Source organism: Malus domestica, chromosome 06 (genome assembly GCF_042453785.1).
Source record: "Malus domestica chromosome 06, GDT2T_hap1".
Taxonomy (NCBI): Eukaryota; Viridiplantae; Streptophyta; class Magnoliopsida; order Rosales; family Rosaceae; genus Malus; species Malus domestica.
The window spans coordinates 32043912-32166008 of record NC_091666.1 but is presented as its reverse complement, the minus strand read 5'-3'; the positions used below and the strand labels follow the sequence as shown (position 1 = coordinate 32166008).

Genomic DNA, 122097 nt, shown 5'->3' with positions numbered 1-122097 from the left:
ACGCCCTTGCCACAAACCCCTTCGTCACCGCCCCTGCCGGCCTTGCGCTCGGCTTTTGGTCCCCGGTAGCCACGCAAGACAACCGCGGCGGGCACAATTTTATCTTCGGTTTCTTGGCACGCACTTTGACAATGCGACTTAACCCTTGTCTGTACATAGGAGAGTTGAAGCAGTACATATAACGACGCGACGAAGAAGCTTTTGAAGCTTGCATGGCCTTGTTGAGTTGGTGAGTCACAGCTTGAAACTCGTATGAGTCGTATAGCGTGCTGCCGTTGTGACTCGGGCTCAGCCGCCATACGGGGCTTATCATGCGGGGGTGAGCATGTGTCGCGGTGGCTATTTGTGGCTTTTTGTCGGCCGGGATTTCCAGGAAAGTTGCTAGGTCTATAGGCGTTGAAGCCTCTCCCATGTTTTTTGAGAGAGTCGAGAGAGTTTGAGGAAGTGGGTTAAGGTTTGAATATTAGGTTTTGGGAGTGTTCATGGTTGGGTGGGTAGTTTTCCTTGTAAGTAACGTTGGTTAAGTGAATGTTACTAGGGGACTTGCATTGTTTTATACGTCCTGATGGACATTCTTTTTCAACATTGAGATCATAAGTTTATAAACATCAATTATACCGTCGAAGGTCAACTAAGATTATACCATTTGTAAATTAATAATGTCACATGACTGTTTGACTGTCAAATGCGTAAAATTAATCAAAGGTGTTAGACATGAAGCATCAAGTTATTTATTTTTATTTATAGTTTTATGTCGTATGTGTGTGTGTGTAAACTAGGAAGTGATTTTCACATCTTTTTTATCTTCTTATACACTCGTTTTTAGTATGAGTCGTTGACTGTGTTTAATTTATTTGATCTTATGGCCAAAAATAAAGAAAGATGTATGAGAAGCTAAAACGCTTTCCTCCAAATTATGTATTTTTTTGTTGTCTTTTTAAAGGTTTTTGACAGTGTGGAGGTTGGGAAAGTGGTATCTCTCTTTCTCATCATATGTTTGCACATGCTTTACTTGCTTCCAAATCTTAAATTAAGTGATTAATTAGCAAAATATTCTTAACTGAAGGAATCTAATTTAAACTGTATTAGTGGAGTAAATTCCACACTCAACTCTAATCTTCTAATATCCAAGTATTGACTTTTGACAATTGTAATATAAAGTATTTGAGGTACATGCATGCATATAATCTCATAAATTAAGTAAAACTTACAACTTAGATCTACCTTTTATTTATTTATATAAAGATACTTTTGTTTCTTTAAGATACTCTTTCTTTACATTTATCTATTAATTCAAATTAAAAAGAAAAATATCACAAAATAAGTAGCTAGTTGTGTTCGTAAAACAAAAACATGTAAATTAAAATCAGTCATAAAGAGGTTCACCTTTCATTTACAAAACTCAATGATACTTATAGCATTTATATTTCAAATTATCCACTACAAATTTATTCAATGCATGTTAATTTATTTGAATTTCTTAATTATCTTTATGAACTTTCAAGCAATGGATCCATAAGACAAATCATATTCATATCCCATGATTGTTTAAAACTGAAAAAAAAAAAAGACATACATTCCCTAATAAAAAACTCTCCATAAGGTAAATTGGTTTGGCCTAGAAATAAGAGTATACCACATCTATGGCATTCTGGTATGCTAAACTTAATGTGTGAGCCTCATCTCATACAAAATATGTGAAGCTATTTAGAAGAGAATAGTGTTATTTAGACACAAAACTAATACATTTGTTGTCACACTCCGCGCCATCTCACTCAATGTGCTAAGAGTGCATTTGTTCGTCATCACTAGCCTTCATTGGACTCGGTGACAGAGCTAGAATTTTAACTCAGGAGGGTCCCAAAAGTCTCACCCTAAAACGCTTATCTAATCTAAAAAAAATAGGCATATGTCATGTCCTAAGCTACAAATCACCATCATTTGGATTTGGTATGACGTCGTTCTTGTCATCCTCTTCCTCAACTCAACTGCCATGCCTAGTATCACGACTCAAATTCAAAATAAAAGTCCTTTTAAGCGGAAGAATGAAGAAAGCACTCTCCCCTACTTTCTCTCTCTCCCTCTTGATCACCTGAGTCCCCCAAAACTCACAATGACGTTGGTTAACTGCATAATAGCCATCATCCTTAAATCAAACCTAGTGAAAGAGATAAGGAAAATATTCTGGTTGGGACCCTAATACTTTGAAAAATCTTTCGAAATCAAGGCATAATCTTTTTTTTTTCTTGTGTGAAGAAAGTGTTAGAGTAGGCCTGAGACCATTCTGGTCCCTACATGGCTCCACCCATGATTGGATTAAACTAGACTGAACTAAGAATTAATGTAGTCGTATATTTGTTACTCACAAGAACTAACTATGTGATTAGAAGGAACTCGCCACGACTAAAGACCTCGCTAAATGGTCTTAGCCAGATACCTCGAAAAGAATAGGACTGCTAAGACCTTTGCTTCGTCTACTTCGTCTTCTTATCTCTCCCTCTCTCCCTTGCTGTTGTTAAGCAACATATTAAGTTGTAGTAGTGTAATATCACAGAGAAGACAAAGAGGTTTTAGAGATAGAAAGAGAGAGAGAGAGAGAGAGAGAGAGAGAGAGAGAGAAATGAATTGTAGTTATATTGCAAAAGTTACTGAATTACACTTGTTACAATTGTTATATAGTCTTCCATATACTTGTTCACTAAGACACCTTATCCTTCTTATAACAACCATACTGATCTCTTGACACATGTCACTGTATCTAACCATCTATTATATATACTGTTAACATCCTCCCTCAAGCTCAGGATAAGGACCACGAAGCCTGAGATTGCAGCAATGAGCACGAAAAAGTGGTGCAGATAGGCCCTTTGTCAGAATATTAGCAAATTGCTCATTAGAAGATACAAACTGCATGTGAAGCAACTGTTTGGCAACCCTGTCTCGAACAAAATGGACATCAATCTCAATATGTTTGGTTCGTTGATGCATCACTGGATTACAGGTAAGAGCAATAGCCGAGAGGTTATCACAAAACATAATGGATGGAGTCGAAACTTCAATCTGCAGAAAAGTAAGAATCTGTCTTAGACAATTAATCTCAACGGCTGTTGTAGCAATTGAGCGATACTCAGCTTCAGTAGAGGAGCGAGAGACAGTGTTCTGCTTCTTTGATGACCACGATATGGGATTAGAGCCCAAGAAAACAACCAATCCTGTTGTAGATCGTCTATCATTAGGATCCCTTGCCCAATCCGCATCACTAAATGCATTTAACTCCAAGTTGCCCTTAATATATTGAATACCATAGTGTTGAGTACCGTTAAGATACCGTAATATCCTTTTCACAGCCAAGTAATGTGACTCCATGGGACACTGCATGAACTGAGCAACCTGATGCACAGAAAAAGCAATATCAGGTCTTGTGAAGGTTAGATACTGTAATGCGCCCACTATACTTCTGTACAATTGAGGATTGTCAAATGCTATGCCATCGTCCTTAAGAAGTCGATGAGAAGGCAGACAAGGAATAGCACAAGATTTAGACTGATGCATTTCTGTCTTTGTCAATAAGTCGGTGATATATCTATGCTGAGACAGAAACAACCCTTCTGTATTTGTTGTGATTTGAACACCAAGGAAATAATTGAGGGGTCCCAGATCCTTGATATCAAATTATGTGGCCAATGCAGAAATTATCTCTGGAATTACAGAGATGGCACTCCCAGTGATGATTATATCATTCACATAGAGAAGAAGAAGTACTATCCCAGAAGTAGTGTGTTTGACAAACAACTAAGTGTCTGCATAAGTTGTGTGAAATCCCAAGGAAGGCAAGAACTTAGTAAACCTCTCATTCCATGCCCGTGAAGCTTGTTTGAGACCATATAAAGACTTGTGAAGTTTACACACTGAGGATGAATAGATAGAGTCTACAAAACCAAGAGGCTGTGCCATGTACACTTATTCTTGCAAAATACCATGCAGAAAGGCATTTTTGACATCGAGCTGCCTTAAACCCCAACCATAATGTGCAGCTAAAGCAAGAACAAGTCGTACTGTAGTAGGCTTAACTACAGGGCTGAAGGTTTCACCATAATCGATTCTTGCCTCTTGATTGAACCCCTTGGCCACAAGCCTAGCCTTGTATCTCGAAATGGTACCGTATGCATGTATTTTAATCTTAAAAACCCACTTGCACCCCACAAGATTTCTGTTTGATGGTAACAGAAATAAGGACCAAGTTTTCTAAGAATGCAAGGCTTGTAGTTCCTCTTCCATGGCTTTATACCAAACAGGAGATTTAAGAGAAGATTTATAAGAAAGTGGTTCAATCTGAGATAAATCAACTTCTGTATTCTTAGAAGTCAAAGCACTGAATGCTTTCTTCTTGACAATTCCACTCTTCGATCATGTTTGCATAGGATGAAAGTTGAATGGAGGTATAGGAAGAATGACTTGTAAACTTTCTGGAAGAAACTCATGAGCCACAGGAATGGAAGGAGAAGTACACTGAGGGACAATGCAAGTAATGGGGGAGCTGTTGTCTTCGGTTGCTGTGGGCTGAGACAGATCGGGTGCAGGAGAAGAAGTGTGAGATCTATCAGTGGCATTAGCAGAGCTAGGTATAACACTAAGGCTAGGCACGGATGGATTGGATGACACTCCAACAATCAGGTTTTCCCTTGTAATAGACACTATATTCACTGGTATTTCAGGAACAGACTGTGGAGGAGAAACATAGGACTTTTGTACAAGAGAGGGATATGGGAAATCACACTCATCAAATATAACATGTCTTGAAATATAAAATCTCTTTGAGCTAACTTCAAAACAGATGTACCCCTTGTATTTACATGCATAGCCCAGAAAGATACATATCTTGGTTTTAGGTTGCAGCTTGTTACTAGTATAAGGCTTTAAGAATGGGAAACATGCACAACCAAAGATTCTAAGGTGTTGAACATCTGGAACTGATTTAAATAGAACCTCAAATGGTGACTGATTATTTGTAGTTGAGGAAGGCATCCTATTTATAAGGTATATCGCAGTTTGACAAGCAAAAGACCAGAAATATGCTGGAAGATGTGCATTCTGTAACAATGTGATGGACGTTTCAACTAAATGCCTATGTTTTCGTTCTGCCAGCCCATTTTGCTCTGGAGTATGGGGACATGATATTTGATGAGTGATCCCTTTATCTATCAAGAAAGATTGAAGAATGTGACTTGTATATTCCCCACCCCCATCACTTTGTAAAGTTTTAACAGAAATTGCAAAGTGATTAAAAATAAACTGATATAAACCAATGAACACAGAGCAGACTTCACTTTTATTATGTAGAGGAAATAGCCAACAATATCTAGTACATTCATCAATAAATGTCACGTAGTATTTAAAACCATCAATAGAGGTACAAGGAGCAGGGCCCCAGACATCACTATGAACTATTTGGAAGAGATTTACAGCTTTAGACACAGAGGATGAAAATGGGAGTTTGCTGAATTTTCCTTGTAAACAAGAATGACACACAGAAGATGAGACATCATATGGGATTGAGATATTAGACGTTCTAAGTATAGTAGACATAATGGAATTGGATGGGTGACCTAGTCTGCTATGCCATAAATTGGAGTGTACTTGCTGTCCAAGAAATGCAGCTTTATAGTCTCGATTCTGAATTGCAGCTGGTCTTGACATTGGTATTGGATATAACCCATTACTGCACTGGCCCTTGTACAGAGTCTTCCCTGTGGCTTTGTCCTGAATCCATAAATTAAAAGCATCAAAGATTAGCCAACAATGGTTATCTAGACAGATTCTGTGCACAGACAACAAATTCTAAGTAATGCTGGGAACATAGAAAACGGAATTAAGCTTCAAGTTTTGAGTAGGTGTATGAATGATAGAAGAACCAATGTGTGAAATTGGTAAACCTGCACCATTCGCAGTTTGAATTGTCTCTGTGGATGGGAATGGAGTAGCCAATGATAGATTCTGTAAGTCTGCAGTTAGGTGATTTGTTGCTCCTGAATCTGTAAGCCAGAACTGCTGAGATGAGGCATTTGATGTTGGAGTAGATGATGAAGAGTTTACATGCATTGCAGTCATTTGAGAAGTAGAACCAGAAATATTGGCATTTCGAAAATGACAGAACTGAGCAGTGTGATTCTTCTTGCCACAGATTTGATAGCCATCAACTACAACAACATCAGTATTTCGAAACCGACAGGTATCAGCAAGGTGACCAAATTTTCCACATATTTGGCAGGCTGATTGTGTTAGAGGTGCACCAAGAATACCAGGAGCAGTAGTTGTGTAGGTATTTCTTGAATTCCCAAATCGAGAATTAGTATTATAGTTGAATTTACCTCGGCCCTTGTTCTTGATGTAATTATTCTTGAAATATGTATGCTGCTGAGGTGGGACACCAGAGACACCAGAAGATTGATTTGTTGAATACCCGGGACTTGGATTGGCAGAAACCCCTTGACTATGATCACCAGAATACATATAGGGTGAAAAAGATGAATTCTTGGAACCAGATTCAGAGTTCTTGGCAATCATTGCAGACAGAAATGGTGTAACAGCTGTATTCTTAATCATTGCTTCTTCAGCAAGCAACTGAGACCTCAAATCTTTGAGAGAAATAACATTCTCCCTACCTCGAATGATAGATCGGATGGTATTATATTCTCCCGATAAGCCATTAAGAGTGAGAATGACAATATCATCATCCTCGAAATGGACTTCGGCAACTGCCAAATAATCACGAGCTGCCTTGATCCTCTGCAAGAATTGAGATATAGAATCAGGGCCTTTCTTGATATTCTGTAACTCAGACTTCATCTGGAATATGGTTGCACGAGTAACAATAGAGAATTGCTCCTTGAGACGAATCCATAGATCCCGAGCACTTGTACTTCCAATGACACATGAAATAGTGGATGGAGAAAGGGTGACAGTAATAAGTTGCATCAAAGCTCGATCATGCATCTTCCAGATCTTGTATGCGTCTATTTCAATTCGTGACGATGAATCTCCAGAATCTATATCAGAATCTCTAGACCCAGAAGAGCCAAACTGTGCAGGACAAGGACTAGAACCATCCAAGAACCCCATAATTCCATGACCTTCAAGTAGTAATTGCATCTGAAAGTGCCATGTGAGGTAGTTGGAATCATCAAGCTTTACAGTCACCGACGTAGGAACGGTGAAGATAAGAGAAGTGATAGGCGATTGCACAATTTGTAGTTGATTAGCAGTCACCATTGCAAATTGTCGAAGAAGATTTCACACAGGAAATGTATCGAACACGTAGAGAGCACGATTGCACAGACAAAGAATCACAACCCGAGGAACTATGAACAATTCCCAGATCAGAAGAACAAAGCAGAAAAGAAAGAATCTTGAGCGGCGGAAGCAAGAATTCCAAGATCAGAAGAACCTTTCAAGCAAGTAGAGCTCGATCGGCGAATGATACCATGTTAAGCAACATATTAAGTTGCAGTAGTGTAATATCACAGAGAAGACGAAGAGGTTTTAGAGATAGAAAGATAGAGAGAGAGAGAGAGAGAGAGAGAAATGAATTGTAGTTATATTGCAAAAGTTACTGAATTACACTTGTTACAATTGTTATATAGTCTTCCATATACTTGTTCACTAAGACACCTTATCCTTCTTATAACAACCATACTGATCTCTTGACACATGTCACTGTATCTAACCATCTATTATATATACTGTTAACAACTGTATCTCTTTGCACCGACAACCCACCCACCGCCTAAATCTCAAAATCTGATTACATGGCTCGATCCGAGGCTTAGATCGATGCCAACGCCACCACACTCATCTTCTCCGATAGTTTTAGCCTTAACTTGGGATGTGGCTCAAAGGAATTGGTAACACATTCTACATCGGAGAATTGCCTCAAGATTGGCAGAAAATCTTCTAGAGTTCTTGTCACTGGCGGAGAATATCACAAGGTCAATCTCTGGGCCACTGGGAAATTAGGCATGTGGTACAATTAAGCTCTCCTTGTGAGGTTAATATTGATGATGCTGCAAATTTTCCAGAGATTAGGCATGTCGGACAATTAAGCTCTAGTGGTTGATGATCTTGTAACGAGGCAAAAGGTGTGAGAAAGAAGCAAAAGGTTCAAACGAGAAGGAGATTTTGTCGGCGGCGAGAAGAGGGGTTGCCGCTGACTGCGGCGTTGACGAGAGCATTTGTGGACGGTGCGAAGAAGAGAAGGGAAAGAAAAAGATGAGGAAGAAAATGAAAGGTAGAGGGTGGGGGGGAGAGAGTGACTCAGGAAAAAAAAAAAACAAGTGTGGATTAATAATAACTAAATATTATTTAGATGAATTAAAAAATGATGAAAAATATATTTGGATTTCAAAAATAATTTATTCTGTGACTTAATCCGATATTACATCAAACATTTCATTATTTTTATACTACTTAGTCCATGTCAAACCAATCCAACTTAATTCCTGAAGTTACTATGGTCTAAGACAAACTGGTACAATAAACGCGTCCTAAAATTATTATAAAGTCAAAACTTATAACTACCACATTTGTGACATTCTGGTAAATTATAATTATTTTGTGTGCGTCATTTCATAAAAATAGAGTATTTATTGAGTATTTATCTATGGCATTCATGTAGCTACCAAATAGGAAAAAAATTCAACGTGTCAGAAATACGGCACTGTACATCAAATGTCATGATACATTTAGTTAGAAACTTGAAAGAAAAAAAAAATTAATTAATTATATTATGACACTTAATGTACTGAACCGTTTTTAACACATTGAAAAATCTCTTATCAAATAGGCTGTCCAGGTTAATATGCAAATCCTGTTAATTAAGTAACTAAATAAATATGCAAATCCTGCCGCCTATATAACACCTTTTATTGCGATAACTGATATGTTGCATAAACTTTACAGACTCTAAAGCAAAAGCTCCCTCCCCTTTTCAAAATTATATATATATATATATATTCATATATATAATCCTTGTGTAGTTTACTTCACGCTTTGCCATCAACCTTTTGTTTTCTTGTTTGTGCTGATTTGTGGGCATCTTCTGAGGTACGAACACGTTAATCTCATTTGTTAATTGTCTTCTGAATCAAATATCGTTTATCTGTCACTTTTCGGCAATTTTATATGAGCTAATATAAATTGCCATCGCCATGGCTTTCATCTTACTCAAACATTCTCTGAGCCCCACCACACCAGTCACCAGCACATCCTTTCCTTTCTGCACTTTGAAGCTTCCTCTATTAACTAGCTATGGTGATTAGTAACATTCTGGTGTTTAATTTTTGGTTAATGCGCAGAAATAGAACCGATTACAAAATTTTAAATAAAAAAAAAATTAAGGGTTATTAAACTAACAATAAATCGTGTATAAACTATGATTTTGCGCCCTTTTATTGTTTGATTCGTGTCCATATCATGTAGACATCTTTTCTCCTTCTCTGCATGATTCTGTTTATTTATGATCCTATGATTTACTCAATTCAAACGTCATAAATAAAACAAAAAAAAGGTCAAAGAGAAAAAATATGTGCGGAAATCACATTCTTTCGATACAAATCACGTCCCTTCGTTTAAAAGTTTGTAACCGAATCTATTTGTGCATATTTCTCGATAAAAATCACATCTGTAAAACTTTGTAACCGATCCTGTTTGTGCACATTTCTCGCCCATGAGGTGTTTAATGATCGCATAGTGGCACATGAACCAAAAACGCGTACTGTCCAGCTTTTACTCTGATCACCCATTTGTAATGCAATTGCTGTTATATTATATGGGTTCTGTTTGGTCAGACTCTTTGATTCGAACCCTTGTTTTTATGCCAAAAAACGGTTTTTCTTTCAATTGACTTCAATTTTATCTGTGTTTTAGTGACATGGGTATCCTCGGAAATCTGCTTTTCTCGTAAGCAGTTTTCATTCTTTGAGTTGAAAGTAAATAAAAAACAAAGTGGGTGGCTGAATTTCCCTTGTTTGTTACTGGACGCGAAAGGTGGTGTTTGGAAACGTGTTGAATGCTCCATTCCAGCTTTTCCATTAATCCGACTTTGCTTTGATTCATGAAAGTAACATAATTGATGTAGATCTCACAAGTGCTTTTGGGTATTTAAGCACCTCGCTCCTCTTTCTTTCCTGTAGTAGTTTGTGCTCTCTCTCTCTCTCTCTCTCTCTCTCTCTCTCTAGCCTACTTTACCTTCTATTTCTTTCTTCCATTTTTGAAGCCTACAGAAATTTTATCAAGGTACTGCCATGGTTTCTTGTGTAAAATTAGGTTAAAGTATTTCACCATTTTCTTGCATGTTTAGATGCTCAACTTATGACAATTTTCTTGCATGGTAGAAAGTTTTGAGCAAGTTAGTCATGTTAAAATTGTGGACACTTGGTTCATCGTCTAGATTTAGTCAAGTTTTGTCAAATTAAAGGTCGGATCTTCTAGATATGTGTTAGGCCAGTTAGTTTCCGCCTGTGCACCCAAATTCGAATCTCCTTCCATAAATTAGAATAGTCCATCTTTAAGTTTTGAGCAAGTTAGACGTCTTTTAATTGTGGACACCATTTTTTTCATTCCCTAGATTTGGTCAAATTTTGCCATATCAAAGATTAAATCTTGCTGACGTAGGTTAGGCCAATTGACCAGTGCGTCCCGTCCCACCGAACCCAAGTTCGAATCTTCTCCCCGTATATTAGAGAAGCTTATAATTTCGTGTTTTTATACAGGAAGCTGCATTTTATTTTCTCTTGACAGATTGCTTTGTTTCGTGTTTTTAACAGAAGAAAAAATGGTGAAGATCTGCTGCATTGGAGCTGGCTATGTCGGGGGTCCAACCATGGCAGTGATTGCCCTGAAGTGCCCTGGCATCGAAGTAGCAGTGGTAGACATCTCCGTGCCCCGAATCGCTGCCTGGAACAGCGACCAGCTCCCCATTTACGAGCCAGGTCTTGACGAGATTGTGAAGCAATGCAGAGGAAAGAACCTCTTCTTCAGCACTGCTGTCGAAAAGCATGTCGCGGAGGCGGACATTATCTTTGTTTCGGTTAACACCCCAACGAAAACCCGGGGACTTGGAGCCGGCAAGGCTGCAGACTTGACATACTGGGAAAGCGCAGCCCGAATGATCGCTGATGTTTCAAAATCCGACAAGATTGTTGTTGAGAAATCAACTGTCCCGGTGAAAACCGCCGAGGCGATTGAAAAGATATTGACGCATAACAGCAAGGGAATCAAGTACCAGATTCTCTCGAACCCGGAGTTTCTTGCCGAGGGGACAGCAATTGAGGATCTTTTCAAGCCCGACCGCGTGTTGATCGGAGGGAGGGAAACCCCGGATGGCCAGAAGGCAGTCCAGGCATTGAAGGCAGTGTATGCCAATTGGGTTCCGGAAGACAAGATCATAACAACCAATCTGTGGTCAGCCGAGCTGTCAAAGCTCGCCGCGAATGCCTTCCTGGCGCAGAGGATCTCGTCTGTGAATGCAATGTCAGCTCTCTGCGAGGCCACCGGAGCGAATATCTCAGAAGTTTCCCATGCTGTTGGCAAGGACACCAGAATTGGATCGAAGTTTCTCAATGCCAGCGTTGGATTCGGGGGGTCTTGTTTTCAGAAGGACATTCTGAACCTGGTCTATATCTGCGAGTGCAATGGCCTCCCTGAAGTTGCAGACTATTGGAAACAAGTGATCAAGGTGAATGACTACCAAAAGAGCCGCTTCGTGAACAGGGTTGTCTCTTCGATGTTCAACACTGTTTCGGGCAAAAAGATTGCGATACTTGGATTCGCGTTCAAGAAAAACACCGGGGACACGAGGGAGACCCCTGCCATTGATGTTTGCAACGGGCTGTTGGGGGACAAGGCGCACTTGAGCATATATGATCTGCAGGTTACTGAGGAGCAGATTCGGAGGGATCTTTCGATGAAAAAGTTTGATTGGGACCATCCGATTCATCTGCAGCCAATGAGCCCTGCCGCGGTCAAGGAAGTGAGTGTAGTGTGGGATGCTTATGAGGCAACAAAGGGTGCTCATGGCATCTGCATTCTGACCGAGTGGGACGAGTTCAAGACGCTCGATTACAAAAAGATTTACGACAACATGCAGAAGCCTGCGTTCTTGTTCGATGGGAGGAACGTCGTCGATGTTGAGAAGCTGAGAGAGATCGGATTCATCGTGTACTCGATCGGGAAGCCGTTGGATTCTTGGCTCAAGGACATGCCTGCTGTGGCATAAGATGTGTCGTTTTTTTCTTTCAGCTGAAAGAGCAGAAGTGATTCTTTGAACTTTTACTTTTCACCTCATGCTTTTACTTTCATCTTATCTCAGACAGTGTGACATTTTTACCTTTTCTTTTTTTTCTTTTTTTGTATCCATGGGTCCTTATGAGATAATAAATAGCGAATTTTATTAATGCTTGCTTACTGCTGACAGAGTGACAAATGACTCGTTTAGAAGTGCTTTTAAAATGAAAGCACTTTAAATGCTTTTTAAGATTCATTTGTACTTTTACTAAGAATTGGGTGTAATTTTTTTTTACCAAAAGCGCTTTCCTCCATTTGAAAAGTATTTACAAACGAGTTCAAATTAGGCATTCTAATTTTGAAATTTAGCAATTTACACTGTTTTGATGGTTGATTAGAACAATTAAATCAATCATTAAGTGAACAATAATCCGTACTTCTGCAAAGGACGGTTGACATACTACGTATTTGACAAATGCTAACGTCAGTCGTGTATACGAGTAATTTGCAAATGCATATGCAAAATTGACATGTGCAATATTTCCGGCGGATAACCACTATTTATTTGAAAAACTGGTCCAGTCCCAAGAGCCTACTTGTAGCCTTCAGCCCGCGTATTTATGATCTTTTGTTCAACTAAAGTCAAAGGTCAACCACAATTAGGCAGAAGTAAAAACCAGAGGTCCCCTTAAAAGGAAGAACTTACATGCACTCAGGACTCAGGACGTAAAATGACAATACATCAACCAATCACATAATATCATGCCGAAAATTAAATCATGACGGCGTATTGCAGGTAAGTTTCTCTCCTACCGACGAACTCCTAACCGAAAAAAACGATACCTACCATCTTGAGGAGTGAAATAAAAATCAATCAATGGATAATAATCCTTACACAAACGTTTGATACAGAATACAACTCAGCTGCCTAACTCCTCATTAAGACATCATCACTACCTCATAAACCTGCTATTACACAAGATTAACCTGTATTTAGTGTTCCTGAGAGTTTATACATGTGATCAAAACATCCTCGTCTACCTCGAACAAAATCGGAACCTGACAGTAAGAGTATCCTCGGATTCTCTTGTAGAAACAGTACCGTGACTACGAAAGGATCCATCTCTAGAAAGCCTGCATCGTTAGTTTGTCAACTACATGATAAAGTACACAGATTAATAACAAAATTGTGCTTGCAGGCTTCAACAAGCTACCAGTGATGTATATACAATTATCTTCAAATTCTCAGCCTTCTTGCGCACGCCCTTCTCCACGAGGCATTTTCTTTGATAACGCTGCCATTGATAAAAATAGTTCAGCGATTTGAATAATCAAATGATACAAGAAATCTTTTACTAGAGAAATCAACAGTTATATGATTGACGATAGAGGTAATCGTACATTAAAGTAGCAGAATAACAATACATAAGAGATCATACCATCTTCAACATCCTTCAGCTGGTAATAATGCGGAGCTATTTCCACTAACCACTCTGGCTTTAATTCTGTCACCTGCAATTTAATTTGTAGGCTTTAGCTGTAAAGCAAATAACATATACGAAATATTGATCATGGAAAATGAAAGGTACAAGGGAGCAGATACCTGTCTCATATATTCCTTGGTCGTAAGTACCAATTCATGGTATATAACCCATCTCGGAAGCACCTGAAGAGAAATAAAAAGAAATACACAATTGAGCAATCCATCAGATGAAATCTGTCATCAAATTACTACAAAATGCACAAATGTATTGAGATGCATTAAATCTCCCTTAATGGTTATCCAAATTGTACAAAAGCCTGAATTTTTTATAATTGGTATCATGTACAAGTGTTCATATGCGATATAATGAGTTAGAAATAAAGCACAGCAAGAGCGAGATCAGTTTAGATTGCGAACCAAAAGACTGAACTTAAATGGAAAGTAGCAACGAGGATAATGCAATTCTTCTTTACCTGTGACAGCCCTGAGCTCGGATGTATATGGACAGTCTGCGGATGTTTGACTGTTCTATAAGATCCATTCTTTTGAAGCTTTGCAGAATGAGGGAAGAAGCCTGATAGAAATAGCAACCATTATAGTTTAATTCAACAATGAACAAGAGTAAAAGGAAGAAGGATTTCACTTCTAAATCATTATGGTTATAACGGTAATGGTATATTTACCAGATGTAATGGCCTTTTTTATAGTCTCGTTATCACTCATATTTGAAACCAGCTCAATCTCCACCCTCTCCAAGAGTCCCTCGAGCTGGTCTCTGATATCTCTAGCACGCTTCATGCTTCTCACCTGTAAGAGGAGTGTTGATAAATATTCAAGAGCCAACATAGTGTAAATTGATATAGTAAAAGCAAGATGTTAATCAGTACCTATAAGAAAACGGAAACGCCTAAACTAGTATCAATGTTTCAAATAAAAAATACATCAAGATTTTAACAAGCATTGGTCTCAAATATCTAAATGTACCTGTATATAATTCTCGTAACACCACTGGGTTGAATAATTGGTCTCTTTCCATGAATTATAAACCTATGATTATAAGAAGAAAAAAACAGAAACAAATGGGGTCAATAACAACTGAAATATTACTTGACACAGTTAGCAGTTTATCTTAATTAACTTGTTTCTGATTCAACGGTTCTTATATCTTTTATAATAGACTCAGTACCAACCTCATTCAATTCATTATAAGTTCATAACTACTTAACGTCAAAATATGAACTTTACCATGTTCCCATCCCCCAAGTCCCAAAGTCATGGTTTAAAGCCCTAAACATCAGACATGTTCAGTAAAGGGAATAATGATACAAAACCATACAGTAAAGGAAGGCGAAAGTATACCTTGAGCAATGCAATGTGATCTCCGACGTTCCCCATGTGAAAATTCAATCGTGCATTGTCCGCATGGACTTGCTTGTCCTTTGGACGGTAAAAGATTGAATTACCAATGGAAAGCATGGCAGCGATGGAAATAATCTCATCTGAACACTTGTACTTATCAGAAGCAACTATCATCTTAGATAGCATGGGGTCAAGTGGAAACTCTGCCATCCTTCGACCAACTTTAGTCAACTCACCCACCTTATTTAATGCACTTAGTGCAAATAAAAGTTCCAGGGCTTTTAGTAATGCTTCAGATGGTGGAGGGTCCATAAAATCAAAATGTAACAAGTCATGAATACCAAGGCTCTTCAATGAAAGCACAACATTTGCGAGATTAGTCCTCTGCACTTCTGGTACTGTGTTGTCGTCCAAATCATTGTAATAATTGTAGGCAGTATATAAGCGGTAGCACTTTCCAGGACCCGTTCGACCAGATCGACCTGCCCTCTGCATTGCTGATGCCTTTGAGATGGGAGTGATTAACAACGACTCCATACCAGTCCTTGGATTATAGGATTTCATCTTGCAAAAACCAGGGTCAATAACATATTTGATCCCATCAATGGTAAGCGAAGTTTCTGCAATATTTGTGGCTAGGACAACCTTCCTTGCCCCTTCAGGTGTGGGTTCAAAAATTTTTGATTGCAGCTCAGTTGGTAGGTTTGCATATATGGGACAAATAATCAGCTCAGCAATTTTTGTCCCTAGACCCCGTGTTCTGTGCTTCATTATTTCTTCTGCTGTCTCGATTTCTTCTTGACCAGTGAGGAACACCAATATATCTCCCGGAGGTTGCGTCACATGGATTTGGAGTGAAGTTACAATTGCTGCATCTAAGTAATCAGCTTCTGGTGCTTTCGTGTAATGTATTTCAACAGGATACCTCCTCCCAGGAATTTTAAAAATTGGAGCAGAATCAAAATAATCACTGAACTTTTCAGCATCAAGCGTTGCACTTGAGATAAGCAGTTTAAGATCGGGTCTAAACCGAGCAATATCCTATTACAAAAACCACTACCCATCAGATATCCGAAGAAACCAAAGGTATCTATGAGTCTTTATTTAAGTGCTTCCAGCAGGGTGGTCATTATAAAATAATTTTCAAAGAAAAACAAAACCATCAGCTCAAATTTCGGCACACATGCAGAGTTATTCCATAAAGCATGCACAATACTTCCAATAAAAAAGAAGAAATTATGCAAAGCCAAGAAAACTAAATCTGCAATCGTGGTCAACTAATCAGTTATCCCCCACAAAGGTGCACAAAAGTCACTTAAAGATTGGAAGCACTGATGGTTTGGTCCAGTCATTAACGAATAATGCTCTTCACAAAAATAACTCTAAATAAATGACTAGAAAACATGAAAGAGGTATTGCTTACCTTTACTAATCCAAATAGAATATCAGTTGACAGTGTTCGCTCATGGGCCTCGTCCACCATCACCACACTGAAACAATTGCAGACAAACAGTGAGACAAAAGTCAAAAAACCAATATTCAACCATTATGCCACAAAGTTACCTTACCTGTAGCTAGCCAGATCTGGTTCACCAAGGAATTCTCGCAACAGCATTCCATCAGTCATATATTTCAAAACAGTCTTTTCCGATGTACAATCCTCAAAACGAATGGAATAACCAACCTGCATATGGCATAAAAAGCACCCACTACTGTTAAAAGAGGTCAGATTGCCACTACCTCTATTGTTTTTTCTAGTTTTGGGTACATTTTCAGAACAGATAAAGAAACTAGAAAAACATTTCAAATTTGTAAACAAAGAATAATGCATATCATCAAAATAAGTACCATCCATCAGAACATCAGAGTGAGTATCACCTCTATGTAGGTCATTGATGCTTCTTTTAATCCATTCGGGTTATTAACTTATTAGTTACTAGGATAATGAACAATGATCAATTCAACAAAATGGGGATACCTCATGCCCAAGTTTGACCCCCATTTCTTGAGAAACCCTTGCAGCAACACTCATAGCAGCAACTCTCCGTGGTTGTGTGCATCCAATCTGAAAGAAAAATAAATAAGATTCCATAAGTTCGACTACCATCAGATAGTTATAGTATAATAATGAGTCCACCTTTTTAATGGTCTAATATTTTTTAAACCTTTCAGGTAGTTTGAGAAAGTTAATAGAATGTTAGAGTCTCCATAAGGTAAAGACATTAAAAATACAACGTTGCAAAAACCAAAAAAGAAAAATCTGTTATTGTTTTATTACCCACATAAGTCAAAAAAAGGGCAAAAGGTTTATGACAATGAGCTATCCCGTATTACCATCCATTTCAATAAAAATATCATACTAGAGTCGAATGTTTGCATGATAAACATAGACAGATTTCTATCACATAACCATAAAATTGCAAGAAACAAAGCTTACACCTTTCCACGCTTTGTGTATCCGGCCTCGTGAAGATATTGGGGTATCTGTGTAGTTTTTCCAGAACCTGTTTCACCAACAATAACAAGGACCTACAAAACCAGAAGACAAAGGCATGTAATACAAGAAAATGCTTAGAGATTGGTTAATATGATATTTATTAGAATTCTTTCTGGCTTCTATTGTGAAAGTAAAACACATAACCATTTGGCGGAAGATAATGATCTGCTACAGTTGCATCTGAATGAATGCATTTCTAGTAAAAAATAATAAATTTGTAACAGAAGAGATTAAACAAAAACCTGATGTTTTTCAATAGCATCGAGCAATGATTCACGGTATGTGTAGATGGGTAATGTTTTTCTATCTTCCTGAATGAGCAAAAACATATATGATTAGTAAAATACAGCAATATAATCTCCTATATATTAATACCATTAAAGGTTAATTATATAGTTAACTCATAATTCATAAAAGACAGGCACAAATTAAATTGACACTGAAAGAACCTCTATTGCTTCAATAATGTATGCATCTTTTAGTGATATTCATTCATTCTCTTCAGTTTTTTCTTTAAATGTTCTGAACAATTTATTGGTAAAGAGAATTTTATTAAGAGAAAGAAAATAGGCAAACAAAGAGGGTGGTCCAGATGACCAGCCCAAACAGTGAATCCAAAATAAAGAACAGAAAACCAACCCACAGCCTAAAACAAAAACAAAGCCAGACTAGCAAAGAGCTGCCTTCCAATCTAATACGTCATACCAAACACAGTTAAATGTCTTAGCAAAAAGCCAAGGAAAATATAAACAAGCAAAAAAAAAAAAAAGAAAAAAAAATTATCAGCAACCTGAAGCTTCTCTAAGGCTGATTTCGCCCTCGACTCAACTAACTCGGAGGGTTCCCCATCATCATCAAACTGCACCCACAAAATAAGCAAATGAGAAGTGTACTGTGATACCAGAGAAATGTGTCAAGTCAAAACTGGTGCTGTAATAGAAATACCTTATCACCATCCATAACCGATGCCTTGATAAACTCAATCTGGTCCTCAAATACAAATCTAAACATCAAAAGGCATAGGTTAAAAAACTTAGCATGCTTATGCACAAACAAAAGAAGCTATCAATGCATGCCTCTGCTATAAATTTAGTTCACTTATTACACATTGCAACTTCAGATGGTGATAACAAGCAGGTAAAACAGAAGCAAAAGAATAAAACTTGGTAAACTTACTGATAGTCATCTGACATTTGCTTTTTATTTTTTGAACCAAATTTCAGCGTTGCCTTTCCTGCAAGATGATGACCTCAAGATGAATATTTCTGACAATTGTCTAAATTATATAAGAAGGTTCACCTAACAGACGCTAAAACTTCACCATGAACTCACCAATTTGGTGATCCTCCCAAGCTTCCTGTTCTGCAAATGGGTTCATTTTATCCCCAGCACTCTGGTCCCTATACAACAAAATAGGTATTAGAAAATTTTCAAGAAGACAGAACAAGACCAGTATTAAGACTGAATTCATTCATGCCAGTTAGGAATATGTTTGGGTATAGTAATTGTAGTTATTCTTAACATTTCCTAAATAATTACCTGTAGCGTTGCACAGCCACAGAAAATCTCTTCTCCTGATTAACACCATTCTCGTCATCATAGGCATCCGGCATCCTGTACTGCATTACAAAAAAAATATGAAAGTATAGCACATAATCAGATAATAACATTGATGTGTAAGGAGATCAAGGAATCATTAAAATCACTCGATCACTCCAAAGTGAACAGGAAGAAAATTCTCAGTAGAAACTCTTCTCAAAACAGCTAGGCAACATAGCTAACCATGGTTAATTATAAAAAAACCCCCCATTTACCTCATTGGCATCCTCAGGCTCATCTGACCTCTTCCTCACAATTTCGTATATTTGTTTCTTGTAACTGTACAGAAAAAAATCCATGAATATGATAAACATTAGATTCTTACATGGCCGGTCCCAAGCCCGGATAAAGGAGGAGGGGGAGGGCGTCAGGTAGTCGACAGCCGGCACTCCATGATCACGTCGAATCCTTATGAAAATGAATCCAGAACAAACAACAACATAAGTGGTATAGTGGTTAAGGCGTTAAGGAGTTAAGTGGGAGGGGTTCGAACCCCTCTATGCTCAAAATTGAGACTGATATTTTCAACCCCACTTAGTGGGAAAAGGCTTTGTTGTTGTTGTTGTTGTATGGTTGGTTCATTGAAGTTATTAAATGCTAGGCAGTAACCCGAGACTGTGCAGAACAAAAAAATTCAGCAACTGCTTTTTCATTACCTTAATTCGCGATATTCTGCTTCAGTGAGTTTCACGCCATCAAATAAGTATTGCTCATCCTCTAAATCGTCTCTGAGATACATATCAAAACAATAATTAACATGGATTGTGGGAGGAGAGGAAGGAGGTGGTGTGAGCTAATTTTAGGAAAGGCAAAAAGTGGTTCTTTTCAAACCTGATTTCCTCCAACTTCTTTTGCTCCCTTTTCTTTAGATATTCTTGTCTTGAAACTTTTCTGAAGCATAGAATAAAAATATCAGACCACTTGCTTATCAATACATAAACCAAGAACCCTGTTTGGTGTCATATAGAAAACACACACATATGTACATATTTTATTTGAGTGCTTTGCTTTCTAGGGTGAATATAATAGCTCCAGCATACAAGCCGTCTAAACAGAATATCGGTCTACCAAACAATCCAGAAACAGGAACAGATTTTCTGTGCGTAATTCACAAGGTTTCAACAGGAGTCACTTACACAACAATACCAAAAGTGTCAACTCAAAATTTGTGTAGGCCAAAATCTAGAAAGCAAATGAAAGTGCACACAACCAGGCACACAAAAAAGAGCGAAGACCCTCTTTCCTAGGGTTAAAATGAAACACCAAGTTCATTTGCAATGAGAAAACACAGTTCGGAATCCTAACATAACTTGAACAGACAGTACAACACATACGTGATAGTGGATATTATAGTGCAAAAACTTAAAGGCTTTAACGAAATAAGAAAGAAAGGCAAATATGTTCGCTTGCCCAAAAGTTTTAATCATATTGAGCTTAGCAAAGTGCTAACTGCTAAAGGGGTAGAATAAAAATAAATAAGCATATTTTAACTATTTAAAAAACAGGTATTTTAAGTTTACTTTTGCCTACCAAAAGAATAGAACTTTACCTGTAAGAACAAACCCAAATAAATAAGCAGGACTTCAGAGTTAGTCAATTCATGATATATAGATAATGACATACCTTAAATCTTCAATGTCATCTTTCTCAAAAGCATTTGTTCTCCGAATAGCCTCCTCTGTTCAATAGTACAATGCATCATAATGAGAACTTAAATCCTGAATATGCATCAAGATGTATAATCGCAAGCACACAATATGCAATTCTTGACAAATATGTGTCGATGTAATTATATCCTCAAGTTGTCGTACCTTCTTCCTTTTTTGACAACTTTCTCTCTGTTAACTGTTGGAAGGGAGAAAAAAAGATGTTAGTGACGAGAAAGGAAACAAGCAGTGTCAGAAGTAGCTCGAAGCAAGATGACAATCCAAGCTGATTTGATACCAAAGAAAAAGTAGAAAATGAAAATCAGCTCATAACTAAATTTGTACCTTTCGTGTTGCTGTTGTGTCCCGCTCCCTTATATTCCGCTCCAATTGCTCCCTCTCTCTTTGATCACGCAATCTTTCTTCTTCTGACTGCATGCCGTTATAAATAGAGGACATGTTAAAAACTGTATAGAAGAACAAGGAAAAATCGATAACTGAAAAATGAATGTAAACTTGCTACTCAATGTACTGAGATTTATTATAATAAAAGAGAGAGAGAGAGCGAGAGCGCAAAAAAAATTTGTAACTATAGTGCCCATTGTGAACCATGCAGATAATATCACTGGGTAAAAAGATGTCAAAATAATCATTCAGACTACAAAGTGAGTCTGGACAAGCATTGAAGAACTATATCAATTCAATCAAATTTATCTCTGCTCCCACCATGCATTATTACTTAACTTTGTTTTTCAATTAAAACAGCGACAAATTACGAGAAACTGAACCTATGCAGAAATTTAAAAAAAAAAAAATATATATATATATATATATTTATATAAGAAGAAAACCTCTGAACCATCATCTTCATCTGGCGAAGTTCGTCTTTTTACCCTTCTCTTTTCTTCCTCTTGTGCAATCCCCTGCAGCATTGCACTAAGTTAAAACAACGATTACCTTGAGAAACAAAAACAGAATATTATATTACATAAGTTTAAGGGCTTAACCTCATCCTCTTCATCTTCTTGACTCAAACCCTTCTTCCTAAACCGCTTCTTATGGGAATCTGGTTTCCTTGACTCTGAAACAACAGGGACAGATGCTCTACCTCCATCATCGTCGTCATCATCATCTGCATCCAAAAGAGCGTATGTCTGCTGCTTCCTGACCAACATTGCAGCTTCCCTCTCTTGTTTCTGATATTGCTGATATACATAACAAACAATAGTAACAATCAGGAAAGGCATGATTTCATAGACGGATAAAACTGGGGTAAAAAATCCTGAGTCTATACATTCATTTGATTTAGAATAAGAACTCACGTTCAAACCAGATTCTTTACGAGGCACTCTAGAAAAAATGTCTTCAGCAAATGCACTTGTTTCAGCTGATGAAGAAAACCCATATTCTACAAGCTTGCCTACAACACCAGCCGGTGATTTTGCTTGTTTAGCTGCAAGAAATGTCAATTTTCCATTAGTCAAATCAAATTGCATACAATGCTGCTATCATCCAAGTTCACAAAATCGAAAGCAAATAACCGGTAAGGTGGCAAGGACTAAGAACAACTAACTTATTCCGATAATGTATTGAACAACAGTGGCATTAGAGTATCCGAGCAATGTCATTAACTTATCGGATACCCACGTCTTCAGATTGCTCTCGCTCCCCATTTTTACTGCATTGAACAACACAATCGTTCTCAAAACAACAGCGAAACATTAAATTCGGAAGAAAAAAAATCAAAAAATAGAGCATGGAAATTTGGTGCCAGTTCAATTTAACACTGATTCAAGCTGCCTAAGCTAAAAACCAATTAAATTTCAATGAAATTATCGAAAATTGAAAAAAAAAGGACCTAAGTAGTGTTTTTTGTTAGGGATTTTGAATCAATCGAGAGAGAACTCACCTTAGGGCAACAAATAATTTCTGAAGCCGGAATCAGTTTTTTCTACCCAATATACCCTTATCTCCTTCCCCTTCCAGCCTTTTCAATGGGGTCGTCTCCGGTAGCACAGCACCCAGCACCTTCAGGTTTCAAATCAAAACCCAGTGAAGAAGCAGGCATGAGAGAGAGACAGAGACAGAGGACCAATATAATAAATATATAAATATTTGGAATTAATTGGTTATTTGGAAGAAGAAATAGTAATCAGAAGAGAAGAAGAAGAAGAAAGAGTAATCAGAAGAGAAGAAGAAGAATCAGAAGGGAAGAAGATGAGGAATTTTAGAGCGCGATTAGAGGAGGGCGAGGGCCTGTGTCTCGTTGTTTTTAAATGAAGGCGTCCGTAGAATTCGTATACGGTGGGGGTATTTTTACAGACATCTCGTACGGTAACGAAAACTATATTTTTATACTAAAATGTCAATCCTGATATTATTTATATTACCCTTTATTTTGTCCTTATCATTAAAACTCAAAATTTTCAAACATTTTTTATTAATTTTCCTATTTTTATATGGTAATAAGGGCCTTTTAGGATAAATAATTGTATTATTAAAGGCTTTTTTAGGATAAAATCAAAATTTTATATGGAATCTCTAATAATTAATTAAACTTCATAAAAATTCATGGATTTATAAATCCATTAAAATCTCTCAAATTCTCAATTAAATACACCCTCCCCAATAAACAACTTCAACAAAAATTTGATTCTAATTCCAACTCATTCCAATTCCTTTTTAATTCAATTCCTCTCAAGACAATAGAGAATGAAGAGTCGTTCTTTTTTTTTTAGGGGAAACAAGGAACTTCATTCCAGGGCAGAAAAGCCAACAAGAAACAAAATGCCTATCAAAAGGCAAACACCAAGAAAGACACAATGACCACCAAAGCAGTGAAAGGGGATACAACCACAAGACGCATCAACCAAGTTGAGCGTCACCCCAAACACCACCAAACATATCAATGCGGACATGGAATACCATCCCCATTCAAAACATGAACCAACAAAGATAGAGGCCTGTTGACCCAAACACAATCACACATCTCTGAAAAATCACACGACGCAAGAAAATCCGTTGTCATATTGGCTAATCTATACACCCAAGACCAACGACGGTGCTGGAAAGTCCCACTCATCTGTTTTACGCGTGCCAAGATAGGAAAAACCTCCCAACTGTCAGAATCAAGAGAATCAGAGAGATAAGAAATAGACTCGCTAAAGTCCGATTCGATAACTACAGAACTAATACCCAAAGAAGTACCCAACTCACAACCACGCAGCAACGCCAAAGCTTCCGCAGAGGCAACCCTCCGCCCTCACTACCACCCCGTACAAAACCCAAATGTGACACCTTGGACGAGCTAGCATCAACGTTAATCTTGAAAAAGGAAGGGGTAGGAGGAATCCACAGATAGGTTTAGTAAGGAGAATGTTAGAAAAGAGTAAACATCATGGATAACCTTTCAATGGAATTGGAATCGGGCTTTGGCTCCTTTTCCCGTCTGGAAGTGGAAGGGTTCCAAGACTATCACTTTCTTTTTTTTAATTGATTTTTTTTTAGTTTTTAATTATTCAAAAATAAATTTAATTTTTATTATTTAAATATTTTTAATCCATGTGGCAATATTTAATTAGACTTATGGAACGTAATTATGTGTCACATCAGCATATAACATAATTTTTAACGTAATTGTGACGGAAATACCATATTGATTTCCAACGCCTATTTTCAATGACTACATTGATGAATTTTCAATTTCAAAGGTCATCTTGATGGGGTGAGTTAATTTCAGAGACTATTTCTGATAAAAATTCTAAATTTTTTTAAAACTCCAAGCCCAATCCGATATCCAAAGCCCAGAACTCCAAATTCGTTTGATCTAAAAAGTCCGATCCAACGTCCGTTCAAAAAACTCGCGCGAAGTCCGCCCCAAAAGCGCCAAACATTCCAAAGAGCAAAAGTCCCGATCCCCTGCAGTAGAAACCACACAAACCAATCGAACCCCCAATCAGCGTAAGCCATGTTGGAAAAAGACGCGGTTTTCCGGACCCAGAAAAAGGACGAAGTAGTCGTTGAAAACGACGACTGGACTGCTTCGTCTTCTTGGCCTCCATAGCTTCGAGCTTGGCCCCCACCTAAACCTCTCTGCACAAATCTCATTTCTCTCACTACCCTCTGAAATTTCAGGGACGAGATTCTCCGCGCAGAGGAAAATTCAGAGAATTTATATACATACGTATATATAAAGAAATAAATAAATAGTTTTTTTTTTCGAATTTTATTGCTTTTTGTTTGGAAATTTTGTGAGATCAATTTGGTGGCGACGAGATGGGTTGCGTTACCAGCAAAAACGCGGATTCGAAAGCGAGCAGGGCCGCCCGGTGGCGATCCACCGGCATTGTTGGCCTCCGCGACTCCAAACTGAAGGCAATTTCTCTCTCAATCTCTGTCTCCCAACGCCTATATATATGTGTGTATTGATTGTATTTATTAGGGTGGTTGATTGAAAATTTGGTTATTTTTTGGATGATTGGTGTGGAGTTGAATAATTGGGTGTGAAATATTGGGGAGGTGGGTGGAATAAATTGATTAGTTTTGATGAAGTTGTTTCATTTGGTAGCTGCTGATAATTTACATTTTCCCTGTGTGGTTTGTGATTACAAATTAACTACGAGAATCGCATCGCGATAAAGTTCAAATCTTTTTTTAAGGGTGCTGTTGATTGAGATGTTTTGGATGTGTTCTGGTTCGAATTTTAATTGAAGTCGAAAGAGAGCTTTGAGTTTGTATGGAGATGCTTTCAATTATTGTTGTTGGTGTATTCGGTTCAAGCTCTCTTTAGTCTTTTGGTTTAGCGAGTGATACCAGTTGTTTGACATTGTGATATATTCTGTGTCGTGCATAAACACCTAGTTTCGGGTTCCATCTACGCATTTTAGATAAACACAAAGCACTACGAAGCTGGTGCTTTGCCTCATTTCATGTGTGCTTGTGTTCGATGCTATGTATTGATTGGTTACTTTCTCTGGAACAGACATTTCCAGCTGAAGTTCTCGACATGGACAGGTCCATACGTACTATCGATCTAACAAACAATAAAATAGGTAATGTTCTATTCTCTGTGAGGCATATTATTCACCAATTTAACAATGCAGTTTAATTGTTGGAAGGCATCTGATTTCCACTTAACCTTCTTTAACAAAAAGCTTCAATGAGTTAACATTAAAGATAAAGGTTTTTTCATGGCTTGGTGTTCAAGGTTTCGATATTTTTAGAACTTAAGCATAAACATCTAGTAGTTTACTTCTGTTTTTCTGCATGCAGTTGAAATTCCTATGGATATCAGCAAATTAGTAAACCTGCAGAAACTGGTAAGATTATGTATTTGTCTTTTGTACATGTACTATTGTTCTCATTTCTAAATTCATGATCCACAAGCAATTTGTCATACATAACATTTTTAAGACTTTGACATTCGCCAGATCTGTTGAACAAAAAAGGATAAATAAATAGTGGCACAATTTTTGTAATGAAAATGGTGGTCCTCGTATTGAAGGTTGTAATCATGAGTGGACTGTTGGATGGGATTCAGTTCTTTCTAAATCTGACAATGAATTGCATAAGAGTATTCGGTTCAAGATATATGAACAAGAAATAGTATTCGATTAAAAAGTTTTTATTTTATTTTTATAAACAACGAGAAGAAAGCCTTATCCCACTAAGTGGGGTTGGCTATATGAATCCTAGAACGCTACTGCGCTCGATTTTGTGCCATGTCTTCCATTAGATCCAAGTCTTTTCTTCGAGTCTCTTTCCAAGTCTTCCTATTTTATTTTCATAAACAAACAGCTAAAATAGTTCGCATGAATTAAGTAATCTCTACATAAGGCAATTTGTTGATACAAGAGTGTACAATTATTCTTTCATACGTTTGGATGATCAATTGACAGTTGAATTTGATTGCTCTATTTTTTCAGATATTAGCTCATAACCTCATTGACCGACTACCGATAAATTTGGCAAAACTAGAGTCCCTAAAAGTTATGGCATTTGATGGAAATCGAGTTACTACCTTGCCTGATGAATGTAATTCTCTTCTCTAAGAAAGATAATGTATGGGACCATTGTTTCTTCAACTGCATGGGACCATTGTTTCTTTCAAAGACTTAACCATGGGATGTCTAACTAACAAGATCTATGTTTCCTATTTCTAGTGGGACAGTTGGTCAGACTTGAGCAGTTATCCATCTCCGGAAATTCATTAGAGTCTTTGCCTGCGACTATTGGAAGCTTGCGGAATGTAAGTGCATTGGCATTTTCCACCTGCTTTTCTGTTTTGCTGTTCCTGCTTTAGGAATTTTATGTCCGAGTTAATTATCAATATCCGTTTTATACGTTTGGAATTTGCCAAAACATTGGAAAATGCATTAATGAGAATCTGAATTTCACTTTTACATTTTTTGAATATCAAATATTTAGCATTCCTTGTGAAAATCCAGGATCTAATAATGGATTATTTGATGCAGTTAAAGCTTTTAAATGTATCGAAGAACAAGTTAAAGTCTCTTCCGGAATCCATTGGAAGTTGCTTCTCTCTGGAAGAATTACAAGCTGATGGTATGTTTAAATTGTTGCGTTAGTCAGCTAATTGATGTCTGTTGTATGTTTTTTTTTTTTTTTTTTTTTTTTTTTGGTTCAATCTAAATAGGTTGATTGTTTCCTACTCTATGTGGTTCTATGGTCGTAATTCTTTGATTTACCACTGACAGCTTCATGATTCTGGGTTGCGTTTCAGATAATTCAATAGACGAACTTCCTGAGTCAGTCTGCAACCTTATCCACGTAAAGTCGTTTTGCTTGGACAATAATAATGTGAAAAAGGTATAGTTTTTACTACTCACAAGTTTCGTTTTACTTACTTAACTACATAAAGAATGACAAATTGGAGTACTCCTTGTTTGACAGATACCCACTAATCTGTTGAAAGACTGTAAAGCGCTGCAGAATATTTCCCTCCATGGAAACCCTATTTCCATGGATCAGTTTCAGCAGGTATGCCACATTTTCCTACGTAGTGTTTTACTTCTATCCCTTTTTTCCCGCAATATATTTGAACGTTTACCCCGTGATAAAAATCTAGATGGAAGGATTTCAAGAGTTTGAAGCGAGAAGGAAGAAGAAGTTCGACAAACAAATTGACTCAAATGTGATGATCAGTTCCAAAGGCCTTGATGAGGGTATCGATCTTTGAGAGTATGGCATTGACATTCCTGAAACGGTAAGTTCTGCACTAAAATCTCATTTGAGTTCTAGTATCTGTACTAGCACAAAGATAGGAGTTGTTGGACGAATTCCGATTCTTGGTTGTGGCCCTCTCATTACTGCTCCTCTGGTTTTGCCTACTATGCTGATATTTTAAATAAATTTTGATATTTTTCAAACAAAATAAGCTTATTCAAGCTAAATTGTTCACCGTTCCCCCATACACATTAAGCTTTTACTGTCCTCGTCGTGTTGTTCATGTGATAGCTATCAGTATGACTAGTCGACTGGAAAAGCTAAGTATCTGGTGCTATCTTAAAACAAATTGATAGTTACGTGCTGAGAAATGAGATTTGCACGTCTGTTAGTCTTCGACTTCCCTAACTTCAAGACCTCTTTTCGTGTAGTTTTTCGCTTATAATAGCATGTCCATTCGACATATTTCTTCTTGCTTATAACGTCTTGCATTTAACTTGTTTTTGTAACGGATCAGATGACACATTCTAACGAGAGCCAAAGCCATTCAAATGCAAATGAGGGGTGGTTTCTTCGCTGCTGTAAATTCGTATGAGCGTTCTTGTAGCTTCGGATGGCCATCGTTGGGACGCCCTTGTTTTTTGTGATCAGTCTTGTCAGATACAAAATAAAACGTATCCAAACTCGATTCTGTTGGATTGTACACTTTGATGCTGTTTTCTTTAGTACTTGCCAGACTTTGGCAAACTTGTATATGAAGGGGTTTGATTACATCTACACATTTGAACTGTAAAATGTTTCATCTGTTGATACAACATGGGGAAAGTGAATATAATGAGAACATTGAATCCAATCTATTTTTCTTTTTTTAATATAACGATATTCTACATTACGGATTTATCATTTATTTGACGTAATAGTTTGAGTCCTAGAGATTCCGATCATACCATCAAATAAATGAGTTCCAATTTATTCAGATGGATTCTCAAAATAATGGTACTTAAGATTCATATTATAACTCCAATTAGCAAGGTCGTCAATCACAAAGTTCTTCTCCCGGTTGACATCAACCAACTCTCAATCCGCTATGCGTACCATAATTTTCTGCACTGATCAATGATGTTAGCAAGAGAATGAAAGTTGGTATAGTTACACTGTTAATTAAATTAACCACTATAGCCGAGTCCATCTCAACACAAAGGCTTAAAATACTTTTGTTTGCTGCAAGCTGTAGACCAAACTAAAGCTCCCAAATTTCAGCATCACCTGTTATTTGTCCAAGTTGACCGAATATCAAATCCACTATGATCATCTTAATGTCCATGTGAGTCAAACTTTAGACATTCTCAAACAAAATAAAGACCGTGTGCTGCTAGACCAACTTGACATGTGTATCTAAAATAAATTGTTAATAACTACAATTTCACCTCATCTTTGTTGAAATTTTTTTCTCTCATGTAAATTTAACGAGTGACGTTTGCACATTCGTCAACTTAATATTTAAACGTATTTTCATTTCTAAACCCAATCCAATATGAAAACATTTGAGAGAATGGTAACAAGAAATCCACAATTAATCAAATCAAAATCCCAAACCTATGGGATTCGAGTTGGGATTGATGGCTTGTGTGGAGTTGGGACTCGAGTTGGTTCAGTTAGAGACGGACTCGAAGGTTTTGGTGGAAATGCATACTGGGGTTTTGGCCCGGAAGGCAGCTCTGGAAGGTATCCTATGGGATATGAACTATATTCGACAACAATTGAGTTCAATAGAGTTTCTATCTACTCTTCGTGCCTGTAATGGGGTTGCGCATCAAGTGGCTTTGTATGCCACGCGTGTGGGGGGTTCTCATATGTGGGTTTGTTTTGAACCAAAATAGCTGTTTAACACTCTGGCATTTGATGTAAACATTTCAGTTCATCTTTAATATTATTTGAATTTCGACAAAAGGCAATGAAAGCTGGTTATAAATTTTACTTACTGGCCAAGACCATCTTATGAACTAAAAAACTATCTCGTTGATTATCGCTGCGAATACACTCACTATTTAAAAATATTATGACTTGTGAGAAATGCTAAGGAAATTCTCCATAGATTTTCCGTCATCTCATATTTTTGACACAATATTTTATAATATTGGCACAATTCTCGTGCCAAAAATATGAGGTACACAGAGTTCTAATTTTGAGAATCTCCTTAACATTTCTTATGTGTTAATATATGAGCTAATCTTTGATTCCATAACCCACATGGCCTTGGATAAGGAGGGAATATGCAGCGCAGCAATTAAATACTCTGCGGTAAACTAAACCAGTAGACCCCTTGCTTAGTGAGCTGAAAAGCAACAAATAAAAAGGAATTGGATCCTTTCCTGAGTAGGAGATCAGGATCCCCCTGACCTATTAATATGGACCGTTAGATTTTGATCTAACGGTTACAAACAAAAGGCTCATTTAAAAGTTATAATAATTGTAGCCGTTAAATCAAAATTCAACGATCTATATTAATGGGTCAGGAGGATCCTGATCTCCTCAGGAGAGGATCCAATTCCAAATAAAAATGGTTAAGAACTTAACACTGAATAGGTGCTAAACCCAAAGCAGAAAGAAACCTCTTCCAATCAGAAGATTTAGCAAGGTACGAGGAGGGTCCCACAAGACAATTTTAATTTTTTGTTGACATATAAAAATAATATGACTGTTAATGCGAATTAAACTTGAAATCGACATTTCTGTTATAAATAACGAAATATATCAGTAAATTGTAATATTAATGTAAATATAGAATTCTTACGTAGGTTAGATATAAGTCTTTAAGGGCACGTTTGTTTGACAGTATTAAGAAGGATTGGACTGGACTAGACTACAGTCCTTTGTTTGGTGTGCATCCGGATTAGCTTTAATGAGCTTAACCCGGACTCGCTTGGATTAACTACCTCCTTAGCCGTTCTTAACGAGCAACCCCAATTTCGGCCGGATTCGTAAGCCCTCTTCTGATAAAGAGAAAATCGCGAGAGTCAATCGTCCAAGACCCAAAGTCGCTCGTCCTGCTCGTCGCACATCGTTCCCTCCTTGCCCTGCTCCATCTTCTTCCTCGCTTCCACAACCATTTTCAAACCCACATCCCGCAAAATTCAAAACAAAAATAAAATATGCAGTCGTTCCATTTTTCAAATTCAGATCCAACCTACAAGCTTAAATCGAACCCAAAAAAAATAAAAAATTCGAACCCAGAAACCATAAAACACAAAATTAAAACGAACCCACAAGCTTAAATCGAACCCAGAAACCATAAAACACAAAAAAAAAAACAAAAAAAAAATCTGCAGTGGGTATAAGCTTAAATCGACGATGGGATTGACTGAAGGCAAACCGAACCCAGAAAACATGAAACTCCTTGATTGCAGACCTTCTCCATCTCCCACTTTTGAGCCAATCGCACATGCAACCCACTCCCAACTCCTAAATTTTCTATCTCTTTCTTGCTTCGTCCCTCTCTTTCTTGCTTTGTCGTTTGAACGGAGAACAAAAGAAGAAGATGGAGATGAAGAGGAAGAGGGACGAAGAAAAAAAGGGAGAGGGACGAAGTAAAATTAGGAAGAAAATAGAGGGAGAGGGGCGGAGAAAAGGCAGAAAGAGAGGATGAACCGAATTGGGAAAGGAAGGACTTCTAGAATGAGAAATAAGACAGAGTTAATAATAAAATATTACAAAATATTTATTAAATAATGTAAAATATTAATAAATATGAATTAAATAATATAATATTAGAATTTGTTATTAGTCTATTCCTTAGTCCTGACACTGCACCAAACACTTCATTAAACTAGTCCAGCTTACTCTAGTCTAAGCCAGTCCAGTTTAGTCCCTGCAGCTAGTCCAGTCCGAGACAGTCCGGTGCAACAAACGCACCCTAAGAGTTTTGTATAGGGTATAGTTCTCAAGCTTTCACCTTGCTACAACTTTCTTTGTTTTATGATTGCCATAGCCGTAAGATTATAGTTGTTGTCTATGTCACTTTTGCCTATACGAGTCATATTGTAACTATGAAGAGACATAGAAATACTTACTTTGCTCTCCTTACAAACAACAAACAAGATCAAAAACAGAAATTAATAGCACGAGTTTCCATTGCCTCTCTTCTTCAACATTCATAGTCTGATACAATTAAGAAAAAGGGTGTGATATCTACACACCCTATTTTACTTCTCACATACCTTTTTAATTTTCGGCCGTCGGATCGGATGAATTGAAGAAAATCAACGGATAGAAATTATCAAACAGTGTGTGAGAAGTAAAATGAGGTGTGGATATAGCACACCCCTTAAGGAAAAAAATAGTATAACACATTGCTCCTGTTTCACCATGATTCCTTAAAAGGTTGTTATATATTCTCTCTCGTTTTAAAGTCAAATATTTGACTGATTTGAGTATTCCTTAAGCATTGCTGGTGAGTGTTTGCTCACTAACACATGCAGCATTATTACTCTTGAAGAAACATATGCATCTTTATGCATTGGTCCATAAATATATATATATAAACAAGCTAGTGGATTTTGTAGTTGCTTCATAATATACACTCACACACTCATATATCACTATGTAAAATATATATAAGAAGAAAAAAAGATAAAACAAATCTGGTTGAGATTGCAGACTTTTTTTTTGCAGATGCACTCAGTTTTAGTTTAATCTGTCACTGTGAAGCTAATTAATCTGTTAATAATTGTGATTAATTAATAGCATTCGAGTAAACAAGCCCCAACCGCTAAGACTACTAGCTTAATTATGACTTAGTTAAAGCTTAATATGCTATAACTAATGCAACTTTTGGACCATTTTATATCCATGGCTATGATGACTTCTAATCTTTTTCATTTTAGAGATTCGAACTGTGAACCTATTGCAATTCAAACCCCGTCTTTCTTACTGTAAATAAGTTTGTGATCGTCAAGTTCTGGTTGACGTGAAACGTTGTGATGAATGATTCAGCACCTTTTGGTTCAATTTAGCACAAAAGAGTTAATTGTAGTAATGGAAACTGAACCATATCCCAAGTTGAATTTTCGTCCTTAGGGCTGGTATCCAGCTACAAATATTTGTCATTTAACTATGTGGAGTTCATGTGAATAAAGTGGGCAGTTCAACAACTAGTGGCAACTGGACTTAAATTACAAGCCTCCTAAGAACAAAAATCAAGATGTGGCTGCCAGAAGAGATACAATTCCATGCACTTTTTCTATCATAATTCATCAAAAGTCCCTAGTGAAATCCTCCAAGCACATAACCACAATAGCAACATGTCATGTTTAGTTTATTAGGTGAGGTAGACTGGAATTCTAAAGCATTGCAACATCCCACCTAGCTAGATGTTGGGTTGAGATCACCAAACTTGTGTATGGACATCCCGACCACGCACTATTCGTAAATAAGCTCATACGAAAGCATGAGATTCTCTATATTTTGGGTTAATTCGACCCCACGATGTTCCACCTGGTGAACTGCCCTAGCCAAACACAGTATCGCACGTTAAAGTTTTTCTTTGAATAGTGAGGAGTGGATAAGATTTTTAGAATAGAATACAAGTCGGTAATGTGTCCAAAAATGAAAGTAACTCAAGGTGCGGTCTCTCCCATGATGGTTTAAAAGATTTGGTGTTGGATGGTGAGGTAATAGGGGATGGAAAGAAGGAAGGAAGCTTGAGAAAAGCATAAAGAGCCAAAGTGGGGGTATCTTCTTATCTTATTAGCCTCTTATAACACATTACAAGGCATGGCAGAAAACAAGGAGTGGCCTGTGGCCATCCTTTCATTTGAAGAAGTCATTCTAGTCAATTTGAGCATCACTTTTGGAGGGCCATCTCTCTTCACTCTCAAGTGAAGTTTTTTGTGGGCTACCATACTTATCTCACATACATTTTTACATATACATGTCGTACCTAAACGCATGCATGTATACGTACACTTGCACGTAAAAGATACATTATGGTCTCCATACTTGCTTGGATGTGTCTATAATACGACATCTCGTGGATCCTTTAAAAAACAATCGGAGAGAAAAGAAATGTAGGGTTTACAGCTAAACATTGTACTAAATACTAATTAAAGAGCCGGCAAAAGGGCACGAAGGAAGGTGAGTTATGCAGTTAACTGTGGTTAAGGGTTTGCTAATAAGACATTCTAACTACGATTAGAGCAATGAAAGCCGGCTGGCTCCTCCACCACCAATAGAGGCCGGCCAGCACCGGTAGTTTGGCCATGCTAGCTGCCCCATATCTGACTTTGATGTAGGGCTGCACCCACAACCCTAGACATGCCGCATGTATCATGGGGTTAGGTTTTTTTAACTGATTAATCAAGAAGATCGACGTCTGTTAACTATCAAAACTATGGTCCCTAAGCTAGCTACTTTTGTTTCATTAAAATTTAAACTCTATATAGTTTAGGGATGATCGTATCTTTCTAATCAACGGGGCAGGGAGATTGAAACTTGGGACGTTTTTTGACACTGAAAACAGAGATACCATTAAATTATACTAAAAATTAGTTGGTTAGGTTAGTAAGCTAAAAACTAAGTGGTTAGGTTAGCGTGTACATTGTACATTATATATCTGATATTATATATGTTGAATTGTTCTTCTAACACTGTACATATTCACAGACCTTTATAGCCTATTTGACCTCTAAATATAAGTAATATATATTTTGATCAAGTGGCTTGTGAGTAGGACATCCAAATACATCCACTTAATTAACTTTCACAAAAAAGGATAAACTATATTTGGTACTGGAACAGTATAAGATTCTAGTTGCTCCCATTCTTTATACTTAGTGTTGAAAATTCAGTGCATGCATGTATCAAAGGAGAAATTTTTTAGTATACCGAGAACACAATTTGGTATACTAAGACCTAGTTTGGGAGTGAGGTGCTTAAAAAAAAAGCACCTATGAAAAAAAGCTGTGAGGGTTTTAGGTGTTTGGTAAACTGAAAAAAAAGGGCTTATTTTGGAAGCTGCTGTGAGAATAAGCTGAAATCAAAGGAAAAAGCTGAAGCTGCTATTTGCAGCTTTGGAAAACTGGCTTTTTTTCAAAGCACATGGAGCTACAGTGCTCCTTTAATGAAAAGACCCACTATCAGACTGTTTTTTTTTCCAAAAGCACTTTTACAAAAAAGTTTACCAAACGCTCTGCTACTTTATTTCACAGCCGCTTATTCTCACAGCACAGCCGCTTATTCTCACAGCAGCTTTTTTTCAAAGCACAGCAATACCAAACCAGACATAATATAAGTGATTGGATTTTTTTTTCACGTATCCAACCACTTGTATTGTCACATCCTGGCCCGGGGCGGATCACTTCCCAGGCCCGCTCTACTACCGTAGCACGATATTGTCTGCTTTGGGACCTGACCACGCCCTCACGGTTTTGTATTTGGGAACTCACGAGCTACTTCCCAGTGGGTCACCCATCATAGGAGTGCTCTGGCCACCTTCTCGCTTAACTTCGGAGTTCCGACGGAACCCGAAGCCAGTGAGCTCCCAAAAGACCTCGTGCTAGGGAGGGATGGAAATATACATATAAGAATCACTCCCTTGGGCGATACGGGATCTTACATGTATCGTAACACTTGGTGTGCCCGTTTATTGAAAATGTTGATGGAATAATTTAAATTAAAACCCTTCCTCTGCATAAAAGGGACTGAATCTTAGAGGCTCTTGCATTTCATACTCTAGAAAATTAAGTGATTTCTTATGTAGTTTTTCATTTGTTTAAAGGATATATAGCTTCCAATAGAAAGAAATCTGATATGGTTTTATGCATATACGAAAAGTGTTGGTGCCAGATATGCTTGTGGTGCAAGTTATATGGTAAAATATGATCAGAATTACCTCACTTACCAGAAATATTTCATAGGTCACCTAAAAAATTTTTTTTTGCATCCGTGGTAAGATTAACTAAGGTTAATCACTTGATCATTTCTGGCCGTTGAGATAAAGTTGGTTTTTTAATAATAAGGATTGTACTGAACAATATTATTAATATTGTCGATACTTTAATTTTACAATTGTCGATATGTGGTCGATCTAGCTATCAATACTTCCCCGATAAATTCGACGAAACTCTTAAACAACTGCAATTAACCATTGCAAAGATGAACTGAATTATAGTATATAACCATCTTATCAAACTCACGTAAAGAGTAGGGAGTGTGGAATGCTATGCTTTGGTTGAAACTGAAGGAAACTGGATAGAGGATTTATCTATGGGACGGTTGGGACCGACCATGAAAATTAAATCTTGAAGTTATTTGAAGTTTATGAAAGATGAGGAAAACTAGAAAAAGAAGAGAGTTCAAAAGAATAACGACCCGAGAGCGGGGCCCATTGCTTAGTAGGTAGACAAAGGAAAGAATAGTTAAGGAAGAAGGCAGTTAATTTTAACTAGGGCAACCGTTTGTAAAATGCCAATTTATTTGATGCATATGAATGTTTAAACAATTTTTGATGCGATTGGTTTTCTATTAAAAACGGTTTTTAAAGATAATTAAAAACATCAATTGTTTCAAGTTATGCAATTTGAATGTTAAGATTATACTAGTTACAATTAATAGAAGAATCGGATAAACGTATGAAATATGTATTTTCCTTTTTAATTAGAGGTTTTTGAACCATGGGGATGCTCACATGGACGAATCTCGGCCGTCGGATTTCGAGTTGGCGGAGGATCCTCAGTTGAGTACACGTGCTACTATCTTTCCTCTCCATTACCTCACTTTAATCTTTGCTTCCATGCATGGATTTCTCCTCCAAAAATAGTCAAGTTCACAGGTAGAGAGAGAGAAAGCGAAAGAGAAACAAACGCTCGCTCGCTCACTCTCTCACTTTTCATTTTTCCTCTCTTCTTTGTGCTTGTTCGTCGCCATCGTCACCACCAACAAAGAAAACACTCGGAGCAGAAGAACAAAGCTACTGATATATGTTTTTTCTTTTTTCTTTTTTTAATTTTTAACCTTTTTCTAGTTCATAATTCACGAAATCTGAGATTTTTTTCTTTCTGGGTTAGTTCAAAAAGCAGCAACAAAGCTTGATCTGATGCAATTCTCACTCCGAGTTCGAGTTTTCGCGTCGATTTTCTGATCCGGGTTGTCTTCTGTTTCATTACATTTATCCTGTTTTAGTGTAATGAGATCAAGAATCTCGGAGCTTTACCAAGTTTCGTGATCAGATTCGAAGCTTTTCTGATCTGAATTTCCGTATTTGGTTGAGTTTTGATTCAAACCGATGGAAGAAGATCAAGAGTTGAAGTATGTATGCAAGTTTTGCAGCAAAAGCTTCCCCTGTGGCAGATCATTGGGAGGTCACATGAGGTGTCACTTGATCAACAATTCGCTGGAAACAGAGGAAAAGCTCAATAACGGAGGAGTTAAGCTCTCGTCCTCCAAGAATGGCGGTTCTGATTTCGAAGGAGGAACTCATCAGCAACCCGGTTATGGTCTGAGGGAGAATCCCAAGAAAACTTGGAGGCTCGCGGACTCGAGTGAGGACACTTCGCTTCATCCGGACAAGTTTTGTAGAGAATGTGGCAAATGGTTTCAGTCTTGGAAATCTCTGTTCGGTCACATGAAGTTCCACTCGGAAAAAGAAAGAGTTTCGATTGAGAGCCTCGAGGAAGAACACGAAGATTCTTGGACTAGCCAATCGGAGAACAAAACTACTGCTGCTGCTCCTCCCAATCGGGGAAGAAGATCCGGAAGAAAAACAAGGTACATGAGAGCAACAACTTCATCTTCTAACTTTTCAATTGTTGCTGCTGCTACTGCTACTTCCGAGATTGAGCAAGAACAAGAAGAGGTTGCTATGTGTTTGATGATGCTTTCGAGGGATTCGGGTCACTGGGGCGGCTTAAAATTAGTAGCTCGTGACTCTTTCGATGGAAATTCAGGGTTCTCGGATCCTCCATCATCAGTTGGAACAACTCGGGTTGCGGATATTAAGAGTAAGATTGCTACAACTTTGAAACTGAAGAACAAACTCAATAAAAAGGTGTTGGAACCTCGAAACTTCGAGTCCCTAGCAGTACTCGAAGGTAGAAAATCCAAGTTTTGTTCTTCTGCTGGTGGGTTTTCGAATAATGATAAATTGGGTTCCAACAAGTCCAATTCAAGCAAGAGGAAGATCAAAGAGACTTGTGATTTTGAATTGAGGTCAGATCAGTCCCCGAAAAATTTGAGTACTAGTAGAACTGATATTTTGGATTCTGAAGTAGGAGTTTGCAAGAGTTCACAAAAGAGAAGCAAATTCGAATGTACTACTTGCAACAAGGTTTTTCGATCGTACCAAGCTCTGGGAGGCCATAGGGCGAGTCACAAGAAGACCAAAGGGTGCTTCGCTTCGAAGTTCGAAAGCAGTGAAAACACCATGGAAACTGACATCTCCCCCAAGTCTTGCTGCAACAATGACAACCCCATTGAGCAAGAAATAGCAGAGAGCAGTGCAAAAAGTACAAAAGGGCATTCCTGTCCAATTTGCTACAGAGTTTTCTCCTCAGGGCAAGCATTGGGAGGGCACAAGAGATCCCATTTGATTGGTGAGGCTAAAATTACCAACCAAACCCTAGTGATTCAAAAGCCTGCAGCTCCTGAAGTGAGAGACTTTCTTGATCTCAATCTTCCTGCTCCTGTGGAGGAAGAAAGCAGTAGCAACCATGATGCTGCTGCAGCAGCATTTAAGCCATGGTGGGTTGGAAGCAGCAGTCATAAGCATGAGGCTGCCCTTGTAGGGCTCATCTCCAACTGAGTTTCAAGTCCTTTGGCCATGGATTTCCAATAGGGAAGTGATCTCCGCACTCTTGGTTTCTCCTCCTGCACTCTTTCCTTTTTCTTCCAACCGTTTGATTGAATAAATCAAATGAGAGTCAAGCGAAGAAGAAGAAGAAGAGTGCGGAAGGAGAAAAATGAAATGCGGAAATTACTATCCTTCCAATAAAGGTTGAAGAGGTACAAATACATATTTTCTGGACATCATAATTCATTGATTCTTTACAGATTTTAGGGCTTGCTGAGGCATTATTGCTGCTAATTTGCCTTCGAAGTTAGGCCTTACCAAATCCTCTTTTTTTTTTTTTTTTTTTGTTATACCAACAATTTCATTTCCTTTAAGATTCAGGCTCATTGATTTTGTTTGACCTCAAAACTTCAATGCTGTAATTACATTTCATATATAAGTCTTTGGAGTAATTATATTGGCTAGTGCTATTAACTCTTGGTTAAGAAGTTTGAGATCTTGAGAAGGATTGCTTTTTGGAAAGCACAGTACGATGAAAGTTGTAAGTTGTGTTAAAGAAAGTTATTGTCTTGTTCGTCTCTATAGTAGGAGTTGGGGCTGAAGAGGCGATAGTTTACCATGTAGCGGATATCAGCGTTTGAGTCTGCTTATCTCCAACTTGTAGATTTTGTTAATGCAAAACTGTGTGATAGCACTCATCTATAAGTATATAAAAGTTTTAAAATATTCGGTTTAGAGTGCAGATGGCTAAAAAAGAGTGCCAGAATCACTATATGAGTGAATAAGGTATTGAAAAAAGAAAAATTAGAACGGTATGTGAAGTGATGAAGAAATGAAGAGATAAAAAAGCAAATTTAAAATGTACACAAAGAGGTCATGTGTGAGCTAGTTGAAGGTGGTTGTTTAGTCACCTACCATTAAACATGACACCCCATCTCAGCTCACTTCTTTCTCTACTCTTAACTGCTACTAAGCTCACTATTCACTCATAAAATAAAATAGTAATAATTCTTTATATTATTACGAGCGATATTACTATTTTAATAGATTAAGGGAATGAGAAATTTTGAACCCGGGATGCAATCAATTTAAGAAGAATATCCTATCCACCAAGACATTTCACCCTTGCAGTAATAATTTATACATACATATACGTGTGTGTGTATAATTTTATAAAATATTTGGACCACTACAACTAGAAGTGTGTATGTAAGCAAGTATAAGGTCAATTCAGCACACTTTTACTTTTCTGCCATCAAATGAACTGCAAATGGGTTTTGATTTGGGTGGGTAAGGCTGCTAAAGCACATAATATTTGTTCCCTAATTTATCAAATTCTATATACTAGTTTTTGCTTTTAGCCATGGGGTTTTGGTTACCCTTTAGTTAGAGCTAAACATCTAAATTCTGCTCAACTTTTAATGCAGTTAACTTCTGAAAACTACATCTTAAAGCACCATTTGATTTTCGACTCAACTGTTATCGCACCTAACTATTTTTGTAGCCAATATTATCAGCAAAGTGATGATTTTTTTTTTTTTTTTTTTTTTTTGTAATTTGATTTTAACTATATTTTTAATACGATTAACAGTTGTGAGAGGAGTGTATTTTTCTTTTAAAAAAAGAGATAGGATGGTAGGTTTGCCATGACAGTCAACCATTCCTGGGCCAAAAAGACTCAGATAAGCATTCAACTTCCTAACCACCATCGTGTGATTCACTAATCATGTATTTAACTTTTAACTTCTTTCTTTTTTTAAATTTTGTGTGGCAATATATGTAGAACTCAGAAGTGGTTGTTTCATTTTCACTTGCTCTGATAGCTGGCGGTTGGTAGTGCGTTGTCAAGAAAGCAGAACACATAATGATAATATTACGAGAAGTGATTTACGCTCTTAAGACAAAAAAGGGGGTATTAAGGTTTTTTATTTTTATTGAAAAGGATAATGCATAACTAGAGTGATTACGATCACAACCAGTTCTAATTCAATCAAAGAGATAAGCTTTTTTCGCCGTGGAGGGCAAAGACCTATTCCAAACAAGAAAATGAGTGTGTCGAATGAGAGATTTTTCAGCATACAAGAACACTTCCAACCACTTATATTATAACTCTTGATGTACCAAACTGTGTTATCGGCACATTAAAAAATTTCTTGTGTCAAATAAGAAAAATGTGTAAGAAAATAATATAATAGAGATGTTGTATTGGCCTATCAACCACCTTAATTGGGAATCTGCCCACGTGTCAACACCTAGTTGTCCTAACAGTCCTAATTATAGATGTAAGAGCTAAGTCATCACTCACACTCATCATATTCGTGGGCTTTCTCAAATCCAAGCAAGAATATTACCTTTTGTCTTGGTCAGCACGTTTGAGTCAACTTTTATACAAAGTCAAATGGGTATTTTTTTTGTCAGATGATAAATTTTGTTAGATTAGTCATCGACGAGGTTTGAATTCACATCGTCATGTATGAGCTCAACACCTAAACTGGGTTTTAGAAGGTTGTTTTAAATGTGGACCAGGCCTAATGAGATTATTACATAATTTAATACGATAATCTATGGTTCAAAGTATCGAGTGACGAGAGATATATTAATAGAGTGATATATCTCAGTTATATTGAATAATTCCCTCTTATTATGGCTAATGGGAAAATAAATTTGAATTTGTTTTTTTGGGCACAAAGGTAAAATTTCATTACTAATAAAGCAAACGTTTACAAATAGGATCCAACTACCAATAGGTTACCCCATAATCAACCAATGCATGAACAACCTGCACCAAGTTTCCAACTCCAAACCCAACCCTTATTTCCAGCCCTAGTGAACCTCTACCAAACCAAGATGAGCAAGAAATAGTAGTTGATGTCCCTGTGAACCAGAACCAATCACGACAATGTGTCCCCAATCCTGTGTTGGTTCATGATCCCCCTCAAAGCCATCCAATGACCACTCGATCTAAAGTTGGGATACAAAAGCCAAACCCAAAATATGCACTGCATGTTAATACTAACAATCAAGTGGTTGAACCAACATGTTTTAGTCAGGCAATAAAGCATAAAGAATGGAGGACTACGATGGCTCAGGAATTCAATGCCTTGCAGCGTTGTGGTACGTGGACTCTTGTACCTTACCATCATGCCATGAACTTGTTGCCAAACAAATGGGTTTTCAAGATAAAGAGTCGTGTAGATGGCTTGATTGAGCAACATAAGGCTAGGCTTGTGGCTAATGGTTTTCATCAACAATTCGGGATCGATTATACGGAGACCTTTAGTCCAGTTGTTAAGCATAGCACCATTAGACTTGTTTTGAGTTTGGCAGTTTCAAATAAGTGGCATGTTTGACAGTTGGACGTTCAAAACGTGTTTCTGCATGGGTATTTGAGTGAGGATGTGTACATGAGACAACCACCGGGTTTTGTTGATAAACAGTATCCTAACTATGTTTGTAAACTGCAACATAGTTTGTATGGTTTAAAACAGGCGCCTAAGGCCTGGTTTCAAAGGTTTTCAGAATTTCTCCTTCAGTTAGGGTTCTAAGAGTCCATGTGCGATTACTCTTTGTTTGTTTATAATATGTTGATGCACAAAATCAGCGAGGACTTTGGTACAACAGAAAGTGTTAAGATTGTGACCTTCGCTAGATTGCTCTGGTCACTAGTGTGGATAAGTAAGTAAATGGATAGAGACAGGGAAGGAAACACAAGATGTACGTGGTTCACCCGGATTGGCTACGTCCACGGAGTAGAGGAGTTCTCATTAATTGTGAAGGGTTTACATAGGTACATAGGTTCAAGCTCTCATTTAGTAAGTACTAGTGAATGATTTAGTACAAATGACATTAGGAAATATTGTGAGAGAATGATCTCTATTTATAGAAGAGAGTTTCTAGTTTCATTCTAACATTGACACGTGTCGTGTTGTGATTGGCTTCTGATGTTGACACGTGTCGCGCTATGATTGTCTTCTGATGTCGACACGTGTCGCGCTGTGATTGGCCTCTTGGTTGGAGGGAAACTCTTCTGGGTCCTTGACGGTATAACGTTGACCGGTGCTCAGTAGTTTCGGGATTGGTCAAGTATGGTACAAACAGTGCTCCCCTAAGTTCCCGAGTGAGGGAAGCTCCTCGGTTGGGGACTTGCAAGATCCAAGCCATTGAGTAATCATGAAACTTCTAAGTACCGAAGTGTGGTATCATTTTCACTTGCCTTATCTGTCTCATACGTAGATGTGACATCTTCTCTGGAAGTACTTTTTCTCCATCCAGGGGTGGTATCTTTAACCGATAAAGATGCACAAGGTAATGTATCAATTTCACTTGAAGCTTACTTGTAGTTTCGGGCTTGGTCAAATGCGATACAAAACCCTATAGTAGGAGTCCCCCAAGTCGCCGAGCTAGGAGATTTGCCGAAAGAGATAACAGACAAGGTAAGCAATCAGACTTCCAAGCAAACAACTTGGATTGGAGGTTCGACTTCGGCTTCCGGTTGATTGTTCTCCTTCTCCTTGTGTCGTAAACAGCAACAAGGATAAGGAGAAGCAAATGGAGAAGAGATGATATGAGATACTTTTGCTTTTGAAGACGTAACTTTCCACAGGCTTATTCTTGAACTAGGCTGGAGGGTTTTCTGGTTTCCTCTAGAGTATAAGGCCGACTCAAGAATTTGAGGGTCAAAATAAGTCCATCAAATCAAGAGTGCGTTCGACCTTGATAATATGTGAAACTTTTGCTATTGTTAAAGTAATAGATGAATCGGCACGTGTTCTGTTGCGCTTGTCTCCACATGTTTCCTTGTATCCTTCTCACTTGTCCTATCTGTCCCTCAGGCAGATGTGGTATCTTCTCTGGAAGCATAAGATGTTGAAGATGAGTACTCGAGAGCAATGCCAGGTAAGTAATCAGGCAAGGGGTTCCAGGTAGTCAGTTCCTGATTGGAAGCTTGATTCCAAGTGCTGACTGATTGCTCTCTTTCTCCTTATCTTGCAGGTAAGAACAATGGCAAAGGAAAGACAGGGAAAAAGCATGATATGGGATACTCTTGCTTACCCTGATGATATGAGATACTCTTGCTCTGGTGTGGCTGGTTTGCATAGGTATTATTGGGGGGGGAAGAAATCTGAGTATTTTGAGAGGCTTCGTTGGGAGTGCCCTCTCAGATATGAGGAAGGGTTAAGCATTTTTGCAGGTCTGCCTGTCCGTGGAGGATGAAGGTCAACATATATAGGAGTCTCCTTAACAACAAGTAGTAATTCTATTCATTTACCCTTATTGGTCGTAGCAATGTAGTGGGAGCTGCAAGATTCACGTGTTTTAACTTTGTCAGAGCACTTTGAAAAAGTGGTATGTGGTATCTGGAAAGCTGATGTTGCGTGTGAAGATTGCAGACAAGCTTTATCCAAGGAAATCTGGCTCTCGAAGTTCAAAGAGCGATGCCTCTTCGGTTTTCGAATAAGCAATCCTGTCGGGGATCTGGCTCTCGAGATTCGGAGAACGGTGCCTCTTCGATTTTTTAGAAAGCAATCCTGTTGGGAGTCTGGCTTTTGAGATTCGGAGAGCGGTGCCTCTTCGATTTTTTAGAAAGTAATCCTGTTGGGAGTCTGGCTCTCAAGATTCGAAGGCTGGTGCTTTTTCGATTTTTGAGCAAGTAATAATGCTATTCATTTACCCTTCTTGGTCATAGCAATGTAGTGGGAGATGCAAACTTCACATGTTTTAACTTTGTCAAAGCACTTTGAAAAAGTGGTCTGTGGTATCTGGAAAGCTGATGTTGCGTGTGAAGATTGCAGACAAGCTTTATCCAAGGAAATCTGGCTCTCGAAGTTCGGAGAACGGTGCCTCTTCGGTTTTCGAACAAGCAATCCTGTCGGGGATCTGGCTCTCGAGATTCAGATAACAGTGTCTCTTCGATTTTTGAGAAAACAATCTTATTGGGAGTCTGACTCTTGAGATTCAGAGAGTAGTGTCTCTTCGATTTTTGAGTAAGCAATCTTGTTGGGAGTGTTTTCTCGAATGTGAGTAAAGGTTGGGCATTTTTGCCAGTCTGCCTTGCCACGGAGCACGGAGGTTGACACACATTGAGACTTTCTAGTTATCAAGCAGTGGTGCTGTTCCTTTACCCTTGTGGGTAATAGTAGGGTAGATGGACCTTCAAAATTTATGTGTCTAAACTTTGTCAGAGATCTTTGGCAAAGTTATTTGTGGTACCCGAGGAGCTGATGTTGCGTGTGGAAAGTGGTGCCTCTTCAGAATCCGGAGAGTGGTGCCTCTTCGATTTTTGAACCAACGACCATGTTGCCCTTTCTTTTATAAGGGCACCAATTGTGTGCAAGGAGTACATTCAGAGAGTTATTACTTGTAGGAATTTTCCCCTACATCAGAGATTTATTGCACCTTATTTCTCCTTCATCATTTCTGAGAATGTCTGGCCCATCCGACCGTCGTTTTGACTTGAACTTTGGTGAAGAGGCAGTCGTGCCTTCTCAAGACAACATATAGTGCCCATCTTTCTTATCCCCTACTGGTCCTCTTACCGTTGGGGACTCTGTGATGAAGAATGATATGACCGCTGCGGTGGTGGCCAGGAACCTTCTCACTCCTAAAGATAACAAACTACTTTCCAAACGGTCTAATGAGTTGGCTATTAAGGATTCTCTGGCTCTCAGTGTTCAGTGTGCAAGTTCTGTGTCTAATATGGCCCAAAGCCTATTTGCTCGAACCTGCCAAGTTGAATAATTGGCGGCTGAAGTGATAAGTCTCAAACATGATATCAGAGGGCTTAAGCATGAGAATAAACAGTTGCACAGGCTCGCACATGACTATGCTACAAACATGAAGAGGAAGCTCGACCAGCTGCAGGAATCTGATGGTCAGATTTTACTTGATCATCAGAGGTTTGTGGGTTTGTTGCCTTCGTCTTCTGGGGCTGTACCGCATAATGAAACTCCAAATGATCAACCTTCGATGCCTCCTCCTTCTGAGGTTCTGCCTAGTACTGAGGCTCCGAATAATCACCTTCTGGTGCCTCCTCTTTCTGGGGCTCTGCCGACTGCTGAGACTTCTCCTGAGTAACCTTTGTGAAGGTTTCCTCTTATTTGTTTATTTTGATTTATGTATATGTACATATTTGTAACTTATCGGAGATATCAATAAACAAACTTTGCTTCATTTCAACGTATTGTGTTAAATACACCAAGGCCTTCTTCACTAAGTTCTTTGAATTTTTTCTTTTGTTGAAGCTTGTATGTTGAAGCTTTGTGAGTGAAGCATGTAGGTTGAGGTAGTGCTCCCTTAATTTCCCGAGTGAGGAAAACGTCTCGTTTGGAGACTTGAAAAATCCAAGTCACTGAGTGGTCGTGAGACTTCCGAGTATCAAGGTGCAATAACATATGGTAGGAGTCCCATAAGTCTCCAGTCGAGGGAGTTGACGAATGAGGCATTTCCTTTCTAAGCAGTAGCATATGGTAGGAGTCCCCTAAGTCTCCGGTCGAGGGAGTTGAAGAATGAGGCATTTCCCACAGACGGCGCCAAATGTTGATGCACAAAATCAGCGAGGACTTTGGTACAACAAAAAGTGTTAAGTTTGTGACATTCGCTAGATTGCTTCGGTTACTAGTGTGGATAAGTAAGTAAATGGATAGAGATAGGGAAGGAAACACAAGATGTACGTGGTTCACCCAGATTGGCTACGTCCACGGAGTAGAGGAGTTCTCATTAATTGTGAAGGGTTTACACAAGTACATAGGTTCAAGCTTTCCTTTAGTAAGTACTAGTGAATGATTTAGTACAAATGACATTAGGAAATATTGTGAGAGAATGATCTCTATTTATAGAAGAGAGTTTCTAGTTTCATTCTGGTTGACACGTGTCATGTTGTGATTGGCTTTTGATGTTGACACGTGTCGCGCTATGATTGGCTTCTGATGTCGACACGTGTCACGCTATGATTGGCCTCTTGGTTGGAGGGAAACTCTTCTGGGTTCTTGACGGTATAACGTTGACCGGTGCTCAGTAGTTTCGGGATTGGTCAAGTATGGTACAAACATAATCAAAGTGGAGTTTATTTCTTTTGCTTATTTACGTGGATGATATCTTGCTCACAGGATACAACAACACTCAAATGGCATGGTTGATAAAGAAGCTCATCACTTTATTTTCCTTGAAAGACTTGGGTCCCCTTAGTTTTTTCCTGGGTGTTGAAGCCACTTACATTGGAAACAATATGCATTTGACTCAATCCAAGTATGCCCTGGACTTGCTTCAACGAACAAAGTTTAAAGATGCCAAGCCTATTTCCACTCCAGTTTCTGCAGGACAAAAACTGAGTGCTTATGTTGGTAAACCTTACAAGTATCCGGATTAATATCGTAGTGTTGTCAGAGTGCTGCAGTATTTAACCATCACGAGACCGGATCTCTCATATGCCGTTAACCAGGTGTGCCAATTTATGCACTCACCCAAGGATACTCATTGGATGGCAGTGAAACGCATCCTGCGGTATTTAAAGGCCACGTATGATCATGGTCTTGTTTATAAACCTGGAGATATGCAACTGCATGCTTTCTCTGATGCAGATTATGCGGGCAATCTTGATACCTGCCACTCTACAGAAGGTTTTTGTTTTTATTTGGGACCAAATCTGGTGTCTTGAAGTTCAAAGAAACAGAAGACTATCTCTCGGTCGAGTAAGGAAGCCGAATATAGGCAACTAGCCTACACTGTTGCTGAGCTATCTTGGTTAAGGTCGTTATTCAGAGACCTTCATTTGCATCTTCATATTCCAAACATATGGTGCAACAATGTCTCTTTAATAGCCTTAGCTTCCAATCCCATTTTTCATTCGCAAACAAAACACTTGGAGGTTGATTATCACTACGTCCATGAGAAGGTGGTTCGAAAACAGCTTATGGTAAATTTTATTTGTTCTCAAGATCAGATTGCTAATTTGTTTACAAAGGGTTTGTCTTCCTCGCGTTTCAAGCTTTTGGTGTCCAAGCTTCCAGTTGTTTCTCGGCCTGTCAGCTTGCGGGGGGTTGTTAGACCAAGTCAGAGTTATCAAGAATCCAGCTCATGTTTAAACTCTAAAGTCTGTTATTCAGGAATGCAGTCCTTATCCAAGGATAACTCTGATAGGTCTAGATTATTTTAAATGTTTTAAAGTTTGTTTTCACAGATGTTGTATTATTCAAATTCAAATGTTGCCGTGTAAATAGGGATGATAAACCCCTGATGTAATCTCAAGATTATTATAAATACATGCAACCTATCAGTTGATGGGTATGCAAATTCTAAGCTGAAAACCTGAGAGTCGTAAAGTTTTACAATGACCACCCGAGTTGGAGCTTTACATACCTTCCTAGAAAGCCCCGACATGCGGTAAAAGAAAAACGTTGCAGATTTGGGAAATTGTGAGATCGAGAGAGGCTGGAACCACTAGGGAAAGGTAACAAATGGGTTGAAAAGTGTCATGGAAGTGGAAAATCAGCAGGGAAAGAGAGAAGATGGTTGGAATTGGGAATTTTCGAATGGAGGACTAAGATCAGATAGATCAGAGGCAAGAAATAGAAAAAAAAAAGGCCGGAAACAGACGGTAGAGGAGGAAAAGAAGGAAGAAGAAAAGAGGAAAAGAAGAAGAACGAGGGGTTGCCACCGACCCTGACCATTGCTAAGGCCGGCGGCTGAACGAAGCAAGCAAGGAGGGGCACACAAAGTGAGAAGCACTCTCACCACGAGAGAAAAAACTCTCACCGAAAGGGAGAGAAGCTTGGTGTCTTGAATTAGCTTGTTTGTAAGAATACTTAGAAATACCTTCTTCTTCTTCTTTTTTCCAATAAATCTGTTCGCAATTTTTTGCAAAAAAAAATCATGTTCAGGCACATGGAAATCAAACCAGAGATAATAACTTACCATTATGCCCAGCTCAACTATTTTTAAAGGAATTCAAAAGACTATGGAATTCACAACTTACGAAGCTTATAGATCAAGTAAGTAAGATCATATACTCCTACACTCGAGACTTTATATTTGAATTCCTCTGTTAAAACTTGGATTTTATTTGGAAAATTATAGTCCCTCAAAATTTACATTTAAATTTTATTTCGATTTTCCACCTCAGTCACGCTTTGTAGAAAAAAAATAAAAAATAAAAAACCAAATTATTCTTTGTCAACCTTAACCCAATCCCAATTACATCCTAAGTCCATCCCAGATACTTAGCTAAAGCAATAAAAAAGACATGCTAATTCAAGATGTGAAATAGAGAGTATGAAGCTTGAGATATCGGCGTTGGAGCATAGCTGCTTTGAAGCTAAGAAAATACAGGAAGAAGAAACTGCTGAAGAAAATACTAGGATGAGTTTGTTAATTCAAGATCTTGAGCTGTTCAATGTTTGGGATGCAAAGAAAACTGCTGAATTTTCCGAAATGGAAAATAAGGAACTTAGGAAGAAGCTTGATACACATCGGAGACAAATACTAGGGTATTCTGTCAGAAAGTTGAAAAAATTGGCTTGAGATGAACAGTGATCAACTCGACTGATCTAAGTCTTTGTTGGGTGAACTACAGGGAAAGCTCGCCTTGTCAGACGAAATGGGGTATCCTGTTACAATTACTCCATTCTTTACTGGTTAAGGATTCGTTTGAAAATACTTTTAAAATGATTGAGTGCATTGTGTTTTTTGCAGGAAGCACTTCAAGTGCATTTTTAGATTTCACTTGTATTTTTACTAAGGATTGGTCTCAAACCCTAACTTATACACTACATTTGGTCAAGTATAACAACGAATATTATCACCGTAAAACACAGTTCATCTTTCCAAACTCATCTAAAAATAACTTTTTCTTCGTACTTATGTGGTAATATTTTGATGAGCTTTCTAAAGCACGTATAGAGAAGATTGGCCCCCCTCTTTTCCAAACTGGCAATGGTACGTAGTCACACCAGATGCAGATTTAATAAAGAAGGGTAGAGAAGATGTCGCGGCAGATAGAAGATTACGAAGTTCTTACCCAGGGAGGCATAATTAAGACAATTGATTTTGACTGCGTTTATTAGAAAATCTATCTGACTGGTTGCATAAATTGTACTTCAAGCTTTCAAGTGCGAATTCAATCAGTATTGTCTTTCCGAGTTTTGAGGTTATATAAGTTAATCATAGCTTCTAAATCTTACATTACTTATGGTTGTTAGGAAGAACTGAAAGAGGAAAAGTTGAAGGCAAACGAAGAAGCGGAGGATCTAGCTCAAGAAATGGCTGAGTTCAGTCTGTTCAGATATACCGATCGAATGACAGGTTTGCTTGAAGAAGAGTGTAAGCATCGTGCTTGCATCGAGCAAGCATCGTTACACAGAATTGCTGAGTTAGAAGCACAGGTATTGATGTTTAGATTTGTAATGTATGTTTCAGTTACCCGTGAGAGCACACATCTGAAACGTATAATCTTGTTTCTGTGATATAAAAAAGAACGGACCAAATCCATTGCCGCTCTCCGACATCTTCATGAACGCCGAAGGTAGTAGCATTCCCCGTATTACATGGTTAATATTCCAGCGTCAGTTCTCACTCTTATGGCTGTGGATCGATCGAAGGATTGTACAACGATAGCATGCGGAACTTGCATTCAATTTTTTTCGGATTAGGACATTCCCATGTATCAAGGACTTGTTTGGGGGAGGGGTGTGGGGGGAGAGAACCGAGGGGTGTTGGGAGGTATGGTCTAAAAATATGGTCTTTTTAGCATTTTTTTTCTCGATGTACCGAAAATATTATGTAGCTTCAAGAAAATAGGCTGCCATGAAAGTTCTGCCGAGTTTTAGAGGCGGTTGGTGATCACCGGTCGCTGAAGCACTCTTATTGTTTTACCCTTGTTAGCCGTGGACAATATGGAATCCTCATTGTTTGTAAAGTACACAAATCTTAAGGCTTAAGAATTTAATTTGTAGATGTTGACGTTGAAGACTTCCGCGAAGTTGCTTCATAAAATATTGGTTTGAAAGTCTAAAAAAATTGTCCACTGTTTGGTTGCTGAGAAAATGGACTTTAGGAAATGAGTAAGGTCAAGCCAACCGAACCGAGTCAAAATGCATGATGAAAAGATTTTCTAGAATGTGATTCTCTTCCTTGCATTTTCTTAGCAACGAAACAGACCAGATGGTTTTTTTAATTGAGTCACAATTTGCGTGTTGGATTCAAAATATTATATAACATATGTAAATACAAATATAGATATATTTCTTTATCAAAAAAGCCGGCCCTTCTCGGGAAAGGGATATAACAAATGGTGACTTTTCTCCTAATTAATTAGAAGGTTTTTTTGGGGCCAAAAACTAAAATATAAAAGTTGTACAAGTATTCTGAAACTTGAAAATTGGAAGTAGAAGTCCTTCTATCTTTCTTATGGTACTGGAATTAAATATCCTGCGCATTGGCTACATTTCTTGCCTCCATTATTTTTCCATTTTTCTTCTTGTGGTACATCATTGCCCAAATGAATATTAAAAGATGAATGGTGAAGATTATTTATAATTGAATGGTGTAGATTGGTCTAGCTGATAAAAGTTATTAGAAGAGTTGTTAGAAGGATATAGAGTTAGTTGTGTTTGTAAACTCTCTCTCATTTTTTTGTAATCTATTCAACTTAGAAAATATCATTTCAAGCTTTCATTTCTTTCTAAACCTTCATCTTCTTCTTCTATGTTCTTCTGTAACTTGGATAGTTTCATGCCTCTTCCAATTTAGTTAATAAGCAAGAATATAAATGATGGTTTAGTGTGGTAACGGAAAGTAATTATGTCTATACACCACAGTGCATGTTCTATCCTCATCGATCCCCTCCGCCCCCTAATAACTAACAATTTAATCCACTAACATTATCGCTTGTAAAAAAAAAAATTAACAAAAACAAAATATAAGCATAAATTATGAAAGGCCTCCAAGCAAAAAAGGATAAATATTATGTGAAGCAAAGTTATTAGTTAATAACACCACAAATAATCTTTAAAGTCTATGCATGAAATTATTGTTTTCAATTAAATAGTTTTCTTTATAAAATAAAATTGTGAGAAATAAATGTGTATTGCTGTACAATGTACAAGTCATAATTGGATATCAAATTTACCGGAAAAAAAAATTGAATCTAAGACCTTCTACTTGTATATGAAGATAAATACCACCAAATCACTATACTAGTGAAACACTACAAAGTACGCGTTAGTGGTACTAGTTGTTGTTACTTCATAACAAGGATGAACTCATTTTATGAAAATTACATTGATGTTAAGGAAATATTCTAAATCATGAAGGAAAAAAAAAATTAATTTGAAGGTAAAGGAGTGGACACACTAACAAACATATGACATATCTTAAAAGACTTGTAGTAGTAAGGGTAGTGTTATTCACACACTCATTTTTCTTCCCACACACTCCTTATTAATTTAGATACTTTGATTTTCTTCAATTCATTCGACTCAGGGACAAAAAATTGAAAAGTGTGTAAAAGGTATGAGTGTGTGAATAGCATCGTCCTTGCACTAATTGCAAAGGATAGTACCAACTTGCCAAGGGGGATTTAATTACAAATACTCAAAGAAGTGGTCCAAACCATCCATTTAAGAATAATTTGATTTGTTCAACTTGGACCATCTAGAAAATATAATTGACATGCAAAAGTAATTAATTAAAAGAGGATGGTAAGAAAAAAAAAACACACACACAAAAATCACCAAAACACTGCGTTTTATAGCCCCAGATCACGGGAAATTACAGTTTCTCGCCAGTTTCCATCTTCAAAGCCTACGTCTTGCGACTCCGCGTATTACCAAGTCTTTACCTTTGAATACTTCCCTTTCCCTCTTTCCCCACTCTTTAAAATCTCTCTCTCCTCTCTCTCTCTCTCTCAAAAGGTCTGGCCTTTCGTGCGGAGTCAAACTTTTCCACCCTGCGAGACAGTTGCTGTGATTTCTCAGGTACCCAAATCCTTCTCTTTCAAACGATTTCTTGGATTCTGCTTCTGCTTTTCGATTATTTTCTGCTTTTTTCCACATGGGTTGTCCTGTAGCCTCCCTGTTTTTGTCCGTTTTTATCTAACGGTCGACTTCTCTACCTTTAATTTCAAATTCCCAGTTCTGAAATTATCTACATGGGTTTTGTGATTTTCTTGTTTGGTTGCTGAGAAATGGAGGAAAACGCAAGGAAAATGGGATTTTGTGTTGTTTTGTTTGTGAAGTTTGGGGTTGTTTGAGTAATGAACAAGGTCAAGTCAACCAAGTCAAATTGTTCATTTTTCTGGGATACCCATATGATGAAGTTGGAATTTGATTCTTTCTCTTGTTTTTTCTTGGCAACCAAATTAAGCAAATGGGGTTGTTGAGTTTGTGATTGAATATTGTAGATGCTATTGTTTTAGGTCTGATCTCGTTTTATTTTTTCGATTTTTCGTATTAAAATATTGTATGAATTTAGGAATTGGGCAACCTTTTCAATTTCTGTATGTTTTCTGTACAAGTTTGTGTTGCTTGATTTGGTCCTCATCATTCAATTGTGTTGTTTCTTCTCTAGTGTATTTCTTCGAAATTGATCCCTCTGTGTTTGAGCACCGATGCTTTTGTTATATTGCCATTATCTCACATATTGTTCTTGTTTTGCTTTTCCAGGATTGCTGTTGATCTCTGTATAGATTTCTAATTACCATATTTTTTTAGTTCTTCTAAGATCTTCAACGCGGCCCAAGTAAAGTGTGCACATTTTTCCATCGAAAATGTTTGGTTTAAAGAAGTCTCCTTTGAAGTCTGCTAAACATATCACACTGAATCCTGTACATCCGGCGTCCTCTGACTCAAACCCTTTTGAAGATGCACCGGTTGGACAGAATACAAGCACTAATCCATTTGATGGCCAGCGAGGGCAGGAGAAGTCTTCTTCCTATGCATACAAGACTGTTTTGACTGAGAGGAACAAATACAAGAATGATTTCCGTGACACAGGAGGAGTACAGAATCAATCAGTGGAAGAGTTGGAGAACTATGCAGTGTACAAGGCTGAGGAGACTACAAAAGCAGTCCACGGCTGCTTGAAGATTGCTGAAGAAATGAGAGAGGATGCTACCAAGACTTTGGTCATGTTGCATCAGCAAGGCGAACAAATCACTAGGACCCACATGGTTGCTGCAGACATGGATCAGGATCTTACTCGGGTACGTTATCAAATTAAAAATATATACTTGATACATCAAGAATAAGTGCATATAAAAGGATTGGACATGAAAGTATTATGTCCTTATAGTTTTATGGTGTACCATTGGAGTTCATCGGTTTTGTTTTCTATGAAATTTTGTTATTGCAAGTGACCTTGTTCGTACATGTATTGTCTGTTTCGTGTTTGTAATATGTCTGTTTGTCCTATTGGTCTTGATTTCTGTCAGAACTTCCCCATTCCAAACCCCTGGCTCCTCCTGGAGAGAGCTTGATTATATCTTACACAGACTTTTTTGCCTTTTTTGTGAACAATCGCTTCCTTTTCTCTTCTCTTCACTAAGAATTATGCTTCTTTTAGATTTGCAGTCGGCTTGCAACAACTCCTATCGTTTTGTTACTGTTTCTTTTGGGATATACGATGATCTTCTTCAGCAAACTGAACAATTGAACTTGCTTATTTCAGGGTGAAAAGCTTCTGGGAAGTCTTGGGGGCATCTTCTCTAAGACTTGGAAGCCAAAGAGGACTCGCCCAATACGTGGCCCTCTCATTACAGGAGGTTAATTTTCTTTCTTTTCTGTCCATGACTTACATGCTCCATCTTTGTGTCCATGGAAAAAGTAACAATGTCGTCAGTTTGTGTTGGAAAATAATAAAATTTTCATTTCAAAAATTGGAAAATGCAGACCATGCAGTCAGAAAGGGCAGCCAGGAGGAGAGGGAGAAGTTGGGACTGGCACCAGCACCCAAGGGAAGATCTAATCCACGAACATTACCTGATGGACCAACCAGCACCCTTCAGAAAGTCGAGGTTTGTATTTGTTATTAACTTGTTACTAATAATTGTATCTGTAGAAAACAAGAGAGTATATTAACTGGTTTTGTTTGCTTGCCATATGAAATGCTTTGTTCTTCCTCAAATCTTCTGGATGTCTAACTTTTTGGCTTAAACAGGTTGAGAAGGCGAAGCAAGATGATGGATTGTCCAATTTAAGTGATCTATTGGGAGAGCTGAAGGGTATGGCCATTGACATGGGGTCTGAAATTGAGAGGTAAGTTATGATGATTCCGATACACAGGCGTGCCTGCATTTTTCCAATCATTCTACACCCTTAACCTTTATTTGCTCATCCAGCCTGCGTCTTTCTGAAGGCATTGTAGAACTATATGTAACTAGTTACTTCCGTAATACGTGCAGGCAAGGCAAATCTCTGGACCATCTCTACGATGATGCTGATGTGTTAAACAGCCGTATTGGAGATGCAAATCTACGTGGTCGTCGCTTGCTCGGAAAGTAGAATGCAGGGTTGTAGATGCTTTCCTGGACAGACCGGATTGTATTTGCGTCTCCCCATTCTTTCAGATTGTGTTTGCGGCTCCGTCTCATACCCCTCATTCTTTTCTCCCCATTCATTGATCTGGATGTACAGATTTCAAGCATCTGGATTTTGTATAAAACTTTGTTCGTCGAACGCGAGTTGGAGGATTGATTGATAAAGCGAGACCTTTTCCATTTAAGATGCCCTTATCTTGCTTTCTGCATATAATCCAAGAGCTACACAAAGTAATAAAAATGTCGTACCCAGTGCACAAGGCTCCCGCTTTACGCAGGATCTGGGAGAGGTGAATGTTGGCTAGCCTTACCTCCATTTATGGAGAGGCTGCTCCCAAGTCTCGAACCCGAGACCTACCGTTCATGAGCGAAGGCCTTGCAAAATAAAACAAACAGAAGTTAAGAGCTACACCAAGCAAGCAAATATGAGAGGTTTCTTATGAATGGAAACCACTTTGCAATGGGATATTGCTGGCTCGCTGTAGCGGTATTCCAAGCTAATTAAACATCAATACGATGTTACTGTAGCAGTATTCCAAGCTAATTACCCCATTTTGTATCGTGACACGTCGTGTACCACTCGTGTTCCTGTCACATTGAAAAATCTCTCGTGAGTAAATTATGCAACTTTACACGTCACTGCGTTGCCTTCAAAGATAATTTTGAGATTGAAAATTGATAGAAGCGATACCAAGTTTGTTAACTGTCAATTATTTTGGTCATTTCGTGAAAAATCTCCGTTAATTGAAGGGCCAAAATGATTGACTGTGGATCCACTCCTATCGACTTTCAATCTCAATGACTAAAATGAGGAATTATGCCATTTTAGAGACAATTTTAGCTAAAAGACCTTTAGACTATCACCCTGAGTTATTCGGTACGACAGTTTCACCCGCCTTTTGCACCTAGGTTCGAATTCCACTTCTCATGAATTAGAGTATTCCGATGATGCAACAATAATAAAACATAATTAAAACAGAACATTATAAACTTAAGTAACTTATTATAAACTCACCAATTGAATAGGAAAGAATACAAGATTAAGAATACAAAACATCACTTTTTACAAAGTCTTTATTTCCCTTGTTCTTCCACATGAAATGCGTGCTGAGAATATGAACCCTTTGGCGGGTTTTACCTTCCTCACACTCCTCACAATTTTCGTCCTTCGGATCAAATGAATTGCAGATGATCACATGACACAAATTGACAGGAGGTGCGTGAAAGGTAAAAATGGGTGGGTCGATAACACCGCCCCTGTTTCATTGCACAAAATTTACAATTTCCATTGGCCCCCAAATTCCTGCAACTTTTAGGTGCATGCTACCTAACAACTAAATATAAGTAATGGTTTGGGTGAATGCACAAAAATCATAGACATGCTTGCGCATCAAAGAAAGGTAACACCACGAACTTGATGGACAACGGGGCGATTCTTAACGGAGCTTTCATGTCAACACGAGTGGGTTCCAATTCTGGGATGTTTCCGTCCTTGGTAATCTCCAATGGAGCTCCGTTGAGAACCATGGTCTTGCTTTTGACGTCCCCATCTTTCGGTGTCAGATGGTATTCTTCTCTGTAAATTGCTTCGTCTAATGCTTTGCGTCCAACCCATGACACCGTTCTCTTCAGGCCGCGCTTGAAATAACTCTCTTTGCTAACGTTTCCTGCTTGAGCACCCAAATCGGTGTCCAAAACATTTGCAATATTGACAATGAAATTAGTCTCATTGCTTAGATTGATAAGGAGCAGAGTTATACCAGCCTGCAAGAATACCGTGAAACTAATCATAAACTACGAAGAGTAAGATCAATGTATTCACTTGTTACGCATAAGTTGAAATGCTGCTAGGACTTACTCTTCCTCTTGTACAATGGGCATAAGTGCGTAAATCTGCTGAACCGTTGTTGTTGGCACTAAGAACTCCTTGTCCCATAAGCCGATGCCATAGAAGTGCACTATTCAGTATTCAGAAAACAAAATTCAGGGCTCTATTGTATCAAGTAAAAGAAAATCCTTCTTCAATACTCCCGCCTATGCTTTACCTGTAGTAATCTGGGTTAGGAACAAATGAGGTTCTGTTGAGAAGACCGTAGTTCCCGCCAACTAGAGACTGCCTGCAATATACTCTGGTATTGTACTTCGCTGACATTCCGAGCTGATCCAAGTACCTAAAGTTCATATGTAATATTTATTCTGGTTAGTTGATTGAACAAAATTACAGTCACCAAAGGCGAATAGCTCCTTTCTGCAATCAAAAGCTTGCAATGGCTAAAGACACGATGTTGCAAGTAATGTGGCAATCAAGATTATTACCAAAAGCTGTTCACATATGTGTCAGACACATTACGACCACCGCTGTTATAGGCCCCTCCAGATTCACCAACCCATATAGAAGCCCAAGGACCGTTCTTTTTCACAGTTTGTTCAAGATCATGGAATGACCCATATGCACGGTCCAGGTAATGGGGATCCAATATTTTTTTCACCAACGTGGGATCAACACCTGACAATAGAACAAAATACAGTCTAAGCATATATTATACAATTATAAACTGCGCATTTATTAAAAGTTTAACACGCTAATTTACCTGCACCCAAATTGTAGAGATGCTGAGAGATGATATCGACTGTGCCAGAACCAGAAACCTGAAGAAGCCTAGTAAACCACGATTGGTCAAAGAATCCTCCAGGCGCCATAAGCGCAGGTTTAGGAACGGACTCATTGTACAGATGGTTGATGATGCTTTTAAGCTTGATCAAATCTCTTCCGTATTGTCCAGCTCCAACACTAGCTTCAACACCACTACCACTGAGCTCATTTCCTACAGCAAAATAAACAAAAGCTTAAGTGAAGCAAAACACAGAACGATGGGGAAGAAAACAAGATTTGTCTATAGTTTCATACCAAATTCCCATGAATCTATCTGGTATCTCTTTGAGACGGTGTACTTAATAAAATCATAAGCATTGCTAGAGTCCCAGTCTCCTACCCAAGCTCCCCCGCCTTTGTGGTGCCTCCCCAACAGTGCATTCAAGCTAAATGTGATGATGGACCTAAAAAGGCAAGATAAAAATCACAGGTAAGACCACAAGTAAGCTTGGTAGAAAACCCGGCTTTACTTGTCTTCAAATATTTGGTTGGTTGTGGTGGAGGTTGATAACTTGAATCTTACCTTGTTTTGCTGAAAAATTGGTTCAGCTCATCCCATCTACTCATAGTTAAACATCCTCTAGAAAAACCGAACAAGCCACCTTTCATCTTTCTGAAAGGATGGCAAGGATATTTCAAATTTCCAACATCGTACAATAGTTGGTCTTCCAAGGAACCTCCAATTCTGATTCTCAACTGATCGAAAGCTATCAAACCACCGGTATAGAAGAGTAATTCAACAAAATGTTATTCTAACAAATATAACTAGAAGACTCTATCTGTTCTAACCGACGTGAAAGTCTAATTCAAAAACTAGTATTCTGTAAAGGATGCGAACTTATTAACACGAACAGACAAACCTTGGATTGACTTGGCTAGCAAAGGATGAGATAAGTTCTGGAGAAAAGCAAACCACATTAAGTTTTAGTTTAACTTCAAACTGCCTTGCTTACTATTTGACATGCAGGGAAAAAAAAAAACTATACAGAGGTATCTCCGACTGTTTACCAAATTTAATGCGGATGCATTTCCCCATGGACAGTGGCCGTAGTCACACTTTTCATGGTTCCACCAATCAATAGTGGCACAGACAAAGTTATTGTCAACTTGTGCAACAGCTAAACTGCCGTTAACCACAACCTTAACATTTTCAACATTGTTAGTTTTCCCAAAATCTTGAGCTAAAATTGCAGGGAGAGAAACCAGAAAGAGGACCAAGGAGAGACGGAATGCCATTGGAAATTCAGTTGCAGCAATCTCGCCACCAGCTCAGCCAATTTAAATTAACTGCAACAGGAGAAAGATAAACCTTTGAGAAGCAGAGAGCGTGTCGCGCCACCGCTTGACATGTTCCTAAAATACATGATTCTCCGCTGCTATATATCTTTAAAATTCCAGAAGCAAAAACTTCTGATAGAAAAATATCATTGTAAGCAAAAAATTATCATTGAAAACTGCAAAAGAGAAAGAAAGGCATCATCTTTCGGACGAGAAAGTAAAGGTAGTTTATACATTCCTGTTTTCTTGTAAAAAGAGATTTCGGGTTCTGAGGAAGATCCAGTGACAGTTAGTTCACTGGTAGTTCCAATTTCTTGTGTATATACATATATATTTGTGAATCAGAACACCACCAAAGCCAATTCAAACTAGTGGATGGTAAATATATGCTTGAAAATGGTTGCATTGCCATAAATGAACTTTTATTCGAATTAATTGTTGTTAACTGCTGTAAAAGAAACGCACCAACATTTGAAAGTTGCATTAGGTGAAGAGAAAGGAAGCGATTACCAAATTCAGATCTCAAATTCAAGCTATTACATCAAGACACTGATATATATACACACATACACACACACACACACATATGAAGAAGAAGGGCATTTCACCGACAAAATTCAAGACAAATATACACAACCCTATTAAGAATTATCACAAACAAAACCAAAAAAAGCAGCTTTTCCTTGGAGAGTTCAGATTTCAAGGACAAATCAGCATGTGAAGAACTAATATTTGATCATAACAAGGCAAACCCTTGTCCAAACCAAGCTCAAAGATTAAAAATTTACCATCAACGACGCCATTGATGAAGCTCGAGCTGGAAGCAAAAGCACATCAATTATGTGATGCTTTGCAGCTAATCAAACGAGCTATCTCTGTCCCCACTCGGAGTTGTTGGCAGCCGATTCAAAGACATGGAAACTTCGTTTGGTGAGATGGGTCCGTCTTGGATAATTGGAATTCAGCTAAAAGTCTTGGATTAAGCTGCATATGAACTGTTCATATCATGTGATGCAATGGCACACTGTTGCTGTCTACTGTCGGCAAAAAGACAAAGAATACATAATTTTACAGGAAAGGTTATGATCGTACAGAGTTAATGATAATTAATTACTAAATACTAATTAGAGGTGAAAGTGAGAGTTTTGGTTGGATTTGCGTGCAATTTTTATTGGCAGATACTCCTCTCAGTCTGTTGAGTTATCTTTGTTTATTAGCCGATATTCTGGAAGGTAGGTTTTTTTTATTTTTGTTATTTTTTTTTATTAAATTTTCTTGAGAAGCTTAAACTTTACCCCGTAAGCAATGCCACCACAAAATGTTCTTCTCTTAGAATAAAGGTTTTTGCTTTTTTGTTTTAGGGAATGTTTTTAAGTTTTTACGATTTGGATCCTAGTTAGGTTGTTTTGGGATTTGTTAATACACCAAATTAGTGAGACTTTTTAGTACTTAATTTAATCATGATCACATCGTCATCGTCATCTTCTTTTTATTTTCCCTTATAATTTGTAGATTATGAACTTTTTAGTACTTAATTTAATCACACTTGGTCATAGAATCTTTATCAGTGGTGCAACTAATCCAAGATGGTCACATTTGCACTGTGTTTCATCCAAAAAACGGAAATAATGATGCATATTAATTAAAATTACAACAATATTATCAGCTTCGTCTTCCCTTTGCACCACTGCCCTTCTCATCGGTTTTCATGGACGCGAGCGGAAACTGACTGAACCGATGCTTTAGCAAACGGGCTGCATCCGAGAAGGCTTCCCTTGGTTCCACGACAGTTTGACAATAACAAACTACAAAGTACAAGATAATTACATCAAGCTTTATTAACACTAATCTATTGGTCACTAATTACATAAGATTTAGAAAACCTCAGTTGACATCCGCAGCTGATGAAGAACAAATGAAACTTTTAATAACCGGATGCAGAGGCTTGGTCTCAACCCCATGATCACCTCCTCCAACAAAACGCCCCACCACTTCCACGCCCTTTCCTTCCAACATCTTCACCACCTCCATCTGACGGTCAACCAGTAAGTCCCCATCACATCCAGTCAACAAAACCCTAAATCCAACCGCCTTCAATTGATCCAACTTCTTAATCAAACCATCCCCACCATCGGATCGCAATACTCGTGGTCACGGTCAACCCCAACAGGCAACCACAGCCCCCACATTATACCGCTACCACTCAGCGGCAACTTGGGTTACTGATAGGTTTCGAGGATTGACACAAACAGGACCAATTCTAATGGATTCAACCGTTATCAAAGCAGCTGTTAAGATTTATCCTGAATACTAAGTTTTCGTACGTACTATCAGGTCCTTCATAATTGAAGAAGTTTACGCTAGAATTACCAAGTGCTTGAAAAGTTGAAACCCCAAAAACAAGCAAACACAGATGCTTCTCAATGTTTGAGAATGAAGTAACCCTAAACCCAATAACACACATCTACTTCTTCTCCAATTAACTTCCAACCTTTGATTCATAGATTTAACTATATTTTAAGCTGTTGTTGCTTGGTTACTCTGGTGGGCCTGCAGAATCCATTGTTGTTGTTATACTATTCTCATCCAACAGAGATTTTACAGTGTGCTGGGAATAAGGTCTGGTACATCAAGTGTCATAATATAAGTGGTTGGATATATTGTATACTTGAAAAAAATCTCTAACCACTTTTATTATGACACTTGGTGTACTGTAATGTGTTCCCGGCACACTAAAAACTTCTCTATCCAATGGAATAAGGACAGCTAGCTGCATGGAATGAGAATATGCTATGATTGGTGAGTCCATTCTTGGGTTTCCATTCCATTTCCCTTCATCAAACTTCAAGATCACTACTGCATCTTCAATATAGAAAAGTGATTTCCGTGTACCCCTTTACTTCACCGTGCGTTTATGTTCATTATTAGTATTCAAACTGAAGAAATGAAAAGATATAAATAAAGAAGGATGTGCAGAAGAAGAAAAAGGGAATGAGGAAATCACTTTTCTGAATATGATATAACATTATGAAGGAAAAAGAAGACCATATATTTGAAAATGGAAGAAACTTGCTAGTTTAGGTTTTTGTGCATGTGCTTTTGTGTTGTATTCGGGTAATATCCTTTGCTTCCTTGTCCATGGATTCATGCAAACTGCAAAGCATAACTTTTTCTTTGCTTTGCTTCCTTGTCTCTCCCTGTTGGTGACCAAAATTCTGATATAAGTAATAGTATCACAGCCTTTGCTTCTAGTTTTCTCGGCAACCAAACAGTAATCTACTTGTAAACCAGGAAGTTCGAGAGCTAGGAATCAACGACATAGGTTTCTACAGAAAGAAAGCGGCCGCCAACAAACAGAATCTGTATAACTAGGTACTAATTTGCATACTCTTCTACTATATTTCCTTATATGTATGCAGTTAAACTTGACAAATATTTGTCGAAAATATATTTCATGTAACTGAAAACAGAACTTTTGTTCAATTATGTGGCTGTTTATTGGAACACAGAAAACTAAAGTTACATGAATACTAAAGAAACTCTTAATGACATTTTTTTGGTGAATAACAGGGGCAAAACTGGTTCCCGGGCCTGTTTCTCAGAGAAAATGAGTCATTATACTGATGCACAAGATATCGAGCTTGCAACAGCCGTTGCATCAGCTGCGTTCGCCATTCACTCCAATGAAGAACCTAAATTACAGTATCGAAAAGGGACGAGGGAAAGCATTCCGATCCCAAGGACCAAGAGTTTGCAGGACATGACGACTGGGCGACCAAACAAGGAAACAAGGAATAATGGTACTTGACTGCATACATCATTAATTTTTTTCGTGATAATATGTTTCAGAGAATTAACAGGTTGTATACATAGTAGATGAAGTTTCAAGGAAAAAGTCAATGGATCAAAGAGAACTTCCATCTAGGTACCCTAATCGGGCATCCTCTTCAAGACCTTCGACTCCTGGAAATGGATACCAGAACCAAAGGGGAAGTTCAGTCGGACGTAATGATGTGGAAACAAAACCAGATGCTTGGGAGAGAGCTCAGATGAAGAAGATTCAGAGGCGGTAAAGACTACTTGCTTTATATTTATGTTAAGGAAACGATTTCTGCACACCCCTTTCCCCCTTTTACACGTCCTTACTATTTATAACCCTTGATTCTGAGGGGAAAAGGCATGTGCGGAAGTCATTAGTATGATAGAAGACGAATTCAGTTACTTCCTTTTGAAATGGTAAATTATACTATTCAGGTATGAGAAAGTGAAGGCTACAATTGTTGCTTGGGAAAATGAGAAGAAAATGCAAGCAAAAGCTAAGATGGAGAGGAGAAAGGTACGTTGCAATGATTGTTGTTTTTTTTTAATTCAAAGTTTGAGGAACGCCAATGAAGAAGATCGCTGAAATAATGTGTTGATTGCAGAATGAAATTGAGCAGAGAAGAGCAAGAAACATGCAGCATTACCAAATTAAGCAAGCAAGAATTGACCAGATAGCAGGAGGAGCAAGGGCACAAGCGGAAGAGAAACGAAGAAATGAAGAGTCGAAAGTGAAAGAAAAGGCGAAAAGGATTAGGTCAACAGGCAAGGCTCCTGCTACATGCTTCTGCTTCACTTGTAACTAGAAAGTTAATCAGCCACTTGATTTTCTGTTCTGCTGATAATTTGTGTATATTAACTACAATACGGGCATCGATCCTACCTTATTTTAATTTGTACATGATGTATAACATTAGTTGTTTGTTGAATCTGTTCATCCAATAAAACTATATATGGCTCTTTCGATTCAAAGACTCGGCACAAAAGATTTTGCAGGCACGAAGAATTAAGTAGGTACCGATTCAACCATAAAGCTGCTACTTCCTCTCAAATGCTCAAACATTACATAGAAATATTTGTTACAATTTTGCCTCTATAGGTATGGAAAGTACTGAGACAAACTCAGTGTGAATAAAGAGGAAAGAACAAGGTCCAAGATTTTGATTTGGATCGATGCGAGTCACGCGACACGGAAGTAACGCTTCCCTCATTTTGAGGGCAAGGGCACGACAGCTGGTCCATCTTATTGATTGATGAAATTACTCTAAACTCTAAACCAGAAACCCAAAAATTACCCCGACCGCAAGATAGCTGAATCCGCCCAAACGACATTGTTTCCAACAGCTACCTCCTCGTCACACCTTGCCCTTATACTTTGGACAGTTATTTTGTGTGCCCCTAATATGTTCATCAAGTTATAAAATATGCATCACATACTGCAGCAAAAGTAAATTGTTAGTAATCTGGTCGGAAATCATTTCAAATAATTTATACGACACAACATTAGCTTCCGTCAGTCTATCTGTGCATCACATACTGCGGTCTCTTCACGTCGAGCATTGTTGTTAACTTAAGCCAGATTTATCAAGAGGTTGGAAGCCAACCAAGTTCGAGTTTTCGAGTTTTCGCCACCCTAGCTTTCGCCCCTTCATGTAAGTCTCTCTCATGGTTAAGCATGACTAACTTTAAGTGGACCAGAATGTGAAATCAAATCACCATCACAAGGCAAGCTCTGTCTGCTAAAAGAGCTTAATGATTCAGAAAATCCAAGAGGAGAAAGATAAAGTGTTCCTGGAGATGGAGCAAAGTGTCCCCAGTTGCCATGGTTATGTTAGACATAAAACAAAATGTGGCCCTATTTGTCAAACTAATCACTCATCTAGGCTACTCTAGCTAGCTAGTAGAGTGTCAGAAACCAGATCATCGATGAGACGGAGAGAAAATGAAAGACGTTGCTTGTCCAAATTCGACCGGTTAATGGCTCCAAGCCCGAATCCCCGTACACATTGATTATGTGTAGTTTAAAATATCGTATTGTAAAAAAAGATCTCATGAATTTAGGTCAAACCTGAATAAAACTTGTGCAAGGCTCATATATTTTATTAGCACACATATATAACTCTGAAAAAATATGCACCAAATTCTTCAACCAGCTCGTTATTATTTTTAAACAACGTCTGATCCTTTTCTTTAACAAAAACGCATAGCAGGCTGCTAGAGATTTTTTATGACATGTAATCGCTAACAGCACAAGCGGTTGAAAACTCCGTCTTACCAACTAAATCTTAGCATGATGATTTAAAAAATTAAATTTATAGTCAAGTCACACCCCCACTATCAAAAAATGGACATAGATGACCGGTCACTCAATGACCAATATAACATCAAAAGGCCACGGACCGGTCATTGGCCGATGAATAAGGCCACGGATGACGCACACATGCATATATATACACAGACACACATAAAATATTCGTGTAAATTATTCTTGGTCTCAAGTTGCAGGATAAGATAGACAAAGAGAGGGAGATAGAGATAGCCATGGGAGGAGTGAAATTGTCAATCTTCAACCAAAACGGATCTATCAAATTTAAGGATTTGGATCCTCTCCTGAGCTTAAGGAGAGGATCCTCCTGACCAAGACACGTGAGTCGTTGGATGAATATCCAACAGCTATAATTATTATAACTTTAAAGGGATCCCCCTATTTGTAACCGTTGGATTTTCATCCAACGGCCCACGTGTCTTGATCAGGAGGATCCTCTCCATAAGCTCAGGAGAGGATCCAAATCCCAAATTTAATGTGTTCATAACTTGCATGACATATATGATTTAAATCAAACAAACAAGATGTTGTTTGAACTTTGAGGCACTGCAATGTGCAGATTGCCGACTTACCAGGGACTAATATGATTAAGGGATAAACTATATTTTCACCAATTTTAGTTTCCTCTCTCTTTAAGATTTCAAGAAATTGTGATTGAATTACGAAATTTTTGTTGAGAGTATTCTTCGTCGAAGGATGAAAAGTTTAGCATGATAACTTGGTATTAGAGTAGATTATCTATGTAAAATTAGTCATGTATTAAACGTAAAATACCGTGTAGGTGACTTGAGGTTGAGAGTATCCTACATGAAAGTAAAGTCACACGAAATGACTTGAAGACCCTTTATCTATATTAATTAGTCTAGGGCGATTGACATGAAATTCGCGTTGATGAAAATTTAGAGCCAACTATTCATGTGAACTATTCATATGTTAGGCGTATTAGACTCCATGCATAAACAAATTTTTGAGTATCCTACATTTTTTGTGAAAGTATACAACGTCACACGAAAAAAACACCAAGTGACTTTAAGACCCTAGATCTAAATTGGTCCAGGGGGGGGGCAAGCATATCTGGTTTTCTTCTCCATTCTTCTTATAGCTACCACATGTTTTGTGTAATATCTCCATCACAGCAATGTGAGTTTGACACAAAAAAGGGACCAGAAAGACAATGAAATAATAGAGAGAGTCCAAACTAACATCTCCAACTCATTCATTTTTCGATCGAGAGAGAGAGAGAGAGAGAGAGAGAGAGAGAACTATATAGAGTTCTAATTAGGAATACTATTACTATATTCAAAGGAAAGACCAAGAAAAGAACAAGTCGAAGGAGAAGAGAGAAAGTGCAGATATCCTCCTCACGTGTGCATGCATCATGCAGCAAGGGAACCAACCCAACGCCAGTCGTCTCGTCCCTTTGTAAGCACCACTGTTCATATTATTTTTTAATAAACCTTTGAATTTTTTGTTAATTATTAATGCAATTCTCTCTTAATTTCTGCCTTTTGATATGGAGTTTTTTTTTATTTGTTTTTATCAATGTGTATAATTAACCCAAGTTTGGTGTTTTTATTCTTGTTCAATGACATTTACACCACTAGAATTTAGAACAGTTTATATGCTTTTCTGTCACTCTAACCCTTGACTAAAATCTTGATGCACTTACAATCTTTGAGTTGGAAGCTATAATTAATCTTTTTTTTATAACAATTATCGTTCATTAGATTTTAATTTTGAAGCTCATCTAACAAAATAAAGACTGAATACTGCTAAATCAAATGATCATGTACATATTCAATTAATTTGTTTGGTTTTTCTTCCTACCAACAAAGCTTACCTTGATTTGATAACTTCTTTTAGTCTCAAACGTTGAATTTTTGGTCAATGTTTAGACATTATTATATATTCTTTTGTTTTTAATCAAAATATTTCATCGTATTATTAGGATTTGCATGCTGATTCACACATATGTACAGGTCTAATTATGATGTCACAGAGCTAAAATCGAAAAACGGCCGGTTGGGCATGCATGGGCTTGGTGGGCTTCTTCCCACAGCCCAAGCAAAGCCCATATGGAGCAGGAGCAGGGCTTGTGACACACTAGAATCAATTGTCGATCAAGCTACATGCCACAAACGTGACCCAAATATCATCCACCATGACCAGACACCGGCCAACATAAGCTCGATGATTGCATCCTCAGGCGAAACCTGGACCGACAGCTCTGTCCAGGTACCGCCGGCGCAAGGGTGGATAAGAAAACGCACTCGGTCAGATTCCGGCTTCTTTGAGAATAATTTTAGTAGTAAGACTAATAACATTCATGAAGAACATGCAGATCCCAGTAGAGTTAGATTGTGCAGGGACAATGATACAACTATGTCCACATTGGTTTCTTTTGAGTCTCCTCCCAGTTTGAAGACCAAAAGCATCGAAGAGGATTCGGCCTGTCACGGAGGACTGGTAAGATGCATGTACATATATATTCTTTGAGCGTCGTGCTACATGTATCACATATACTCATCATATCTCTCGCAACTTGTATCTTACATCTAGCAGAAAAACCGAGATGATGGCCGGGAAACCACCAAAGGTGGAAAATCAAGCCGTTCACACTCAACAAGACCAAGGCGAGCTGCTGCTGTTCATAATCAGTCAGAGCGGGTAACAATTTAATTTCGGTCACCCCAAAAGGAAAAGAATCCCTATCGTCTAATAATTCGTGTGCGAGAATCATTTCCCTAATTCAGACTAAATCCGTGTAGAAACGAAGAGACCGGATTAACCAGAAGATGAAAGCTCTGCAAAGGTTGGTGCCAAATGCAAGTAAGGTGAGAAAATTTGCTGAGTGCTTAATTATGATCATCATTAATTAATTTAATTTGGTGACAACATTATTTTTTGAATTGTTATGTGATTAATTACAGACTGATAAAGCTTCAATGCTTGATGAGGTGATCAAATACTTGCAACAACTTCAAGCTCAAGTCCAAATGATGCATAGTATGAGAAATTTCATGCCTAATGGCCATATGAACATGAATATGATGATGCCTTTAGAAATTCAGCAGCAGCAGCAGCAACATCTTCATCAGATGTCACTCCTCGCTCATATGGGAATGGGAACGGGAACGGGAACGCGCATTCATCCTACACCGGTTGTGGCTGCCACTCCTCCTTTCATGCCGCCCTTTATGATGCCACCGCTGATGCCACCGCACCATCCTCCTCAAGCAAAGCCTGAACCAACCGGCACTAACAATGGTTCAGACCCTCTCTCTGATCCATATTGTTCCCTCCTAGCACAGGTACGTGCATGTCTTCACATAAACGTGTGAGGAAATGATAGTAAGAAGCCCATGTTTGGAAGTACTTTTAGTATAGCTAAAACCATTCTCAGAAAACCCAAAGTGTTTATAACAAAATGCTTAGGAGTGCTTCTATGGAAGAGCGTATGCTATGTGCTTCTAAAAACACTTTGAGTGGTTTCTCACTAAGCACTTGAATTTTTATTATAATAAAAGCGAGCATATGTGCTTTCAATGTTTTAAAAGGCTCACAGAGGCGTCCTGTGAGGCTGGGCTTGAGGGTTGCCGCCTCTGTTTTGAGGGAGTGGGCGGAAGGCGTCGGAAGGCATCGCCAGAGCCGCCTAGGCACGCCTCAGGGGATTTTTTTTTTTTTTAACTCCCAAACCCAAATTTTGGGTAGGGTTTTAACTACCTCATACCTCTTCCTTGCACTATCATCTCTCTGCCTTGTTTTCTATTTTTTATTTTTTATATAATGGATGTGTGTGCCGTCTGCTTGCATTGTTATATGTGTGCTCATTGTGCTTTTCATCATCTATTATATATATATATAATGTATATATATATATGTGTATATGTATTTATAATATATGTGTGTGCTCAGGATGATTATTGATAAATAATATTTTTTTTAATATAATATATGTGTACGCTTAGTATATATATTAAAAATTTTAGATCATGTAAGGTTTTGCCTCACATCTCACGCCTAGGCTAGGCTATCCCTCGGACGCCTCGCCCACACCTCATGCTTTTAATACATTGTGTGCTTTATAGAAAAGCAATTTCTGTACGGTCATTAATCTTTTATTTTTTACTTTTGGAACTAATTTGAATAAAAATGGATTTGCAGCAATCAATGAATATGGACCTGTTCAACAGGATGGCAGCTCTCTATCGCCAACAAGTCACTCCGGCTACAGCAGCGTCAAGCAGCCCGTCACAGTCAAACCAGGTTCGAAGGAACTAGTAAGGAAGCACCTAACTCCCGGAGATTATAGTTCACGTGATAAGAGAAATACTAATAGAACAAGCTAGCCTTGGTAAAATGCGACTAGTTCAAACGTTATCTCTCTTAATTACTAATGATCTTGCATGATTGGACTTATCAATCAAGTCTTGTAAATTATTTCTTCCTACATAATTTGAATCCGGATAGATTGAAAGTCGACATCACAATATCCTGGAAAATGGATGCATGACTCTGTTAAAACCACAAGAATTTTGCCCCACACAACATTTTCTGATGTGAGTTTTGAACCATAACAATTAATTTGGTCTCAAGATATCAACGTACGTTTTCGTGTTACCGACATTCTCATCATGTCACGCGACGACGACATAACCATCTATGGGGACACATTAGTTTGCAACTCTTGAACACCAGACCGCCATGGGCGGTGCTGGTGGGAATGGCAAACCCGCCATGGTTCCTGAGTGTTCTTTGCAAGCTTAAATATGTAATTTTCGATAAGCAGTAACTAATAAATCACCAACACGCACGGGGCAGAAATGTACAACAGAAAAATAATAGCAATAATACACAACTCCTTCAGCAAATCAATCGGTAAAGCAGTACACACAAGAAAAATGTTTCACATTCTCAGGGAGCCTTCTCACCTTGATTCGGTTCTCTTCATTTATGCCTCCGCAACTTCACAAACTCGCACAACTTCAATCCCACGCAACCTCCAATCAACTGCATTCATGTTTTTTTTTCTTTCGTTTTTTGTATGTTTCTTTTCAAATATGTACAGAAATCATAGCTATATATATGTATTTGGTATATCAGACTGCATCTTCCGTGTCTGTTTCCGAAGCCATGGATTTGGTATCCTGACGCGAAATCACGGTCTCAAAAGCACCAACCAAGGCCTTGACTTTACTCTTCCTGGACACAACAAGCCTACTGGCAGTCTCTTCGATCACATTATTTAACAACTTCTGCACATCCTTCCTTCCTTTCACATCTTGATGTCTCAACACAACCCTCTCAGGTTCCGTTCTAGTACTACCATTCAACCCGCTATCACTAGCCGTTTTCCTCCTCGAGCTCTTCCTTCGTGAACCTTCCACATCTCGTTCGAAGCTTCTCAGAACAAATTTCTCACTTTTGAATTTACTACCATTTGACTGGCTGCCATCAACTTCTTTCGTCCCGGGGCTTCGCCTTTTGATGAAAGCACCATTTGAGTGACTGTGATCAGCTACTTTCCTCCCGGGGCTTAACTGTTTTAATACATCACCAACTGAATGGTTGTCACAAACTTCTTTCCTCCCGGCGCTCCCCCCTGTGACACCACCTTTACCATTTTGGATCTCCCCTGCCAATCTTACTCGCCTGAATTTGAGTCTCCTTGTAGTACTGATCTCTGGCTTTATGTCAAGCACCCTTCCTCTCTTAAATGTCAGCTTTCGGGCTGAGCTGTTTTTACTTTCAGGGTGATGTGTCTCAGACTTTCTAGGCCTAGTACTCTTCTCCACCTTCAAATTTTCTCTTTGATTACCAGTTTTCATTGCTCCGCATTGAGAGGTGGCGCCATTTTCTCTTTTATGAGTGGACTGGCCTGGGGATGCGGACATGGATGATGATGATGACGATGACAATGAAGATAAAGGTCTTCGAGTACTCCGCCTCAAACCTTTGTTTTCAGGGGGTGGAGCAGTAGTTGAACGACCATAACCTCCATTTACAGTGCGTTTGAAGTTTTTCTTCTTGGAGGATGTATGTGATCGAGTGGTACCAACTCCCTTCCTTGCTTGCCTCGAGCTTTTGACATCAGAGGATAGATGTGATGATGATGATAACTCAGGGGCATCAGCACCATTTGGAGTTGGTTTGACAGTACTATTCCCAGTATTAGATTTGACGACATACAAAATCTTTTCTGGAACATCCTTATTGCAGGGTCCCTCAGGTTCAACTTTTCGGGGACACTTTTGATCTTTCATATGAGACAATACTTTAAGGTTCTTAGATCTTCCAGCATTTGCATCGGAGACTCTCTTGACAGGGTGTTTGGAAGTCAAAGAAACAGTTTCAGGCTCTAACATCTTTTTCTCAACCAATACAGGAGTCCTTTGCAGCTTGCTTCTGATTTTTCTATTTACACTACTGCTCGAACCTTCTTGTATTTCCTTGCCTTTTCTAGTTCCACTCTTTCCTTGATTACTTGAACCTTGTCCTGTGCGAGAAGATGGCTCTAGTTGCTCAGGCTTCACCTTTGAACAAGCGGAACCTTCCGTAGAAACATCAATCTCCTTAATGGGAGTCAAAACTGTTTTTGAAGAGACATTTTCTTTCCTTTTCGATGATAAAACTCTTTTCTCCGTGCCACCAGAATGATTAAGTTCCTGTGCTTCAGAATCTGGAGAAGGATTAGGACTGACTGTTGATATCACCTTTGAATCGGTGGAATCTTCAGCAGAAACATCTATATCCTTATAGGGAGGTGAAACTCTTTTCTCCGTGGCAGTAGAACTCTGGGACTCAGAATCTGGAGAAGGGTGAGGATTGATTGTTGATGTTACCTTCGAATTTCTCAAGCTTGGGTCTGATCCTGGGAGAGAAGATTGATCTAATTGCTTATCCTTCATCTTCAAATCAATCAACTCTTCCATACAAACAGCTATTTCCTTGGGAGATGAAACTTTCTTTGAAGAAGTTTCTTTTGTCGACGATGAACCTTTTTTCTCCGTGACAACATAATTATTAAGTTTCCGGGTTGGGGAATGTGGAACAGACCTCGGTCCAGTTGTGGATATCACCTTGGAATTTCTAAGGCTTAAGGCCGCTTCTGGGAGAGAAGATGGCTCTGATTGCACACGTTTCACCTTCAAACCGGCGGAATCTTCCATAGAAACATCAATGTCCTTGGAAGAAGATGGAACATTTTCTGCAGAAACAATTTCTTTCTTTGTCAATGACAATACTTTTTTCTCTGTGACGACAGAATTGTCAAGCTTCTGGGTGTCTGAATCTGGAGAAGGGTTTTGACTGGTTGTGGATATCCGTTTCCTCTCTGTAGCTGATTTTCGCAGTGCGCCAGTTGCATTTTCTTCAGAGGCATTTCTCACTCCATATTTGCAATAATCATGGCAGGAACTTATTGGAGCTCTAAGATATCGGGACTGAATCCATCTACCACCCTTTGGTTCCACTTCATGTGGGATCCACAGAACAGAGTTCTTGCTGGTATCGCCAGCCTTTGGTTCCATTTTCTGTGGGACCTCTGGCATAGAGTTCCTTCTGATACCACCACCACTGTGCTCTAATTCCTGTGGGATCACTCCAATAGAGTTCCTTCTAACATCACCAGCATTAGGCTTCATTTCCTGTGGGATCACTGGGATAGAGTTCCTTTTGATATCAGCAGGAGGATCTACTTTCTCTATGGAGTTTCTTCTGATATCACCGGCATTAGACTCTATTTCCCGTGGCCTCACTGGGATAGGCTTCCTTCTGATATCACCACCCTCATGCTCCATTTTGTGTGGGATTGCTAGGATAGATTTCTGTTTGATATCACTGCCATCGGGTTCTATATCCTGGGGGACAGCTGCAATAAAGTTCCTATCATCATCACTGAGATCCATGTCCTGCAGGACCACTGGGATAGAGTTCCTCTCGGTAGAAGGAGGATCAAGATTTCCGATAGAGCTCCTTCTGATGTCACCTCTATCGAGCTCTATGTCCTGTGGAATCCCCACGACTGGATTACCTCCGACATCACCACCCTTGGGATCCATCTCCTGTGGGATCACTGGGATAGAGCTCCTTTTGATATGAGGAGGATCAACATTTCCGATAGAGCTCCTTCTGCTATCCCCGGCATTGGGCTCTATGTCCTGTGAAACCCCTGGATCAGAGTTACCCCTGACATCACCACCCTTGGGATCCATTTCTGGTGGGATCTCCGCGATGGAATCCCTTCTGATATCACTGCCAACGTCACCACCATTGGACTCCGCTTCCTGTGGGATCGAATTCTTTCTGGCCTTTTCACCAAGAAGGTCCAGGCCTTGTAGGATCACTGGGATACCGATGTTCTCTGCTTCCATTATGAAGAAGACGACATAGCAAACTGACAACCCTGGAAAATATTATAATTTCCCAAGAAAGGGAGAGTGAGATAGAGTATAAAAAAAAAAAACAGCAACACTCAAAATAAAATTTTAATTCCCTTTTTTCTCATATTTCAAGTTAAAGAACAAAATTGACGCGGAGTGCTTACCAAGAATCTGATGTCCTATAATGTAGGGAGAACCTTGAGGCCTCAAAACTTCACAAGGATGTTCTGCTGCATTCAACACGAATCAAAAGATTCTACTAAGATAACACTCACAACAGTTCCAGAAAACAAATGCAGATTTCATATTATATCATGAACGGAAAAAGGAAAGCTTGCAAAAGCATTTAGAGATCATTTGTTATCGAAATAGATTCACTACTTCTTGAAGCTTTAACATTTATGGTGAGCCTTTTGACTTTTACAGCAGTCCCTAATTCTTTCTTTCCGTATTCTTGGATTAGGGTTTTATCCTTCTTAGTACTCCTAAGAACTTGTCACCTCCACTTCACCTAATATTTTATCGAACACCAGATAATCAAACATTCAATCTCCTAATTCAGATGGGATGCCCTTCAGATACCTCATGCATCAACTCAACGTACCATTTGTGTACCCAAATTCTAAGTCAGTAAAACACTTGTTGCTACTTGTTAGGATCAAAGCAGCAGACTCGCGCACTCTGTAAGAAGATTAATTCAACTTTCATTGCACAAAATACTTAACACAACCTTATGGGAACATTTCAAAAGATTTTAAATCACCCTATTAAATTGTTAAACAAAGTAAACACACCACCTAGCAGCTGATACAAAGAGAAAGGTCTAATGCAGATACCATGATTGGTCTCCTAGGAGAATTAGTCTCGATTATTGAGCTCGTTGTTTCAAAACCTGAAAAACCATACAAAAAAAGGTAAAATCAAGATGAATGCAAAAACATCTATAATCTATATTTGTAAACACCAATTCAAAAAAAAGAACAATGTATCACATAAATCAGGAAACTGTATAAACTTGCAATTCCATTAATCAACAATAGAGAAAAGATTGATTCACTTACAGGTCCAAAGGGCCAAGGAAAATCCTATCAAATATTTGTTCATCCATCACAATGGTAACCGCAACGAATTCAAAAAAAAAAAAATTCTTTACTACAAGCGATATTCTACACTAATTCATATAACTACGGAGATGGAGATTCAAACTTGGGTGCATACATGGATTCAAAATGTTCTTATTACACTTGCGCAGGTCCAAAAGGCCAAGGAAAATCCTAGAAAATATTTGTTCATCTATCACAACGGTAACCGCAGCCAATTCAAAAAAAAAAAAGTTTCTTTCTACAAGCAATATTCTACATTAATTCATCTAACTACGGAGATGGGGATTCGAACTTGCGTGATGGATTCAAAATCTTCTCATTAAATATGTAAAAAAAAAAAAAGCAAATTTATGATGAAACATGTGGGAAAACAGAGACTAGCCCATCTGCAGTTTTCACACAATCATTCATTTCATTAAAAAAACAGACATAAAAAGTCCACATTTTCACATCAACCATGAATTAAAATCGCAAAACACACAAAACCCATCTGCAATCCGTCACAAAAAAATCACATCCCGTGCCGGGAAAAAATCCAAAACTTGAAAAAAGCATCAAAAATCGAACCTTTTCTTGTGCATCTTCCTATTCTTCTCGACCATGAGAGGAGAAAAGACCCCAAAAGGGGACGCAGCTGCACAAATTGGTCACCCCTTACAAAAAGTGGCGATTTATTCGTCGTCGTTGGCTCTGTGAGGATAAGAATGCGCGTTTGTTTTTGTTGCAAATTTAAAAATAAAAAAAAATTAAAGAAAATAAAAACCCCAAAAAGCCATTTTTTTTGCCTTTTGGGTTTTCGTGGCGGGTCGGCTGCTTTGTTTGGCTGGAAAGAGAGAGAAAGTTCTAGAGGGAGAAAAAGGGCGGGTCCTAACGGTCTTATTCTGGAAATACTTCTATCCGCCTGGGATAATACGATTGAGTTACCTGACTGTGACTCTGGGTTTAACGACAAACACGCGCCAACGACCGTTTTTCCCTTCCGGTATCGGTTAGGACCGTTACTCTTCTATTTTTAGTTTTTCTTTTTCTTAATTTTCAGCCTGGGTGTCTATTGAATATAATTTTTGAAATTTTTTATTTTTATCATTTATTTTACCATCATTTGTATCATTTTCATAATAGAGATGAGATCCACGATGAGTCTAACTTCTACTAGAGAAATGTTACAAATGATGATACAAAAACAATTTTTTTATAATTGAATACAACTTAAGAAAGAGGACAATTTACCAATGATTATGATTTTTTTAGTCAAAAGTAAGTTTATTACCAACAAAGCTACACAAGCAGAGACCCGATAAAATTGGGACGATACAGAGAAAATTAGCATGTCCCATGACATGCATAAATCGAGAAATTGTCCAAATTTTTATTAGCTTTCTCTAGGACGTAAGCTCTCTCTAGAAACCTCAGAAACCAGAGCCAACTCCCCTTCCTCCATGGCCGCCGGCCTCTAGCTAAGGCTGGGGGTCGGTGGCCGCCCCTCCTTCTCCTCCTACTAGCCTCCTTCCTCCCCATCCCCTCTTTCCTCTCCATCTCCCTCCCCCATCCCACCCCACTTTCTATCACCTAGCCTTTCCCCCCTCCTTCCGCCTTTTTCCCTTTCCCGTCCCTGCTTTCTCAGCCTTCCACCCACCTCTCATCTCCCGTGCCTCCCTCCTTCGTTTTCTTCCATTCCCCCTCCCCCGGCGTCTTTTTTCCCCTCCCTCCCTCCCTGTCCCCCCCCCCCACGGGACTCCTCTCCCTTCCCCCCCTTTTTGGGGCTTTGGAAGGTGTTGGTGGCTGTCGGGTTTGGTGTTGCGGCGGTCCGACCAAGGATTATGATTTTGACACTCCAAAATCAACCCCTTATTCATAAGGCTTAATTACTCGATATTAATTTTAAACTACTATAGTTACTCATTAAAATTTTGGACATCTTCAAACATTAAAAAGATAAGTATGACTAAAACAATAACACAATCGAGTAATGTTGCACTTATTATGTTTTTCAAATCACATTTGTACCATCTCTGTAATAGAGATAGAATCCACTAATATATTGTAATAATTTCGAATTGTAATAATAATTAAAAAAAATTACTGGGTCCATCCATTTTAAACTGATGAAGATTTTTATCTACTATTAATTATTAATTATTATTGACCCTTTGGTGTTAATTGAATCATGGAGAAAATTGGAGCTTGAAAGTGAGATCAAGTAGGTTGGTGTTTCGTCATCATTAATTATATCTAACCTTATCTTGAAACTGCTTTTGCCAGACTCTATTGACATCAGGTGATACGAAAGTGGTGAAGATTGTTGGGAAAGAGGTTAGGATTATTCTTAATTAAGTTTTCGATTTCTTCCATTATTTTCTTTTGTCAACCGTAAACCCTAAACCCTAAGCTGCATTATTTGAAAAGAAGAATATCATGGGGTATCAATCTTTCTCACTACGTGTTATAGAATATCAACAGTTGTGTGGTATAGGATAACCTGTTATCGAAAAACCTACTTCCATTTCTTTAAATCTCCCTTCTAATTCAAAATCGTGGTGTAACATGTATCCTAGTGCCAGCATACCATCGACCAAGGCAGGCTTGGAATTATTGATCATATTTGTTCATTTGTTGGACTAAAGTGTAGTTCTTGCAAGAGATTGATCCAGCAGCCATTTCAAAAAATAATTCATGCTTCTTTAAAATTAAGACACAAGTAGCTCATCAATCCTTAGTTTTATGTTGGAGGTGCGTGTATGCAGATGAAATTTCACAGTCGAACACTCCCAGTTGATATATATTTGTTCATATTGGAATTATTTCGGTTCCTAACTTAATTTTCTCGTGTTCTGGAGTTTGGTTTTGTTTATGGATTGAATGTGACTCGTCATTGTCTGTTCACTTTCTTTCTTCTTCAAGTTTATTGTTGGCATGTCGTCTTAGGGTTAGTTTGTCAGATTGTAAACTTGAAGGCATGGCGTCTTACGGTTAGTTTGTCAGATTGTCTAGCTCTTAGCCAAAAAGCGTTCTCGTTTTTCTCATATTTTTCAACAGGACAATCAGATTGCTGATTCCCTAGCTAATTATGAAGTTGATCATGTCAACTCTCATTGGTGGGATCATGTCCCTTCTTGGCATCTTAGGGTTGAGTTTCCATCATAAATCAATCGGTAATATGGAGAGTAGTCCAACTGACTTATAAGTCCATGCAAAGTATCTCCTCTCATCAATGTGAGATTCATTCTCATCACTCTCTCACATATGTCAAATTTTCAAGCTTAACACATAGAGAACACAAATGGGGTGACGTGGAATGCGTATAACTATTGGACTTCACACGCGGGACAACCTGTTCTAATACCATGAAAAAAAATTAAGATTCCAATATAAAACTACTTGGCAAAATGTGGAGTAGCCCAACCCAAAACACAAATACTTATGGTATTGTTTCATGGGTATGCTCGCACCGGTTGGTTGTTGTAGTTGTTTTCAAAACTACTATAATTTTCAAGGAGGAGAGATTCAAATTTTAGTACGAGAAAACAAACACCATGGTCCAATTGGTGGGCCATGTGACATAACTTACGTATAATTTTCTTACTTAGGCAATGCAAGACATTTGGATTCGAGAATACTCCTATCAATCGTTATCACCTTATTTCTTTTCTTTTCATATAATGAAATATATCAATCGTTATCACCTTATTTCTTTTCTTTTCATATAATGAAATAAATCAAACTTCTGACATCCTAATACTTATCAACCCTCATCAGCTTGATGATTTTAACAGTCTAGCAAAAGCAATTTCAAATACATATTATGATGACAAAAACTATATGTGAAAATGATATTAACAAGGGTAGGTAAATATTTCCCAAATGAATGACCTACTCAACCTCACTTTCAAGCCCCAATTTTCATTCCTTTGAAGTTTTTTCTCCATGATTCAATTCAAAAGTAGGTAAATACTTCAGCAAAAACACCTGACTTTGCTTGATTTATGTGAGGACATTGCAATTACAGAAGGGCAATGCTATCCACATACCAATTTTTACTTCTCACACACTCATCTTAATTTTCGACCGTCGGATCAAATGAATCAAAACAAAGAATTAATAAAGGTGTGTGAATAAAACTTTCCATTACGTAATACAGACTGTCCAAATTTATTGGTACATATAAAATACTTTCGCATTCAGTCAATTTTGGTGTATGAAAATTTGTGGAGGCATTTGTTTGGTAAAAACATGATTTCGAAAGCAAGCTAGGTAGTCCATGAGTATGATTCAAGAGCTTGTCTTCATGGCGAAGGTTAGATTAGATTACAGAACCCAGCTAAAAGCAATCTTATTTCGTGGGGCACCAACAGTTAAAAAACTTCATGATTTCCAAAGTTGTAATTACAGAACCCACTTAAATCATGGTACGGGATAGTAGTTTGCATAAGGCCTTGCTATAATTAGTCCTTAAACCTCACTTACTAAAAAAGTAAACTAAAATTTTGAGTAAAATCTGGGACTGAAATAGTATTATTATGCAGCTATCTTGAAAAGATGCCATGAAAATTTTTGGCCATTTCTAAAATTTTAGTTTATTTATTTAAATGTTTTATTTTTTTCAATAATATGTTTGAAATACGTGTATACTATGTAATTTTATCAGTTATCTGTATTATTAAAGAATTTGTTAAAAAAATATGTATTATATGTGAAAATACATACATGTGTGACATAGTAATAGTACGGTTATTTTTAAAATATGCATTCGAGCAAATAATTCATAGTCGTACAAAAAATAAACATATTTTTTAAAAATACGTACACGCAAATATATTATACACCAATTTTTCGCCATGTTTGCTCTTCATGTCAATGCCTCTTACAATATGGTTGAAGAAAATGTTTATTTTTACTGTATAGCTCAAGCATTGCAATTATATTTTAAATGTGTGTGTGTGTATTTATATATTATTTAGTACCCGTCATAGGGTTATTGGCTATCTCATCAACGTAGTTTACCTTGCAAGTCTTCCATCTGATATGCAACAACATTTGCATGGCATGATTAGAAATTTCTGAATCGTAATAAAGTGACAAAGTAGGTCAATCTTTTACTTGCTAGATTAGCTAGGGATTAATTTTTCTTTTTGTACATGCATACTTAGATTACACACTAATAAAATGATGAATAATAACTTACGAGTACTTAATTCTTTGGTTTTTCTATGTAATTGTATATTAGGGAGGCAGATTGTCTGCCATCCTTTTACCATGCATTTTCTCATCCTCTCCTATTTGTGCGGTCACGGTTAAGCCACGTTAATATGTCTTATTATTTCTATAAAAAATCAATATAAAATGTTGACGTGGCTTAACCGTGACCGCACAATGTAGGAGGGGATGGGAAGGGCATGGTAATGGGAGGGCAGACAATTTGCCTCCGTATATTAGTATGTGTGTGTCATATCTCCTTGTTAATATATAGAAGCAACATAAATGCTAAGAAGACTCTCTCAAAATGGGACTTTCTATAAATTCTCTGTCATTTCGCAGTTTAACGTTAATTCACGTGTCAACATTATAAAATATTTTACAAAAAACATAAGGTGGCAAAACGTTACAGAGATTTTCACTTTTGAGAAAGTTTTCTTTGCATTTTTCATAGAAGCAAAAGAAATTTGGGAGAAGAAAAAGGAATTAAAAGGGGCGTGTAATGATCACTTCACTTCATGATCACCACAGTTGCAAGTCAAATTGGAAAAAGGAAATTGGGTTGAATAAACATGTTCACTGCTTCATGATTGTTGATGTTTTCTTGGCTTCAAGATGGGGCATTCTTCTGGTGGGGACTCAGACTGAGACTAGACTACTTTTCTTCTTCTTGCGAACCCTACACTTTACATATTGCAAATTACATGCACCCTTTAATTTCTGCAAAAAATTAATGTTGACATCTGATACCCTAACCAGAGGAAATATATATATAAAAGCTGAAAATGGAACTTCATGATAAGTTGTCCAACCTCGATGGCCCATTGAGTCCTCTTCTGTATTAATTGTTGTTGGATGAATGGTCATCTTATCTTGGTATTCAAACATTATTGAAGTCAATTATGTAACGATATTTTTATAAAATATTCTTTCGACGTACCAGAACGTGTGTGGAAAAGCTAATATTTTCATAAAATCAGGATCCTTGAGCATTATTGTGATGATGTTGGTGGTATGTATGCAAACATTATCGAAATCAAAATGTTGAAGAACACGTGTGAAGAGACTAATATGTACTCTCATAAAATCACGATGTGTAAATTTTTAGTTTCTACTTTTATTTTTCAGTGAAAGTCTTAAGGACTAAATTGAACTTTACCTGCATGAGCCTGCCTTTCCGAAAGTCCTTTAATTGGCTCGAGAACACTTTGGTTTGGACGTGATGATTATGAAGGATCACAAATAACAAAAAATGAGAATGAAAAATTTTCATGCAAGTAAACTTTTTAGCTAAAATTTGGACATATCTTAGGCATTGATTTTAGTCTGTCACGTTTGGTCTCCCAGCTAGCAAACCATCTCCATCAGACTATCTAGACTATCTGCCAACAACATTATTATTAAAAAAAAAAATTCCATCTGTTTGCGTGAAGAAAATTCAATTATAAAACCCCATTCAACAGCACCAAATTTCCCACACCCAGAAAATAAAAACAAAAACCCACAACCCTAAACCCTAGACCAACCATGGTTTCTGAAACTTACCGATCCAAAAATGTCTGTGTGATTGGAGCTGGACCCTCAGGGCTTGTAGCTGCAAGGGAGCTGAGGAAGGAAGGTCACAAGGTGGTGGTGTTGGAACAAAACCATGATGTGGGAGGGCAGTGGCTGTACGACCCAAATGTGGAGGGAGAGGATCCCTTAGGAAGGGTACCTACCCTAAAAGTGCATAGCAGTCTTTACACCTCTTTGAGGCTCATATCTCCAAGAGAGATCATGGGGTTCACTGACTTTCCATTTGCAGTAAAAAAAGGTAGGGACATGAGGAGGTTTCCGGGCCATAGGGAACTTCTATTGTACCTCAAGGATTTTTGTGATTGGTTTGGGTTGAGGGAGTTGATAAGGTTCAATACTAGGGTTTCATATGTGGGGATGTTGGATGGAGATCATGTAGTTGGTTGCAAAGATTTGAAATGGGTTGTGAAGAGTGTGGAAAAGAAGACCGAGATTTTCATAGAAGAGGTGTTTGATGCGGTGGTTGTGGCCACGGGCCACTACTCTAAGCCAAGGTTGCCATCCATTCAAGGTATGTACTACTTGATCAATTTCTTTCGTTTCTTGCTAGCTCATGTCTAACAAGAATTTCGTTGTATTAATCTTAGTCAATCACGCACTAACATGCGTTTTTTAACAGTCACATTTTTAATCATAATTATATGTGGTTTCAATTTTCGTTTTTCTTTTTCACTATGTCCATTTTGTTTCTTTTTAATTGAGGTGGGCTTAATTTGGTTATGTTTAGGAATGGATGCATGGAAAAGGAAGCAACTGCATAGTCACATCTACAGGGTTCCGGAGCCATTTCGTGATGAGGCAAGGCAATATTATAGTAGTTAATTATTAGATTATTAGCTCGATATATATATTGTTGGCTAATTCCCTAACAACTTAAAGCGTTTGGAGAATGCAAATGTCTAACATAAGTTTATATAGATCAACGAAGGTGTATAGCACAAAGAGATGAAGTGATCCTTTTGCTCTATTTGCAGGTTGTGGTGGTGGTTGGGACTTCACTAAGCGGACAAGATATATCAATGGAACTAGTGGATGTGGCGAAGGCAATCTACCTCAGTGGAAAATCTCTTGACATATCTGAGGGCTTGTCCAAAGTCATTTCCAAACACGAAAACTTGCACCTTCGTCCCCAGGTTCAAGAAATTAGCTTCTACTGGCTAACTGTCACGTTTAGTGTCTAGAATTAGATTATAAGCAAATAAAACTAGGTTTCAATACAATTTTTTTTATGTAACATTCAAATGCAACCAAATGCAGATAGAGGCACTTCAAGAAGATGGGAAGGTATTATTTGTGGACGGTTCTTGGGTCATTGCAGACACTATCATGTACTGCACTGGGTATATTTCTAACCCAAAATCATCTGTATATTTACAATGGGAACTTGAGACAAATTGAAAATATTCTACATCAATCATGCATTGTTATGTAAAAAGATTAAATTATGTGATTGATTTAAAAAAATCGTCACGTGAAGACTTACTTTGATATGTGATTGGTTAACCACATTCTTTTGAGTTTTGACTGAAACGATTTTGTGTGGGTCCCCGCATTCAAATTATGACCCCCACCTAGTTGCATTGCTTTGAAATGGTGTATAAATTAATTGTTCCAAGTGGGTTGTGTGCAGGTATTCATACACATTCCCCTTTCTTGACACCAAAGGAATAGTAACTGTGGATGATGACAGAGTGAGCCCCTTGTATGAGCACACCTTCCCTCCATCACTTGCTCCCTCTTTATCTTTTATAGGCATTCCTAGAAAGGTAAATAAAGCATTTCTAATTCGGAAATTTTTAGTATGCGTTCGGATATAGATCTTTGGTTAAGAATACAATGGTAAAAATTTTAACAGTTAAAAATTTCAAAATATAGAATGCTTCAAAGGTTAATAAAATTTTCGTTCTAATTTAATAATTTTTGTGAAAATGTTATTTATTAATCATAAATGTGATCTAGATAATAGGGTTCCCTTTCTTTGAGTCACAAGCAAAATGGATAGCTCAACTGCTCTCTGGGAAAACAACATTGCCATCAAGGGATGACATGATGCAGTCCATCAAGGAGTTCTACCACTCAAGGGATGTTGCTGGCATTCCAAAGCATAACACCCACGACATCGCCGAGTTTGAGGTAAACTTTTGTGCAACGAACTCATTTGTATCACATTTACTTATCACTTAACTAGTAGAGTCATTGTAGCCTTATATTCTAAGGTCTCTACCTTTTTTGTTTTGCTTGTTGTTGCAGTATTGTGACAAATATGGAGATCATATAGGGTTCCCACATTTGGAAGAATGGAGGAAAGAGCTTTGCCTTTCGGCACTAAGAAATGCTGAAACCGACTTGGAAACGTATAGGGATTCGTGGGATGATCATGAGCTGCTTCAAGAGGCTCTTCAAAGTCCACATTTTACTCAACTTGGGGCTCAAGATTTAGATTTTCCTCTTTGAAACCCTACAAATATTATTATTATTATTCTTTTTCTTGGACCACCAAGTTTGAGTATATTCTAAGTTTTTGCTTCTATTATTAAAAAAAAAATTATTATCCTTTTGTTTTTGTTTTTCAATAATGCTTCACAGATTTTGTATCAATATTTGATATTAAATTCAACTTAACTAAATTTCTGTTTCATCAAATTTCACATACTTTGTACGAAATATCTGGTAAGTTGTCGATTTGTAAACTGCTGAGAGTTGAAATCTCGTATTGATGAATTAAAGTAAGTCTAAAAGTCTAAATATATATATATATATATATATTTTTTTTTTTTTTTTTTTTTTTTTTTTTGGAAAACCTCGACGGTACGAGGGTAATTTTATTGATAACGAAAAAACAAGGTACACCTAGTCAGGGGGGGACATAAACCTTACCCCTCCAAAAAACAGAGATAACAAAAAGGAATACACTAGAAAGAAGGGGGGACATAAACCTTACCCTTCTAGAAACAAAAAATGAGAATGATACAAAGAAAAGAGGGGGGGACATGAAACCTAACCCCTCTAGAACCAAACATGAAGGTCTAAACCTGCAAAACAAATCAAACAACACCATAAAGATAGGAGAAAAAAAGGAAAGTGAGACAAACCTGGATGCCGACATGCACATTAATTTGAGAAGCGGTAACCAGGCAAGCCAACATAGTCAGAAAACAGAGTAGCACGAACCGCCATCGGAGGAGAATCATGCCATGTTAAAGATGGAGAAGACAAGCCCATGTTAGCAAAATTGTCCGCAACAAGATTTCCTTCTCGATATATGTGAGATGCGTAGAAAGTCATTTTCCGAATGCGATCCAAACAAATAGACCATTGCGTATGAAGAGGCCAAGGAGGATCAAAATCAGATGATTGAAGAGCAGAAATAACACTAGAACTATCACTTTCCAACCAAAGACAGTGCCAACCCCGCTGATAAGCAAACTCAATACCAATAATAATTGCTGATAACTCTGCAAAAAAAGAGTTGCAATGACCAATCCGTTGACAGAAACCTCCGAGAAAACGACCATGGCAATTCCTGAAAACTCCTCCACATGCAGCAGGACCGGGATTTCCTTTAGACAAACCATCTGTATTAAGCTTAACCCAAGGAAACCAAGGAGGAGACCAAAGGACAGGAAGAATAGTAGGAGCCTTGCGAGGGATAGGTTGGATCCCCAAAGAATAAATGATTCGAGCGTCAAAACCCTGAGAATAACCAGGAATAAACTTCCCACCATGAACAATCGCCGAATTAATAGACATGCAAAGACGATGAAAATAGATTGGACGACCCTCAAAAATAAATTTATTTCGAGCCTTCCAAATAGCTGAAATAGTAGAAAGACCCGCAAAAATCCATAGATTGTGCAATTGTTTGGAAAATGGCTTACGAACATATACATCCCAAAAAGCAACCAAAGAATCTGGAAGAGGTAAAGATGTACCAAATTGACATGCTAACCACCTCCAAAGTTGCCTAGATATCCGACATCCAAAGAAAAGATGAGCAGTAGATTCTTCAGAATTATGACATAAACAACAAATGGATGCCAAAGAAATACCACGTCGTTGTAACGCATCTTCTGTAGGAAGTTTATCATGAAAAAGCCTCCAAGCCAAAATAGATAGTCGTGGCGGAATAAAATGTTGCCAGATAACCTTAGCCCAAGCACAATCACTATGTCTCCTTCGAATAAGGTGATAACCAGAAGAAAAAGAAAACTTCCCAGTAGGTGAGGGCTCCCAAATCAATTTGTCATCCTTAGCATTTAAAGGCAAAGGTAGACGTAAAATCTGTTGCACAATTGAAGGGAATAAATTTGAAAAATAATCTGGCAAAGACCAACTTTGTGCTTCAATAACATCTGAAACCCGAGGAAGAACCTTAGGTGAAATGACCGAAAATAAAGAAGGACTAATAATAGGCTCATCCAACCATTTGTCAAAATCAATTAGGGTTTGACGGTGTATTTAGACTTTTTTCACTCATAGTCAATTGATTTTGAGTTGGATGCTCATATGCTCATATTAATACAGTATCAGATTAGGTTATTAGTTTGTTGAGCTCAATGGTCCACATAGTCTCACGTTACTTAATATGTATTGTCAACGTGTCAAGCAATGATGCCACAAGTTATTTGTAATATGGCCACCTTTCATAACGCACATTTTGGTCTCGTCTAGCACAAATGATTGGATTGAATACCTCATTAGATTATATTCGTTTGAAATGACTTTTTTTGGTTATCGGATATATTCAGCAATGTGCTTTTTACACTTCTTCCTTCAGCTTCAACATGTCTATAATGGCTAAGGGCTCGTTTGGCTATCAAACTCTATAAAGCGCTTTTATTCACCAGCAATTTTTGTCTGTAGCACTATTCAGTGGTGCTTTTACAAAGCTGCAGTTTGTTGTTTGGTAGATAACAAAATAAGTGCTTTTGCACTATACAAAAGTACTTTCGATAAAAAGATGAACCTTCATTGCAATATGGCTTCTTTTCTTCTCCACCCCATATATATATGTATATATATGCTCATGTATGAACTCTGGTCTGGAGAACATGTACAAAACAGTCTATTTGATTCACAAAAACCTCACCAAATGTGCATAAAAGTAGACATTTTATCGTAGCTCTTCCTATACTTGGCCTGAAATGAGCCGAGGCTTGCTAACTGGATATCTCTGCCCTCTGCGCCGCCTAGTTACCTCTCCCCAACAAATTAGACTTCTTCTCTCCTCTTTTCCGAATTGACTTGTGCCACCAATCTGCTTCAACAGTGATTCCAAAGTATTCTCAGTTACAGTGGACGGAGAAATGCTGGACCTTCTCCTCCCCCTCGCCAACCCAAGTTTAGCTGCGCATCTAAACGACCTTGTTTTACCAGAAGACCCAATTAACTTTTCTATTGTCTGAAGATCTTCAGTCACCTCATGCCTTGACAAAGAAGCAAGATTTGGGAGAATTTCGCTCTGGAAATCCTTCTGCTGCCTTCCCCTCCTTTTCCGGCCTTTCCTTGGCTGACCTGGTAATAAAGTGGTACTAGTTTCTTCCTTATTGTGGCAATTACTTCTACAGCAGCAGCACTCTTCCACTTTTGTCTCAGTTAAATTCAATGACATGACCTCAAAGTAGTCCATCCCATCAGGTAGAAGCTCCTCGCTGATAACCACTCTACCCTCGTTCTCTTGACCACCTACAACTGAAGAAGCTATCCCAGCAAACCAACATAGGGAGGCACATGAAGTTTCAAGTGGCTTGTCCGTGGTGCTTACGATACAAGTATGAAGCTTGGATGATGAAATGGAAACCAAAGATTCTGCTGCAGTACTGTCAACTTGGTTTTCATCAAATTCTAGTATCGGCAGAGGACACACATTGTTTCCCGGATCTTCCTGTCCTGACAATCGAAAAGGTGTCTCCACTTGATTTTGATCAGATTCTCCTACTGGCGGAAAACGCTCATTGTTTTCCGGATCATTCTGTCCTGGCAACAGAAAAGGTGTCTCAACTTGATTTTCATCTGATTCTCCTCTCGGTGGAGAACACTCCTTGTTTTCTGGACTTGCAGGTGCCTCCAAAAGAATTCCAGTTGAGAGAGAGTCCGTTGGTGAAAACTCATCTCCAGTTACGGACGAGTTCAGGTCAATTTGAAATCCAAAATCTTTCCTAGCAAATTCATTCTCTACTGCCTGTTCTGTAAGTTCAATTTCTGGGTCAAGCACAGATTCGCAAGCTGCGTTTAAATCAAGTACCACAGCTTTTCTTCTTTTCTTGACTTCTTCAGGTGGGTTCAGAATGGAATTGGAGGGGTGGCCAGTAGAGTCGCGAATTATTTTACTTGAGGAATCACTTGCATCCACCTGGGTTGAATTATCACATCCTTTGTCAGTTTTACCATTATGGTTCCACCTATGCCAAGGCAACCCCTCACTAGAAGCTTCGAGCTTTTCTGATTCAGTTGTTGCTTGGAAACTCTGGGAAACTGCAGCATCCAGAGAACAACCAGTAGGTACACAATTCAAGTTAATATCCTTACAAGACTTGACACTTGCAGAATCCAACACGTCTTTTGTAACGCCATGGTGTTCAATCCCTATATTGTCATTAGTCCGGATCAGATTATCTAAACTGATGTGTGGTCGGTGGACCTCTGAATTCTTGGATTCCAACTGGGAGCCATTGCTAAAGTTATCATCAAGAGAAAAGGCACTACCATGTTTTGTGCTAGATCTCAAATCATGTTTCAACTGTAACCTGTCACCATTGATCCCAGGCCTTATTGTCGACGATTTAGAACTATTACCTAATTGTATGGGGGTGTTAAAACAAGGGAGTGCTTGAACTGCTATTGGGAACCGTGCAAAGTCGTGTATGGGTTTTCTTAAAGCAGCAATGCATGAGGCCCCTGAATTTTCCATCTCACCCTGAGGAATATGTTGATATGGCGTGCACAAGGAAGAAGCTCTGCTTGGTCCAGATTGGCTATAACTTCCTGGCTTCTGTAGACCAAAAAGTGTTCTTCCACTCCATGAATTCTGGTTACTCTGATGAAAGGGTGGAGGTTCAGCTGCCTTAAGCTCTTCATGTAATAAACTAGATAAAGGATAAAATTGATCTGCATGAGAACCTTGAGGAAAAGAATCCAAGGTTCTTTTCCTTTTCCCTGAAAGATAAACACTTCCATTATAAGAACATTTCCGGTGATTATAGCTATTCAAGTTGACCACAAATTATTGTAGCATTAGAACTAATTGTAAAGTATACTTATAAGAGATGCAGTTCTTTAAAAACATAATGAAGAAACTTGAGCTTTGTTTCCACCTTGCAATAAAATTCTTACCAGCTTCATAAATGGATGACCACTCTTGTTTCCTTTTTCTCTCTTGCAGTAGAACATTTGAGAAAACTTCAAAATCCTGTCTTTTCCGGGTGTCTTGGATAAGTTCCTTAGATAAAAACTGACGGCCTGGTGTAGGAGATGTTCCTTTCTCAAGCTTATACACATAATTTAAGTCAAATGAATCTTTTTCTAATGATGCAGAAGTTGAGGTATCATCTTCAGAACCAAGAAATTGTTTTGCATCACCATTACACAAAACCTCTGGAAATCTTTTCAAACGAGAACTTGATACTTCAGGTGCTTCAGAAACCTTTCCATCTACTAAGAATCCTTCTCCTTCATCATCAATGTATGCATCGGCTGGAAGTTCGAGATCAAAGTTCTTCTGAAATTTCTTGCATTTGGATTCCAACAATTCACAGTCTCCCGAACGGCCTTCAGTTTGAGTAGGATAAGAGCATGTCTGTATGTTCCTCCCTCGAACAAAACATGAAGGTGACTCTATACTTTCAGCAGCTGACACAGAGATTTGACTACATGCAGGGTTTACCAAAGGCAAGGAAGGGGCGTGAAGTGTTTTTTGAACATAAACAGATGATTTCTGAGACAAAGCAGTAGTCAACCATGAAGCCTCCGTCTTCAGCTGATGTTTCTCAAATTCATTCCTTCTTATTCCATCCATTAATTCCCTTTGTCTTCCATAAAGCAGATGGAGGTCCTGAATCTGGATGGACAGAAGACATTTCGGGCACCTTTTAGTTTTTAAGGACTTCCATAAAAATTTGGGAATGCCAAAGATAGTCTGGCCAGAATGAATAAACCAACTGAAGCAAAAACCAAAACAATCAAAATCCTTGTAAAACAAAGGATAGCAGCATGGTTTTTAATTTTATTGCCGCAACTCCAGTTATCGTTAATGAACCACACTGAAGAATTAACAAGTGGTCGAAACAAAAATTGTTGTAGAAAGTGTTATGACAAAATCATTTGAATGTACTAAGCTCAATGAAACTCAAATGCTGCATATTATTCTTGACGTGAATGGTTGACTATACCTGATTCCTAAGTATTGTGTCTTGCTTGAGCATTGTCTGCTTTAATGACTCCTTGTAGTACTCGAAATGCTGCTCTGGAGATAAGTTATGATCCTTTTTACTGTCGTTAGCAATTAAGTTATGATTCCCTGCGGCGTAATATCCTGGGAAATAGTTGTTGCACTGGACATTTGCCCCCATTTGCAGAAAATCTGCATGTAGCGAAGCAGAGTTTACTGGTTAACACAATAAAGTATAACCGAGCTCAAGCGCTATCAGTTCCATCATAAAGAAAACATGCAATGTACAGAAAGCTGAATGTGGTTAGTCTGCATTGTATAGATGAATTGACGAAATTTAAAAGGAACCAACCAAGACAAGCCAACATTTAAAACCGTTAGGCTACAACGATCCCCTGTAGGGGAGTCAATATGAAATCATTTAGCTCGTCAAGAAGCGATTTGAGAGAAAACACAATGCAAGTTAAAGTATGTGTCTGCATTTGGAGAAAAAGGGGAATAAGGAAAATGTCATCTCTCTACGAAGATCGAAAGTTGCATCTTTGAAGCGATTCGCTAACTCAGAAATCACAAAAACACAGTAAAAGCCGCCAGATAAGTAAAAGTGGAAACTACACTAAAAACATAGAACAAACTCAGAATCACACACACAGTAACTTTTATTCATTTCACTAGTCAGGAACACAAAAGATACTTTCCCTTATCCAGATCTTCTTCAACTTGTATATACTCAAATGGTGGAAAGATGAATATAAAAGTCAGAGTAAAATATATCCCAAAATTCCAGGGGAACTCAGAAATCAAAGCTTCAAAAGGCAAAAGACATCAGAATAATTTAAAAAAAAAAAAAAACCCAGAGAACACTGAACCCAGAAACACAAATTACTAAAACAAAATCAATACAAAAAAATCTTTTGGCAAAATGTGGTTAAAAATTCCATCCTTTTGGTTTCCCAGTTCATGGATGCATATTTTACAGATCAAACATATGAAAATATAAAAATTAGCAAAGAAACAGAACAAAAAAGGAAAATACAACAAATCCATCAAAGGAAACACCTTTACTAATCAAAAGAATTAAAGGAATCACCTTTACCATTAAAAACATCAATAAATAAATAAATAAATAAAACCCACCTGAAATTTGATGCATAGTTTCTAATCCAGCTCCTCCTTAAAAACCCATCAAGGAATCAGTCATTCCAGGACTCTGGATTCCTCTGCTGCAGAAAACACAGCAAAACAAGAACAACCCATGAATCAGGAATCAGAATAACACAGAACCCCAACAGAGCTCGAACATAAATAAATGTATAGGCATTTTGGAAATACCATGAAAAAAAAAGCATAAAACGATGAGGCTTCGGATCCGCTGGGCCATTTTCTCTAAGAAGATTTTAGAGAGAGAAAGAAGGGGAGAGAGAGAGAGAGAGGGGGGGGGAGAAATAGCAGATAAGAAAAATCCACAGAAAACAACGAAACTTACATGAGAAGAGATATGAGAGTTGTCCACACCCAACAAAGTCTCTCCCTTTCTCAATTTTCTTGTGTTTGTTTTTGGATTTTTGAGCAAGTGGGTTGGCATTGTCTTATGAGGCTCTAGATTCTCTCACCATTTCTGTTCCCGGAAAAGAAGAACCAAAAAAAACCATATATTTAATATTTATCTTCAAAAGTATTTGGGATTCAATAAGACAAACACTCCACCAGCACTCTGCAAACCGGATTTTACTGCAACCAGCAGACACACAACCACTTATTAGTTTTTAGACTATTATTTTCCTAATTTAATTAAGAATTTAATACAAGTTTTTATTTTTTCATTAGTTATGAATGGGTAGTACTTAGGTTTAAGACACGTTTGCAAGTGTTTTTAAAAGCATTTTTGGCAAAATTTTAACCAAAAATACTTTCAAACAAATTCTTAGACTTTAGACCACATATCTTTAATCACATACAATAATAATGTGACACATATCCTCTTGTTTTGTGATAAGACGATATTCACTATCCTAACTATGGGAAGGAGAATTTGAACTCGATTGCGAGAGGCAGACATATTATTCTAGTCAACTAGACTATCTCATGTCTATAAATATTCTATCTTGTTATAAAAAAAAAACAATGAACATGCTATTAATTGCTATCAGGCAGACACATGTGTTGCACTATAACTGACTAATTCTATTGGGTAAGAAGACACGATTCTAAATTTGTCAGGTATCAAGTATGATCCGTTAGCAGTGGGCGCGTAGAAATTTCCGGATAACAAGGAAAACTCTCGTGACTCATTTTTATGTTGGATGTTAGCTTTCAAAATAAACTTGTATCTTATTTATTTGTAATAAGAAAATTTCTGAATCGAAAGAGGTCGTAAATAGTGAAAGAGAAGAAATGGAAATAAGATCAACTATTTTTCTGTAATTCCTATGTTTTGAGGAATTGCATTAAGAATTGTTCGTGGAATCAACATATTTTTTAAAGGCTCGTTGATCCCGTTTCATTTGCAAAGGAGACTCTCTCAAAAGTGTTTTGTTGAAAATATAGTTTATTTTTTTTCACAAGTAAGGTAAAAACTGAGATTGCTAAGAAGATTCTTTCAAAATTAGGATTCTCCATGTACTCTCTATTACCTCGTATTTGTTGCACAATACTTTATAATATAAACACGTAAATTTTTATAATAAAATCATACGCATGAAATTTTTATAATAATTATGAATTTAATTGGGAAGTGCATAGGTCTCACCGTGTAATTATGTTCTGCCTTGAAACTGTGATTAGTGTGATTTGCCTTGAAACTGTGATTAGTGTTAATACATGAACCAAGATACTTTTTGGTGCCAACAAAGGCAAATTTGTATTCAGGGTCTTTGTCATGTTTGTATTTCTTTCCACACATCTGTTTACATGTATCTCTAAATACTATTTTAATTTTCTGACAAAAAAAAAAGTTTTAATTTATTAAACTCAAAAGTAGAAAATAAACGTAAGTATATAACGGGAAGAAACGAATGTGCAGAGATCATTCTCACTTGTGTTTGTGTGAGTAGTTTTGATTTTTTATTTTCAAATTATGTTGCCAAATATGACAATCTAATCAATCAAATCATGGAGAGGTTTTTTAATGTATCAGAAATACAGCTCAGTACATCAAATGTCATAATATAAATGTTTGGATACTTAAAAATAAATTTCAACTTTTATGGAGTAGGATTCTCTCCCATTCTCTCCCCTCCTCTCACACTTTTTATTTTGTCTTTCTCTTTCTATATAAGACATTGACGTGACTTAATTATGACGGTTCAAATAAGAAGGGAGTGGAGAAAGAAAAAATACAAGGAGAGAATCCTACTCCTATTTTTATTATGACATTTGTGTGTGTACTGGGCCCAAACTGAAAAATTTATTGTAACGATGATTGTTTAGTAATGGTAATGACCAATTCCTTGAGGGCGATAAATTTTTAGTTTGCTTAAAAGAGGGGTGAACACTACATATCATTATATTAGTGGAGAAAAATTTTATTTTTCAAATGTCATTTCACTTGTATAATGACTGAAAATGATCCTCGTTTTGGGGATTATAGGAATTTTATGATTGTGACCGTTTATCGTACTTCGTGCGGTCAAAAATCATTTCATAATTTAAAATTTAAAATTAAATATAAATAGTACGTAACGAAAACTAACCCATAATGTACGGTAAATGATCACGATCACGGGATCCCTATGATCCCCATGAAAATGGATCCTTTTCCGTATAATGACATATGGAGGCACATTGAAAATCTGTGCTCGAGGAACAACTGACACGGCAAAGATGTAATTATAACTTTAATAAATTAGTTACAAGGTTTCATCTCATGAAAAAACTTCAAATCAAAGAAATAAACACTAATTAAAATATGCAATAAAAAATTGTAAAATATGTAACATAAAAATTGTAATAAACAATAATTAGGTTCCATTTTGAAAGAGCTACATGACATTGACAATGGGAATAATCAAGCACTAAATACTTTACTTTAAATGCTCATTGGAAAATTGTTTGTTTGAAGTCAAGATTCTTCGAAATTGGTCAATATGATATCACCAACTTGTACGCAAAGAAGCTATAATACCCCCTCCTCGTGACAAAAAGTGACAAAGCATTTGTAAAACTAAGGTTCTAAAAGTGGCTTAGTGTCTAGGCGTTTTGGCCGACAGGAGACTAGCCTAAGCGTCTCAGTGGGCAGAGTCTAGCGTTTAGACGGTTTTGTATAGAGAGACTTAGTGCGATGACAAGTGCCTTCGCCCATGAGCGGTAGGTCTCGGGTTCGAGACTTGGGAGCAGCCTCTCCATAAATTGGAGTAAGGCTAGCCGACATTCACCTCTCCCAGACCTTACTAAAAGCGAGAGCCTTGTGCACGGGGTACTAGTTAAATTTATTATATAACATATAAATATTTAAGTATGCTTAAAAATACATAATTATATATGCGATACATAAATTACAAAATAAAATAATATATAGATTATAAAGTATTAAAAAATAATATTAAACAAGTTTCTTGTAATTTATTAAAATATAAAATACAAAATGAAAGTCTTCTATTTGTTGTCTAAGTGAAAGTCACGATATAGGCGGGTCTAGGTAGGTTAGGTGGGTGCTCTTTCTTAATTTCAAATGCCTAGAGATTAATTAGGGCAAATTTTTTAAAACAATGTGTAAAACTTGTGGATAAATTTTAAACCTAAATGAGTTGACATTTCTTTATTTTAAATTATGACAATGGGATAATCTTTTTCAAACGAAGCAACTTGCAGCTCAAGCAGTTAAAAATATTTATTTAGGTTCGAAGTTCAATTTTATTCAGTTCTCTTCTCTCTATTGTCGCTTGTAGCAAATAAACGTACCAAATAGCTATATCTTTTTTATGATTAATAGGTGGTGGTCCTCTAATTTCCAACCCAAAACATATTTATTTTAGTTTTATTTTTCTTCATCATCTTGTCCATGATTCATTTCATGAACCATAGCTACGGAAATGAATCGCCTTTTTGAAAATAACAAAACTTATGAGCCTAAATTGTAAATAAACTACAATTGAGGTGGGGGTGGAGAAAAAAGAATCTTCCGTATAAATTGGTTCAGCATGTACGCATTGCGGCGAAAATTCTGTGGTGGGCCCCTTATGCTGTCATCCTTTTCTTTATATGATTTTTCTCCGTCCAATCCCGATGTTGACGTTCTGGGGCCTCGATCTTCCAATTTTATTTTACTATTTTTTTTCGGAATTAGATCCTCTCCTGACCACAAGCTCAAAAGCCTCCTCACCAGCGCACGTGGTCAATCCAACGGTTACAAACAGAAGATTCATCTAAAAGTTATAATAATTGTAGTTGTTAGATCAAAATCCAACGGCCCTCCTGAGCTTGTAGAGGATCCAATTCCATTTTTTTCTTGAAGAATATTTGACTATTCAAAGATAAGTAGAAACTTTTATTCAAATTTCACAAAATTGTTCGTTGTCAATTTATAGAATTTCGTGTTTATAATCAGAACCAATCATATTATAAAATACCCTATAAAGATCGCATCAGTAAAAAATTAATTAAAACTAAGGTCATTAAGTCATCAAATTGTTTAAAAACAAATGAACGATATTGGTAAAAGCGTTACGAACCGTCTATGTATTTGCTACAATAGATTGACTAAACGACCTTAGTTTTAATATTTTTTTGCACAGATGATCTTTACAGTGTGATTTATAATATGAACGGTTCTGATCATAAGTACAAAAATTGTGATTAAAACACTAAGAGTTTTGAGTATGAGTTTCTACTTATCTTTGAGTAGTCAAGGATTGTTATTTATTCTTACAACATAATTACAAAATTACCCTTTGATTTTGCTAATTTACTACATTGTCCCTCTTTGGATGTCACTTTCCCGGGTCTCACTTTCATATGTCTGCCGTGAAGATTAAAATAGTATTTTCAAACCAAAAGCAATCTCATATTTTTGTCTTTTGATTTTGGAAGTTGCTGCTGACATTATCAATATTCATCCTCCGTTCTTAATATGTTGAAAATTAAAGGAGTATAAAATGTTTCGAAGCGTCAATAATAATTTTCTCTTTTTTTATGGCTGGAAAAGTTATAGTAGCTCAACTTGTCAACGTAAAAGAATACTTGTTTGTAGTGGCGGATGCATTGAGGGGCAGAGGGGTTAGCTGACCTCCCGAATTTTGATGAACATTCATAGATACTGTGGGTGCTGACTCTCTGAACTTCAATAAATGTCTATGAATACCTTGGGTGTTGCCATTTTGAAGATTAGAGTTGGCTTCATACATGCCCTCGAACTGTTTGATAAAATATCTGAAAAAAGAGTGAATGAAATGGTGATTTCAGTAAATAACAAAGCATCATCATTCTTCGACAAACATATTAATGAGATGCAATGATATCAAACATTGTTAGCATGTTCAATATAAGTGTGTTTATTTGTTAAGCATTTATATGGGAGCAGCCTTGGAATATGTTAGTTACCCTCACAAATGAAGCATTAAAAGATGTGCAGTATGCCTTTCCAAATAACATTAGATCTACCAAGACTCAATGAAATGACAATATGCATGTCATTTCTAGTAAAAAAAATTGTGCGCCGCAAGGGCTATTCTTACTGATCCCCCTAATATTATTTCCTAGATCCGCCACTATTTGTTTGGATAGATAATGCAAAAGAAAGTTGTACGCAAATATTTGAGTAGTAAGTAAAAAATAGGTTTTTTTAGTTAAAATAGTATCTGAAATTAGTATAATTCATTACTTTGGTCTCTATGAATGAAAATCGATAGGATCATTCCCTGGGTGTGTCCATCAAAAATTATTTTGACTCGTCAATGAAAATTTGTCAATATCCTTGTTAAATGGAGGGGTTTGTTTGACAAAAATACATTAGAAATATGGTCATGTGGTCGTTCACGTGACAATTTAACGAGGATATTGATAGATTTCTCACAGAATGACCAAAATGATTTACAGTTGACATACTCAAGGATCATATCTATGGATTTTAATTATTATGAACCAAAGTAAGAATTTATGTTCTCAAAGACATTTTTAACTAAAAAACCTAAAAATATGTTGGATTTGCAGCTTTGTATCTCTTTGGAGAAGGCCCAAGACTTGTCATATTGGGCTTTTCTTGAACACTTTATCACTCAAATTAATTTTCCTTCTGTTTTTGCACTTTTTTTTACAATCCTTTTCTTTTACACTTACATTTTAATTTTGAATTTGAAGCTTTGTATCTCTTTGGATAAGAAAGTAATCAAACGATAACCCCACCACATCGGAGAACCTTTTAGTAAGAGCACCGCTCAATCAGACTTGTGCGACCACCAAATAACAAGCTCCCACATCACCACAAATGAGGTCAATAATAGGTTTGGAAGAACCAACATACAACGTGAGTGAGCAAGGCGGCATGAAGTGGGACTAGCTACCCTAATCTTTCCCCCACCAGGCACTAACTTTGTTGGCTAAAGTTTTCATCAGCCCTCTGGCTTTCAATGATCACAACTTGGTGATGGTAGACAACCCTTTTGATTAGAGTACTAGGAAGATGGCCAATGGCCTATATTTTTGCTCCACTTTTGATGATTGGCTTTGGCTCTTGCCAAATAGAGAGGCTTACTTACACCAAGTACATTATTATAATGGTGTTTTAAATTAATAATGCACAGTTATATGAGAAAACACATGACATTACGTTATTGGTTTCAAATACCGTCACAACAATAGAAATTGATTAAAATTTAACCCCACCACACACTAACTACTTCGGATAAGATCATTATCTCCCTCTGTTTTCACTAATCACACCATGGTAGACATATCCATGTGATCATAAGCTAGCCTAACCTATATAATATTTCCTCCACTTTGAACGGTTGGCCCTTATCAAAAGGCATAGAGGACCCCAAGAAGGACCAATTTTGTCAAGTTGCACCAACACCCCGTTTGGCTAAAGAAGGAAATCGCAAACATATTGAAAAATATAGAATTTCTAGCTTGCTAATTGTTATGCTAAACTTAAAAGTAATGGCCTAGATTAAATACATCGTCTTTGCACTGCAGATTATTAACCCTAACAAAGGTATATAATAACAATCAAACGAAATGACGACTACAATGTCCAACTGGTCCACCTGGCACACTAGGGTTTAAAGTCCTGCTTAACAGACTACAATGTCCAATTGGTCCACTTAGCACACTTGGGTTTAAAGCCCTGCTTAGTAGACGTGGCTTTAGTTAAGTTGACTAGATTAGTGTGCTTTACTCTTTGCACTTAAATTCGCTCTCTACGTAATTTAAACAAGTTTAGTGTAGAATATCGCTTGTATAAAGGTCGTACTCAGTGCACAAGGCTCCCGCTTTACGCAGGGTCTGGGAGAGGTGAATGTCGGCTAGTCTTACCCCCATTTATGGAGAGGCTGCTCCCAAGTCTCGAACCTGAGACCTACCGCTCATGGGCGAAGGCACTTGCCATCGCACCAAGTGCGACCTCTTAGAATATCGCTTGTATAAAAATAAAAAAAAGTCATGCGTAGATATATTATTAAGAAGGATTAGGAAGTAAATTCCTCTCTAAACAAAACTTTGATCGTAATTGACATGATCAACTTAAGAAAAAATAAGCAGCATGAGTCCAAACATATAGAGGTGGTTCTTAATTTTGAGCTTATAGCTAGTTGGTGGAAGCTGTTGTTTGATTCGTAACGGGGTATTTTCTTGCATTCTTGACAATCTTGGTGAGAGCTGCTTGTCCCAGATCAAGTCCGCAGACGTCGGCGAGTTGAATCAGGTAGAGCAGAACATCAGAGAGCTCCTCTTCCAAATGCTCTTTCTCATCAGAAGTCCAGTTAGGCAGCCCTCTTGCAACTTCACCCTTCCACTGGAAAATTTCAGACAGTTCTCCAACCTCTCCCACCTGCACAAACACATGCCATATGTAAGTTCTTTTATCTTCTTGATAAGACCATATTCTAAACTACTATAATCTATATGCAGCCGACAAACTCATTTCTCTACCTGGCCAGCTGTCATAACTCACGTCTCACATGAGAAAATAAATACGTGCATATAAGAACGTAAGTAAATTGATAAGATGGTAAATGGGTGAGAGAGATTACTAGTGCTAGAAGGAGATTTCTGGGGCTGTGATATTCTTCCCATCCTCTTACTTGAGCAAACTCAGCAAGCCTATCACTGAGTTCTTGAAGTGAAACATCCTTATGGCCATTTCTTGTAAGCTCATGAGAACTCCCCATTTCTCTTCTAATAAATCTTCCTAGCTATCCTCTACGCTTTGTCATGGAGCACAACCAAATTTAAAGAAAATTGGGGGGGGGGGGGGGGGGGGGAGCGAGAGAGAGAGAGAGAGAGAGAGAGATTTTAAAAGCACAATTTGGTATAGTGGATGGGGCACTTCAGTGTTCCCCTCGATACGGTAATCATTTCAGGGTAGGGACAAAACATGTCTCAATCTTATCATCCATGACATGAAATCACTCATTTCTCACCTGCAAATTTTTATCTATGGATAATATTACGGGAAGCAATTGATCCAAATCACTTGGCTCACTAACTATGAGACAAAATCTAAGATGACAATCGGAAAGTATCTCTTTCATCACGCTATCTCTTTCATCACGCTATGTGATAAGATATATTAATATTGTGTCAAATGATGAGAGAGATTAAAATTGCAATTACGAAAATGTATCTTTCATCACGTGACAAGTGAAATACTGATCTAGGGATGCAATTACAAAGCATCTCATTCATTACGTTATGCGATGAAATGTATTAATATTGTGTCAAGTGATGAGAGAGACTCAAAACTGTAATAACACAAATATCTCTTTCATCACGTAACGAGTGAAATACTGATCTAAAGATACACCCTAGTTTGCACACAAGAATCCACTGACCTATGGCAATCTTTAGATTTGTTCCTTGACATTTTGGATTTATCTAGTCTCAAATCCTTAGATTTGTTCCTTGAAAATTTGGATTTATCTCCACCAAGTACAATATTGGTAAGTTTTACTAGCTTGTTTCTTTAGATTTCATAAGAATCACAAAAGATTTGGTTTCTCACTCTTTTATGGAATCAACACAAACACACCATTGCTTATGTTTGCTTGTATGAATCCAAAAATTGCGATTCGAGTGTGGACGATTTCCGACATAAGTATCGGAACTTTAAAGACATGTTTAGACAAAAAATTTCATTTCATTTGTCACGCTACACTAGCATGGAAATTGAGTCTAAGTTGAAAACAATACACCTAGCAAAGCTATTGCCACTGCAGAAAAAAAGTGTAAAAGTTAAAAAAAAAAACTTTTTTCTTGCATATGCTTTAAGCGTTGGTGCCCACCTAGGTGCCTTCCGACTTGTGCTAACTTTTGCTACACTAACTAAACTTCAGTTCCTAGGAGGTGCCTCCAAAGGTGTCGCCATCGCTGTCTGTAAAATCCAATAGGGTGGAATGAACTAGTGGTAGCTTTGGGACTGTCATTTTCTGATTCATGTTTCCACAAGTGCTTTTGTAGAAGCAGCTTTACTAGTTTCCTTCCTGGTGATGATTGATCAGATGATGCACACAATGCAGCTAGAGGATTAAGATGAATCTGTATTCCTCAATTTTCGATCTCCCACTTGAGGTCACAGTTGGTATTAGAGCTTGATGGTAGGTAACTTAATATGACGCTAACTGCTCTTCTGACCCACTTCAAAATACAGATTTTTAAGATTCTTATCTATATGAAATGGAATTTTGAAAAATTTGAATACATGTTTAGCGGCTAATCCATATGCACTTAACAAGCAGAGTGAATGTAAAGCCTTTGTTACCATTTAGGCAGTGGCAGAGTCAAAATTTTAGCCTAGAAGGACCCAAAAGTCTCAATCCGAAATACTCTATTGATCTTGCAAAATTTACTTTGCTGTGTGGTGAGCAACCGACTACCGTCGTGTAGGTCTAGTATGGTGTCGTCATCATCATCCTCTTTCTTAAACCTAAACCTCAAGCCTCTTTGATTTTCTTTCTCCCTCCTCCTCAAAGTTCACAAAGCAACGGATTGCCTGAACTCCATAAGAGCCACCAACCTCAAATCAAACCCGATGAAAGAAATTAAAGTAAAAAGTCAAATCTGGGCCCTGAGCCTATGAAAAAACTTTGAAAATCATAAGCATAACACCAAACTTGTATGCATGAAAAAAAAAATGTCAAAATGTGCCTGAGAACATTTTGATCCCTTCATGGCTACGCCTCTGCACTTAGGTTGGTTTAAGGTTCAATATTTAAGGGCACTTAAATGAATTTTTAATAAGAAAATAATATTTGTGTTATATTTATCGGTTACATTACCCAATAATAGTTGGACCGAAGGTAATAAATATGAAAAAGTAAGAATGCAAATGTTTCATCCAACTGTAAAATAAAGTTGTTGAGTATTTGGTAAATATTTTATTTTTTATTTTGTTGTAAAAGTTCTTTTAACAAAAAAAAATGGTCTCTGAGTATTTAGTAAACTTTAATATAAATTGATGTGCGACAAAAAAAATATAAATTGATGTGAATATGTTAAATGACTAAAGATGATACGATATTTAATGTGATATAATAATTGTCAAAGAGAATAATGTATGGGCAATTATTGTAATTTTGTAAAATATGTGAGGGTTTACTTATCCTTTAAATTTTTTTATTAAATGAGCACTAATTACTATGCTTTGAAAAAAAAAACATTTTTTTAGAAGCATGTAGACATTGCTTTTGCTTTTTTATGTTTTTTTTTATTGTCATTGACAACAATTTTTTTTTTTTAAATTGTTTTACCAAAAACACTTGATGTTCTAAATTTTTTAATAAGCTATTTTTTTTTAATCACCACAATCTCAAACCAGCCTTAAATTTCACGCCCTATCACACCTCTATATGAAACTTTGAGGAAAGAAATAATAAAAAAACTATGAGGAAAGAGACGGTGAGTTGTATAAGGGTGCGTTTGTTGCACCACATAATCTTGGACTGGACTAATTTCAGAGATTAAGTAGGATAAGAATAATGAAGTGTTTGGTTTAGTAAAAAAGGTCGTACCCAGTGCACAAGGCTCCCGTTTTACGCAGGGTCTGGGAGAGGTGAATGTAAGTGTTTGGTTTAGTACCGGACTAAAATATTTTTAAAGCCCAAAATATTTTTTTTATCATTTTTAATTTACTTTTACTTTAAAAAAACAAAAAATAATCAAATATTATGTTACAAAATACTATTTCTAATTTACTTTCCTTTCTACTATCTTCTTTGTTTCTATCAGAGTCTGCATCTCACCCTTATCTCTATGCCGTTCTTTGTTCTCCCAATTTCAACTTCAATCAAATCTCCCTCCTCTTTGCCCTTCCACTTCTTGCCCCTCCAGCGAGCTCTTTAGTTCATGCGAGTCCCACCTAATGTCATTAAAGTTAATCCCTTTTTGTGAATAAACACTGGACTACACTAACTTTTAGAGTGTGTTTGTTGCACCAGACTAACTTGAACTGGATTAACTTTAGGGATTAAGCTGGACTGGCTTACACTAAACTAAGCTAGACTAACTTAATGAAGCGTTTGATATAGTATCGAATTAAGAACTAAAATGATAAAAATAATAATATTTAATTCTATCTTTTACATTTTTTTTCTTTTTCTTTTTTCTTTTACCTTTCTAGAACACCCTCTCTCTCTATAATGCTCTCCATTTTTTTCTCCTTCCCGTCCAACTGCCTCTTTGTCTCTCTTTTTACTTTCTCCCTCATCACCAAATTCCATTCTTTTTCACCACTTTCTCCCTCGTCATCAAATTCCATTCTTTTTCATTCATTCTCAAAAAAAAGTTTCTAATTTGTCATATTGGTTTTGTTTTGTTTTTTTTTTTTTGGGATTTTTCACAAGCTTTTGAATTTCATATGGGTTTTGTCAGATTGGTATTTTTTGTCTTCTGGGTTTTGGCTCGCATCGTGGAGTTTGCCGACAATGTCCTGGAAGATGAAGGTGATGGTCGAGAGAGATATTGGGAGTTGAGGAAGCCGAGGATCTGAGTAGAGGAGAAGCACTGCCTTTCGACAACGAGCTCGGTGATAAACTCGAGATGTGCATGGGAAAAGTAGATATGAGGTCTCATGATTATGGGCAAGGAGAGAGGGAGAGAGTAGGAGAGAGTGAAACAGAGAGCGGAGACAAGCAGTTCTTAGCTAGTCCTATTGTTTTTTAGGACTCCCTCTAAGAGCCTTTAGTGATGCTTTTAGTTTAGGCGAGTTTGGACTAGTCTCATTAACACTAATCCCACATGATATCAAACACAGGACTGGACTAATAGTTAGTCCAGTCTAGTATAGTAACACTTAGTGAGGAGGGCAAACAAAAGCCTCATTAGTCTAGTCTAGTCCAGTGAAAGTTAGTAACGGCAAACAACCACATCCCAAATTGTTAATCAGAAATAAGGCCCAACGTTAGTCCAAAAAAAACAAGGCCCAATTAAGTAACCCAACAAAAAACCGACCATAGCCCAATTTGGATCAATTTCATTTATTTGGGTTTTGGAGGCAAAGAAATCAATCTGCCCCAACCCTAACTCTGCGTTTTCCCCCTTCTTCACTAGCTTTTCTGTATCTGTCAGGTAATCAAACTCTTCTGAGTCGAATTTTCTTCAATTTGACAAATAATTTACGAATTTGTTTTACTTCTTATTCGATTTGGGTTTAGCGTTTTTTTTTTTTTAAGTGTTTTCTCGTCTGAATTGGTTTACTGTTATTTGTGTTGGTCTCAATTGTATGTAAGTCGGAAAAGGAGTAATTTTTTGTGTGTTTGGTGAATTGCAGGGGAATATTGTTTTTGTAGGAGGAACTGCTGTTGTAGAAGGTAAATGTAAACCTATGAAGGAGTGAGAATGGAAGAGGATTAGTGGTTTTCGAGATGGAGATGGCGAAAAGGAGAGGATTGGAGAGAAGGGACATTGTAGGGGGAAGGATAGATATAAGAGAGATTGTGATTCTAGTTGTTCCGTGAGAGACAAGTTTTGTGATTATTGTGAGGAACGAGAGAGGCACGATGTAGAGAAGCGGCATTGAGGAGATAGGGAAAGTGATAGTCATCGGAGGAGTAGAGAGAAAGATAGGGAGAAGAGAGAGACAAAGGGCTAGAGAGAAGGAAAGGTACAGAGATCGAAACAGAAGGGCGCATGATATATATGAGGATGATGATGGTGATGCTAGGGAGAGTGATAGGAAGCCTTGTAAGAAAGATTTATAAGTAGAATGTGGACGGAGAGTTGAAGGAGTAGCAGCAGGTCAGAATATACATAGGGATGGCGGAGTTGAGAGCCCGATAAAGAATAGTGATGAAGAATATCCAGTCAAGAAAGAGAAGAAGCTAGCATGTGAGGTGGTGGAGGATTATGAGTTAGAGGATGAACAGAAGAAGTTGGATGAGGAAATGGAAAAGTGGAGGAGGAGAGTTCAGGAGTGGCTGGAGTCATAATCTGAGAGAGAGACAACCACAGGGAATGTGATGTTGGTGAACAAAGGTGATGTCAGTGAACCCAAGTCCATAAATACCTGGACTCTTGAAGGAGAATCTGATGATGAAGAAGAGATGGGCATGGACGTTGATGGAGAAGCCTATCTTACTGACAGAATATGGAGCTGCCATGGAAGTTGGTTCCGATAATGAAACAACTTCACCTGCTTTGCTGGATGATGAAATTAATCCGCTAGATGCTACAGAGCTGCCTGAAGTTTAGAAGCTGGCCAATGCTGCCGACCAATCAGTAGTTGTTGGTGAAAATGGATCAAATTAGTCTTTGGCCAGAAAAATTATTGGGGTGGATTCAGACTCCGGTTATGAGATAATGAGAGTGATGAAGATCCATTTGAAGACGAAGGTGATGTCAAGTTCACAAAAAGGGCGACGAAGATAAAATTTGAGAAGCTCTCTCCAGTTGACCACTCAAAGATAGACTCTCAAACATCCGGAAGGATTTTTACTCTGAGGTGAAGGAGATCTCAAAAATGATCCCAGAAGATGTAGGTGCATATCGAAAACATTTGGAATTAAAGATACATGGTGAAGTTGTGGCAAAGCATATTAAGACCTGGCACCAAACGGGGCTTCTAATTATATCTTGGAACCAATAAAGAAGCTCAACTATGAAAGTGAATGCCAATTCAGACCCAGGCAGTGCCTGTAATTATGAGCAGTCGAGATTGCAATGGCATTGCAAAAACTGGCTCAGGTAAACCCTTGCATACGTGCTGCGAATGCTGAGGCATATCAAGGACCAGCTACCTTTGGTGGCAGGAGATGGGCCTTTTGGTCTTGTAATGGCGGATGAGGGAGCTTGTTCAGCAGATTCAGTGTTATTAATATTACCAAGTTGCATAGGTACTGGGTCTCAGGTGTGTGCCTGTATATGGAGGCTCTGGAATGCAGGTTGGAAGAGAGGGGAGCAGGTTGGAAGAGATCACTAATCAGGCATTATCACTTCCTGGTGACGCTCTGCAACGCAGATATCAAAATTTATAAGTGAGAACTCGATTCCAACTTACTTTAGGCATATATTTTATCTGCTTATGCTGAATATAATCTGACTCTCAGTTCCTCGTTTATTTTTTCTCCGTCACCTAATGAGTTCCATAAAGAATTATTTCTAGTTAATAGAAATTTTTTGTGTTTGCACATGCCGTATCTATCATGCTGATCTTTGATTGTCAACTTGTATGAGAGCCTTCTTTGTTAATCTCTACATGAAATTTCAGTAATCTTATCATTGTTTACAATTGTCATTTAGGAAGTCGTATATATTTACAATGAGATACATTATGCACATAGGCTGAATAAGTTTGTCTTGCTTTGCACAATTTTCAGTCCCGCTTTTGATCCTTTTCTTTAATTTTTTTGTCATTTCCCCTGATGCGAGGGACATTATGCACATAGGCTCACTTATTCAATGTTGTCTCTGCCTTTATGAAGCTGTGCAAATCGCGTGGTGCGATTCTTCATTTTAAATGGATGTACGTGTTTTAAAATCTTCTGGTCCATGTTCTGTCCTTTTTTTGTTCCATCAGTTTTTTTTTTGATAAACGATAGTGTTAGTAGGTTAAATTGTTAAATGTTGAGGGGAGGGGGATCGCTGGGAACCAACCTGCACCAGGGTGCATAAGTATTATTGTTTTCCGTCACTGCGTAAAGCGCCATTTGTTCTATCAGTTGTGGGACATTTGAGTGTTCATTCATTTGCATTCTAGTGAAGAGTTTCATTTTTTGTTTGTTTATGCTTTCTCTTGGTTTTGATTAGGAGGTTTAAGCTACCGTCTTTCTGTTAGACCAAGTCCGAGCCTCCTATCCAAGCAGAGCTAGATTTTGAATATGGGAACCAAGAAGTATGGACTGCAAGTTTTATATCAGTTTTCTATCTCCACATCATGTGTGGCCTTCGACAAGAAAGGCACGGGCAGCATGGAGATGGTCATGGAACTGTTAGTTTTATATAAGCCCTCAGCATGTGCAACATGCACTGTAAATAGGGATGGACTTATTAGTTATTATATTTCCTCAAGCACATGCAGCAAGTGCTGCATGAATTGTAAATAGGGTTTTCATTTTCTGATGTAAGTTGAATATGAATATAAATACATGCAGCCTCTCTTGGCAGAGGTATGAAACTTGAAGTAAAACCTTGAGAGTTCTTAAGTTTTACATGGTATACGAGCCCTAGTAGTCTAACGACTTAGATCCTCAATTTTTTTTTCCATGGCTGACGCTACCAACGGCGCTGCAACCTCTCCCAACTCTCTTTCACACTCTGCCATGAATTCCTACTCATCCATGACAACGGTTGTTAATATCAAACTGGATAGAACCAACTATCCTCTGTGGTTGGCTCAGATCCTTCCCATACTCAAGAGTCGTAACCTGATGGGATATGTTGATGGGTCCATCGTATGTCCACCCAAACATCTTCCTGATGCTGCAGCTGTCAACCCAACCTACACAACATGGGTGCAGCATGATCAAATGATCCTGAGCTGGATCAATGGCTCTCTTACGCCATCTGTGTTGTCCGTCGTCGCCAGCAAGAGGTCCTCTCATGACACCTGGGAGGCTCTGGAACAACGGTATGCTTCTACGTCCCAAAATCGTATTTTGTTTCTTCGCAATGAACTGATGCAAACTAAGAAATGTGACATGTCTATTGCTGATTATCTTGATCGCATGAACTCGATCACTGATAACCTTGCCCTAGCTGGCAACCCCGTGAATGATGATGAACTAGTCCAAATTATCTTGAACAATTTGGGCCCTGCATATGAAATGACAGTGAGTGCTGCTCAAGCACGCGATACTCCAATCGCGTACCCTACCCTTGAGGCCCTCCTACTGACCACCGAGAGACGCATGGCTGCACAGAATGCTCAGCCTATGGAGGCTGCTCCGGTGAATGCCTTTGTCACTGCCAGAGGTCGTGGTGGACGACTTCGTGGAAATGGACGTGGTGCGTTTCAGTACGCACGTGGTGGTGGTGTCAACCCGCGGGGGTTCTTTCCTCGCAACAATAATCAACGGCCCAACTCGACCTACAATGGTGAGAAACTCACTCTCACAGGAGACCGTATCACATGCCAGATTTGTGGAAAACAAGGTCATCCTGCCCTTGATTGTTATCAACGAATGAATGCAGCCTATGAAGGGAGGATTCCAACAAAACAGCTCACTGCCATGGTAACAGCTCCGGTTCCGTTTAATCATCAGAACAATGGACAGTGGCTTTTGGACACTGGTGCTAACGCTCATGTGACTCATGACATCCAGAATTTGGTAAACCCAAAAGAATACAATGGTAATCAGAATGTGGGTGGTGTAGGTAATGATACTGGCCTCTCTATTTCTCATATAGGTTCGAATCATCTACAAACACAATCTTGCTCATTTAAACTGCCAAATATTCTAAGATGCCCCACTGCCTCAACCAACATTATTTCTGCACACAGATTTACATTAGACAACAAGTGCTATTTACTCATCTTTCCTCATTTTTTTCTTGTTAAGGACCTCAAGACCCGGAAGACGCTTTTCCGCGGGAGATGTGAGAATGGCTTATACCCATTTGTTGGTGGCGGTGGACAGTTCATAAACCCTATTTCAGTATGTCTAGGCATTCGAGTCTCGGCTCCGAAATGGCATTCACGTCTTGGTCATCCTGCATTCTCTATTATCAAGTTTTTAATCTCAAACAAACAAGTACCAATTCATGGTACTGTTGATGTCACGTTTTGTCCGTCGTGTCCTTTAGGAAAAAGTACTAAGTTACCATTTAGTACTTCAGAGTCTGTTTCTCAATTTCCCTTACAACTTTTACATTCCGATGTTTGGTGTTCTCCCGTTATTTCAATTGAAGGTTTTCGATATTATGTTTTGTTTGTGGATGATTATTCTCGGTACTCTTGGATTTTTCCCATGAAAAATAAATCTGAAGTGTTTGAAATATTTGTTCAATTTAAAGCTAAGGTTGAAAATATGTTTAATACTTCCATTAAAACCCTTCAATGTGATGAAGGAGGTGAGTACAAGAGTCACTGTTTTCAACGATTTCTTGCAACAAATGGAATTTCTCAAAGGTTTTCGTGTCCAAAACACCCCGAGCAAAATGGCCTAGCAGAAAGAAAACATCGCCATATTGTTGAAACAAGTATTGTCCTACTTACTCACTCTCACATTCCAAATAAATATTGGTTTGATGCATGTTCAACGGCAACCTATTTAATTAATAGACTGCCAACTCGTGTTTTGTCTCATAAATCGCCCTATGAGACCTTGTTTCAAAAACCTCCACACTATGAGATGTTAAAAGTGTTTGGTTGTAAGTGCTTTCCTTGGCTTGTTCCTTATGCACAAAATAAACTTCAACCCAAGTCCAAACCATGTGTATTTTTAGGATACTCACTGAATCATCAAGGGTATAAATGTTTGGACCTGTCCACGAGACGAATTTATTTGTCTCGCCATGTCCTATTTGATGAGGACTCATTTCCATTTAAGGAACTCACATCCTTGCGGGAAAACGTTGATCACACAGGTAGTTTTACATCCCCTGATCTTCTGTTCACATTTCCTATACTCTTGTCATCCTTACCTTTGCCAAACCATAACCAATGTTTAGTGATCCCATCACAGCCAACCTCAACCACGCCCACTCCGCAAAGTCCTGATCCCATTAATTTTTCCCAAAATCCCGTGTTATCTTGTCCTTCCAACCCTAGTTCCCCGAACCACATTTTAAATGAGCAAGTCACAAGTGTTGAGTCACCTACGTCTCAGTCTCACCCACCATCAGACCATGACACTGCTTCACTTCATCAAGCCTCAGTACAAAGGTCGCATATGACGACTCGATCACAGTCTGGCATCCACAAACCTAATCCTAAATATGCCTTGCATGTCTCTACTGATCAACCTTTAGTTGAACCCACATGTTTCAGTCAGGCAGTCAAGCACCACAAATGGAGGGACGCCATGGTTCAAGAATTTAATGCACTACAACGATGTGGCACGTGGGAGCTTGTTCCTTATCATTCACAACTGAATGTGCTGCCAAATAAATGGGTTTTTAAGATCAAAAGACGAGCGGATGGTTCTGTGGAGAGGCACAAGGCGAGGTTAGTCGCAAATGGATTTCATCAACAGCATGGACTTGATTACACCGAGACCTTTAGCCCTGTGGTCAAGCACAGCACTATACGCCTTGTTCTTAGTTTGGCAGTTTCCAATAAATGGCACATCCGGCAATTGGATGTACAAAATGCTTTCCTGCATGGCTTTCTGAAGGAGGAAGTATATATGCGACAACCTGCAGGTTTCATTGATGAGCAGCATCCCAACCATGTTTGTAAATTGCACCGCAGTATATACGGCTTGAAACAAGCTCCACGAGCGTGGTTTCAACGTTTTTCAGAGTTTTTGCTTCAATTAGGGTTTCAAGCATCTACGTGTGATTACAGTTTATTTGTTTTCAATCACTCTGGTGTCTACTTGATTTTATTGATCTATGTAGATGATATATTGTTGACAGGGAATAGCACTCCCCACATGTCCCGTTTAATTCATCAACTGGGAACTTTGTTTTCAATGAAGGACTTGGGGTCTCTTCATTACTTTCTGGGTGTTGAAGTAACTTATCATGGTGATCAAATGCACTTGAATCAGGCCAAGTATGCTGTGGACTTGCTGAAGCGTACAAAATTTTTGGATGCTAAACCTATTTCCACTCCAGTCTCTTGCGGACAGAAACTTAGTGCTTACAATGGTGAGCCACACGACGATGTTGAGACGTATCGAAGTGTTGTCGGCGCACTTCAGTATCTAACTATCACGAGACCAGACCTCTCTTATGCAGTAAACCAGGTATGTCAGTTCATGCAATCTTCAAAGAATACTCACTGGATGGCAGTAAAACGGATCCTTCGCTATGTGAAATCCACATACAACCATGGTCTTGTGTATACACCTGGTGCTGCACATCTTACAGCGTATTCTGACGCTGATTACGCTGGGAATCCTGATACACGGCATTCCACAGGTGGTTTCTGCATTTACTTAGGATCCAATCTCGTGTCTTGGAGTTCTAAAAAGCAGAAAACTGTCAGTCGGTCAAGTTCAGAAGCTGAATACAGGCAGCTTGCCTATACTGCTGCAGAATTATCATGGTTCCGGTCTTTATTTCGTGACCTACATCTACTTCTTGATCGACCAACCATCTGGTGTGACAATGTTTCCTCCATTGCCCTCGCGTCTAATCCCGTGTTTCACTCCCGTACAAAGCACTTGGAGGTAGACTATCATTATGTTCGTGAGAAAGTGGTTCGTCAAGAGTTACTTGTGAATTTCATATGTTCTCAAGACCAGATTGCTGATCTCTTCACCAAAGGTTTGTCCTCTTCACGGTTCAAGCATCTTGTTTCCAAGCTTCCAGTTGTTTCTCCTCCTGTCAGCTTGCGGGGGGCTGTTAGACCAAGTCCGAGCCTCCTATCCAAGCAGAGCTAGATTTTGAATATGGGAACCAAGAAGTATGGACTGCAAGTTTTATATCAGTTTTCTATCTCCACATCATGTGTGGCCTTCGACAAGAAAGGCACGGGCAGCATGGAGATGGTCATGGAACTGTTAGTTTTATATAAGCCCTCAGCATGTGCAACATGCACTGTAAATAGGGATGGACTTATTAGTTTTTATATTTCCTCAAGCACATGCAGCACGTGCTGCATGAATTGTAAATAGGGTTTTCATTTTCTGATGTAAGTTGAATATGAATATAAATACATGCAGCCTCTCTTGGCAGAGGTATGAAACTTGAAGTAAAACCTTGAGAGTTCTTAAGTTTTACACTTTCTTGTGGAAACGACCTTATAATGTATACAGTTGTAGAGCCATGCATTAATCCTAAACCCTAGTGCAGTGGATTCTCTCTTTATATTTTTAATTCTTGCTTCCATGGCATTCCATTCTCACATCAATGTTTTCAATGCAGTGTGGCCGTAGGGGATTGAAACTTTTGCTTTTCAACCGTCAAGAATCTTCACAAGTTCTCTCGGAAACCCAAAACAATTCAAAGTGTAAAAATGTGATGTGAAATTCATAATTACAATCGATTAAGAAAACTTCATACCGGTGGAGATTCCCAAATACCCAGTGTATGAAAAAAAAAATCTAATTGGTGCGGAGGCAGAGGAAGTTTAAATTTGTTCTATGACTTTTAGCGGCGATCTTTTTCCGTCTCTGAAAGTCTCTTTAGCAGCGAATCATGCTGTCGTTAAAAATATCTTTAGTATCGCTATATGTAGACACTAAAAAATTTGTTTAGTAGTCGCTAAAAAATATTTTAGCGGCGATTTCAATGTTTGTCGCTAAATATTCCCTTTAGTAGCGGTTCGATGTGGCGCTAAAAGTCGTGATTGGAGCACACTATATTTTTTGTCACCAAACAGCAGAAAATGGTCGTTAGCCGCTGCAAAAGATAGAAACAGCCATCTTAGACAAGAATGGATAATTTTTGCTTGTCTATGTGTTTCTCTTTCTGTTTTTGGCAGAAGTTTACTATCATTCCCTTCATATACTACAACCTATTTATTAAAACCAAGAAAAATGATTTGTTTGTCAATTGCGTGTTCTTTCATGTTAATTGTTAGTAATTTCTAGAAGAATTGAGAAGCAAGTGACTATTGAAATTAACAAGCACAACGAGCGTAAATCTGAGAAGTTTTCGGTTTTTCATCTTGGAAAACTGTAAATATTGAGACTAAAATTCTTGAGTTCAATTAAAACAACAAAAACTTGGGCTATATTTTCTTGAAATCATGTGCCATCAGAACGAGATTGAAGCTGTAGCAACGAAGTTTACAAGAGTGATAGGGTTCAGTTGGCATGGCCTGTAGCCATTGTATAGTAATTACAAGAGCCTTGGAGTGAAAGGCAAGATATAATTAAACACTTACAATGCAGGACATATTAGGAAGATTTGCTTTCCTGTTTTAATACAGATTTGCTATGTGTATACCTCAGTTTTTCGATCTCATAAAATGAAACTGAAATCAAACAATGGTGATGCTCACTCTCTCGCTCGCTCGCTCTCTATGCTTTCTGTTCTGTTTTATATCCTTTGACTGATAGATTTTCTGGGTTCCAATGAATTGGTTTTTTGTTGGAGAACATGACGATTCAAGACACTATATCCAACTCGTACTCGGTCTCGCAGATGCCTAAGGTTAGAATTCAATAATTGCTATTGCTTGTGCCTTAAGTAATGTCTTTAACTTACATGTATGTAGATGTATATGACATATAATATAACATATAAGCATAAGATGGAGCAACTCACTGTTCAAGAAATTTGGATTTATCAGTTCATCCATATAACCTATAATATAATATCCCTGCAAAGAAATTTAAAGGTAATAATCTGAAACATACTAAAAAAAAAAGAATATCAGACCACCCCTATCCAATGGATCGAGGATTGATCAGTTGAAGCTCAGTCGACTACAGCAAGAGTTTGATACTCTTTGTCCGAAAGGGCTGCCTCCATTAGATGGCGCGGGACAATTTCCCCACCATTATACAAGAAGACCTTGATCAAATTGTCGGAGTAGCCACTGAGCAGTGTCAGCCCTGGATGTTGTTTTGGAGGCATCGACGGATCTTCTAATTCCCCAAAATTCCAAAACAGAATGTGTGGCACCGCGTCATCTCCATACCCTTTGTCCTTAAACTTTCTCCGTATTGCCTCATACTGGCTCTCTTGTATGCCGCTAAGGGACTCGCTAAATACAAACACCTTCTTGATCTTCTGCTTCGGCTTCACACTCCCCTTGGCAATGGCAGCCACCTCCGGAATATCAAACAATTTCTCATAATCAACAAACAAGTCGGACTCCATTGTCCTCATAAAATTGCACTTGGACTTGAGATCATCGCCTCGTATCGAATGTAGTACCAGCTGATCTTTGGCCGAATTACCAAAAGTGATCACCTTGCCTTTCCATGGCCCTTCGCTCAGTTGAGACAGCAAAAGTGCCAAACTCATCATCATCCGTCGTCCAACTCCCTTGTCCGCGTATTTGGTGGTGTGATACAGAGCCAAGCAGTTTTTGAACTTTCCCTTCAGGTGCATGCCCTCCACCATTGTCTTCCACTGAAGCTCAGCCGCTTGCTCGATATCGCTGCCATCTTCAGCATAGAGTATGATCTGATGTGGAAGAAGAGCGTCGTACTTTATGCCACTTAAATTGCCTGCTGCAATTTCCTCCAAATACTTCTTATCGTCACGGCGCTTGTGTCCAGCAATGCCTTGACGGTTGTAGTATTTGGTCAAGGGCTCCAAAACCTCCTTCGTCAGCCGCTTCCACTCTTTTGAATGAACTGATGATTCTGGAGAGAAAAGCCTTCTCTCAACGCTTTCACGCAGCAAAACAGCGCGGGTGGCTTTGGTTACCGAGGGGCATGTGCTAATGCACCACGCTGCAGCCTCAGTAACGAAAACATCATCATCAATATCATTGCCAACATCATCATTCAACTTGAGTTTCAGCTTGTTCTGCTTCAACTTTTCAATATCAGACTTCAACCTCTCCACGAAAAGATCCATCACCCGGTCATGCAACAGCTTGTAATCCGGATCTCTGCGCAGCCTCTCAGCGGCATCTTGGCCTTCCAAAAGGCTGTAGAGAATGTCAATAAGGACATACGAGTCTTTAAATGAAACGTTACATAGTAGAGTCTTTGGGTGGTTGTGGTGGAGCCAAAACACGGCGGAGAAGAACGCTTCATCATAAAGTTTTCCAGAGTCGAGGTTGCTTATGAGCTTGGGTGTGATTAGGGGATTGTGAGACCAGGCCAAGGGCAGAAGTTGCTTCAGATAGTTAAGCAAACGGGAATTGTGTGAGGCCTGCTCGGTGTCATCCTCGAAGTATTTTTGTGTTACATGGAAAAACAGATCAAGGCAGGGATTGCCGTAGGAGGAGGAGGGGGAGGAGATCTTGGCAGCCATGGCGTCGTTGGAAGTTATGTAATTTGATGACTGGATTCTTCCAATGAGTTTTCTGGCAAGAGAGGACTGATCAGAAGGATATGTATATATAGGAGTAGAAAAGTGTGAAGTTCCTCGGAGGACTTGAATTATTCCTTCTCAATCAAGCAATAAAATTAATTTGGGTAAACCATGTTATGTGGCATGTGCCTATGTATTTTAATACAATTAAATATACTGTAATTTCCTATTATAAAAAGAATCTTGTGACCATTCATCCACCTAAGCAAACTTTCCCTTTTAATAGGGACTTGGATTGTCTGCCCTCCCCATACCATACTCTTCTTATGCCCTTCTATATTCTGTGGTCACGGTTAAGTCATGTTAATAGTTTATATTGATTTTTTTATAAAAATAATAAGACAAAAAACAATTAGAATATAAAATGTTGACGTGGCTTAACCGTGACTACAAAAATAAGAGGGCATGCAGAGAGTATAGGATGGGAGGGCAGACAATCCATTTACTTTTAATAGTGTTGAATCATAACAACTTACAAATTTCTCTTTTGTTTTTTGTTTTTTTTGAGGAAAGTTTTCTCTTTTGTTTTACCTATTTTACTCTTCCACAAATGTTGAGAATTGTTGTGTTAATTGCTGAACAATAATTTGTAGGCATTCTCTATTGGTGCAGGTTTGGTCTCCATCGATTTCTCTCCTCTTTAAAATTTAACAATTTAACCCACTAACGCTATTGTTTATAAAAAGAATTTCAAAAGTAAAAACATCACTTACCGGGTTCTGACGAAGCTTTTTAAAATAAGAAACAAGGAAAGGGAACTTGAGATTTTCTTTTTGCTTTCTGTTGAAGGTAAATAAAGGGACAAGAGTTTTGATACAAGACGTGGCAGAGACTGTAGTCATTGAACTACAAGCCACCCTTCTTCTGTTTTAAGATAACAAAAGATAAAAATTAAATTAACTTTGAGAGGCAAGTGGCGTGTTAGATCAATTTGTTAAAAATATTTGCTTGTAAACTTGAGGTTCCATGTTCCAATCTTTCTTGTAATTTAAATGGTTTAGTATTAGTTATATTATCATTTGTTAAAAAAAAAATTTGGGAGGACCATCGTGACAATCTATATTAGAGTATAACATATATATTAATATACGTATGTATTTTTGTAAAATATTTATGGTCTTCATACTCTTTTCATAGACATGGAAAAATATACGTTGTTTTTTTTTCTTTTCCAAAAATAATAAGTTTAGGGTTTGGGTCCAACACGTTAGAATTAGGTTTTCATTTAGAGGTTAGGGTTTAGTTTATTATACATAAGATGTTTGTTGTTCATTTAAGTTGGTCACAATGTAGTCTCTAAATGTAGTCATCTCGGCAGTTCTTTTTTCTTTGTTTTTTCATTAATCAAAGAATATTCGTAGTTTGTAATATATTTGTTCGTTCGTTTGTTTTACTTTTCAAAATTTTAAGGATATTCCTTGTGTTCTTTCATGTGGGACTTGCTTGTGTTCTCTCATAGGGGACTTACTTGATGATATATCATATGCTCTGTTTCTGTTCAAGACATTGTCTTCCATATTACTAAAGCAAGTAAACATGTCATTAATCAATGATTAATTTTTGAGTAAATTGTACCAATGATCCCTCAACTTTAACCAAATTAGAGTAATGGTCCCTCAACTAAAAATCTATTACCATTGGTCTCTCAACTCATCAAAACATGTAGCTATGATTATTTTTGTCAACTCCATCAGGATTCTGTCAAAATGAGTTACGTTGGAATGACCATTGCTACAATTGGGTTGAAGTTGAGGGAGCATTACTCTAATTGGATTAAAGTTGATGGACCATTTCTCTAGTTGAATTAAAGTTGAGGACTATTGATAGAATTTTTCTTATTTGATTTTCCATATTTGCCCTTTGATTCAACCTCACGTGCATGTCACGTGATTCATTTTGACGGAAGTTCGATAAGGACCATAGTTGCACGTTTTGATGAGTTGAGGGACCAATGGTAATGAGTTTTTAGTTGAGGAACCACTACTCTAATTGAGTTAAAATTGAGAAACCATTACTACAATTTATTCTTAATTTTTAATTAGATCAATGCATTGCAATTTGAAGGTAGGGGGAAGATGATTTCATTTGGTTTAATTATGGACACAATTGATTCGATTCTTTACAGAAAGAATTACATAAACACAATCTGAGTATAAAAATTAGTTACTTTGTAAACTATATATGTTTTCATCTTTATATATCTTGAGCAGCATAGCTAGAACCTCCTTCATGTTTGGCCTTGACTGCGGTGCCTCCGCCGTGCACTTTATGCCCACCTTAAGCAGCTCGCACATCTCCTCCGCCCCATCGGCCAGCCCGGACCCCATGAGCATAACCGGTATCACAGACTGGTTGAATCCTTGCCGTCCATTTCCCATTACCCTCCTTGCCCATTCCACAAGGCACTCCTCTCCTCCATCCACCGCTCTCCTTCCGGTCGCCAATTCCATTGCCAGAACTCCGTAGCTGTACACGTCTCCTTTCGTCGTGGCTTGCCATGTCTGCCCATATTCGGGAGCGACATAACCAACAGTCCCCGCCACCATTGTGCTCACATGACTATCCCCTGCATCCACTATTCTGGCAAGCCCGAAATCTGTAACTCTCGCCTTTCCATCCTTATCTAGCAGCACATTGCTCGCCTTTACATCGCGGTGCACGATGGAAGGGAAGCACTCGTGGTGTAGAAACACCAAGGCTCGAGCCACGTCAACTGCCACATCAACTCGCCTTCGCCATGTCAGTCTCACTCTATCAGATATCAAATCCTCCAAGGTCCCGCCTTCCATGTACTCGTAGACTAGTATTTTTTCGGATCCATAAAGGCACCAGCCGTGAAGAGTTACAAGGTTTGGGTGAGGCCAGCCAATGCCATTCCCACTAAGAACCTCCATTTCAGCTCGGAACTCCCTTTCACCTTCGAGTCCTTCTCTTTGAAGCTTCTTCACCGCTACTACTCTCCCATCCTGCAATACTCCTTGGTACACTGTCCCAAACCCTCCACTCCCAATAATCCTATCTTCCGAAAAATTGCGTGTAGCTTTCAAAATGTCAGCATGTGTAAAAGCCATTTTGTCCAAACGAATGATCTTAACAGTATCCGACAGCCACGGGGATGAACTGCTAGAGCTCGAGGCCAAGTCATGCCGGTATTTGATGTCCTGCAACAAGCATGCTGGGGGCTGTGGCCGGCTCTTTCCGAATAAGCATGCTACAAGTGACAAAACTCCACAGATTAAGAGAGCAATTAGCAAACCGAAGACCACCATAAGTGCAGCAGATTTTGTAGGCTTTTTCGGATTCCCTTTCGTTTTGTTTTCTGGATACGTGGAGTTGTGGATGAATTCGGGAAGCTGCAGAAGGGGGTTACCGAGATAGGACTCTTTCTCGAACGTTGCCAACTGCCCGATCGAAGGAATTATGCCGGAAATGAGCGGATTGTACGAAATGTTGAACTTACTTAGCTCATTCAAGCCGTTCAGGCTCAGAGGAAACGTGCCAGAAAAATTGTTATATGACATATCAAGATTCTGCATGCACTTAATATTCCCAATCTCCTCTGGAATTTGACCCGAAAAATTGTTCCTGCTGATGTTGAACACTACAAGTGGCAACTGACCAATATTTGCAGGGAGTTCGCCTTGGAATCTATTGACACCCAAATTTATCATGCTAAAATTGCTCATTGTACCGATATCTGCAGGGAGCTGACCCGAAAGCTGATTCCCACTCAGTTGAACGTAACCCGAGATTTGAAGTGTCCGTACATAAGAGCCAGCTGCACATATGGGAAATAGGCCTTTTCCTTTAAGCAGCCGGTCCCATATGCTTCGACAACTCTTCCTAGTCAGGATCGTGTACACGAAATTGAATGGTGGGTAATCTGCAGGAATCCATCTCTTCATCGCTAAGCATTCGCCTGATCCCGCTATGATCTGATCATTGTCCCGATTATTCATGTCGAATGTTGGCTGAACATTTCTCCCAATCATTGTTAGCTGAGATGGGATTGGCCCGGAGAGCTTGTTATTCGCGAGATTAAGCCACAGCAAGCTTCTACAATTTCCCAATTCGTGTGGAATTGGACCGGTTAGGGAATTGTTGGCAAGCATCAACCACAAGAGAGAGCTCAAGTTTCCGAGGGTGCTAGGAATTGCACCGGTTAGGCTGTTGAAGGAAAGGTCCAGGGCTTGGAGGGTCGAAATGTTTCCATAGCCCGGTGGTATAGTTCCGCTGAATTGATTAAAGGCGAGGACAAATAACTTCAACTTCGGCAGAGAAATTTCGAGTGGCAGAGGACCTGTAAAATTGTTGTGGCTGAGGTCTAACCTGGAAACATTTGGTAGCTTGAGAATCCCAGACGAATGGATCCCACCGGTGTACCCGTTTGAGTGCAGCAAAATAAACTTCACCTGTCTGAATCTCCCAAAAATGTCTTGTATCTTGCCGCGAAAGTTGTTCCTGCTCAAATCCAAGAATGTCAAGCTGCTCAAATCCAAAAGGGATTCAGGAATATCTCTAGAAAAACTGTTGTTACCCAAGAACAAGCCCTGCAGTCCCGAAATTGATCCAATCTCAGGCGGGATTGGCCCCGTAAAATGGTTCCCCCAAAGATTCAATATGATCAGTCTCTGGCATTTCGAAATCTCTGCAGGAACTGCACCAGAAAAACTGTTTACTGACAAGTCCAAAGCTACCAGGCTACAATTATTTGTGAAAACAGAAGGCGAAATAGCGCCACTGAAATAGTTTTCGGATATTGAAAACGCCGTAAGCCTGATGAATCCACTCCATATCTCACCACTAAGATAGTTTGAGCTCAAATCCAAGTACCGCAAATTGTAGCATTCATCAAACAGGTTATCAATCCTTCCGGTGAAATTATTCGCTGAAAGATTCGCAACCACTAGGTTACTGCAAACTCCGGGAAAGGTCATCTTCAAATCGCCGTAAAATCTATTGACAGTCAAATCAAGAACCTCCAACTGATTCAAACCATTCAAGTTCAGCTCGCCATCAATAATGTTATGTGACAAATTGAGGTGTCTGAGGCTGTGGCATTGACTCAAGTCCTCCAGGAGTGCTCCGCTTATTGTGTTCTTCGAGAGGTCGAGGTACGAAAGTGCTGTAAGGGCAGAGAAGTTTCGGAAAATCTCACCGGTGATTTTTTGGTCGGAGAGCTCAACACGGCTAACTCTCTTGCTGTCATTGCTGCACGAAATTCCGAGCCACTCGCAGGGGTTGCTGCTGCGCTGGTTCCACTGCGAGTATATTCCTTGGTTTACGCGGTTCTTTTGCTGCAGAAATGCTTTGAGGCTCAGCAGAACTTCTCTGTCTGTGTCCAGAGAATCTCCGGCTACAACGGAAGCACCTGCAAAAAGACGAAAAAGTTGTTAAGATTTCAGAGTCGATCCAGCAACCTAGTAAATTACATAACAATCATCCTCGAAACACACAGTTGTACTTTTTCATTAAACGTAACACAATCATCCTCGAAAAACTAAATCCAAACAAAATCATCCTCGGAAAACGATCAAGGGGGTTAATTTAAAATCGAAAACAAAAGTACCCACAACAAAGATTGTTTCAGAAATCTGCAACATGTTGGAGCAAGTACCTGTGATCATGATCACGTCTAAGACCAAGAATATTGAACACACCGCACCCCATGAACCAGTTTTCGAAGTTGATAAGTACATGATACAAAGTTTTTTTCGCTCCGCTCGTTACTTGCAAAACTTCGATCTTGAATCTTGATTAGGCGCTACAATCGAATGACAAATGTGTTCGTGGAGATTAAAGAATTTTTTTTTATTTATTTACAGGTGAAGAATGTTTGAAGGTTGAACATGTCGGAGGAATGTTTCTGAAGACTACACAGCCTGCAATACATACACACACGAAACCAAAATTTGGAACAAGGAATTTTTCTTTTGAATTTATTTTATTTCAGTGATTTAATTATAATTACAAATTAATTATTGGCTATGAAAGATCTTGCTTGATCGCGTTGATTAGCTTAAAAACTCTCTGCTAATGGAGTCTACTGGGGCCGTTGAGCCGCCCATGTTGACCGGTTTGATTAAACCGGCGTTGGGTTTTGACTCGGGAGAGAAAAAGACAGGCAGAATAGAAGAGCGTGATGTCCATGTCTATATGAATCTTTGTTTTTTAACAACCATACCATTTTTGTTGTTTAGCATGTTTTACTTGAATCTTTGTTTTTTTTTTGAAACAAACGATAGTATACACTAAGAGGGAGAGGGTTGGGCTTAGCCTCTCAATGAGCTAGCAATGATGTGGTTCATATTCGTCTTTGACGAGAATCGAACCTAAAACCTCTCACTTACAAATGAAGATGAATACCACTAGACCGTAATACTAATCCAAAACAAAATTACTAAGGAGGGTGTAGTCAAATTACGATTTGATAGGATTTTAATAGACTTCAAAATCCGGGTGTAGTCAATTAGATTTTAAAAAATGATTTTAAAGGACTTTGAAATCATAGTGTAGTCAAATTAGGATTTTAAAGGATTTTAAAGGATTTTAAAGAATATATCAAAATCCAGAAGTAGTCAATTACAATTTTAAAGAATACATCTAAATTCAAGTGTAGTGAAAATGTCAAAGATTTGTTAGGATTTTAATAAGTGAAGGATTTAGATGGATTTGAAGGTGGGTGATATATTTACCAAAGAGCATCAAGGATCCAACCCTCCCCCCTCAGATTTCTTTTCATGCAACCACAGAAGATGAACATTCATCTTCCTCGTCCCTCCCTTCCCTACCATTGCTTTCAACCTCACTGTTCAAACTATAAACAAACAAAATCCAAGGTGATGAATTGCAATACAGAGTAGGCCAAGGTGATTGCAGAGAAGAAGATGTAGAGCAAGAATTTTGTGGCAGCCTTTTGGATCCATTCACACTCAAATCATCAAAATTGACCAAGCCAATATCACAACCCATATTCCAATCCAAAACCCACTTCACAAAAACCAACTAAAACCTCCATTTTTCCAAATGACGAGATTCCAACTTGCCCAACATTTCTAAGAAATTCAATACGCACTTAAAATTGCATAGAAAATAACTTAAAAAATAGCTTCACCTTTTCGTGCCAAAGCTAGGGCTTTTTATGTATCGAATTTTCTTTGGTACTATTGGCTATTGGTGCTTCAGCCATTGGAAGGCACTCTCTTAGGAAGTCATTGAAAGGCACACAAGAGAGGAAAATGGGCAGAGGAAGAAAGAGATTTCTTGAATTTTTGTTAATTGAAGGGATGAAATCACTCTTTTTTATTTAATTTTTTTTGACATAAAAAATTATT

At 38.1% G+C, this 122097-nt stretch overlaps 14 protein-coding genes, 3 long non-coding RNA genes and 1 pseudogene across 33 annotated transcripts; 10 read left to right on the top strand and 8 right to left on the bottom strand.

Annotated features, from left to right (window-relative positions):
* Positions 1-8981: 8981 nt before the first annotated feature.
* LOC103420358 (UDP-glucose 6-dehydrogenase 5) lies at positions 8982-12449 on the top strand. Of its 3 annotated transcripts, none has more exons than XM_070823839.1 (2): positions 8982-9099; positions 10821-12449. In XM_070823839.1, the coding sequence occupies exon 2, from the start codon at positions 10829-10831 to the stop codon at positions 12269-12271; it is 1443 nt and encodes a 480-aa protein (XP_070679940.1). In that variant the 5' UTR covers positions 8982-9099; positions 10821-10828; the 3' UTR covers positions 12272-12449. The 3 variants fall into 3 exon arrangements, with proteins under 3 accessions (XP_070679940.1, XP_070679941.1, XP_008356641.1); XM_070823840.1 differs by lacking the exon at positions 8982-9099 and adding an exon at positions 9850-10151; XM_008358419.4 differs by lacking the exon at positions 8982-9099 and adding an exon at positions 10031-10290.
* A 681-nt stretch (positions 12450-13130) lies between these two features.
* LOC103420357 (pre-mRNA-splicing factor ATP-dependent RNA helicase DEAH1-like) lies at positions 13131-23153 on the bottom strand. Of its 2 annotated transcripts, XM_070823838.1 has the most exons (29): positions 22773-23153; positions 22437-22541; positions 22186-22316; positions 21871-22068; positions 21715-21786; positions 21209-21295; positions 21029-21062; positions 20841-20895; positions 20049-20108; positions 19874-19945; positions 19433-19496; positions 19158-19237; positions 18951-19018; positions 18795-18852; positions 18564-18621; positions 18409-18477; positions 17861-17929; positions 17561-17650; positions 17100-17186; positions 16690-16805; positions 16545-16611; positions 15122-16162; positions 14747-14809; positions 14446-14569; positions 14236-14336; positions 13883-13945; positions 13719-13791; positions 13494-13574; positions 13131-13413 (listed from the first exon to the last, which is right to left on the bottom strand). In XM_070823838.1, exons 2-28 carry the CDS (start codon positions 22534-22536, stop codon positions 13525-13527), a joined length of 3150 nt encoding a protein of 1049 aa, XP_070679939.1. In that variant the 5' UTR covers positions 22537-22541; positions 22773-23153; the 3' UTR covers positions 13131-13413; positions 13494-13524. The 2 variants fall into 2 exon arrangements, with proteins under 2 accessions (XP_070679939.1, XP_028959867.1); XM_029104034.2 differs by having other exon boundaries at positions 13131-13574.
* A 1659-nt stretch (positions 23154-24812) lies between these two features.
* Positions 24813-28901, top strand: LOC103420356 (plant intracellular Ras-group-related LRR protein 7-like). Its single transcript, XM_008358416.4, has 10 exons — positions 24813-25237; positions 25845-25914; positions 26135-26181; positions 26788-26896; positions 27025-27110; positions 27337-27427; positions 27606-27691; positions 27776-27862; positions 27951-28088; positions 28566-28901. Exons 1-9 carry the CDS (start codon positions 25139-25141, stop codon positions 28059-28061), a joined length of 786 nt encoding a protein of 261 aa, XP_008356638.1. The 5' UTR covers positions 24813-25138; the 3' UTR covers positions 28062-28088; positions 28566-28901.
* Positions 28902-36885: 7984 nt separating this feature from the next.
* On the top strand, positions 36886-39309 carry LOC103420355 (zinc finger protein ZAT4-like). Its single transcript, XM_008358415.4, has one exon. The coding sequence runs from the start codon at positions 37329-37331 to the stop codon at positions 38841-38843; it is 1515 nt and encodes a 504-aa protein (XP_008356637.1). The 5' UTR covers positions 36886-37328; the 3' UTR covers positions 38844-39309.
* Positions 39310-48130: 8821 nt separating this feature from the next.
* LOC114825505 (uncharacterized) lies at positions 48131-50790 on the top strand. The gene is made up of 2 exons (XR_011581831.1): positions 48131-50206; positions 50298-50790. It is a non-coding gene; the product is annotated as an uncharacterized lncRNA (long non-coding RNA).
* A 1712-nt stretch (positions 50791-52502) lies between these two features.
* On the top strand, positions 52503-55541 carry LOC103437867 (SNAP25 homologous protein SNAP33-like). Of its 2 annotated transcripts, none has more exons than XM_008376379.4 (6): positions 52503-52798; positions 53486-54024; positions 54489-54582; positions 54710-54834; positions 54978-55075; positions 55222-55541. In XM_008376379.4, exons 2-6 carry the CDS (start codon positions 53590-53592, stop codon positions 55319-55321), a joined length of 852 nt encoding a protein of 283 aa, XP_008374601.1. In that variant the 5' UTR covers positions 52503-52798; positions 53486-53589; the 3' UTR covers positions 55322-55541. The 2 variants fall into 2 exon arrangements, with proteins under 2 accessions (XP_008374601.1, XP_008374599.1); XM_008376377.4 differs by having other exon boundaries at positions 52781-53085.
* Positions 55542-56339: 798 nt separating this feature from the next.
* Positions 56340-60457, bottom strand: LOC103437866 (heparanase-like protein 1). 2 transcript variants are annotated; one of them, XM_008376375.4, is made up of 10 exons: positions 60076-60457; positions 59018-59296; positions 58870-58906; positions 58533-58716; positions 58265-58413; positions 57948-58181; positions 57673-57862; positions 57402-57527; positions 57215-57314; positions 56340-57120 (listed from the first exon to the last, which is right to left on the bottom strand). In XM_008376375.4, the coding sequence occupies exons 2-10, from the start codon at positions 59243-59245 to the stop codon at positions 56728-56730; spliced, it is 1641 nt and encodes a 546-aa protein (XP_008374597.1). In that variant the 5' UTR covers positions 59246-59296; positions 60076-60457; the 3' UTR covers positions 56340-56727. The 2 variants fall into 2 exon arrangements, with proteins under 2 accessions (XP_008374597.1, XP_008374598.1); XM_008376376.4 differs by having other exon boundaries at positions 59018-59419; positions 60076-60252.
* A 1817-nt stretch (positions 60458-62274) lies between these two features.
* LOC103437864 (remorin 4.2-like) lies at positions 62275-64078 on the top strand. 2 transcript variants are annotated; one of them, XM_008376374.4, is made up of 5 exons: positions 62275-62659; positions 62858-63087; positions 63164-63356; positions 63542-63623; positions 63712-64078. In XM_008376374.4, exons 2-5 carry the CDS (start codon positions 62895-62897, stop codon positions 63910-63912), a joined length of 669 nt encoding a protein of 222 aa, XP_008374596.1. In that variant the 5' UTR covers positions 62275-62659; positions 62858-62894; the 3' UTR covers positions 63913-64078. The 2 variants fall into 2 exon arrangements, with proteins under 2 accessions (XP_008374596.1, XP_008374595.1); XM_008376373.4 differs by having other exon boundaries at positions 63161-63356.
* Positions 64079-66673: 2595 nt separating this feature from the next.
* Positions 66674-69914, top strand: LOC103437863 (transcription factor PIF7-like). 2 transcript variants are annotated; one of them, XM_008376372.4, is made up of 6 exons: positions 66674-66854; positions 67412-67898; positions 67995-68099; positions 68201-68266; positions 68363-68743; positions 69597-69914. In XM_008376372.4, exons 1-6 carry the CDS (start codon positions 66811-66813, stop codon positions 69711-69713), a joined length of 1200 nt encoding a protein of 399 aa, XP_008374594.1. In that variant the 5' UTR covers positions 66674-66810; the 3' UTR covers positions 69714-69914. The 2 variants fall into 2 exon arrangements, with proteins under 2 accessions (XP_008374594.1, XP_017188370.1); XM_017332881.3 differs by having other exon boundaries at positions 67992-68099.
* A 293-nt stretch (positions 69915-70207) lies between these two features.
* On the bottom strand, positions 70208-75765 carry LOC103437862 (uncharacterized). 4 transcript variants are annotated; one of them, XM_029104028.2, is made up of 4 exons: positions 75484-75765; positions 74650-74705; positions 73978-74043; positions 70208-73836 (listed from the first exon to the last, which is right to left on the bottom strand). In XM_029104028.2, the coding sequence occupies exon 4, from the start codon at positions 73802-73804 to the stop codon at positions 70532-70534; it is 3273 nt and encodes a 1090-aa protein (XP_028959861.2). In that variant the 5' UTR covers positions 73805-73836; positions 73978-74043; positions 74650-74705; positions 75484-75765; the 3' UTR covers positions 70208-70531. The 4 variants fall into 4 exon arrangements, with proteins under 4 accessions (XP_028959861.2, XP_028959862.2, XP_028959863.2 ...); XM_029104029.2 differs by having other exon boundaries at positions 70208-73827; XM_029104030.2 differs by having other exon boundaries at positions 73978-74040; positions 75484-75621.
* Positions 75766-76194: 429 nt separating this feature from the next.
* Positions 76195-76287, top strand: LOC114825691 (U6 spliceosomal RNA; annotated as a pseudogene).
* A 5164-nt stretch (positions 76288-81451) lies between these two features.
* On the top strand, positions 81452-84327 carry LOC103437861 (flavin-containing monooxygenase FMO GS-OX-like 9). Its single transcript, XM_008376368.4, has 7 exons — positions 81452-82195; positions 82412-82482; positions 82659-82817; positions 82942-83024; positions 83315-83450; positions 83644-83817; positions 83935-84327. The coding sequence occupies exons 1-7, from the start codon at positions 81637-81639 to the stop codon at positions 84136-84138; spliced, it is 1386 nt and encodes a 461-aa protein (XP_008374590.1). The 5' UTR covers positions 81452-81636; the 3' UTR covers positions 84139-84327.
* A 161-nt stretch (positions 84328-84488) lies between these two features.
* Positions 84489-86085, bottom strand: LOC114825410 (uncharacterized). 2 transcript variants are annotated; one of them, XR_011582264.1, is made up of 2 exons: positions 85617-86085; positions 84489-85398 (listed from the first exon to the last, which is right to left on the bottom strand). It is a non-coding gene; the product is annotated as an uncharacterized lncRNA (long non-coding RNA). The 2 variants fall into 2 exon arrangements; XR_011582263.1 differs by having other exon boundaries at positions 84489-85377.
* Positions 86086-86492: 407 nt separating this feature from the next.
* Positions 86493-91776, bottom strand: LOC103437859 (uncharacterized). Of its 6 annotated transcripts, none has more exons than XM_008376365.4 (5): positions 91557-91776; positions 91208-91293; positions 90072-90262; positions 89017-89740; positions 86493-88839 (listed from the first exon to the last, which is right to left on the bottom strand). In XM_008376365.4, the coding sequence occupies exons 2-5, from the start codon at positions 91221-91223 to the stop codon at positions 86813-86815; spliced, it is 2958 nt and encodes a 985-aa protein (XP_008374587.1). In that variant the 5' UTR covers positions 91224-91293; positions 91557-91776; the 3' UTR covers positions 86493-86812. The 6 variants fall into 6 exon arrangements, with proteins under 6 accessions (XP_008374587.1, XP_008374588.1, XP_008374589.1 ...); XM_008376366.4 differs by having other exon boundaries at positions 91403-91696; XM_008376367.4 differs by having other exon boundaries at positions 91208-91290; positions 91557-91696.
* A 6877-nt stretch (positions 91777-98653) lies between these two features.
* Positions 98654-99544, bottom strand: LOC103437858 (uncharacterized). The gene is made up of 2 exons (XM_008376364.4): positions 99256-99544; positions 98654-99053 (listed from the first exon to the last, which is right to left on the bottom strand). The coding sequence occupies exons 1-2, from the start codon at positions 99391-99393 to the stop codon at positions 98811-98813; spliced, it is 381 nt and encodes a 126-aa protein (XP_008374586.1). The 5' UTR covers positions 99394-99544; the 3' UTR covers positions 98654-98810.
* A 4108-nt stretch (positions 99545-103652) lies between these two features.
* Positions 103653-106857, top strand: LOC139197132 (uncharacterized). Its single transcript, XR_011582259.1, has 3 exons — positions 103653-103786; positions 103989-105690; positions 106463-106857. It is a non-coding gene; the product is annotated as an uncharacterized lncRNA (long non-coding RNA).
* Positions 106858-113188: 6331 nt separating this feature from the next.
* Positions 113189-114703, bottom strand: LOC103438186 (uncharacterized). Its single transcript, XM_008376721.1, has one exon. It carries the CDS (start codon positions 114701-114703, stop codon positions 113189-113191), a length of 1515 nt encoding a protein of 504 aa, XP_008374943.1.
* A 2128-nt stretch (positions 114704-116831) lies between these two features.
* Positions 116832-120757, bottom strand: LOC103437857 (probable LRR receptor-like serine/threonine-protein kinase At1g74360). Its single transcript, XM_008376363.4, has 2 exons — positions 120381-120757; positions 116832-120134 (listed from the first exon to the last, which is right to left on the bottom strand). The coding sequence occupies exons 1-2, from the start codon at positions 120460-120462 to the stop codon at positions 116923-116925; spliced, it is 3294 nt and encodes a 1097-aa protein (XP_008374585.1). The 5' UTR covers positions 120463-120757; the 3' UTR covers positions 116832-116922.
* Positions 120758-122097: the final 1340 nt, after the last annotated feature.

Excerpts from the sequence above, each read along its gene's own strand:
- LOC103420358 (XM_070823839.1), top strand. The coding sequence starts at position 10,829 with ATGGTGAAGATCTGCTGCATTGGAGCTGGCTATGTCGGGGGTCCAACC.
- LOC103420357 (XM_029104034.2), bottom strand. The coding sequence starts at position 22,536 with ATGGGGAGCGAGAGCAATCTGAAGACGTGGGTATCCGATAAGTTAATG. Across the intron at positions 21,063-21,208 it reads ACACAACAGCAACACGAAAG|TTAACAGAGAGAAAGTTGTC; the intron begins GTACAAATTTAG and ends CCCTTCCAACAG. Across the intron at positions 19,946-20,048 it reads AAGAAGTTGGAGGAAATCAG|AGACGATTTAGAGGATGAGC; the intron begins GTTTGAAAAGAA and ends TATGTATCTCAG.
- LOC103420356 (XM_008358416.4), top strand. The coding sequence starts at position 25,139 with ATGGGTTGCGTTACCAGCAAAAACGCGGATTCGAAAGCGAGCAGGGCC. Across the intron at positions 25,915-26,134 it reads TCTAACAAACAATAAAATAG|TTGAAATTCCTATGGATATC; the intron begins GTAATGTTCTAT and ends TTCTGCATGCAG. Across the intron at positions 27,863-27,950 it reads CCATGGATCAGTTTCAGCAG|ATGGAAGGATTTCAAGAGTT; the intron begins GTATGCCACATT and ends ATAAAAATCTAG.
- LOC103420355 (XM_008358415.4), top strand. The coding sequence starts at position 37,329 with ATGGAAGAAGATCAAGAGTTGAAGTATGTATGCAAGTTTTGCAGCAAA.
- LOC103437867 (XM_008376379.4), top strand. The coding sequence starts at position 53,590 with ATGTTTGGTTTAAAGAAGTCTCCTTTGAAGTCTGCTAAACATATCACA. Across the intron at positions 54,025-54,488 it reads TGGATCAGGATCTTACTCGG|GGTGAAAAGCTTCTGGGAAG; the intron begins GTACGTTATCAA and ends TGCTTATTTCAG. Across the intron at positions 55,076-55,221 it reads ATGGGGTCTGAAATTGAGAG|GCAAGGCAAATCTCTGGACC; the intron begins GTAAGTTATGAT and ends TAATACGTGCAG.
- LOC103437866 (XM_008376375.4), bottom strand. The coding sequence starts at position 59,245 with ATGGCATTCCGTCTCTCCTTGGTCCTCTTTCTGGTTTCTCTCCCTGCA. Across the intron at positions 58,414-58,532 it reads CAATTTTTCAGCAAAACAAG|GTCCATCATCACATTTAGCT; the intron begins GTAAGATTCAAG and ends TTGCCTTTTTAG. Across the intron at positions 58,182-58,264 it reads GATAGATTCATGGGAATTTG|GAAATGAGCTCAGTGGTAGT; the intron begins GTATGAAACTAT and ends ATTTTGCTGTAG.
- LOC103437864 (XM_008376373.4), top strand. The coding sequence starts at position 62,895 with ATGAGTCATTATACTGATGCACAAGATATCGAGCTTGCAACAGCCGTT. Across the intron at positions 63,088-63,160 it reads CAAGGAAACAAGGAATAATG|TAGATGAAGTTTCAAGGAAA; the intron begins GTACTTGACTGC and ends TTGTATACATAG. Across the intron at positions 63,624-63,711 it reads CTAAGATGGAGAGGAGAAAG|AATGAAATTGAGCAGAGAAG; the intron begins GTACGTTGCAAT and ends TGTTGATTGCAG.
- LOC103437863 (XM_017332881.3), top strand. The coding sequence starts at position 66,811 with ATGCAGCAAGGGAACCAACCCAACGCCAGTCGTCTCGTCCCTTT. Across the intron at positions 67,899-67,991 it reads CGGCCTGTCACGGAGGACTG|CAGAAAAACCGAGATGATGG; the intron begins GTAAGATGCATG and ends TCTTACATCTAG. Across the intron at positions 68,100-68,200 it reads TTCATAATCAGTCAGAGCGG|AAACGAAGAGACCGGATTAA; the intron begins GTAACAATTTAA and ends AAATCCGTGTAG.
- LOC103437862 (XM_029104028.2), bottom strand. The coding sequence starts at position 73,804 with ATGGAAGCAGAGAACATCGGTATCCCAGTGATCCTACAAGGCCTGGAC.
- LOC103437861 (XM_008376368.4), top strand. The coding sequence starts at position 81,637 with ATGGTTTCTGAAACTTACCGATCCAAAAATGTCTGTGTGATTGGAGCT. Across the intron at positions 82,818-82,941 it reads ACTTGCACCTTCGTCCCCAG|ATAGAGGCACTTCAAGAAGA; the intron begins GTTCAAGAAATT and ends AACCAAATGCAG. Across the intron at positions 83,818-83,934 it reads ACGACATCGCCGAGTTTGAG|TATTGTGACAAATATGGAGA; the intron begins GTAAACTTTTGT and ends TTGTTGTTGCAG.
- LOC103437859 (XM_008376365.4), bottom strand. Across the intron at positions 89,741-90,071 it reads ACACAATACTTAGGAATCAG|ATTCAGGACCTCCATCTGCT; the intron begins GTATAGTCAACC and ends CTGTCCATCCAG. Across the intron at positions 88,840-89,016 it reads GTCATCCATTTATGAAGCTG|GGAAAAGGAAAAGAACCTTG; the intron begins GTAAGAATTTTA and ends TTTATCTTTCAG.
- LOC103437858 (XM_008376364.4), bottom strand. The coding sequence starts at position 99,393 with ATGGGGAGTTCTCATGAGCTTACAAGAAATGGCCATAAGGATGTTTCA. Across the intron at positions 99,054-99,255 it reads GAAATCTCCTTCTAGCACTA|GTGGGAGAGGTTGGAGAACT; the intron begins GTAATCTCTCTC and ends GTGTTTGTGCAG.
- LOC103438186 (XM_008376721.1), bottom strand. The coding sequence starts at position 114,703 with ATGGCTGCCAAGATCTCCTCCCCCTCCTCCTCCTACGGCAATCCCTGC.
- LOC103437857 (XM_008376363.4), bottom strand. The coding sequence starts at position 120,462 with ATGTACTTATCAACTTCGAAAACTGGTTCATGGGGTGCGGTGTGTTCA. Across the intron at positions 120,135-120,380 it reads AGACGTGATCATGATCACAG|GTGCTTCCGTTGTAGCCGGA; the intron begins GTACTTGCTCCA and ends GTCTTTTTGCAG.